General features: G+C 41.6%; 1 protein-coding gene across 2 annotated transcripts; it reads left to right on the forward strand.

The window, feature by feature from the left end:
- The first annotated feature begins 23044 nt into the window (after window positions 1-23044).
- On the forward strand, window positions 23045-113577 carry WWP1 (WW domain containing E3 ubiquitin protein ligase 1). Of its 2 annotated transcripts, none has more exons than XM_054984500.1 (24): window positions 23045-23254; window positions 46316-46406; window positions 55314-55455; window positions 60386-60510; window positions 62292-62426; window positions 62517-62583; window positions 63139-63302; window positions 64843-65185; window positions 67871-67966; window positions 70730-70904; window positions 71380-71434; window positions 71518-71602; window positions 71713-71841; window positions 74559-74631; window positions 74711-74782; window positions 78527-78615; window positions 92879-93038; window positions 100203-100336; window positions 100446-100586; window positions 101296-101416; window positions 101622-101726; window positions 109558-109654; window positions 109776-109848; window positions 111589-113577. In XM_054984500.1, the coding sequence occupies exons 2-24, from the start codon at window positions 46337-46339 to the stop codon at window positions 111686-111688; spliced, it is 2751 nt and encodes a 916-aa protein (XP_054840475.1). In that variant the 5' UTR covers window positions 23045-23254; window positions 46316-46336; the 3' UTR covers window positions 111689-113577. The 2 variants fall into 2 exon arrangements, with proteins under 2 accessions (XP_054840475.1, XP_054840476.1); XM_054984501.1 differs by having other exon boundaries at window positions 62520-62583.
- Window positions 113578-124062: the final 10485 nt, after the last annotated feature.

Below are 124062 nucleotides of genomic sequence, written 5' to 3' on the forward strand. Positions count from 1 at the left end.
ATTCAAATATAGGACTTTGGGTTCCTTTTTGGGAGAAAAGGTATGATTTATATACAGGGCTTTTTTTCAGCTGGAACACGGTGGAACAGAGTTCCGGAACCTCTTGAAAATGGTCACAGGGCTGGTGGCCCCGCCCCCTGATCTCCAGACAGAGGGGAGTTGAGATTGCCCTCTGCACCGCTGGATCGGCACAGAGGGCAATCTAAACTCCCCTCTGTCTGGAAATCAGGGGAAGGGGCCACCAGCCATGTGACCATTTTCTCCGAGGGCAACCCACTGAGTTCCACCATCTCTTTCCCCAGAAAAAAGCCCTGTTTATATATATAAAAGAGCTAAATCCTTACTTTTAAAATGATATCAGCAGAGCTAATAAATCATGGTAATAATAGATTGTTATAATGAAGTGCTAGAGCGATCCAGCCACTGCCACTGCCTTTTTCTAAAGGCCCCCCCTCGAGCCATTTGGTAGGGAAGGGGGAAATGGTGGCTGTGAGGGCTGAGACAAGGGAAATGATGCCAATGTGAGTGCAGCTTTCAAAAATGCACATTTCCCATTCATACAACATGCAAAGGCACTCGGAATGCGATCTTTCCAAAAATATCATGTCAAACCAGTTTTGGGAAGTAGGGGGAAAACCTAGAAAGTGGATGATCAGGGAACAATAGCGTGTGGATGCTCCATAAACTCCGCTCTAGCTTGGATGCCAGACCACAGCAAACCATCCATATGGAAGCCACCTCTAATCCTGATATGTACTGGATCCCAACTGAGACCTCCTCAGAGTTCTTACCAGGTTTCCTCCCCGCATCAGGATTTTCGGATCAGACATAGTCCAGGCGTGATCATTTTCAGCTGTGGTCCCAGTCCTGTGGAGCAGTTTCTCAGAGGAAGTTCGAAGAACACAAAGTCCTAAAAGCAATGCAATGCCGCTTTGTTCTGGTTTCTGCTCTTTTAGCTATTATCATGTTTCAAATGTTTTGTGTGGGTTTTTTTTCTTTTGGTGGCATTTACTCTTTGTAAGCATTTGAGCCAGTGTGGACATCAGGAAAGGCAAAGTACAAAGTAATTAATAAATAAATACCACATTCCATGCATGGCTGGGTTTTTTTTTAAAAAAAAACACTATTCCCTTGACTGAAGGTTTTCCACAGCATACTAATTTATTTTCTGTGTCTTTCTCCAAATATCAAGAGATGTAGCCTGATGTATTATTCAAACAGGGTTTCAGGAGACCAGAATATTCGAAAGATCAGACTACTGTACAAGTGTCATTCTTGCAAAGTTGAAGAACACTTTGAAAAGAAAAGGAATGACAAGAACACAATGCCCTAGAAACTGGTGTGTGTGTGTACCCAGGATCTGCCTGTCTTGAGCCCAAAATAGAATACAGTATGTTGTGGTAAATTTTTATTATTGAATTAAAATCCCCCCCTTTGCCAACCAGTTTTCAGACAACACAGTGGTTTTATTTTAAAACACTTAGGTAATGTCCAAAAGATCTTGTCAACATTTATTTCACCTTTACTTCCTTCTAAAGATGTTTTCTGAGGATTGCCACCCCACCATGATGATGTAGTATTAGCAATTGTCTTGTGAGGAGAGCATTCATTCAGTCCTAACTCTGATATTCCACCTTCTTCCAAGGAACTTGGGGTGGCATAAATGGATGGGATTATATCTGAGAGGGAGCAATTGATCCAAGGTCATCCAGTCAACATCCTGACCAGAGTGGGCATTCAAACCCAGGGCTATTTCAAGTTGGGAAAACACTAGGGGGGGAAGGCTAAAACCCCATATCCCCACGCACCATATCTCCAGTCTGAATTGGACCTGTACATTGTTCTAAGCATAAAATGCCAAGGACGCACATCTGATGAACAGGAGCAGCGGCGACCACATTGGAGACATGAGGACTTTATAATCTGTGACTATGGATTTATAAAAATCTTTTAAAAACTGGATTCAAAGTGAAGTTATATATTTAAAAAATCTTGACTTAGATTTTTTTTTATTAGAAGAGATAAAGCTAAGTATACTAGGCAACCAACCTGACTGTAATTTTCCTGTTTTTAATGGGAAACACATTTCTTTTGCAGGGGTCATCCGGGCACCTGTCTCAATGCCCCTCCCCCTCCCCCATTTCTGCCTGACTGGAGGTACATGCAAGTGAATCATTTCCCCTGAAGGGCAGAAAGACTAGTTGGCCCTGGTGAGGAGAATAGGAAGCCTTTGTGCACACACACCTACAAAAGCATCTGCCCTCTCACAACAAAGTAACTGTTTGATTAGCCTGATACAGAGCAGCCCCAAATATCACAGACAACCAGAATGTGTGGTTATAACTAGAGATGGGCACGATCCGCATTACGATCGAAAAAACCCCATGATAATGGTGATCGCGCGATCGGGACCCAGCGGATCGTGCTCGGGCATGGCCAACAATCCAGCGGTCGGGAGGGGGGCTGGATCAGGGCTTGATCGGGGCGATCATGCTCAGATCGGGAAGCCAGACACTCAGGCGCCGCAATCTATTCCCCTGGCAATGGAGCCAGGGGAATGCCTGAGCTGTGTTTGCCCTCCTTCTGTCGCCCTGGAAACCCGAATGGAAGCCCAGCTTGCCTTGATCAGCAGGGCTTCCTTCCAACCATGGAGCAGCAAAGCAGTCACCAGCTTGGAGAAGACACCCAAGGGAGGGAGGGGGAAGGGGGTATTCTGTAGCCATGGGCACTCCAATCTCATCCCTGAAAACCCTGATAGGCAGCTCTGACGGCCAAACACAGACAGCCAAACACAAACACAGATGCTGCCAGCATCAGCCACCGTTCCTGTATCACTGGGAACAGCGGGGCGCCCCTCCGCTTTTGCCTCCACGATCCACGATCCACGGATCAGAAACAGGAAATGATCGGTGTGGATCGTTAATTCGGGATTGTCGCCGGCGCCAATCCACGATCAGCTTGATCGGTATTTTTTTTTTTGGATCGTGTCCACCTCTAGTTATAACTACTTATATGATCCTTGCCCCTTTTGGCTGCTTAACGTTGAAGGGTATGTATGCTGGTGGGCTGGGATTGGGAGACAATAAATGCCTCCCTGAGAGAGGGTTGGTTGTTGCTGCCCTGAAGCATGTGATGGCTCGTCCACTGCTAAAGAAACCTGCTCTGGATCTGGGGAATATAAATAACTGCCATCAAAACTCAAACGTACAATTTGTGAGCAAAGTGACTGAAAGATTGTTGTTGTGGGTTTTCCGGGCTGTATTGCCATGGTCTTGGCATTGTAGTTCCTGACGTTTCGCCAGCAGCTGTGGCTGGCATCTTCAGAGGTGTAGCACCAAAAGACAGAGATCTCTCAGTGTCACAGTGTGGAAAAGATGTAGGTTATTTGTATCTACTCAGGAGGGGTGGGGTTGAGCTGAGTCATCCTGTAAGAGTTTCCCAGGGTGTGGAATGCTAATGGCGGGAGGCTTCACTGTATCCTGAGGAGGTTCTTTTGCATATGGATTGGCACTTGATGTGCTAATCTTCTCTGCAGGGCTATTGTCGGGTGTAGAGTGTTTTGTTAGCCTGGTGTTTTTCAGAACTGGCAACCATGCTCGGTTCATTCTTAAGGTTTCTTCTTTCCTGTTGAAGTTTTGCTTATGCTTGTGAATTTCAATGGCTTCCCTGTGCAGTCTGACAAAGTAGTTGGAAGTGTTGTCCAGTATTTTGGTGTCCTGGAATAAGATACTGTGCCCTGTTTGAGTTAGGCTATGTTCAGCCACTGCTGATTTTTCAGGTTGTCCAAGTCTGCAGTGTCTTTCATGTTCTTTTATTCTTGTCTGGATGCTACGCTTTGTGGTCCCGATGTAAACTTGTCCACAGCTGCAGGGTATACGGTATACTCCTGCAGAGGTTAGGGGGTCTCTACTGTCTTTTGCTGATCGTAGCATCTGTTGTATTTTTCGGGTGGGTCTGAATACTGCTTGAAGGTTATGCTTTTTCATAAGCTTTCCCATCTGATCAGTAATTCCTTTGATATATGGCAAAAACACTTTTCCTGTGGGAGACTGTTTTTCTTTGGTTGTTTGATTCATCCTGGGTTTGATTGCTCTTCGGATTTCATTTCTGGAGTAGCCATTTGCCTGAAGTGCGTGGTTTAGATGATTAATTTCCTCATTGAGAAAGTGCGGCTCACATATCCGTCTTGCACGATCCACTAAGGTTTTCATTATGCCTCTTTTCTGTTGGGGATGGTGATTGGAGTTTTTGTGTAGGTACCGATCAGTGTGAGTTGGTTTCCTATAGACCTTGTGACCTAACTGAAAGTTTGCTTTGCGGATGACCCAGGTATCCAGGAACGGATAATAAACTGAAGCTTAATCCCAACGAAAGGAGCGACTGGTGGAGGAAGTTCTGACCTAGAAAATGGGATATCTCCTGTTCTAGATAGGGTTGCACTCCCCCCAAAGTAGCAGCTTCGTAGCTTGGTGGTGCTCCTGGACCTGGGCCTCTTGTTGGATAAACAGATGATAGCAGTTGCTAGGGCTGCTTTTCACCAGCCTCGGCCCTTCCTGTACAAGAAAGATCTTGCCAAGTAGTACACGCTCTGGTAACATCTAGAGTAAGCTACTGACATGTGCTGTATGTGGGGCTGAAGTCTGCCCAGAAACTTTAGTTAGTACAGAATGCTGACTGCAGCAGATGGTAGGGACCATATCATCCTAGTCTTACTCCATCTGCACCGGCTTTCAATTTGTTTCTGGGCCCAATTTGAGGTGCCGGTATTGACATTTAAAGCCCTGCATTGCTTGGGACTAGCATATCTTAGGATTAACTTCTCCCATCTACCCATCCATTCCAGTCAGGTTTAGAGGCACTGCTTCAGGTGCCCCATCATATGAGGCTAGATGTGCGGCAACCCAAAAAAGGGCCTTCTTAGTTGTGGCACCAAAGCTTTGGAACTTGCTCCACAGGCATCTCTCCCCGGCTATTGCTGTCTTCCACCAGTGGGAGAAGACTTTTTTTATTCTGTCAGGCATATCCCATTATTGGCTCTCCTCCTTGTTCTTTGTGTTGTGTTTGTGTGACTGTATTTATTAAAATGTTTTAATACTATTTTAAATATTGTTTTAAATTTAAATTATTTTAAAATGTTTTAAATTGTTTGTTGGTGTTTTAATGTTTGTCGCCTTGTAGACCCTGTTTTGGGTAGAAAGACAGCATACACATGTTTTAAATAAATACATAATACAGAATTAGAAAGCTCTTCCCAAGAGACTGAGACAGAGATGTGGCAGGTGGAAGTGGAAATGCTGAACACAGAAATGCGAATCAGGATTTTTCCAGTTGGCAAGAATAGTTTTGACTGGATAGCATCTCTATTGTGCATATAACCACTGGTGCTGACTCAGTCACTCTCCCACCTAACTATCCCACCACCACCTTCCAACTGCCTGAAGAAAACTAAACCAACCAATGAGCTGCCAAAATAACTGTCCTATTGAAAGGTTTCTGATGGATGCCAAATGGCAGAAATAATCATGGCTGGGATTAGGAACCTTTCTTACATTTCCTATTGGAGTGTGGTTCAGTTCTTCCTTAGAAAAAAGTCAACTGCAATTCCCTAGCCACAAAAGCAGTTTGCTATGTGGCATAAAGGTCTGGCGTTTGAGAAACACAACCCAAGATCCCTTGGGGGAATGGAGAGCATGCTTCTTTGGGTGAAATGGATGTGGAAATTGCTTCACCATGCCCCCAAATTCAACCAACGTTCCTTCCAACTGCATTGCAGCCCTGTTCCAGCAAGATAAGAATTGGTGCTTTCCTACAAATCTCTCCTGCAGTTTTTAATACAGAGCTATTTGCTGAAGTGGCCTTTAAAAAAAAATAGAGCTAGTATAGAAATGTTATTTTTCCTGGAAAGAATCTCTGCTCTCAGGGCAAGGTGCAGCATGAGTCATGGAACAACTAGAAATGTTAGGAAACAGACAAATTCTCTTTAAACCGATTTCCCAAGAAAAGAACTTGATGCCCTCTGAGCTCTAAGCACCACCTTCTGTGATAAAGTAGAGGAAAGCTGATTGGCTCATTGTTTTGGAGCAGCAGCAAAGTGTGCACAATGCACAATGGCACCCACGGGTATCACACTGGAGTTTACTGACAGAGACAATGCGCCATCACAAACATTGACACAACGTAATTCCGACTGTTTTATGCTAGTGTATTATAACCTTGAGACCTGCAGTTTCTTGTATTCCACCTCCATGTTCTCATGTAACCTCTATAGATAACAGTATAACATTTACCATAGGAAAATACCAAGGTTTGCATAAAACAGGAAATGACTAGCCATTTTAATATTCCAGACTTCAGCGTTTTCTGTTTTTGTTGATATGCTAACTCTGTGCACTTCCTTTTTTTCATGTACTGTGCATTTTATTGCAATAAAACAAATGAAATTGCTAGTAAAGGAATACTTACAGGATAACAGAACATCAAAATTGACTTCTGACAGCTCAGTTCTGAAAGAAGGCAATGGTTGCCCATTTTAAATAGATATTAGAACTAGCAGATCATGCAAAAGGAAAAAGAAAAAGAAAGCTATTGATTTTTATGCAAAATCATTTACGATGACATACATCTTTTGAAAGCTGTGGAATGACCAGAACTTGTGATTCTGTATGATCACTAAAAGCCCATGTAACAAACAAACAAAAATGGTACCTCCCAATAAAATGTGAATAGGCTACATTTTTATTCATTTAAATTATTTTTAGTATTTAAAAGATTTAGATCTCTCACTGTCCAGAAACTTCCCGGAGCAAGATTTATTCCATAGTATTTCAATTAAAACAGATGCCAAGAAAGATTGATATCTGGGGTTCTATCAGGAATGAGAAATGTCAATCACTGCTATAATATTATAGATCTCTACAAACACATTGGCCTGTCTGCTTGATTGTTAGGAGCTCAGTGTAGGTAAGAGGGGCATTGCCAGAAAGATGAGAAGAGGAGAAGCATCATTTGGACAACCTGTACCTGGGAGATAACCCTTTTTTACCCTCAACCCAGTTTATTTATTTATTTTACTTTTGGGCTTTTCCTGCAAACTTGAGATTCCCCCAAGTCTGCAGAAACATTTCCTCTTTCTGTATCTGGCCCTATTGTGCCGATTTTAAAATCCCCATTCTGAAGCAAGTTCTTTTTTGTAAAGCTCTCGGTTCAGAGTAGTGCAAAAAGTGGGAGAATTGTGAGTGATGCTTCATTGGGACAGTTAGAGCATAACGGCTGGCCAAACAGGCAGGTGTCTAGAAGATAAGGCAAGAGCGACAATGGGGCTCTTTGCCATGCCCTCCTGAAAGATCCCTTGTGACACTGAGAGATCTCTGTCTTTTGGTGCTACACCTCTGAAGATGCCAGCCACAGCTGCTGGCGAAACATCAGGAACTACAATGCCAAGACCACGGCAATACAGCCCGGAAAACCCACAACAACCATTGTTCTCCGGCCGTGAAAGCCTTCGACAATACATCCCTTGTGTAGTTTGGATTTTTAAATTTTTGCTTCATTTATATCCTGCTTTTCTCCCTAATGGGAACCCAAAGAAAGGCTGTTTTCACACGTCCTTATTTTAGCACCACAGTATCACAACTGTTCCACTGTACTCTCAGCTGTACACACATCCTCGTAATCACCCATGAAAAACCCGTCATCCTCCGTCATCATTGCACTTTCTCCGAGAATGCAGATTTCTCATTTATTCCACTATATAACATACCCCTTTCTCAGTTTCTGCTCCCTCAGAAGAGATTTTCCCACCCATGACCAGAAATCCCGCAAGCCTCTGCAGCCTCCTGGCAACCGTTATGCCTATTTTTTTTTTAAAAAGGACACGTTTGTTGCGCTATTGTGATGTCTCATTTAAAAGGAACTGACCGCACTAACAGCTGACTTTTAAAAACCAAGGACATTAAATGTTCAATGTTAAAGTTATGCTTTGCAAATAATGGAACACTCCTAGACTGTTGGATTTTTTAAAATAATTTTTATAGTAACAGTGCAGTCATGCAAATTCATTGAAAAAAATGCAAACTGAGTTTTGAGCAGGAACATAACAGCTGGCAGTTGTTTGCTGAGCATGCACATGCCATTTTGAGATCACTAACTCCCAAGGTTCTCCCCATCAATGACCCTTGATCCACCAATGTCTTTTGAAGTAAATTGGTGGGCAAAAAATACAGCCTATCGCAGGGCCAGACTACAAGTGACGAATGACACAGGTTGGACACTTGTCAGCTTCCCTCAAGTTTTGATGGGAAATGTAGGCAGCTTGGCGGAATGTTGGACAAGTGACAGTTGAAAAGTCCATTGGACAGCAGTTGGAGAGCCAAGCTGCAAGACCAGGATGCCTACATTTCCCGTCAAAACTTGAGGGAAGCTGACAAGTGTCCAACCTGTGTTATTCATCACTTGTAGCTTAGCCCACAGGCTACCATTGGGGGCAGGAGGTTCAATCTTGTATATAGAAACAGCAATATAGTGCAAATCTGGGTTTCTGTTTTTAAAAAAGGCAAAATGGGTGGAAAGGTGCTTTCATCAGTTATGACGTGAGCTGATCCACCACCCAGAAAGTGCTTTTTCTATGGCATATAAACTTCTAGAAGCTCGACACAGCTACACAAGTCAAGGCAATGTGAACGGTGCATCATGATAGTGGGATCACATAGTGCAAAAAAGTGGGAAATTAAGGACGTGTGAAAACAGCCAAGCTTATATCATTCTTCTCTTCATTTTTATTCACAATAAACCCTGTGAGGTTGGTTAGGCTGAATGTTTGTGATGGGCCCAAGATCATGCAACAAGTTTCCATGGCAGAGTGGGGAATCAAACCTGGGTTGCCCAGATCCTAGTCTGACACTCTTACCACTATACCACACTGGCTTTCTCAGTAAGTCAGCCTTGCCTAATAGCAACACTTTAATCATGCCGAAACCCGTATTTACATTTGCCAAAAGCAATCCAAAATTCTTAATAAAGAACTACCATGGGAGGTTGAGATTGTAAGAAAAAAGATTAAGTGACAGAGAAGAAAGAGATTTCAGAATTAAATGGAAGTGAGAAAAAATGCATATGAAACTGTTTTAAACAGGTTTTTGACATCCGAATTAAAATCAATAGAACAGTAAAAAAAATGACAAAAGCAGAGCTATGTCAGTCAATCCATGAGTGACATTGCTGACCACAATGTTCCATTAAAGGACCTTAGTGCTCTCCTAACATTTGTCTATGATTTTAAATGGTTTATTACTTATTGTAGGAAAAGGTAATATGGCTGAATGCCCAGGGAGGCACTTGGCAATAAAACTAGCCTTTTCAGAATCTGATCCTAAGGCCAAAATGCTGGGCTGGAAACTGAACTTCGTCAGCAGTATGAGAGATCGTTGGTAAATAATTACTTTGGGTATGATCCAAACAAAGTTAAGCACTTTTCCATCACACTGATTTCAAAGGGAGAGAGTTAAGCATTTGTATTTGTTTAACTCTCTGCAGTTGGAATCAATGGGACCATAAGTATTGTTTTTTTGGTCGTATCATGTCCTTAAATGTATATAGCACTTTATTATACAAGGTACATTACAATCTTTATCTTGTTCATCTATCTCCTGAAAAACTAGCCTGGAGGAAGTAGCCTGAGAGATTCAGAGTTGCCAAAGGACATGCAGCAAGTGGGTGGGGGGGTTGAATTTAGGGCTTCTGGTCTTCATGTGTCCTAGACTGCACTGGTCATTTAAAGACCTGCCACTTTATCTCGGCTACAAGCCACGAGAGGCTGATACGTTGCTGCTCATGTATTTGGTATGGATTTCTTGTCCCAATTCATAATTGCAACAAAGTTGTAATAATGTTAAGACAAGATTGCATCTTTATTTAATGCCATAAGTAATTACAGGTGATGTTGTCAAGTTTTCCTGGACTAGAATTGGTGGTATAATAATAATAATAATAATAATAATAATAATAATAATAATAATAATAATAATAATAATAATAATAATATACTTTAGACATATGATAATTTAGACAAATGGGATTGCAGATGAAAGTTAATATTGGTTTTCACAAAAGGATACCCAAGAGAAAACGGCTTGCCTAGTCATAACAGCAGGTTGCTCCATTGTCTTCTCTGGCTTCCTGTTACCCTCAGAGCCAAACTAGACGAGACAAATTACATGAGGTCATGTGAGTGCCTAGAATCATGTCTGTTCCTTCCTGCTCATGTCCATTTTATTCCTGATGAACACAGGTCCTGTAGCCCTAGTCCGTGCACGTGTCGGGTAACTGGTGTAGTTGTGGTTGCGAGTGTCCGTAGTCATAATCAGCGAGTCTCCATTGCAGAGCATTGATTTTGAGCAGCTTCCACTTCCCTCGCCCCTTTTTTTTGCCATTAGAGCCAGCTTACACTCAAACTGTTTTGCTTTTAATCTGGCAAGTTTTAAATTCCCCCATTTTCTAGTTGATGCTGCTGCCTCCCTACTCCTCCTTCCTGCACCTTCCTTCCCTCTTAACTTCCTCCTCCTCCTCCTCCTCTTCATGCAGCATCTTTGGTCAGGATAAGGAGGTGATGGGACGAAAGATCATGGCGACACAATTAAGCATCTGAGCAAGCCACCTTTAATCTCCATTATTCCATGTGGGGAAAACTAGGGGAGCTATCTAGGTGGATAGGGGTGGCATTTTGCACACAAAGTCCACCACATTTGCAGGGGAGCTAGTCCTATCTGTCCCCTAAAGGCTCCCCAAGTTTCAAGGAGAATTGACCCCAGGAAAGGCATGATCCATGGGCTCCCCAGTTCCTGTCATTTTCTCTTCACAATAGTAAAAACTGGAGTGGCTGCTGGCAGCTACTTTGAGGAGCTACAAGGTCCAAAATCTACCAAATTTGAAGGGGAGCTAGTCTTCACTGTCCTCTAAAGACCCCCCAAGTTTCAGAGAGATTGAACCCTGGGAAAGGCATGATCCACGGGTCCCCTCTTCCTGTCATTTTCTCTTCACAATAGTAAAAAACTGGAGTGGCTGCTGGCAGCTACTTTGAGGGGCTGCAAACTGACTTCCCCAAGGTCCAATGTCCCTGAAATTTGGAGGGTCTTTAGAGGACAGTTAGCAGTTTGTCCCCTGAAAATTTTGTAGATTCATTTTGCAAAATACCACCCCTAGACCCCTGGAGAGCCCCTATAGTTTCCTCTGTAGATAATAATGGAGATTGGAGGTGGTTGAGGACAAACAGACAGGAAATAGTTGTTTCTGGCTGACAGCAAGAAAGGCTGCCATGGCTTCTGACATGGGGATTGCCCAGCCCCCTTTGCATAGATGCCCCCCTTCCTGGCAGGCCAAGCTGCAAGATCCCGCAGAGGTGTGGAAGCCTTGTTTACAGCCCCCTCTCCCCAGGAAACCCCGCGGGTTTCACCCTCATACGTCCAATTGAGTAAACAAGTCTCCCTATCAGAAAAGCTGCAGAGGAAGGTTTGATCATGAGCAAAGAGAAGGTGCATCATGGGATATCGTCTCTCGTCTGGGAGGAATGGGGAAGAAACACATGCCAATCCAAACACGGGATAGAGTGCAGTGTAGCCACATTTTGTGAGTGAACAGGAAAGCAAGGGGGAAACACGTGTAAGTGCATTCATGGGTCATACACGTGTGATTTGTCTTGTATAGTTTGGCTTTCAGACACATCTCTTCAAAGACCTGGTTTTAATCTATAAAGCCTGTCATGATTTAGGCATTAGAGTTTGCCACCATCTTGATGTTCAAAGTATCTTCTTGACTGTTTGAACTAACTGTCAGTTCTGAACAAGAAGAAGACAGAAAGAATGGTTTGCAGTTGTTGCTTTGCTAGGGATGCTGCAAACAGTTCAGTGAACTTGTTCAGCAGGGGAACTTACTTTGTTCAGCACACTCATGATCAGACTGTTAGGTGATCAGGGATATGTTTGGATTGCACTGTGCAACTTGAACAGCTGCCAAACAAGTTTCCAGCTATCTGTTGGTTAGAAGCAGATTCACAGCTGATCAAGGGATCAGCTGCAAGAGGGGTTCTGATAGCCAGCCTCTGGCAAATGGCTATACAGTCAAGCAGCAAAAACAAGAGAGAGAAAGAGTTCCACTCTCCTCCCTCCCAACAGATGGCATGGACAGAAGCATGCTTCTGAGCTTTCCATTGCAACAGGGAGAGAAAGAGCTCCTTTCACTCATTTTTTCTACAGTCCAATTTGACAGCTTGGGGTGGAGTAGTAAGATACAGGGTATTGTAGTCAGGGGTGGCACCAGGGTTTCTGGCACCTGAGGCTTGGGGCAGCACCAGGTTTGTTGCTACCACCCGGATTGCATGATGATGTCACTGTATGTGACGTCATCACCCAGCAAGCTGGCCCCATTGGTGCTGTGGGCAGCTGGGACGGCACGCAGAGGCTTCCTGCTCTCCCAGTCGGGCACAGCGGGTGGCTGGGGAGGTGCACATGCGTCCCCCCAGCTCTCTCGCTCTGTTGTTCCGCAGGCCACCCTGGACGCTTGCTGCGCCTGGCCCACAGCTGCTACACCTGGTTGGGGGCGTGTGTTGGCAGTGGCGGCAGCGTGGGGAAGGAGGGCTGGCAGGCTGCAGCAGCTGCAGGCCAGGCACAGCAGGTAGCTGGGGCAGCGCACAAGCGGCTTCCCATACCTCCCGCTCAGCCACCAGCACTGCCGCCACCAGCTCTGCAATGCACGCCCCCATCCCTGGCACCCCCTCCAGCACCCCCTTCGGTGCCTTAGCGCTTGAGGCGGGGGCTGGACCTGCCTCAATGGGTGTGCTGGCCCTGATCATAGTGCAATTCAGTGGTATGAGTGGTGGATTAGAACTGCAAAAATTCTGAGCTAAAATTCTCACCCACTTTGAAAGTTACAAACAGAATGACCTTGAGTCAATCAGCCAGCCTACCTTAGAGGGCTGTTGTGAAGATAACATAGAAAGGAAAACCATGTGTGCCATAATCAGCTCCTTGGAAAAATAGTGGGATAAAAATGCATCCCTGGATGTATAAATGTGCATTTCTTCCTGAAAAACTAGTTTTTCCTAAAGAACCAGGTCTTCAGAAAAGCAGCCAGAATTGGTGCTCCAAAGTAATCTAAGTTATTACTTTAAGTAGCGGTTTTCAGTCAAGCCAAGTAGGATCCCAGATGATTTGCAACGGTTTGTATTACTTTAGCTTCCCTATAAACACATCTTTGTAATGGTTCCTAAGGCCTATCTAATGAGTCATCACCTTGAAGACATATGACAGCATAATTTGGCATGCAGACTGAAGGTAATGCTGTTAAGCAGTCAGACTGTGAGCCAGAAGGGCAGCCCTGTCAGTACAAACAGGGCTTTCCCATTATTGACTACAAACAGCGAACAATCCCCTTGAGCTTTGGAGGCTCCATCAATCATAGACAACCATGAGAATCATCTGTGCATGGGACTCTGGGCTGCAGCCTGGAAAAAAATGAAATTACTTTATTTAAGGAAGTAATTTTCAGAAAATTAAGGCAGTAAGAGCTCAATGGACTGTAGTCGAGAAAAAGCTACTGTACAAGGTTTTAAATCTCCCTGACTAATGCGGTATTTACACAGCCAACTTAGACTTTAATAATCAGTCTCCTCAGGTACCCTGAGAACTGTGGTTTTATGAGGGCAGAGCACTATGGCTCTTGAACAGAGAAAGCTGAGCATCTTTCCAAAAAACAATTCCCAGTCTTCTTTGACAGTTCCAGTAATATAAAATCAAAACATATTTATAATGAAGATATACTGAAGGTGCACAACATATGAGACCCAGTTTGCTGTAGTGGTTAAGAGCGGTGGGACTCTAATCTGGAGAACCGGGTATGATTCCTCACTCCGCCACTTGAAGCCAGCTGGGTGACCTTGGGTCAGTCACAGCTTTTCCAGACCTCTCTCAGCCCCACCCACCGCACAGGGTGATTGTTGTGGGGATAATAATAACATACTTTGTAAACTGCTCTGAGTGGGTTTTAAGTTGTCCTGAAGGGCGGTATATAAATCGAATGTTTTTATTGTTATTGTTATTATGGTCCATGTGCTACATGAGGCCTGGCCCATCTTGCACAGCCCACAGTCCCCACCCATGAGGTTGGCAGAAGGAGGCACTGTCACAGCAGCATTCTGATTTCCTTGGAAAATGTTCATTGCATTCCTGCCCTGGGAAGTGATGAGAAGTTTTCCCTTTCCTGGGGGAGGGGTCAGAATGCCAACTTGCAGCCAAAAGAACAACCCAAGAAGTTTCCCCTCCATGAAAAATTTCTCCTTTGTAAGCCTCTGGGTGCAATCTCCACTTTTGGAAGTTCTTGTTGAAGCAATACAAAAACTGAAATCTACAATATTTGTATATAAATATTTCAGATTGGTTAATAAATATGATACACAGAACCTTAGAGATGATGGTAATAATGCTCTAGAGCATCCAGTTTCACTAAAACAATGGGATAAGGCCTTAAGCTAAATATCTTTGCTACTATGGATTTTACGAGCGACTTATGTAGCAAAAAATGATGTTTAGGATATATTGGACACCACAGCGTTTTTTTTTACTAAAGGTTTAAGCACAGTGTCTAACTGTTGGTGGTGTAATTCACAAAACGCATCTCTTAAGCATTTTATGAATGTTTAGTCATTCAGCCCTTTTGGAGGAAGTTATTAGTTATATTAATTTTGTGTTAGAAAACTAATTTATTTTTGAGGATGTTAATGCACTGTCTTGCAAATGGATGACAATGCTACAAAACCAGAATCCAAGATTACCCCAATTGTGTTTCTGATCGCAGTTTTTTCTTAGGACCACCCAATGTGGTTAGGGCTCACCACTCTTGTAGCAAAAGGATTCTAATTGCCTATCACTTGCATGTTTTGAATTGCATCACTAATTATCATTATTAATAACAAGCATATTTACATCCTGCCTTTTGGTTCCAGTAGGGCCCTCAAGGCAAATCATAAGGCAAACCCCCATATAATACAGAACCACTTTGCATGGTAGCTGTAAGGAAGTGGAGAAATTAATTTTTTAAGTTAATAGCTCCCATTCCATATTACTGTTTTCTATTGAAGTATAAGCAAGCAATGCCCAGTTTGGAATAGAATGAGGAGATCATTCTACTATGCCCACTCCAGTTTTTTAAATTTGTTTTTGTCAGTCTTCTAAAGGCAATTGTTTTCTAGCAGAAACAATTGAAATAAACAGGATCTTGTTTCTGGGTAAGTTTTACAATGGAAACAGAGAGACTGACAAGGTAAAAAGAATTGCCAACTGTATCTCTGTTGAAGAACCAGGTTATAGACACCAAGGTTGATTTACCACCACCCTATCATGCAGCAATCTTATCCTCTGATCTTATCCACTGTATCTTTTTGTTCACCTTACAAAGCCAGTAAATGTTTATTGCTGTTTTCTAAACACCAGTGCAGGCAGCAAGCCAACAAGGGTCACTTCCTCACTGGGTATTTGAGCCAACATTGCTGTTGATGGGAGGTGGGCTTTCCCCTGCTCTTTCCCACACCATTGTGGCACTCTTGGACACCTTCCAGCTTTCTCTTGGCTTTCCTGAGATTTTTCCTAAACCTGTTTCACTATGATCCTTTTGTAAAAATCACAGCAAAGCCAGGATGGCTGCCATATGGACAGGAAAGTCTGGATCTTTCCTGGTTCTGCCCTTATTGGCAATATTTTCCCTTCCCCAGTCTCCTGTGCTGCCTCCCATCAACCACCAAAGCGCATTCTGGATTTTTAAAATCAGTAATTGACATATCACTTTAGCACTATAATTAGGGATGCCATGTCCCCTTACCGTCCACATGGGAGGGTAGGAGACCCGACACTTATCTTTCTGATATCCATTGATGTTCCCTGCATGTGTGTGCTCCTGCGCCTATGCAATGACATCACTTCCAGGAACTGACATCATTGTGCGGGCGTTGGAGCACACACGTGTGTCTCAGCAGGCTGATTTGAGCTCAAAATGGGCCCAATTCGCCCTGTTTGGAGCCAAAATCAACCCACTGAGAAGCACAGGAATGCTCTCAGGAGTGGCACAATGATGTCATTCCCAGATGTGACATTGTCACACTGCCCCATGAGCGCACCCAGTGCAACATTCCCCTACCATCCCTCCCCTGCCAGCCAGGTAAATAGAGGTAGGGTGTGGAGGATGGGAGTGGGGTTATGGCATCCCTAACTATAATGTTATAACTATCTGTCAGACCCTCTGAATTTCCAGGCTTCATTTTTTTTAAAGTATGCCTTTAGTCCTTTTCATTGTGGAGATATTATGGAAAGTCAGAGGACCTGAGAGGCAGATTGTTTTTTATTTATTTATGTTATTTATTGTATACCTTTCTCACTAAGACTCAAGGTGGATTACATAGTCAATATGATCAATGGATGAGACATTCAATAAACAATAGTGAAGGGATCCCCAACCTTTCTGAGCCTGTGGGCACCTTTGGAATTCTGACAGGTTAAAAAAAAGTCTGTACAGCTAATCAGATTTCCAGTGGCCAATTAGAAGTCCTGCTAGGCAAAAGCCCTGCCTGCAGTACCTACTTGAATAAAAATTCTACTTGAATACATTCGTTTTGCATAGTTTGCAGAAATCCAAGAGAATGGGAATTTAGACACACCATTGCATAAGATGGGGGCCACTACATAAAACGCACATGTACAGGAGGCTGTTGATTTTGCCCATTTGAAAGGTGATTTCTACAGAAGGCCCTGTTTGGATGAGCAAAGCTGCCATGGTGGAGTATAGGGAGAGAGATGGTCCCACAGTTAGGAGGGGACAAGTTCTTGAAAGGCTTTGTATGTTGTAACCAAAGCCTTGAACTGAGCACATATACATGTTCTGCCAAGCTCCCAGTAATAGTCCTGCAATGTTCTGCACCAACTGGAGTCTTCAAGTTGACTTTGAGGGGAGACGAATGTAAAGTGCATTGCAGTTGTCTAGTCTTGATGTTGCCATAATGTTAATCCAGGTGGCTAGAACAGCCGTGTCATGGTAGGAGCTGCAGGCCATCTTCCAGGTTAGTCTGAGTTGGAAGAAGGCCTTTTTTGTGGCTGCATTTACTTGCTTCTCTAGCAGCAGTGCTGGATCCAGTATAATCCCTAGGCTCTTAACCTGGTCAGCTTGGGTCAACGGAACAACACTGAAGGTGGGAAGCACAACATTCTTCTAGATCTCCATCTTCTCAGCTAGCATAACTTCCATCTTGCCTGGATTCAATTTCAGTTTTTTTACTTTCAGCCACTTGACCCCAGCTGTAAGGCAGCGACTCAGGACCTCTAGCACCTCCCCAGATTTGGATAGCAAGCTATAGAGCTGGGTATGATCTGCATATTGATGACATTGACAACTAATATGTTAGTTACAAAAGATTTCTCCAGAAGGCTCTACATAGAGGTTGAATATGAGGGATAAGATCATGCCTTGCAAGATAATTCCCACATTGAAGATAGCTGGTCACTAACAGCAGCTTTTTGAGTCATTCCACAAGAAACAATTTAAACCAGTCCAAGGCACATCTTTTGATACCTGCTTCTGTCTCCAGAGGCCTCAACAGGATGGCATGGTCTACTGTATCAAAGGATGCAGGTAAGTCAAGGAGGAGCAACAACATCATGCCTCAGGCAGTGGGGACACTCGAAGCAGGGTCTTCAAAGATAACTGGAGTGGATGGGTAGGTTCATATGTCAGAAGGCTGTCCTTAAGGTATACTGGCCCCAAGCCATATAGGGTTTTAAACGTCAATACCAGCAACCTGGATTGGGCCCAGAAGCAAACTGGGAGCCAGTGGAGATGGAACAAGACTAGAATGATACCATGGCCAATTCCAGACGACTAACCTGAAGGTGCTGCATGCCACCATGTTCCGGATCGCGACGGGGAAAACGCGAAACATCGCGTTTTCTCGCGCGAGTTTGGCGCGACGTCGCGGCAAACTCGCGCAAGAAAACACGATATTTCGCGTTTTCCCCGTCGCGATCCGGAACATGGCGGCATGCAGCGCCTTCAGGTTAGTCGTCTAGAATCGGCCCATGTTTCATATTGCACATTTCTTTATTTTATTTTATGTGTATCTTACTCTGCCCACCTGTAGTTGAGAGGAGTCCTTGCTTACTCTGGATGGATTGAATTCTCATTGATTGGTTACTGTTTCTAACTGGATTCTCTTTGTAACGTCGCTCCATTCTCACCTTTTTGTTTCCTGTGAGTATAAATATACCTCTTATGGATATACATTCTATGTACCTGATGAAGTGAGCTCTACCTTGCAAAAGATTATGCTGGAATAAATTTTGCTAGCCTTTGAAATGCCACAGGGATCCTATTTTAAACAGTTGCTAGCACAGAAACCCGAGGATGGGTTTCCTTACATGGCACCCCCCCACTTATTTTCAGAATAGTCCTTCATTTGAAACAAATATACCATCTACTTCATGGACTCATATATGCTGGATGCCCCTTCAGTCCATCAAATTGCCTCTCACTGTCACTTTTTTGAAATGTTGATTGTGCAATAAAGAGTTTGAATTAGGAAAGTTGGACTCTTAAAGTATGCTATAATCCATACATGACAGAACAGGGTTTTTAAATGTGTACTCAAAACACAAACTTCCAACAATGATTCCAGAGCAGCAAAAAGCAGCAAACAGCACAATCATTTGTAGGTGGAGTTACACCCTTCTCAGGCCACTGACTTCTAAGGCCTTGGACAAGTGTGAGACTGTTGAGGATTGTATTGCAAGACTCAGTGGCACCTTAAAGACCAAGCAATTGATTGTGGCATGTAGTTTAATAGACCATGAAGTGTTATCCTCAGCTGGCAAGAGGATGCATGGATACATAGAAAAATGTGTAAACTATGGCTGATGGGGCTGGTTGCAGGTTTTGAGGTGCTCTGAGTTTATGCCCCTCTACCCACTACAAGAACCCCCACTCGGGCCTCCCACGACGTCTCCTCACCTGCCTATGCATCCTTCCAGCACCCACACTCAGAGATATCCTCACTGCCCTCACTCCTTTCACCCACAGTACTAGGACATGTGTGTGGCTAGCAGTGCCACATTGTGACTGGCAGGAATGCCACACCGTGAACTATCTGCATTCCCTTTCTCAACAAATCTGACCAGCATGGGCAGCTGGGAGCAGGGGTGGGCACAGAGCACTCATAGGTAAGCAAACAGGGAAAGGGAACACAGGGAGGCAGCAGGAGAGGCACAGAGGAGTCAGCAGCAGTGGGCCCCACCAGAAGCCCAGGACTCCAGCAGCTGCCCCACCTCCGGGTATGCTGGTGCTGGCTCAGAGCATTCCTCACTGACAAATCTTTTGTCAGTATGTGTCAACTGAGCCACGTAATAACTTTTATTAGGACTGACCAAAGTAGCACAATACACAAGCTTTCAAGATCTCCAGAACTATTCATCAGCCTCCCCGCCCTGTCCCCCCTGCCCACACACACTTTTTTAAATATCTGGGCCAATGAAAAGTCCTTGAGAACTTGCTCAGTATTGTATATTGAGATTAACAGCTCTTTATTATAATAAACATCTTTATTGGAGACTGGAAGCAGACAGACCGAATACTCAGGTTCAACAGTAACTAATTTATACTTGTAGAAACCACTCCCACTTTTACAACAACCAAAACAATTTAAGCAGCTAGAATCCTTCGTTTGCATGAACTATATACAAGTATCTACTCTTTAGCACAGCGATTGGACTACAAAGCAACAGTCCTGATTGGCTGCACTGGCACCCAAACACCAATAGCTTTGTAGGCCTCTGGAGCCTTTGTTCTACTCAAGCAATACATAACACTCAGTGTTTTCTCTTATTTTGGTTGGTCTTAACAAAAAATATTACATGGTGGGGTTTTTTGGGATTATGTCAACTGAGAATTCATTTCATGTGTTTGTGAAGTGTACTCTAGTCCCTGAATGTTTATGCCCTAATAAACACATGAAGCTTTAAAGAGCACAAAGTGCTTGGTTATTTATACATCAAATAGTGGTTTAATAATTACCTTTTCCAAAAGCTGAGATTAATCCTTGTAAATGCTTAATTTGTAAAGAGAGAGGTGCTGAGACAAACACTTGGTTTGATAGATTTGGAGGCCATTAAAAGGCCAGTATCTTTTATTTTATTTATTTATTTAAGTCATTTATGGTCCGCCTTTCTCACTGAGACTCAAGGTGGATTACACAGTGTGAGCGTAGTACAGTCAGTATCAAGGACAATTTCATAAACAATGCCGTAGGGTAAATAAAAACAAGTTTACGAAGATATAACATTAGCAAGAATCCAATACAGAGTTGAAAAAAATGCTGGAACAGAACATAAGCAATTCTAGGGCTGACATAGGAGCACATATTTAAAGCAACAGAGCCAAGCTACAAGTGACGCCTGACACAGGTTGGACACTTGTCAGCTTCCCTCAAGTTTTGATGGGAAATGTAGGCATCTTGGTTTTACAGCTTGGCTCTCCTTTACAGCTGCAAGATAGTACATTAGGCAACATAGTGAAGTCTATGGGTGAAGTCTATGGTCCCTAACTCATTAGCAGAGCAACTGAGATCCCTCCCTACAACACAAAAGCCTTTATGAATAATTTGGTTTTGCATCATTTTACTTTTACTGCTACTGGTCTATTATTTCAAACTTTTGAAAGTACTTTTATTCTAAACCCTTAGACAAACTAAAAGAGGTTTGCCTTTACTAATTTTTTTTTAAAAAAATGAACCGTGTGTCGTAACAGGTAGAGTTCATAAGTTCAAAAAAGTTATGTATCAAACAGGCACAATTAGATTTCGGTTCTTTGCACCTTGGCCTTTGAGATACATTAAATACGAGTAGATTTATGGTTTGGCATGTAAGCTTTCTTAAAGTCTGAGGTAAATTTAAAAAGTGAGATTGCTGCATGATGAAGCAAATTATGTTTCCTTGTAACAGAGAAAAGGTGCAGCCCTGATGAGCTGAGCTGCATGTGGCCCTGATGAGATGAGCCATGTTGGTCTGCAGTAGAACATCAGGATTTAAGTCCAGTGTCACCTTAGAGACCAACAAGATTTCCAGGGTGTAAGCTTTCAAGAGTCAGAACTCCCTTCTTCAGATATGAGTCAGAATGGAGATCCCTCAGGCTTTATATTCTAGCCAGGTGAGTGGGGTGTCACCAAGAAGAGCATCAGGATGCAAAGGCTGAGAGGAGGGTGGCAAAGGAAGATGTCAGGATGCAAAGGTACAATACATCTTGATTAGAGCTGAAATTACATGAATGAAAATGCATCCGCGGAACCTCATTGATCTGATTTCACTTCTGGGACAAGTGAATCTAGACTTAATGGTGGGCTGCTACTGCTTCCCAAGCTCCTAAAGGGCCTGCACACCTCAGTTTCTTCAGTGAGAGCCAGACACTGTTGCTGGTTTGATTATGGCCATTGGCTAGTTCCAGCCTCAAATTACTTTCACTGGCCCATTTCCATTCTTGCTCAGAGTTCTGTAAAATCTGATACACCATTCTAGATCTGAAAAAGGCAATCAGTTCAAGTGCTAGCTATAATATGTTAGAGAGTAATTCCAACAAAACAGAAGTGCGACAGTTTTGGCAGCGTTGGTTTTAACTAATGCTAATGAACTGATGCTGTTAAGGATGATGACTTCTTCTTCTTTTTTGCAATTTAATAGTTTTTAAGATAACCTGCCCTGGACAGAAATACAGGATAGAAATGATTTAAATTTTTAAAAATTGCAGCTGTGGAAGGTCACCTTTTTTGCAGAGAGGATGCATTCTTTAACAGTGGGCTGCCCAATCTGGAACATGTTTATGGGAAGTCAACACCATTGAAAACCACTTCAAGCAGCTCTTAGCTGAACATTCAAGATTTCCTGTCTACGTCTATTAAGCGTGAACGTGGCAAAAGAAATTTAGAAATATGTATAATAAGAAACGGGAAGCTTGTCAGGGAACTGTGACTGGCTGCAGTTCCCTGTTGCGTGTAAAATTGGAGACAGAACTCGGATTGGCTGTGACACAGGGATCAGTTTAGGACTTTAACAGCACAATCCTAAACAGAGTTACTCCATGGGCTTAGACTGGAGTAACTCTGTTTAGGATTGCAGTTTAAGTCCACTACCTGAGCCTCTGCAGATCCGCTGCCAATCAATATTGACCTTAATACGGTCTGACTCTCTATAGGACAGTTGCATGTGTGTGAAATCAACCCACGTGTGTTCGGGATTACATACATTTAGGGAGCAAATCCTAAACAGGTTTACTCAGGAGTAAATCTTATGTTATTCAGTGGACCTTACTTCTAAGAAAAAATGTTCTTAGCTTGCAGGCTTAAAATTGGTTCTGCTTTAGGGTTGTTCCCGCCCCCCTTTCTTGAAGAAAAAAAAAAAGGTCTAGCGAAATTGGAGGAAAGAAAAATCCAAGACGGAATAGTCAACTGGAGCTTTTAGCAGCTTTGCCGGATCGGGCAAACGCGAAGCTTTCTCAAGTTACTACAACTCACTGTTGTTTAACAGACCACTCCTTCCTGTCAGATGGGGCAGCGGGTTGAGTTTAATAGCTGTAAGCATTTTTGTAAAAGCCCCATTAAAATATATAAAAAGCAATAAAAAACTCATTATGCTCGCTTCTTCGTCTTTAAAGCCACTGTTAACTCCCTTTTCTTCCCAGTTGGTTCAGCTCTAGCTCCCTCACTCTCTTTTTTAAATCCATGCTACCAACAAGTATACTCGCGGTGGTACCCCCCCGTCCCGTCCCCCCCTATTGGTACAGTCCAGGACCTCCGCTCCAGCGGAGCAGTAAATCAAACGGCTGCTTCTTTCCTCCTCTCACGAGTTCCATCGCTTTCATTCCTTGTGTGTGCGTGTGTACATACACGCGCATGCGCATCCCGTTTCTTCCCCCCCCTCTCTCCCTCCCGTCGGGGCTGTCTCGCGCTGGGCCCTCCTCCTGCTCCGGCGGTTAGGGCGCGCGCCGCCAGTGGCGGGCGGGAGAGGAGGCGAGCGAGAGCCTCCGCCGCTACCGCCGCCGCCGTGAGATGGCATCATTCTGCGCTGTGGCGGCGGTGGGGAGCGGCGCCGAGGGTTGAGAGGGGACCCTCCGCCACAACCAAAGGTGGGGGGAAAGCGGCGGCAGGAGCACGGCCGCCGCCCCCCAACCAGCCGGGCTCAGAGCCACGGTAAGACGGAGCGAGCGCGGAAGAGGAAAACATCCCGACTGGCTGACAAGTAAACAGGCTGCGCCGCCGTCTCGCTCGGTCTCTCCCTGGCGGTGGCCTGCTTGGGAGGAGGGGGGGGGGCTGTGCGGGGGAAGCACATTGAAGCTGACTGGGGAGGGGCGAGAGGGTTGAAGAGGGGGAGGGGCGGTCACTTTTTCTTGTCCCCCTCCCGCGTCCCGTGTGAAGATCGGCGGGGGAGGGGGGGGGTGCGAGCTTTCTGTCTGTTCCTTTTCTCTTCCTCCTGCTGTGGAGGTGGAACCTGGAGGGCGAAGGGCTGGCTGTATCTGCCTGTGGTACTCTCGCCAGTTTTGCTTTTTGCCTCCCCCTGTTGCCCTAGTGTCATCTTTTTTATGCATTCTCTGGGCCTTTAACTAACGGGGGCGGGGGGGCGAGATGGACCAGCAGAAGGTTGAGCCTTGAACCTTGTTAACAGCTTGGAGTGGATTGGAAGAGACGTCCTGGGAAGGCGTCCTGCAAGGGCGGCCCCTTCTCTCGGTATCCAAAAGAGAGGAGGAGAGTGCGTTACTTACATCTTGATTTCTGTTTACCTCTCCCCCCCCCTTCCTTTTTCTCTGAAATGGAGAGAAGGAAGAGGCACACGCAGTTTGGAATGACCTACTGTGACTCTGCAGCCTCTCTTTGCTTCCCCCTTTTCCAAAATACTGCAGTTCTCAAGTGCAGAGGGTATTTCATCTAGAATACAGCAAAGGAATCTTCTACAAAAGGCATAAGTCGGTTATGATACTAGTATAGCCAGCTTTCATATTGAATTGGGAGTTGGTATGAATATGCTTTAAGGATGCACCATATGTACACTAATTTGGAAGTCTGAGGAGGCTTACTTCCTAATAAATGTGCATGATGAAGCCTTAAATCATATTCATAATAAAAATGTTAAATAAGCAGCAATGGGGTTGGAAGTATGAAGTACTTTATACTGATACACCATTGGTCCAGTTAATCTGTTCTTATTGCCAACAGATAGAGTTGCCAACCAATGGGAAGGAAGGGAGGTGGGGACAGGGGCATGACATCACAAGTTTTGGTAGAATCCTAGAGTGTGGTGCCAGCATAGTGACATCACCTCTGGGTATTCTTTGGCACAGTGCTGATTTTTCCTGTCATTTCCCCCTCCTCTCAGCTGATTGTGGAGGGCAGGAGGTCTATGGACCAACACATTAAACTCTCATAGATCTCTCAAAAGTCCTCTCAAACACTACTAGAGACCCTTAGCTGGAAATGCTGGAGCTTGAGTCTGGTTTTATTTACATAGAGCAAATGTTTTACCCTTGAGCCAGGGCCTCTCCCCAAAGGGGTCTGAAACTTGATTGAAATAAGGAATGATCCGCATAAGGGAGCACTAGAATTTGGAGATTAACTCTGATGTACAAGTCTCTCTTTTATTTTGTTGTGTATGTGGGGCTCCATCTTAAAATATTGGCACTTACAGGGGTTATGGTTCTTACAGTTAAATGTTTAAATTAGGATTTGTTTGCTTTAACATGTTGTATTGGCTAGTTGATGACTAGATTTTTCATCTCTATTGTGAGTGAAATGTTTTTTCCTGTCTTCCATCAGTTCTAAGGGGGCATTCCTACGTGGCCTGTTGTTCAACTGGTCCCGTACCTGTATAGTCTCCATCACAGTTGCTGCAACATGTTTGTTCATCCATGCTGTGGAACCCAAATACATATTAAAATGCTTCTCTAGATCTTTTCTGTGCGGCTGTGATGTGGTTAGATACCTTCTGGGACAATTAATTTATCATTCTTAGTCAAATCAAAGTTTAGTTACAATATATGCTCAAATGCAAAACTAGGTTTTTTCAGGTATGTCATCATAAAAGAGGAGGTTATCTTAAATATGCATACAAGTTACATATGTCCAGTACTGAAAAACTTTTTGTGTGTAACATCTTTTGGTCGGGTCATCTTATAGTTAGGGTAGTCTTCCTATTGAGTAAATACGGTAACAATTCACTCCTAAGAAGAGTTGATTTCAGCGAATTTAGAGTGCAGTGACTACACTGTTTCCCCCATTGACTTCAATGGGGGAACATAAGTATGTGCTCCAGATTTCTACTTAACTTGCGCTGGAGTGTGAACCTTGTTTTATATACAGATTTTCAACTATGTAAACAAGTGTCATGTTTGAATTATGCTGACTTTGTGCAGAATATATTGATCAGTAAGTATAAACAGTATATTTAATTGAGAACACCTGATCACTGCATCACTTTTTGGAAATGACCTTGAGGAATTATACATATTTTTGTAAATATTTGTAATTGTCTGAGACATAACAGTGGATGTAAATTTCTGCTTCTGTAAAGTTATGCTAATACTGGATAACTGTTCTTTGGTTATACAGGTTGTTAAGATATATCATGCTACTAATATTTTTTGTTTATTGAGAAACAAACTCTGAGAGTTCAATTAAATCTTTAAAATTTAGGGACTGTTGCTGTGTGTGTGTGGGGGGGGGCAGGAGAAATAAACAACTGATAAAATTCCTTTTCCATAAGGCAATATCATGAGACTGTTAGTTTTATACTAGATGAGTAGCTTCCTGTTTATCTACCTTTGAACCTCAGCACTATATTATTTATTACAATATTTGTATCTTTTTAAACAAATCTTAAAGATACCTCATCATCAAATAAAAGCCATGATATAAGAATTGAAATCAGCATAAAATAAAATATTGAGTAACAGAAAATAGTATTTTATTTAAATTTTCTGACAGAATTGAGACCCCAGGTAGATAACAATAGGACAGCAATACACTATAAAATGAACAATTTTAAAAATTCTGTAAAATAAAATTTCTTTCCTTAACCCCTCCCCCCTCGACTATGGCCGTTTTCACACGTCTCAACATAGCACTAAACTCATGGAATGAGGATATCTTCATGGTATGATTTCTGATCGTCATCGCATCACAAAAATGGAATCATGGTGTGATGATGTCAGAAATCGTGCCATGAAGATGCCCTTGTTCTGTGAGTGGTGGTGGTGCAAAGGTCTGACTGCTGTGGTTCCAATTTAAGGGAGCAGGACATTACTAAACTAGTGCTCAACCTGATTGTTATAGATAGTGTGTGTGCATGTGTGTATGTATGTACGTGCGCTTACATGTGTGTATGTGTTTGTGTGTTGGGGCAAATCATTTTCCTCATGTTGTATAGGAGAGTTTGGGGAAGGTGAAATTGGATATTTGTTTCCTATACCCTCTGTTCCAGTATACAATAAGTGTTCAGGACTCTGCCTTTAACCCATTGGGCTGTGTGTGTTGGATATGGTTAGATCTGAGGAATCACTTTTCCTTTAAAAAATCCTACCTACTAGACCTATTTTATCTTCAAAGTGTTGGGGTATCCATTCCTCTTTATCTCAATCTCCCCCTCTAAGGGGAGACTGTTAAGGGCTTCAGCATAGCACTTTTCCCTTATCCTTTTGCTCATCTTTTTTTGAGAAATTAATCCTCAGCTATCTCAACATTCCATTGCTCCTGGAGAAAAATAAGCAGGCATAATGTGAATTGGACGGCTTTGGAGTGTGTGGCCTCTTTTTCTTATATTTGTCTGTATCTGGGAGTCCCTCATGCAGAGGGCCCTAAACTGTGTGTGAGTTGCATTTTGCTGCCACACTTGTAGTGTAATCCTAAGAAGAGTTATGCCATGCTAAGTCAAATGATTTCAATAGACTGGTGTAACTTTTCTTAGGATTGCACTGATAGACACAGAATTGTGAAGTTTGCTATATGAGTACTGAGGGAGTGAGGAGTAGGGGTGTGCAGGGCCAGGCTGATTCGGGTTTACCTGAATCGGGAAACCGCTTCGGAATAAAGGGGATTCTGAAGCGGCAAGCCACTTTGGAATACCCGCTTCGGAAAGATTCGGGTTTGCTTCGTAAAAATTCGGCCGTTATTTTCAATGGGGAACTTGCTCCCGGCTTTCCGGGAGCCTGGGGGGGGGGCATTTTCTTTACGAATCCCGAATCGGGATCCCGAAGTGAGGAGGGAATGACTTGGAAATCCTGACCTGTATCCCCCTTCAGGATATCTAAGGGCCAAATTATGTTAGTATTTTTAATGTGTAGGATCTGAGTTCTCCCAGCCTGACTTTGTCTCAGATGGTCACACAGTACACGCGAGGGAACTCATTCTGCAAGTATGCAGGATTCCAATTTATACTGAGACCATGGTTTGGGTAAGAGAGCTGTGCAAAAATTAGTCTAGCACTTTGCAGCTCACTTTCAACTGTTAGGTATATTAGTAAATTTGTTTGTAGAAAACTAAAGATTTATAGTTTAAAAGCCCATAAATATTCCAGTGAGTACAATTGTATATGCCAGCTAAATTATAAATGATGCATTTTATGCAGCAAAATAGGTTTAGGTTTAATACCAAAGTAAGCATTGCCTATTCCACCCCAAAATCTATGCTTTTTTTTTTTAAGGGGGAAAAAGACAGAAAACATTGTCCCTTTGCATGGCTTAACATTTTTCAGAAATTTTACATCTCTAGGCCAGCTAGTTTATTGTTAGTACAGTGATACTGACTGAATGGCTTTGGAAACACATATGGCTGTGTGTCTCCCAGAGCTCTTCTGAGCATCATTCCCTAGTGTGGCACTTTGTGATGTTCCAAAAAAGTGGGCCATTGCTTGATAGGACTTGTGGCTGGTCATTGGCCTGAGATGCTGTGCCTCATGCTAAGGAGAGAGTGAGAAGGCAGAGTGGGAAGTCCTCTCCAAATACAAAAAGACTGGCTAAGGTTCAACAGTGGTGGGTAGAAGTAGCCCTACATGTTAGAGGTACTCTGGTAATTAAAACATTTATAGTTAATTAATATTAAATACAAAATTCTTATAACTTACATTAATGTATAGGAGTGTTTGGTGGGGTGGTGCATAGAGTGAGGGCACAAACAAAAAGTTACTAGGACACAAGCGTATAATAGTCCATTGATAACATTAAGATTTATTTTTGTACTTGATACCCTACCTTTCTGGCTGAGACTCAAGGATGATCACACAATATAATCAATATAATAGGACTAGGATTACAAAATTTTAAAAAAATGTAAAAAGAAAGATATCAGACATATCACAAACAATGCAGAAAATAGAATTACAAAAGTAGAAGATGGTTTCATATGAGTATTGGTTTGTAGTAGAAGAGCAAGACAATGTAGAAGACAATGTAGTAAGAGCAGAAAACATACATTAAACACTGGAATCAACTGCAATCCTGTTCCTTTAGCAAAGTCCTGAATCATTGCTATGTATTAGAGCCATTTTTCCTTTAAAAATGTCTTCTGAGCATTTTATGCAGTTTGTGGAAATAATACCATAGAAGTGTGGGAGCCTTCCTGGCTTCCACAGGCAGGTATTTCCACAAGTTTAAAGCCACAACAGAATGTACATGTACGGAGAGCTATTAATCTTACCTGTTTGCATAGTGTTTAGAAGGCCTTGCTCAGATGAGTTGCAGCTATCACAGTAGAGAGTGGCAGACATGGCAGTCCTGTGGATATGTTGGTCCAGAGCCATGCAGAGCTTTGTAGGTGATAACCAGTACCATGAATTAAACTTGGTAACTGATAGGTAGCTAATAGAGTGACTGGCGAATGCATGCAATATGTATACTCTGGCTAGCTCCTGATAGTAGTTGAGTTGTGGCATTCTGTACCAACTGGAGTTTACAAGTTGGCTTCAAAGGCTACCCATGAAGAGGGTATTACAATAGTCTACAGGTCACTCTGGTTTTGCTGCTTGGCAAATCAGCTTAGTTCTTTAAAGGTGCAACTAGTGACCAGATGCAACTGGTGACCAGCAGATACTCATTCTGCACAGTAGAGCTGTGAGATACTGCTGATTCAGTAGTGGCTGTTAGGATACTATTATATGACTAGACCATGGAAATGAGAACTAGGCAAGCTGTTATTCTATGTGTAAGTTGGTTGAAAACATCTTTAGCTGAAGAAATGAGACCAGTCCAAAATTAAAATTGCATAGGCAAAATCAAAACTTTTAAAACGAAAAATATGTTGCATTCCCAAGTAATTAACCTACTAATTACCTCTTGAAGAAGTTAGAGATAACTAACAGTGCTGCCAATAAAATAAAATAAATCAGTATTCTACTTTATTCTTTGCGAGGGAAAAGGGTGGAAACTATCTTTCCTATGTTCTTTTCTACATCTTTCTGGTTTAGTGTTTAACTTATAAATTGGAAGACGGTTAGATTAATGTATTCTGAAAAGTCTTGCCCGGTAGTCTTTATCCCCATTCCTGAATCTATAAGGGGTGTTGTGTTTGTTCGGTGATTAGCAATGATGTTGTTCGCATGTTCAGTGACAGTTTGGTGCTATTATTTCATTTGTGTGTGTGGGGGGGGGATCACCTGCAAGGACTTGCAAGGACGAGACTCATTTAACCTTTCACTCACTATTTCCTCTTTCCCTTCCCTATCAGTACTGTTAGCCTCCCCTCTTTTGCTGCTTCCTTCTATTCTTTCCAGCCAGCTTACCTTTATCTGCCCCCATGTCTTCAGTGTTCTGTCTTTCCTTCTCCCAAGAAGCCTCTATCTGGGAAAACAATAGCTGAGTTGTGCATTGGCAGCCACCAAGCCCAGTTGCAGATGCGCAGTGGGGAACCTTTAAGGCTCATAGGAGGCACCTCGTTGACCTAACCTTTCCCTTCTTCTCTTTCTCTTCCCACCTCCCTATTTTTTTATCTGCTCCCAATATTCAGTTATATTTATTATTTATTTACTTCATTTATATCCCACCTTATATCATTCTATTCTCTTCCATTTTAACCTCAAAATAGCCTTATAAGGAGGGATAGAGAATGTAAGAGTCAATTAATGAACTTTGCTTTGTCCAGCCTCCAGGCAAGCCAGGTCCGCACCCCTACTCTCCCACAAGAAGTTAACAAGAATAACCACCTGGAGCTTTGCTTATGAGTCTCCTAGATTTATAAGTGCTTCATTTATACTCCACTTTTCTCTCCAGTTGGAATCCAAAGCAGCTTACATCATTAATCATTATATTATTAATCTCTCTTTCATTTTCTTTTCATAACAGCCCTATGAAGTAGGTTAGGCTGAGAGTGGGTTACTGGCCCAAGGTCACTCAGCAAGCTTACATGGCAGAATGGGGATTCAAAGCTGGGTCTCCCAGATCCTAGTCCAACACCCTGACCACTGTGCCACACTGGTTATCTGGCTGGCCACTGCTGAATGCGTTATAACATTTAGTTTGATTAAGCATAGTAGTTCTTGGATATTTGATACTAGGAGAATTGAGGTTATTATGTAGTTCTGTGCTCTTCTGCTTCACAGTCATGCAGCTTCCATACACCTCTTCATCTCACTGGCTTGAAGAGCTCAGTGCTTCTTAGTTACTGTTTCTATCAGATATATGTACACCTCCTTCTCTGGTAGCTAGCTAACCAACAACAAAACAGTGTTGTTAGTCTAAGTATGACTAAATCTGTAAGAATTCTAATGTAAAGAACAGAAAAACCTCAGCCTCTGAGCTTTCTTTCATATACTCAGACATACACAGCTGAGTTAATGCCAAGCATTTTGTTGGGTGGCATAATTCCTCTTGTGTGGTGTTATAGCCAGCTCTAGTGGTTCTCTGTTTCAGAAGATTCTTACGTAAAAAGATAGGACTGTTGCGTGTGTCTCTGCAATTATTTTTGTTTCATGAATCTTGTAACAACTTAAATGATAAAATTCTTCAGCGTTTCCAGCTTCTTAAACATACCAGAAGATATGCTTGGTCAAGAAATAAGTCCAAAGGGAAGAGGAAAACAGGTTATGAAGTTTTTCCCATTAGAAATCGTGTTTTTCAAGACCAAAAACAAAGTCCTAGTTGAAAAATAACCATTACCAAAGGGCCAGCCTGATCAAGAAGACTGAAATAGTATTTTTCTGAATGCAATTAATGTTTTCAAGAGAACGATAAAGCAGATAACCATAATTGATTTAATTAAAAAGATGGACAAAGACTGTAGTGTTATTGGTTCTGATGAGTAACCATATTCAGCACAATTTCAGGTTTAGTTATTGTTCTTGAAGAATGCTGTAGTAAGATCCAAGAGAACAGTGATGGTCTGGACAGAAAAACCATATGGGCTTTCATGTTATGGGGCTCACATACTTGAAGGATTACCTCTCCTGCATGTTCTTGTTTGGCAGCTTTGTTCTTCCCAGCAGGGTCTACTGTCAGTACCCCCCTTGTTCAAAGCACGTTTGGCAGCAACAATCTGAGATTGAGCCTTTTCATTGGCCACCGTAAGCTTTGGAACAGCCTCCCAGAAGAGGAGATGAGGGCTCTTACTCTCCTGGCTTTTCAGCGATGCTGAAAAACAGCTTTTCTGAAGATCTTTTGGAGCTGTCTGAGCCTGGGTAGCAGGGAAATACCTACAGAAGAGTGATATGAGATGATTTTAATGTTTAATGTTTCTAATGTTTTATAAAATTATTTTTCCATTGTTGTTACCCACTTTGAGTCCTGAGATGCTCAGGAGAAAGATGGGCATATAAACATTTTAAATAAGGATTTTAGTACTTTGATATGTATATGTAACCAGCAATGCCAACCTTAACATTAACATGCTAGATGGATGTGGTCCCTTCCATGGCTTTGGTACAATTGCCATGGTTAATTTAGAGAACAATATTAAACCGGTCTACTCAGAAATAAGTATAATTATATTTAGTTGGGCTTACTCTCAGGAAAGCATTGTGTGGATTGTAGCTTTAGTCACTTCACTTGTTTCTCAGTATTATCATTGCATCGCAATACTGATGACTATCCAATATTTCCTTGTTAAACCATCTTTATATACAATAACAAAACGTTACTTCAAAGCAGTGTAATTTATGTTTCTGAACACAACTCCGCTTTTGTTGGATTGTTCTTCACCTGTTCAAAATAGTACAGTCCATCAATATTTGTTAAATTTGGTATGTTTTAAGTGAATTGAATCAGTAGAGACTCTGCTTTTTTTCTAAGTTAATATGACTTGGAATAAAAATAATCTGTGACATCCCAAAATGGCAGATTTTGCCCTCACTGGTTTTCATACTGTGTTTGATGAGACACCTTTCTGAAAAGAAAAACAATTGTTGGAATTTCTTTTTGATTTTCTATTCTCTCCTTAAAGTGTCTGTGGCTTTTTTTCGGAAAGCTGATATTACAAAATCTGTTGAGAACAGATTATTTAACATTTATGTCCCTCTATCATTTCCACAATGTAATATGTGATGGTGTATATGTAGATGATTTGTATGATCCTTGCCCCTAAAAAAAATGCGGGAAGATTGTATGTATACAGTGTATCATATGCTGTGTGAAATGTGTGGCTGCCACGCCCACCCAATCATGGACCATGCACCCACTTTAAAGCTGCTTCTGAAAGGAATAGTTAATGTGATACAGGGGTTGTTAGATCTGGAAGGTGAAACCAGCAGCCCCAACCCATATTGGCAAAATGTTTGCAAAATGGTAAACTCTTGTCTGCAGAATCAAAGAAATGGTAATATAGAATGTGACGCATTCAACTGTTAAAACAAGTGTGTTGCATAATAATTGCTTTATTTGTATATAATGTTTACTAGGTGGAATAGCTTACAATAAAGTTACATCCAGTTTTGTGTTCAGGGCATGAAAGTTAGGGGAAACTTTGTCCAATTAAAACAACTCCTTGATTGCTTGGTCACCTGATGGTGGAGAGTGCCATCAAGTCATGGCTGACTTATGGTGACCACTGGTGGGGTTTTCATGGCAAGTCATTACCTGTCTCTTGAACCCTGGTCTTTGTTGGAGGTCTCCCATACAATTACTAACCAAGGCTGACCCTGCTTAGCTTCCAAGATCTGACAAGCTTGCCTGGGTTATCCAGGTCAGGGTGTTTGGTCATCCATTTTTTGTGGAGATACCCCTTCTCTTTAGGTGGGCTGTAAGGCCAAAGAAATCTGTAAATAAATGGATGAGTGTGGCTATAATACATGGGTTCATATTGTGAAATACTCCTTTTGCCATAATAAGGAATCCCATGAAATCTGCCAGATAAAATGGCTGAAGGAAGAACATTAAATCTGGCAGGAGAAAAGGCTCTACATAAATTGGGAGCCAGGAGTTGGTGAAGGTATACTGCTGGAAAACTTTACATTAGGGACAATCCCCAAGTTTAGGGGAGAACAAGTTCTATTAGCAGAACTATAGAGAGTTTGTAACTCAAATCCCAAAAGACTGGATTTTATTTTTTATTTTTATTTTTATTTTTTGAAAAATTTTTATTGGGTTAGAATCCATTATTTCCACATTTACATTCAATTTTCCCCAATTTTTTCATCTCTAACCCCCTCCCTTTCCCCCCCCTTTTTGTTGACTTCCAACAGCTTTCCAACCCTTTATCCCCTTTCCCTTACTTTTATTAGCTTCCTCTATCTAAAACAAATATATATTCTCCATTATTCTAAGCAGTACATCCTTAACTATTTTTAACATTATATGCCCAAACTGTAAGCCTTTGTTTCCATCTTAGATAAACAATTTATCCCAATTTTTCAATTTCAAGTATTTCTATATATCATAAACCATATAGATCATACATTCGTTTATATCAAACAATTTGACTTATTCTCTATATATATTACTCATTCTATCTTTTTATAATAGTTCTATATATCTCTCCTCACGTAGTCAATCAATTTGACCCATCTATATCTTCAGACATTCAGTTTGGTACAAAACTTGTCAGAAAAAAAAAAGAAAATATTGTTAGTTAATCGCTCCTTATATTTAGTCCTTATAATTAATTATTTTCTCTATGTTCTGTTTGTTAACCTATATATATCTATATATATGTCAATCTATTAATCTGACTGCTTATTAATTCACATTTATCTCTTCTCCCCCCGGTAAAGTCTCCCCCCTCTACTTCAATACTTCAGTAGTTCTCAAACTGCCACAGTTTTCCTCCCACCTCCCATTTCTTCTCCAGGTATTGTTTCAGCTTCTCCCAGTCTGTGTTGAACTGCCCTGAGTCCAGATCTCTCAGTTTTCTTGTCATCTTGTCCATTTCAGCCATATACAGCAATTTGTAAGTCCAATCTTCAATAGTTGGCACTTCTTGTACTTTCCATTTTTGCGCATACAAAAGTCTAGCTGCTGCTGTCATATAAAATATCAACGTCCTGTGTTGGGCTGGAATTCCCTCCATTCCCAAGTTCAGTAGCAGGAGTTCTGGGTTCTTATTAATTTGAAATTGTAAAATTTCACTCATTTCTCTTATTATTTCCCCCCAGTACTGCCTGGCTACCTCACACGACCACCACATATGATAGAGGGAGCCCTCATGCTTCTTACCTTTCCAGCATTTATTAGAAGTATTCAAATTCCCTAGCGCAATCTTCTTTGGTGTCATGTACCAACGATAGATCATTTTATAAATGTTCTCTTTGATATTAATACATGTCGTTGTCTTCATTGTAGTTTTCCACAAGTATTCCCATGCCTCCATTGTTATTTCTTTATTAAAGTTTATAGCCCATTTCACCATTTGTGTTTTAACTATCTCATCCTCGGTATACCACTTCAACAGTACTTGGTATACCTTGGATATTCTTTTCTTATCTTCTTTAAGAAGGGTCTGCTCTAGTTCCGAATTCTCTATTCGTATACCTCCCTTTACAGAGTCCGAATTATATAAGTCTCTGATCTGTCTATACTGGAACCAATCGTAGTTAGGTGATAGTTCCTCTTGTGTCTTTATTCTAAGTTTGGATGCTTCAGTTTTAGTTATTTCTTTATACGTTAAACATTGTTGTTCATTATCAACAGCTCTCGGGTCTATCACCTCATATGGAACCACCCACAAAGGGGTTCCTTCTTGTAGATAAATTCTGTACTTCTTCCAGATTATGTATAGACTTCTCCGAACAAAGTGATGCAGGAACATCGAGTTGACCTTTACTTTGTCATGCCATAAATATGCGTGCCATCCAAATATTTTTTTATATCCCTCTAGGGCTAATAGTTTCTTGTTCTTTAATGTCATCCATTCTTTCAACCAAACTAGGCAGATTGCATCATGATAAAGTCTCAGATTGGGCAGTTGCATTCCGCCTCTTTCCTTTGCATCTTGTAAAACTTTCACTTTCACTCGAGGCTTCTTGCCTGCCCAAACAAAATCTGATATTTTCCTCTGCCATTTTTCAAATTGTTTGGAGTCTCTGATGATTGGTATTGTCTGTAGCAAAAACATTACTCTTGGTAACACATTCATCTTAACTGCTGCAATCCTGCCCAACCATGACAAATTCAATCTATTCCATTTAATCAAGTCTCTCTCTATCTGAGTCCATAGTTTTTCATAATTGTTTTTGAATAGATCTATGTTCTTTGCAGTTAATTCGACTCCCAAATATTTCACTTTACTTGTTACTTCACAATCCGTTGTTTCCATTAACAATTGTTGTTTCTGCTTAGTCATATTTTTGCATAATATCTTTGACTTCTTTTTGTTAATGAAGAAACCTGCCAAGTCTCCAAACTCCTTGATCTTATCTATCACTCTTGGCATGTTCTCCAATGGGTCCTCTACAATTAACATTATGTCATCCGCAAATGCTCTGACCTTATATGAATAGTCCTTTATTTTTATTCCACAAATTTCATCATCTTGACGTATTTGTATCATCAGAATCTCCAATACTAAAATGAACAACAATGGAGATAACGGGCAACCTTGTCTTGTTCCTTTACTTATCGTCAATTTCTTGGTCAATTCATCGTTCACCACAATTGCTGCAGTCTGGTCTCTATAAATTTCCTTAATTGCTCTGATGAATCTTTCTCCCAATTGTAGCTTTTCCATAGTGGCAAACATAAAGTCCCAGTTTAAATTGTCAAACGCTTTTTCAGCGTCAACAAAGAAGAAACCAACCTCTTTGTCACAACGCTTGTCATAATATTCAATAGCATTGATCACTGTCCTTAAGTTGTCTCTTATTTGTCTGTCTGGCAAAAAGCCTGCTTGTTCCTCCTCTATGACTTCCGAGAGCCACCCCTTCAATCTCTCCGCCAATATCTTCGCAAAAATTTTATAGTCATTGTTGAGTAGCGATATAGGTCTATAATTTTTCACGTTAGTCAGGTCTTGGCCCTCTTTTGGGATCAATGATATATTCGCTTCACTCCAAGTTTCTGGAATCCTTTGATCCCTTAAAACCCCATTCATCACCTCTTTTAGGAGTGGTGCCAGTTCATTAGCCATTGTCTTATAGAATTTAGCCGTAAGTCCATCTGGCCCTGGCGCCTTTCCTAGATTTGCAGATTGTATTGCCTTACTTATTTCCTCGTCAGTTACTTCACTATTCAACTTATTTCTCCAAGCTTCCGAGATTTCTGGAAGTTTGGTTTTCTCCAAATATGACGCTATTGATTCTTTGTTTACTTCTTTTTTATTATACAGCTTAGCGTAAAATTTATAAAAGGCTCTACTAATGGTAGCCTGCTCCAAATACGTTTTGTTATCTTCGCAAATTTTATTTATTATCTTCTTTTCCCTTTTCTTCTTCAATTGCCATGCCAGGTACTTCCCAGGTTTATTAGCACCCTCAAACGCTTTTTGATTCAGTCTTTTGAGATTCCACTCCAATTCTTTATTGCTCATTGCTGTTAGCTGTTCTTGAAGTATTTTAATTTCCTGGTATACCTTCTTTTTCCCTGGTCTCTTTTTTAGCTGTATTTCTTTGGCTTTTATTTTCTCCTCAATCTCTTGTCTTTTCTCCTCTTTCTTCTTTCTTGCTCTACCATTTAAGTCCATTAGTATGCCCCTTACAACCGCCTTGTAGGCATCCCAAACTTTATTGGTTGGTACTTCTTTATTCACGTTGTATTGTATAAAAAACTTTGTCTCTCTTCTCAGTATTTCCATATTCTCTCTTTCCTGTAACAAGTCCTCATTTATTCTCCATGCTTTCCTTTTTCTCTTTTTTCCAAATTTCCACATAATTGGGTTGTGATCTGAGCCTACCATAGGCATTATTTCTACCTCCTTAGTCCATAATACTAAGTCTTTTGAGGCCCAGATCATATCAATTCTTGATAATGTAGAATGCCTTGCAGAATAAAAAGTAAACTGTCTGCTTTTAGGATATTCTCTCCTCCATACATCTTCAAGAGTCTCTTGTTGAATCAACTAAAAAAAAAGCTTTGGTAATAGTCCTCTTTTCTTTTGTGCCGTTGTAGTCTTTTTGTCTAGTTCCAAGTCTGTCACTCCATTGAAGTCTCCAGCAAGAATTATCTGGTCGTATGCAAGATCGTCTAAATGCTTCCTTAAATCCTCAAAGAAGCTTTCTTTTGCACCGTTAGGTGCATAAAGTCCGACTACCAACACTCTCTTTAAATTCCAAATACATTCCACTGCTACAAATCTAGCTTCCACATCTCTCATAACAAATTTTGGCTGTAGCTCCTCTTTTATGTACAACACCACTCCTCTTTTTTTCTTGTTGGAGGCCGCTACATATTCTTTGCCCAATTTTCCAGATTTTAAATATTTTACATCCTGCTTTCTGATATGGGTCTCTTGCAAACAAACAATGTCACATTTTTGTTTTAGTAGCCAGTGAAAAGTATTTTTCCTCTTATTCGGTGAGTTTAGTCCATTTACATTCCAAGATAATACTTTACACTCCATACTCATGATCTTGTTGGTAAGTCTTTTTCATTGTCCTTAATAAATCGCTCCATCTCTCGCTCAGATCTGATGCGTTTTTTGGCCCCTCCAAACTCAAAGGACACTCCTTCCGGTAACTCCCATCTGTACCTGATTTTCATTTCCTTCAAAATCTGAATTAGCACTTTATATTTTTTCCGATCCAGTAACACTGATCTGGGCAGTTCCTTCATTATAATAATCGTCTTGCCATCAATCTCCAATGGATCTTGAAACTGTTTTGTCACAATCCTCTCTTTCATATTTCGTGTTGTAAACTGCACAATCACATCTCTTGGTAGTTTCCTCTGGGTTGCTATTCTCGAATTCACACGGTATGCCACATCTAGGATAGCCACAACTTCCTCCTCCTCCTTCCCCAGGTACTCAGCCAACACCTCAGTCATCTGTTCTTGCGCTGACTTTCCTTCCACTTCTGGCAAGCCACGAAAACGTAGCTGCTTCTCCATATGTTTAGTTTCTGCAACTGACATTCTCCCCTTCACCAATCTCATCTCTGTTTGTTGCGTGTCTGCTAAATTCTCCATCGCGTCTTCTACTGTTTTAACTCTCTGCTGCGTTCCTTGTAATTCACTTCGTATTGTTTCCATACCTTTTTTCACTTCTGACAGCTCCGATTTTACTGTCTGTGTAACCTCTTTAACCTCTTTTATCAGCTCCAATTTCGTGTCCTTAAGTTCTTTAATCATATCTAAAAGTTTTTTGTCCAGGTTTTTATCCAGGTTTTCTATTGCCGATTGCCACTCTTTTTTTGACATCGTGGGGCTTGCTTTAGCTCGCTCCCACGAATCCGCTCTCTTCCTTAACTCCGTGGCGTAAAATTTAACGTTTTTCTATTTTAAATGTCCCGGTCTTCTTATAGAAATTAAATTTTAAAGAGTCCAAAATGTCGGGCGTCTTTTCTCTATGGTTTCTCTATGATTTTGTAATCCAAGATGGCCTACTTCCTCTTCCGCTGAAGCCGCGACCCTTCCCCTTTCAAAAATGGCGATTCCCTACTTCCTGCCCTCCAGCAAGGGCCGCTTCTCTCCAGCCACTCTATTGTTATTACGCACTTCCTGTCTCCCGTCTTCCCACAGCAGATCTCGCGATGGTGTCTTTTTCTCACAGCTCCAAAGCCACAGGTATTCAAAACAATAGTCCCATTTCTTTAATAACTTCTTTAAACTTAGTCTCTTTTTAAATTCAATTCCTGCCGAGTCTTCCCCTCCTTTTCACTAGTCTGTTGCAGTTTAAAAATCTACTTTTTTTTCCTCTCTGTTTTTATCAATCTGTCCCGTCTCAGAAGATAATGATCTTTACCTTCTCTTCACTTTTCTCGGGTTGTAATCGCTGTTTCGATTTTAAGTTCAGGATTTTATTTTTTAGAAGGCCTCAGACTCAGATAGCAGGGATAAAGATTCTATAGATAAGTTCAAGGAACTTATTTTAGCTTCAATACAGGCTGACCAACTAGAGTTGGCAAATTCAGATAATAAATGGTACGTATAACTGGGGGTATCAGAATTAAAATGGAGTTTCAGCCAATATTTGATTGTGTGAAGCCATGCCTTGGTGGCCAACAGATTCTGACCGCACTCTAAGCATAAGACAGCATATGGAACACACATAGGAACCCCCATGATCTTACGCAGAAAGTTAGATTGAACACGTTCAACTGAATTGTCAATAGCATCAATCCAGAGCGGGGCTCCATACAATAACTGAGCTCCAATTTTAGCATTGAAGGCTTTAAGAGCAGCAGGCACATAATGGTTACCTCGATCAGAAAAATAAAAGCGAGATATTACTGCAGCATTAACTTTGGCTGTATTAATAGCCATCCTACGGTGGAAGGTCCAACTAGCATTAGATTGGAAATAGACACCCAGGTATTTAAAGTGCTTAACTTGTTCAAGTCTATTACCATTGACAATCCAGTTATACAGTTTCCTTGAATTGGGAAGAACCAATACCTTAGATTTTTCATAGTTCAACTCCAGTCTGTTGGTCACACAGTATTCAAGGCAACGGTTCAATAAACGATTCAATCCAACAACAACCATCCACAAATCCACAACAATCCACAAATCCACAACAACCATCCATAAATCCACAACGACCATCGATTCAATCCAACATGGGAAGAAGACAGAAGAACTGCATCATCCGCATATAATAACAAAGGGATAGAAACGGAGCCAAGTCTAGGCCTGTGACCATCAACCAGTGACAAAAAAGGGGCAAGATCATTTAAAAAAAGATTAAACCAATGGTGGGCTAAAATGCACCCCTGCTTAACCCCCTTCTTAATAAAAATCCTGGGTGAGAGTCTCCCAAAGGAAGAACATCTGACCTGGCAAGACGTTGATGAATAAAGTCTTTTGACAAGAGATGATAATCTCTTATCTAGTGACATCCCCTCGAGCTTTGCCCAGAGAAGTTCTCTTGAGACAGAGTCAAAGGCTCCCTTAAGGTCCAGAAAGGCAATGTACTCTGGGATATTCTACATCCTATATTAGTCCAACTTTCAGAGTTTTCTGATGATTTTAAGGTTCAGTTCCTGCTTGACAACCCAGATGGGGAAATAACTGAAATAGTAGCTAAGTTTCTCTACAGTGCCATGGCTATACGCCCTGACAAGTAATATTCTGTATTGGTTTTGCTGCACTGTTGCCCTGCTCCTATCTGTATTTTAATCTCATTTTGTATGGAGTCGCTGTATTTAAAATTTTATATTTTATATATGCCAATAAAGGCTTGCTTGACCTACTCCTTTTGCCTTTGTCCAGTACTTCAGCTTTTTCATGGTTATTGCAACTTAGAACTTGGAGTTTCTTCAAGAGGCTGCTCTGTCAACAAAATAATGAAAAAGTGAGAGCAGCAGCCGTTGGAAGGTTCTCTGCAGCAGTAGAGTGTTGGTATAAGGCACTGTAGATGTTCTTTCTCCTGTCCCTTCCTCTCCACTAAAATCTTGGAATATTCTGTTAGTAAGCATTAATTTTTAATGATTATTTTGGAAAAGTGATTGGACTGGTGATGCGTTGGTAGGTATATGCAATGTTACGAAGAAAAAGGTTTTGAAAAGGCCATGAAATGAAGGAAGTTCAGGACAAGATATAATGAACTAACATTTAGATGTAATTGGATTTCTCTGGTTTTGCTAAATTGATTACTTGATATAGCTAAGGAATCCTAAGTTCTTTGGAGATGCTGTCAGATTTCTTGATGGAATTCTAATTCAGCAGTTGCTTGCTTTTGGAGAATAGTGAAATGTTGTCCCAGTGGTTTCTGGATATTGCCATTTTAAAATGCCAGATTAGTGTCCATTTATTCTTTTACATATGTGTATTCTTTTATATTAGTGTCCATTTATTCTTTTACATTCTTTTACATCTCATATAGTCAGCACAGGATTTTTCAGTCTACCTTTAATGCCTGTAGCTTAATTATATTGCATAGTACATACTAGAAAGTAGTTTAAAGTAGGAGCCTTGTAATGCTTTTTTCAAAGAAGTATAATTTCAGAAACAGTGATTTAACTGTTTGTAAGTACAAGTCCATGTAAACAAAACAACAGCTGAATGTTTTAATACCATATGAAAAAAGTGGAACTGTAGCTATTGGACATAAAATCAGTTTTGGGTTTTACTTTTGGCTTGTCTGTAGAACTTGTCTTCTAAAAATAAACGGTCTTTGTGGTAAAATTGTGTTTAATATTTTTGTTTTATATTTGGCTTAAGTAGACAATAAAAACACTTTGTTTTTTACCAGAATTGGTCTCCTTGCATGTAAAAGAATTTGTGGGGGGAATTAGCAAGGAAGGAAGACAGCTATGCGAGAGGCTGGTAACCGCATGGATCTATCTCCGATGTTTACGGAGTCCCTTTTGTTGTAACAAACGAGGCTGGTGCTTAAAGTGAAACAACTTTTATTAAATAACAAGACTTCATGCACATACACACACAAAATTACAAGCTAAAATGGTTCTCTCTCTCTCTCTCTCTCTCTCTCTCTCACACACACACACACACACACACACACACACACACACACACACACAGAGCATCCTAGGAAGCTTAACCAGAAGTTAGGCATAGAGGGAGGGAATAAGTATATCTGCCTATTCAAAGAGTAGTCCAGTCCATGGGAGAAGAGAGTAGCTTCAAACGCCAGCATTCTCGGCCAGGAGAGCAAGAGGCTTAGGGCAAACCTCAAGGGAACAGCGCTTTGGATCCAGTAAGCGTGTATGGAGAGAGAGAGGCTTATTGAAGCGACCCTAGGGGAACAGCCAGGAGGCATGCACACTTTGAATGGGCCAGGGCCCTACCTTATAGGTAAAACGTGCCCTGAGGTGGGAGAACCCACCTAGCCGTTAGAACAAAGACTCCAGTGGTCAGATCCTGGGTTTGACAAAGAGTTTGATTACCTTGATTGGTAGCTGCTGGGGTGTGTGAAAGGAAATGCAAAATTTGTTCTAGCGCTGCACAAAAAAGACAGTTTGTTAATGAAGTCCACTGGAGCTAAGTTGATGAATTTAGGTGGGAAGTGCACTATCCCAGGAACAACTGTACAAACTTATGAATGTAATTTGATTAGCTCCTCAATCAAGGACAGGAGAGCTCATCACGGAAGGAGGGAAAGGAATGTGTGAAGTGGGGATGACTCTACAAGACCTTTGTTGCACTGGATTCCTTAGGGGCTGGAGAGACTGTAAATCCAATTACCTCTAATCACTCCACATTCCTATATGGCATTCCATTCATGCCGGGGTCTCCCGGGCGGGACTCAGCAACTGTTGGAAGTCCTCTGGTTGCAATACAAGCTGCCATTTTAAATCCAGAGGCCTGGTGACATTTAATATCACAAGTAGCAATATTAAAATGGCTATTAAAGATGGCGGAGGCTGGGCCAACTGCTTACAACTTGCTGGAGAAAAGTCATTTAGAGAGAATAATGAAAGAATCTCAGTTTCTGAAAAATCTCTTCACCTGCAACACTTGGGCAATGGTGACCTTCAGATTTACACTTTTTAATGTTGCGAATTTTTGCCTTGGTGGCATATGGTGGATCCAGCCACCTTTTTCATTCAATTTCAACTAAGTCCTCTCTTTACTAGAATCCCCATCCCGCAATACTTTTGTCCACACAGGGCTCATGATCTCCAGCATAGTCCAGTTGATGCTGAAAGGGGACCCCACAATTTCCTTTTTCTCCACCAGAATGGAGAAACCGTATGTGTTTGTACCCCCTCTACCCTACAATAGTCTGTCATAGTAAATGTATGAAGTTGTTTTATACAAAGTATGACGTTTGTTCTGTCTGGCCAAGTATTGTCTAATGATCCATCAGTCAGCAGCTGTCCAAGGTCCTAGTATGATATTTGTCTTAGACCTGCTGCCCAAGACTCTTTAACAAGAGTTTAAACCCAGAACTGTTTGTATGAGCTATAGTCCCTCCTCTGTGTGTATGGTTACTATTTATATATCGAATAGCTCTTGGTAGCTTCTACAATACACACTGCAGATCAAAAAAAATCCACAGAATAGGCCACTATTATGCTATAATATAGGCTCTGCAAACTCAGGAGAACCCCCCAATTCCCCACAAAGATTCTACAAAAAATGAAGTTCCCCCCAAGTAGGAGAATGTCTGCATATGTGTAGACAAACATCTCTCTGAACTGGGAGATGGGGGAGATATCTCTCTAGAGCATGTTTGTATGAACCTATATTTGTACTGAAAATGTCTAGAACGTATGTGAATGTGCTATCATGAACTAAATCATGTTCTCTTTGAGTCAATCAGTGACTCTTAAAGGTCTCATGCCCTACATTTCCTGAGATATCAGAGACTGAGCCTGGGACCATTTGCGTGTACTACCACTTAGCTAAAGTTGTGAAGCTCTGTAGGATCCTGTCCTGTCTAGAGAAACTTTTGATTTTGCATACTCACCTCCTTTGTGTACGCTAGTGGCCAAAATTGTGGAAACCTTTTGGGGAAAGTGCATTTTTGAGGTTTGATGGCTCATAACACCACCTTTTTTTGGAGTAATACCATAAAATTATATATCAATGGAAAGATAATTTAATCAAGAATGTAATACAATAACTTTTATGAAGGAATTTTTTTTAGAACAGTAGTTATAAAGAAGAAAATTGAAACACATAGAAAAAATGAGTTATACAACAATTCTCACCATGTCAGTTATACTTAGTTGGGTAACCTTTTGCTTTAATTATGGCCTTACAATGCCTTCCCATGGAGTGAACCAAGTTTCTTCTGCAGCTGTTATAATGTGAAACCACGATTGAGTTATTGCTTCTATTAATTGTGTTTTTTTGCTGGGTTGCTTCTCACTAACCACTTTTCTTTAGTCAGCTCCATAGATTTTTGATGGGGTTAAGGTCTGGGCTATTCCCAGGCCATTCCAACAGTGGAATATGATTATCTTGAAACCACTTTTTGCACACAGCAGCAACATGACATGGAGCTGAATCTTGTTGAAATATAAATGCTTCATTATCTTGGAAAAGATCATGTGTGGAAGGCTTCAGTTTGAGCTCAAGTATTTCATTTATGTATTTTTGGGCATTTATATTGCCATTTATCACACAAATTCTGCCCACACCTTTTGATGTCATACAATCCCATATCATAACACTAACTGGGTGTTTCACGGTAGGTGTAATGCAATCAGGATGCAAATCTTCTCCGATTCTTCTCACGTATTTTATGCTATCACTACCAAACACGGAGATTTTGGTCTCATCACTCCAAATAACACTGTCCCATTGTTCCGCTGTCCAGTTAACATGGGTTTTAGCCCAGTTTAATCTTTTCAACCTTTGTTTGAGAAATAACAATGGTTTTTTTCATGGAATTCTAGCATTAAGACCAAATTCCTCCAGTCTGCGCCAAACAGTCCTTGCACTCAACTTCACATTGAATTGCGCCATTTCATTCTGTATACACCCCGATGATTTTTTTCTGTCACCTAGGCTCAGTCTCTCAATTCTTCTATCATCCCTTGCTTGTGTGCACCTTTTCCTGTCTTTAGCAGTCTGGTTTTGTAGTGACTGAGTTGCCTTATACCTCTTTAAAAATTTAGAAATGCCACCTTTGGTTAAGTTTCCACTGATTTTTCTTCTAATTTCTTCATAACTGTAGCCTTGTTCACTTAACAGTACTATTTTACATCGCTTTCTGGGTGACCAGTCAACTCTTTGTGTCATTTCTTTAATTTTATTATGTTTTATTAGGTTTATTATGTTTTACAAGCTCACTAAATGGAAGAATACAAAACAAAACAACCAACTTGATAGCAATCACATAACACACTGACAAATGACCTCCTCTCAGCTCCAATACATGACATCAATAGCTGAATCCTACTGTGACCTGATTGGCTTATTGCCAAAACAAGATGACACCTGATTGGCTCTCTAAAGACTCATGCTCATTGGCTACATTCAAATGAAGGAAAGCTACTTCATATCAACCTAAGCAAGTTGTGCTTCCTTTTCCTGGTTCTTTGGCTATAACATTTGATAGAATACAGATAATTGAACAAACTTTGTTGCATTACATTCTTGATTAAATTCTCTTTCCATTGATATATAATTTTATGGTATTACTCCAAAAAAAGTGGTGTTATGAGCCATCAAACCTCAAAAATGCACTTTCCCCAAAAGGTTTCCACAATTTTGGCCACTAGTGTAGGTATTGCTGGCACTGTTTATTGCAGTAAAAGCTGATAAATGGCTGTGAACAGATTTTTATTTGGTGGTATTCTGCTATCCATTTTGGAGAGAGTGGGGTGGGGGAGCTTAGGGTAGGTGAAAGAGTGCTTGAGTGGGAAAGGGTAAATATAGATACTTATATTGGTGGCCATGAGAGATAGAGAACAGGTAGAATGGTTGGAATGATGAGGATCTTGACTAATACATGTCACTTCTATTAATAATTGATAGGTATGGCAGGTGATCAGTTATGTTTTTGATGACTAGTTGATATTTTGAACTAATTTGCAAGGCTGACTGTGAAAATGCAATAGGATATAATGTTAAATATATTTTAGAGTTTCTAGCACATTTTGAAGTCTTATTTGTAAATATCACTTAAATGTTTGTATGAAACAGTACAAAACTTGAAATGTTGGTGGATAGTGACTGCCTATATTTGATTAACTGGTTATTAATAGCATATTGTGCTAGATAATTCAGTTGAATTATTGGTATGTGTACATATTCAAATATTCTTTTTTTAAAAAAATAGGCTGAAGTTGCTGCCACTGACATGGCTACAGCCTCCCCAAGATCTGGAATCAGTAATAATTGTAATGGAAGACTACAGTTGCAAGTAATTAGTAAGTAAAAATCTGTACATTATGCATGAAATGTTTGTTCTGCCCCTGTTCAGTATAAATTTAGAATTAGCTACTTTCCTAGAAATTGCTCCCAATAAGTAGTGGCTGAAGTATATTTCCTCACTTGCAGTGTATCCTTTTCCTGTGCTAAATCTAGCCCTTCAAATGGAAAATAGGAATTACACCTACATAGTTTGGATGCCTAGTCTCTATATATTTTGGAAAAAAAAATTGGGCAAAGAGAAAGTTGTGGGATTGTTTTGGGGTTGGTTGCCTTTGAAGAGGCATGCAGGTAATGCAAAAACCCTAATAAAGTGTGGCTTTCCTTTGTTTCTTCTATTGATGATGAGGGACAAATTGTTCCTTTTGGAATTACTTCAAGGTATTTATTTTATTTCTTTCATTCCTCAGCCGATATAGGTCCTTAAGCTTGCTTGGAAATAACAAGAAGCTGTCTACAATTGCTTCACAAATAAGCAGCGTATTATGTTTCTGTATATTCTTGACTAGTTCAGTCAAGATCTAAGAAGGCAAAATGATTTAAGCGAACATTAGAATAAATAGTGTTTGTGTCAAGGCTTTCATGTTAATAACAATAGTTTCCATATTTTCCAGTGTGGAAAACTGCCAAACTCTGTTATCTACTTTAGTTTGTTGCCTTTTCTTCAAATATATCTTTTCTTTCACCTGCAGAACAATTGAAACAGTATATTGGACATCTTGCATTTCATTTTGTTTTAATAAGTTTGTAATCACTCATAAATTTAGTTTACAGTTTATCAGTAGGGGCTCAATATGTACATTTAGGAGTGTTTCTGTTGGAAATATTCAGAGCATCTTTTAAAATTTGAAAAAAGAGACATGAAGTTATCTAGGTTAACTTAAAGTAGAATTCTTTCCTGTTCCTTTCAAAATCTACTAATATTTTATATAAATATCTGAAGTATCAATTTAGATACCTATTTGTTTGATGGGAATACATTTTTTCTTATTCTGTGTGTACTCTGATACAGTAGACCCTCACTATTAGCAGATTTACCAGTCGTGATTTCACTTATTTGTGGTCCATGGCTTGACCATATAATGTGGCTAGCCCTGAGCCCCATGGCGCAGGGTGGTAAGCTGCAGTACTGCAGCCCAAGCTCTGCTCACAACCTGAGTTCGATCCTGGCGGAAGCTGGGTTCAGGTAGCTGGCTCAAGGTTGACTCAGCCTTCCTTCCTTCCGAGGTCGGTAAAATGAATGCCCAGTTTCCTGGGGGTGAAGTGTAGATGACTGGGGAAGGCAATGGCAAACCACCCCATTAAAAGTCTGCCAAGAAAACGTTGTGATGTGACATCCCCCCATGGGTCAGTAATGACTCGGAGCTTGCACGGGGGACTACCTTTACCTACCTTACTTTTAGCCCTGAGCATATGACCCCTCTAGCTTTGTGTGCTGTTGAAGTATGAAGAGGAAGAAAGATCTGGCTTAACCCCCGGCCTCTTCATGATTATTTAGGACCAAAACAGTGGTCACAGCACCAATGAGTCTTACCTGCGGGTGCCAACACCATTTTATATTGGAATGTGGCCATTTCAAAATGCTGCAAGTGCTTAATTCTGATCAGGCTTGCAGCATGGTGGAACCAGGCAATCTTGTTTCCCCACCCACATGGTGGGTGCTTGGCTGGTAATGATGCTGTGGCCAAGCCAGGTGCCACTCTCAATTTGCCTGGGCTAGGCCTCGCTTCATTGGATGAGAGGCAGGGGGAGATAGTGGGGGAGAGCATGGGTGCTTTTCTAGACCGTTTTGGTCTCGCAGTCCATCCTTCTTAGTTTTTGCAGAGTTTGCCATTTGCAGTGATTCTGGGAACAGCTGCCCTGTGAATGGTGAGATTCTGCTATACTACTTTCACAAAAGTCCTGAAAAATGGATATTTAGATAGCTTCATATCTCTTGAATATTTTCAAGCACAATTTTACTAGAAACATGGAGGGCAGGGGGAGAAAAGTTTGGAGTTTTCTATTCTGTTTCAAATGGTAAACAATGAAAAAAATGAGATAGATATTCTTTATAAAATATTTTCTCTTTCAGAATGACTGAACTATTTGTTAAACATGTTTAGATATATTTATTTAGATATTTTTCCCTATTTCTCTCTCCTGTGTGGCCAAAAGTGGCTTAAAACAGTGTTTCCTCCTCAGTTTTATCTTCACAACATCAACCCTGACTGTTAGACTAAGTGAGAGAGATTGGAGGAAAGCCATCCATTGAAATTCCATGAAACCTATGTCTCCCAGAGCCTAGTCCAACCCACAAAACACTATAAAATATTGTTACACCTAAAATTCCCACAGCAATGTATCTTCGATTCAGGTGTATTAATATAGTGGTTATAGGATAGCATTTGATTGGATTACTAAACAAGTAAAATACTAGGACTCTGTGTTGGAAAACACTTGCATAATATGGAACAAAACCCAGATATTTGGTGTATAAATGCAGTCCGGTAGTCTCATACCTATTCTTCCTGCAACATAATGCCACGTATTTTTTGCAAAGCAGTCTTACAGAGCAGTCCTGAGAAGAGTAACAACAATCTTAAGCCCGTGGAAATCAATGGGCGTAGTCTGAAATAACTCTGTTTAGGATTGCACTATTAGACACCTTGGTGATTAATTGTCTTAGATTATTCAGTCTTCTAAGTCAAGTTAAACATAGTGAAAAATGTTTGAAATTCAAGACAAAATAAGGAACAAATGGACATGAAAAAATTCAGAAATTTGATTAAGGTCAGGCAAACTTTTCATTTTCTAGGACCTGTTACTTAAGATAGATATCTTTCAGGTACTGATTTTGTTAGAGTTATGCTATTATTTTCAAAGATATATTATTTACTGGACTTTAATGGGATATTAAAATCTAATAAAGGATGCTAATTTGTACAGTTACTGTGATACTTGTAGCATATGATGATGAAGTAGCATTGAACAAAAGATAAAATGTATTGGAATATCCAAATGCGTTGCTACATGATAGTGATGTTTATTTTCTGAACATTTTCTCTCTCGAAAAAATTCTTCTATTTTCTGTGGCATTGCTGAGGTCCACATAGGGTTTCTAAGCCTAGATAATAAAATCTCATTTGTGTTTAGTAGAGTAAGTAGTGGTTTCTGTTTTGTATTTCTTAAACTGACCAGAACTGCATAACTATCTTTTTGTACTGCAGATTGAAGCTGTACTGTAGGGTATTTTAAATAATTTTTCATTCATGTGTAGACCAAATAGTACTTTATGAACTATTTAAGTTAAACATATACATAGTTATGTTAGATTTAATAAGAAACTATTGCATATATATTGATTTCCCCCATGTAACAATTGCCCCCTGCTTTCAAAATTTCTAGAAATTATATATCTAGCTATCCAGATGGATTCTGTCCTGATACTATGTTGGTGCGGAGTAGCTTTATTATAGAGAGAACCTAGTCTTATTCACCCATTTTTTTCCGAAGTAGAGGTTGGCTTTGAAGAGAGTGCTATAAAAGATATATAGCCAATCTGTGTTTGCCTCCCCAGTCTTAATTTGGGACTGGATAGCAATCTATTTTTTATTCCAATAACATATGTAAGTTTCTCAGTTACGATACTTTGGTGTGTGGCATATCATTGGATTCACTGGACCTTAATTTCAAAAATGCCATGCTCAAAATGTTTCTGAAGGGTATGTGCCAATATCCTGATTTACATAAATTGCTATCATTGGCATTATTGGTATTTTATTGGATTGTGTTGGGTAATAAAGCAAACTCATAAAAACCAGAAGTCCTTTAGCACTATATTCCTCATCTAAAAACTCACTAGTTCTTAAATGATAAGAACATCTAGGTGTTCACTTGTTATCTTGGGTCTGCACAGCAGGTCTGCTGGCTATGACATTTATATATCTACCTTTTCAGTAACAGTCCTGTTTCTGTACAGGGCTGCCAGAGGCTGTGCAAAAAGCTCTTTTATTATAATTTTTTGTAGCGGTTGCCAAACTTGCTTCTTTTGAGGATATTTTTCTGTTCTATTTGTTTTTACTGGAAAATGGATTTTACTTACTGATTGGATTAACTGTAATTCTGTTTTTTTCTTTTGATTGTAAAGCTTTTTGATTTTATTTGTTTGTTTATTTATTTATTTAAGGATATTTCTATGCTGCCTCAGAATCTTGCTTGAGACGGCTTACAATTAAAACAACATCACCATATTAAAAATTATTAACAAATAACAACAACATTAGATTTATATACCGCCCTTCAGGACAACTTAATGCCTACTCAGAGTGGTTTACAAAGTATGTTATTATCTCCACAACAAAACACCCTGTGAGGTGGGTGGGGCTGAGAGAGCTCCTAGAAGCTGTGACTGACCGAAGGTCACCCAGCTGGCTTCAAGTGGAGGAGTGGGGAATCAGACCTGGTTCTCCAGATTAGAGTCCTGTGCTCTTAACCACTACACCAAAAAGAAGCCACTGGTCAGCATAAAAACTATCCCTAAAGCAGAAGCAGACCATTAGAAAGCTTGTTCAACCCCCCCCCCCTCATTAAAAGCCTAGGTAAAAAGATATGTTTTGGCTGGTGCCAGGTATGCCTCGAGGGAGAGGGTATTCCTGAGGTGAAAAGAAAATGCCCTGTCTTTAGTTACTAGTACCTGCCCCAACTCTGAAGGCAGGGGCACAGAGAGCAGGGCTTGAGAGCAGATCTTAACTGGCATGTTATGAAAGTATGAAATTTTCAGTGAACGTTGCAAAAGTATGAAAGAAGACAGTCCGAGCTAAACGTAATAAATTAGTTTAGCTGTCTTGTTATGTTAACTCTGTGGATATGCTTCATTTCTGTCCAGTGTAAGAGATCTAACATGGAGGGAACATTCTAGGATTCAGTTGCGATAAATAAAAAGTACATTCTTCAGGAAGGAAGGTATGTGGGAATTCTGGGGGAGGCAATAGATTATATAGATAAACTGCTATCTGGCACTTGTAAATGTAAAGGTGCTTGGATTTCTTTCTTTTCTAGTGGTTTCTTGTTCAGAATAGCTGTAAAGATTTGTAGCTATGTTGCCATAACAACGTATTTATAAAACATTCCATGCTGGATAGCTGTTGTTGGAGGAAAAAACACCTTTGCTGAGAGGAGAATATAGCCTTTGAACTACAAGTGAAAATTATATGCTATTGACATCACTGTTAAAGGAGAAGGAGAAGGCTTCTGTTCATCCAGTCAGTACACATTCCCTTGCAGCTACTTAAAGTGGTTCATTCTGATTTAGGTAAAAAGGAAAATATAGAGTATTCTGCGTCCAGACGTACAACTTTTGAGGCATTTACTAGGAGATAGTGTTGGCTAGAGCAACAATTTTCCTGTTGCCACAAGCTGTAAACTAGTCATATATATTACTGTTCTGTAATTTCCAATCTTTGCTGAAGGCTGGATAAAACCAGCAAAAAACTATGTTAGCTATTGTTTCTATGGACTTATTGTATTCATGTTATTCTTTAAATGTAGAAGAACAACCAAAATTGCTGGACTTGCAACGTTGTGGTATTTTACTGTTTGGAGGCATGTCTGAAAATTAAGTGATTAATTATAAAAGGAAAGCAGTAAGGATGAAAGATAAAGATTTTTCTTTCTCCTTGCTCAGCATCTGATATTTTCAGTGACCTTGAAGATAGTTTTGGGTGGGTAGCTGTCCTGATCTATAGTAGGGGTTTGCAGTTCGGGATTCTGATTCAGAAAAAATGCCCAAATTGGACCCGATCCATAAAAATTCGGGATTTCCGAATCAAAGCCAGTATGCTGGCCACAATTTGGATATCCCAAATCAAAGCTTTCCGAAGCATTTGTAAGAGGAGAGCATTTGCAGAGGAGCCGGCTGGCTCCAGGCTGTCACAGCAGCTTTGTGCTGCCGCCGCTGCCACCATCACCACCGCGGCAGCGGCAACCCGCCACCCAGCTGATGACCCTCCTGCTCTCCCTCTGGCCAGTTAAGTGGGTGGGGAGTGGAGGGGTTGCCCTGGGGGTGGAGGAGTTGCCCCCTTTCACTTCAGTATGCCCCCTTTCACTTCATTCCGAAGCAAGTAAAATACCATTATGGTATTTTTGAATTTTTCCCCCGCTTCGGGTTTACTGGAAGCGGGAAACCCAAATCTTTTCGGGCTGCACACCCCTAATCTATAGTAGAAGAGCAAGATCAGGTTCCAGTAGCTCCTTAAAGACCAGTTAGATTCCCAGGGTATGAGCTTTTGAGAGTCAGAGTTCTGTTCTGCCAAAGGCAGCTCTGACTCTTGAAAGCTCATACCCTGGAAAACTAGTTGGTCTTTAAGATGATACTGGACCCAAATCTTGCTCTTTCACTGACTTTTATGATGAGATGTCAGATTTATTATTTATTTTTATTTTATTTGTGTGATTTATAGTCCTCCTTTCTCACTGACACTCAAGGCCAATGATGTAGTGTGAGAGTACTACAATCAGTATCAAGGACATTTCCATAAACAGTGCCATAGGGTAAATAAATACAAGTTTACAAAGACGTAGCATTAGCAAGAGTCCAATACAGAGTTAAAGAAATGCTGAAACAGAGCTCAAGCAATTCTAGAACTGACATGAGACAACATATAACTACCCAGTAGGATCATACTTGAAGCACAGGTAGCACATAGGAGCATATACTTAAAGCAACAGATAGGACATAAGGCAATATAGTGGTGAAGTCTATGGTCCCTAACTAGTTAGTGAAGCATCTGAGACCCCCTCCGTACAACCCCCTCTCTACAATACAGCCCACCTGTCTGAGTAACAACAACGATAACAACATTCAATTTATATACCGCCCAATTTAGCACCCACTTAGAGCCGTTTACAAAGTATATTATTATTATCCTAACAACAATCACTCTGTGAGATGTGTAGGAGTGGGAGAGCCCCAGAGAGCTGAGACTAGCCCAAGGTCACCCAGCTGGCTTCAAGCAGAGGAGTGGGAAATGAAACCCTGTTCTCCAGATTAGAGTCCCGCTGCTCTTAACCACTACACCAAACTAGTATAGAAAGCACTTTTGAATAATTCAGTTTTGCATCTTTTGTGGAAAGCCAGGAGAGTGGGGGCTGTCCTGACTTCCTCAGGCAGGCTGTTCCATAGGGTAGGGACTACCACAGAGAATCTACAAGTACTGGCAGCTGTTGATATTGCCCATGTGCAGGGTGGCACCTGAGGGAGACTCTGTTCGGATGAGTGATGCTGCCATGGAGGAACATAAAGAGAGAAGCAGCCACATATGTATGCTGGACTAAGGCCGTGAAGAGCTTTATATGTGATAATCAATACCTTGAACTGAGCACGGTAACTGATAGGTAGCCAAGGGAGTGACTGCAGGATGGTAATGATGCTCCTGCTTGTTCCTGATAACTGCTGAGCTGCAGCGTTTTGCACCAATTGGAGTTAACTTAGACGGGAGACCTTTGTATAGTGCATTACAATAGTCAAGTCTTGATGTTACCATAGGATGGATCCGGGTGGCCAGGGCAGCCATGTCAAGATAGGAAGCTAGAGTGAGGTTGTAGAAAGGCTAGAGTGAGGTTGTAGAAAGCATTTTTTGCAGCTGCCTTAACTTGCTTTTCTAGTAGTAGCACTGGATCCAGTATAACCCGTAGGCTCATAACTGAATCTACAAGGGTTAGATGAACTCCATTGAAAGAGGGGAGCACAGTGTCCTTCAAGATCTCTGCCTTCCCAACAAGCGTCATTTCCGTCTTGTCTGGGTTCAGTTTCAATTAGTTTGTTTTCAGCCATTTGACCACAGCTGACAAGCAGCGATCCAAGATATCTACTGAATCCTGTGGGGATAGTGAGATAAAGAGTTGGGTGTCATCTGCATATTGATGACATCTCACTCCATACTTGTGAATGAGTTCTCCTAAAGGCTTTACATAGAGGTTGAATAACATGGGAGATAAGTTTGTGCCCTGCGGAACCCCGCAAAATAGTTCCCATTCTGGAGACAGCTGATCTCTGATAACAACCCTTTGAGTCTGTTCCATGAGAAATGATTTAAACCAGTCGAAGGCATATCCTTTGATGCCCATTTCTGTTTCTAAATGCCTCAACAGAATGGTATGGACTACTGTGTCAAAGGCTACGGTTAGATCCAAGAGGAGCAATATGAAGGCATGGCCTTTGACTATATTCAAATGGAGATCATCCACTAAAGCTACTAGGGCCGTCTGTGGCCTATGACCTGATCTGAATCCAGACTGAAAAAGGTCCAGAACGCTAGAGTTATCCAAGAACACTGGAGTCGGTCAGCTACTGCTCTCTCAATCACTTTGCACAGAAAGGGTAGATTAGAGATTGGGCGATAATTGGCCACAACCTTTTTGTCTAGGGATGGTTTTTAAATTAGCGGCTGGATAACCGCCTGTTTGAATGGCTGGTGGAAAATGCCCTGCGTTAGCGATTGATTTACAATAGTGACCTGCTCAGTGGTTCACTTATGTGGTCCTTACTTGATTTTAACAGCCAAGATGGTCAAGGATCCAGTGCACAAGTAGTGGCTTTCATAGATGACAGGATCCTGTTAAAGATCTGTCATTGTAACTGGTTCAGTGCAGTCCATATGTGAGCCAGACAGTGTATTAAGGATTACTTTAATATTCACATAGGAATACATATCACAAAATAAATGTGATGCTGTGTCCTTCTAACCTCATTCTTTGTACTTGCTTGTAGGCCTGCTGTAGCTCTGTTTGAGTTGAACTAGTCAACAGAGGCTAAAAAGCAAGCCTCGTTAGCTTTCCATTTGTTAATGGTTAAATATCTTGTTTAATAACTTTGTTGTTTTCCAGTCTAAAGTGTTTCCCAATAGTTATAAAAATGTTTTGTTAAGTTTCTAGTGCCAAACTGAAAAGAAAAAAGAACTGGTTTGGTGGAACTGCCATCTATACAGAACTAGTAGCAGATAGTGAAGTTAAGAAAACATCTAAATCTAACAGTTCGTCAAATCCAAAATGGGAGGAACAGTTGACTGTGTAAGTAAAGGTTTTTTTTACTTTTCAAAACTTCCTTTTCGTTAAGAGTTTACAGTGGAATTTTTGCCCTGTGGGACCTATAATGCAACAGCTATAGCATTAAGACATTGGCCAGTCATCTGTCCTTAGCATCATATGTACACATAGGTTATTTGAAATTCTTCATACCAGTGAACATGTTAAATCATATCAGATAAAGCCTTAAGAAAAAGGAACTTTTGCATAAGCAATATTTCCATTTTGTCTGTGTCTTGTTTCCTATCTCTGGTAACTGTTTACATAATTCTATACAGAGTGAATTGGGCAGGTGCATCTCTTTCTCCCTTCCTCCCATGTATAACATGAGGTGGTTCACAATAGTTGCACAGTGACTTAAGAGTAAACAGTAGGTTATGACATATGGGGAGGGAGAAGATTCTGGTATTCCCTGCTAATATAAGCAAAAAATGAGATAGTTGATTCAGGATGGTAACTACCAAATAGCAATCTATGTCTGATTTGTTTTTTTCCTCCCTCCCCCTTTTGTGTTTTTGTAATCATTTGATATCTGTAATGATTCCTTGATCATATATCCATTTATGTATTCATTTTATTAAATTTTGAAGCTTTTATAACATGCTTTAAATTACTTGAATGTGAATATATTACCTGCATAATTTCATAAATAGTTCATGATTATTGTGGAACTGCAAGGGCCTGTCAACCCTTTTTACCTTTTATTTCCTTTTTTAAAAAGTAGTAAGCCAGTAGAACACTACCTACTTTCTCTAAGAAATAAAACTGCTTCCCGTAATGAGTCAAAAGACACATTGATGACTGACAAATGCTTATTTTTTTGGCTAAAATTATTAAATTAAATACATTGAAGCGTACTTCTAAAATACATCCCATTCTCTTTCAGTGTTTTAAAAATCTTCAAGACATCTTACAATTAAAATTAAGTTAAAATTGCATCAGTGCAATAGCAAGAAAAACCTTGAAAAAAATTAGCAGTGGAAATTCAGCGGCAGTATAAAATAAGAACCAGGCCATTAATTACCATTTTCAAAGTTGTTGTTGTTGCATGTTCAGTATGGACATAATCCATTAGAAGGTCCTTTCTCTGGTCGCCAGCTTCTTAACCTCTCAAGACACTTCACTGGGGAAAGGGTTTCAAATGAGAATCTTAACTCCTGAGCAGGATCACATCAGGGAAGGAGGCTTTTCTGATGCCCTGGTCCTAGACTGTTTCAAGCTTTTTGGGTCAAAGTGAGCATCTTGATTTTCAGCAACCGCCCCCTGCCCCCAAACTGGAAGCTACTGAAGATTTTTCAGTTGAGGGGATGAAGGCTTTACAGACTCTGAGTTAACAAAGTTATTTCCAAATACTTCTCAAGGTCAGCTGTACATATCACACTGCAGTAATCAAGCTCCTGGAAGGGGATTCAACAGGTGCACCAGTTGAAATGGTGGAAAGAACAATAGATGTCACTTGGATATTTATATGTAGAGTTGGATCTGCAAAGTATCCTCCAGCTATGATTCTGATCTTTAAGGTAGAATGCAATCTCACTTGATTTTCAAGGTGGAATAGACTAGTTAAATACTACCTTCATGATTCATCCACTGTACTTCCCTCTCATCTAGATTAAATCTAACTTTATTAGCTCTCACCCAGTCCATTACTGACTTCCGGTATCTGTTTAGGATTTCCACAGCCACACCTAGATTAAACGAAAAGGAGAAATAGAGATGGATGTTTACATGTTGGCAATACCTCCCACTGCATTCTCTGGATACTTTCTGCTAGTAGTTTTATGCAGGTATTGAATCTCTTACAGGAGATTCAGTAGGGCTCTGTGAAACTCTGAAGCATAAATGCCATGGTGCAAAATAACAGTTCCTCAGGATTACGTTTGGAAGGAAGGAGTGAAACAACAAGCTCAGTGCCTCTAACTTCTACCGTGCAAGGCAGTCCAGAAGGATACCATAGGCCGTCTTATCAAATGGCTAAAAGGTCCAGAAGAAACAAAAGGGTAGCAATCCCCATCAATCTCAAAATTAGTCTGGAAGCCAGATTTGAAATAGATCTGTATTGAGAGAATACAGCCTGTGATGGTGGGAGATGGGGGCATACTTTAGGATGTCTTACTAGGCTTCCATAATCTGTCCCTTCTAGCATCTCTTAGCTGAGGCCATTGCAACTGCAGCATCCCAGCTTGCTATAATGAGAGAGTCAGATATCTTGTGGAAGAAGCCTTCTTCCTGCAAGACATCCAGGGTTCCCCTTTTAATCAACTGAAGTGTTGTGATTGTTTTGGCAACCCCAGCACATCAGCTGGGAGGTGGTAATTTCTTCCTGGCCAGCTACATGTAAAGTCCTGGATATCTTGTAAGCCTTTCTTCCACAAGACATCTTGGCAGGATAGGGTACTGTGGTTGCTATCTGTATGCCATTCTATCATTGGGAAGAAGTTTAAAACTCGAAAAAGCAAGCTCACGAACAACTGTGTTGTGAGCTTTATATTCATTTAATGTAGCATTGTTTTTAATTCTTTTATTGCAGATGTTTGTTAGCTGCTTGTTAGTTTATTCATTTATTGTATTTCTATACTACTTTTCCTCATTGCTTAGAGGTTCACAAAAAACACAAGCAAATTAAAGCCAACTAGAAACTTGACATATTAAAAAAAATTAAGACTCTATCAAAACCAAGTCAGGCAATAGCCCATCTAAACAATACAGCCTCACATTGCTGAGTAATTTGGATGAGAGAATACATAGCCTTTTTCATAAGGTAAGTAACACCAAGTCCATTTGGGCTAGTTTGAGGGATTGAAATCATAAAGGGGTTTAAAAAATCCATACAAGTTTTACAAGTCAAAACCTGTAGGTTTAGTTGAGTCCAGAAGCAATTGTAGCCAGTGTCACTGATTTGATTTATTTATTGAAGGTGGAATGCAAGTTTTCTTCTTTCTGTCTGTCTTTTGTTTGTACTTGGAGGATTGAAAACATGTCATAGATGAGTAACGGGTGGATTACAAAGCTATACTCTTTTAAATCTTTTTTTCTAAAACCCATCCATAAGAAGGTGATTGTAATTACCCAGTAATAAGTAAGGCGTTCTCCACATACTTAGAAGTGTCCTCTTCTCAGGACAGTGTGAAGATGAAAACAGTCCTGTTTAAAGCAGGGTTGCACAACTCAAAACAACCTGTGGGATGGGGCCTGGTGAAGTCCCTTTAGCTCTAAGGACCAATATGGCCTAAAGAACTTTTTTGAGTTGTGCATCCTAATCTAAATAGTTAATATTGTTTAGAAATGTTTAGCCACCAATATTTGCATTAGCATCTTCCTAAAAAGAGAAGCTTGCCGCACGTCAGGTATTGAGATTGTTGGGCTACTACTAGTAGTATGGTTTTGTTGTCTTTATGAAGACACATCTCTTCCCGTGTGCCCTTGGCACTCACAACCATAGATTTCTGGCTTTGAGTCTTGATGACCTTATGGGCATCAGTATCTTGTCTAAACAATGAATTCTCATGCTGTGGATTGATAAACTTAGGGGCCAGAAGCTTATCAGTGGTGCAGTCACACACCATTCAACCCTGAAGACTGCATTAACCCAGCAGTTTGTTCTGTATAGATCTGGCAAGTCTGGATTCAGATACAGGAGTACATTAAAGAAGCCTTGGGTGCCCCTTTAGCTTTCCTATATCAGATCATTAATCTCCTGGCAAGATGTACACCTCAACAACATTTTATGGCCCAGGATAGCCTGATCTTGTCAGATCTCAGAAGCTAAGTAGGGTTGGCCCTGGTTAGTATTTAGATGAAAGTCCACCAAGGAAGAGCAGCATCGCTATGCAGAGGCAGGCAATGGCAAAACTACCTTTGAATATTTCATGGCTTGAAAACTGTATGGAGTTTTCATAAGTGGGCTATGACTGAATGGCACTTTTAAAAAAATATGGTATACGTTATAACTGATTTCTAGAGAATCTTGCTTCCATTTTATCTTTTTATTAAAAATAGCCATTTACACTTTTAACATTGAGTAACTTAAAAGAATATGGTAACACTATTTACTGGGTTACTTTTTTCGCTGGTGAAGCATGGGGGGGGGGTCTCTTAATTTCCACAAAGGCTATGCTGGGTATCATGGGACCTGCATGGACCAAAGGCATATCTGACAGGTACAAGGATAAGAAAGAATATTAGGTGAGTTTGAGTGAAAAAGCTTGCTGGACCCCATCTGTTGATTTAAATAGATAATTAAAGGATAGCAAGTACTTGAGCCCATTAATGTCTTATACATATGATTATCAGTTGGCCCCCAACCAGTATGTCACATGTTCAAACCATACCTTTATGTTTTTAGTTAGACTTTTTTGCCATTCACAGATGTTTCTTGCACTTTGACTCCAATACATGTATTTATATAAATTATACTATTTTCTAATCTACTAGAGAGCGTATTCGTCTGTAGCTCCTTTATCTTTCATCAAAGTTGTGCTGTTCTGTGTTTCTTGATTTTTCATTTGACATGTCTCAGTGTTTAGCTGAGAGATAAGGCCAGCCCTGATTTGGGCCTGCAAAAGCATCCTCCACGGTCTTTTTAGTCAAGACTTGCAACTGTCTCCCTATATATCTGGCTACATCTGAGACAAGTGACATACTTTCCACTGGTGCACAAATGCACTGTGTTTGCTCCGTCCTGTTGAAAGAAGTGCCAGATAAAGGTGCATGGTTGCTAGACAGAAGATCAGAAAATGCTAATGCATTGCCTGATATTGTAGATTGGGATACCTAAGTTTTCTTGTTAAATCAAAGATAGAGCATAAGCCTAGCTGTTTTATTTTGCATATTATCTATGATAAAAAGATAAACTGTAGTATGCTGCATATTTCTAACTATGAAAGGGGAACTAAACTTGTTTTTTTGTCTACAGGAATGTGACTCCACAAACCACTTTGGAATTTAGAGTGTGGAGCCATCATACTTTAAAAGCTGATGCTTTATTAGGAAAAGCCACTGTAGATCTTAAACAAACTTTGGAAATACATAATAGAAGATGTAAGTTACACGTTTATTTAGATTTTGTTAATTAACCCAAATTTTATAAGGAACATTACCTTAGTATATATTGTATTGATGTGTTCAACTTGCCCCAGTTGCAATTTACTCATTCCTCGTAAGTTAGCTTTCCTCTTTTTATCAGCACAGTATGTGAAAGTAATTGTATACTGGTGGCATTGTGCTCTTTTCATGTTGAAAATGCTATAGTGTATGTATAAATCTGGAAAAGTTCTGAAAAATCTGGAAAAATTCCGATTTCCTGATAAGCAAATAAACTGCTCTTAGTCTTTCTGAATATGTCAAAGACTGCTTGCTGTATTTTCTTCTTTAGATATTGTGATGTTATTATAAACATTTTAAGAGCATAGGAGCCAGCAGTATTGGTTCTCCCCATAGACTCATTCCCAACTAGCAAAGTTTTTGATCCCCCCCGCCCTCAACAAATAACAGCAAAAGTTTTTGCAGGTGTTCTGTGTAAAGCACCTCTGCCACTCATACCAGGTGATTTCATCTTGTCCCCTTTTCTCATCTGTGTGAACAGTGACAAAGGAATTGGTCAGCATTCTCCTCTTGTCTGCTTTGTGTGAGACAAGGGATAGGCAAATGAATAGTTGATCTGCATAATGGGAGAACCCTGCCAGAACTTTCTGATCCTGTTTGTATGGTTGGTTGTATGATGGGACAGCTAAAAATTCTGGTATTGACCTATAAGGCCCTGTGCGGACTGGGACCAGCGTATCTACGGGACCGTCTCTCCCCATATATTCCCTGGAGGATACTCCGATCGGGACAAGCAGCTGTTGGTGGTCCCTGGCCCCAAGGAGGCCCGCCTAGCCTAGACTAGAGCCAGGACCTTTTCGGTCCTGGCTCCCACCTGGTGGAACACTCTATCTGCTGAAATCAGGGCCCGGCTGGACCTACTATCCTTCCGCCGGACCTGCAAGACAGAGGTGTTCCACCAGGCCTATGGCTGAGGCTGAGCTTCTGCCGGCGTGACAAAAAAGGGTGTATAAAATCTTAACCCTCCCTGTGAAGGCTGTCCACCATCCTGTTTTAAATGTGTATGGATTTTATTGTATTTTAATATGTTGTTTTTACTGTATTTTGTATTTTAATATGTTGTTCTCTGCCCTGAGCCCACTCGCGGGGAGGGCAGAATAGAAATTTGAAATAATAAATAAATAAATAAAGAGCCTTCTGCAGTATCCTGACTTGAATGAACTCCTGAAATGAATTATGTGCATAGGGTTCTGCCCAAATCTTAGCAGAGCACTGGGGAAGGTTTTGTTTTCTTTGCCCCAGCTTGTGTGAGACAGAATGGCTGAGGGGCAAAATGGTGGTGGTGGGAAGTACTGGAGACCAGATCAGAAGCCCCAGTGGGCTGGGATTGGTTTCAGGATTCAATTGCCTATACTTGATTCTTTTCTCTTGCAAGAAATCTTTGCTACTGGTATTTTGTAAAGTTTGTTGATTTTTGTATGCTAATATCCAGATGCAGGGTACGTTAATATTCTTAAATTAAACATATATAGCTGTGATCTCTAACTGATAAGGTATATGAAGATACTTATGAAAGAAGTATATACTTTTGTGATATTTATAACTGGGTACATGGGCCATCACACTAGTTAAAATTGCTTATTTGCCATCATACATAGATCCAGTGTTTGCAGAAGTGAATGGTAAAACTGCTAAAACTCTGTTTAAAAATATTAGCTTAGATTTATTTTAAAACTGCTTTATCCAGTGGCTGATTTTTGTAATGTGTTTTTCTTTAGTAGAAAATATCAAAGAACAATTGAAACTCTCATTGGAAAATAAGAGTGGCTTGGTACAAACAGGGGAACTGATAATTGTGCTTGATGGTTTGGTACTTGACTCAGAATCACTTACAAACTGCAGTTCGCTAACCAGTAAGTTAAAGTGGGAAAAACAAACATTATCCTTTTATTATCCTTTGATATATGAAGGGAGGAAAATCTAATCTTTGTCTTACTGTTTAGTAGAAGTCCAGCAAAATGGTGATGCTTTACATGAAAACAGAGAAGCATCTGCAAGAATCACTTCCAGGTCAGATTTCTTTTATAGAAAACATTGGTAATTATGTGATTGCCCCATTAAAGTGTTAAGATTGAATTGGTTTACAGAATATATCATATTGTGTGTTTCAGGGCATATCATTATAACCCCCTGTTCCACATGGCACCCTGCTCTGAATGACCCTCCTAGAGATGTAAAATTTTTTAGAAATTTTGAACCCGTGGAGAAAAAACTACTTTTCTTCTTGTTTTTTCCCCTGGGCAAAACCAGAAATGTTTGGAGAAATTGAAATATACTCAATACTCAACAGTAACTGAAAAATTAAGTAAATTCATGGTAATTGCCCTAAGGGGGAAAAACAAATTCCTTACATGAACACTCAAATGTAATTTACAGTAAATTTGTTGACTTGCACTGTCTTTGTGCTGTTGTCTAGCGTTATTAAGCAGAGAACTGCAATTCAGATTGATCATGATTTGTTATGTTTTCATCAGAATCTTTATGATAATTGTGTAATTATAATGTGGTGGTTCTAATCTAAAATTTTATTTTGATAAGATTTTTGTCTTGTGATGTTTGTAATAGAGTAGACAATCAACCATCAAGTTCTATAGTACAGAACTCATTCCCTATACATGCAGTTAATGGAGACAGTGGAGACAGCACACCATCTCCTTCTCATATTGCAGCCAGACCCAAAAATTCATCATCACCAAAACCAATTACAACTCAGCCTGGCAACAACATTGGTAAGAGGAAAACAGTTGGGAAATGTAGTTCAGAAGACATTTTTGTTCATCTTTATTTTTGCAACTAAGCCCAATAATTTCAGAAATCGGTTATCGATTTGTTTTTGTAGTTGGGGATTCTAAGGGCCCTATGAATTAACAGGAAACATTTCATTGCATGTGTTCAGCTTGGGGCTTACTTTCTTCTGGCTTCATTCCCTCCTTATAAACTGTCTCCTGATATGGGTAAGGCAGGAAAGACTGCAGTTAGAAAATCCTCTTAGTGTACTCATTATGGAACTTTGAAACCTGTCTGTATATTTACAGTTCTGTGGTGAAGTTTTAAGTATTGCTTTATTCTGGGGTAGCAATCTGTTAAGGGAGAATTGGTCTGTGTATTTAAAAAGTTGTCATTCTGCATTTCTCTCCTCTGACAATGACCCAAGGTGACTTACAACAATATTTCTTGATCTTAAAACAAGGCTGTTTAAATATTTTATTTAAAATAATTTTCTTTCTTGTACTTAAGATAATTCACAAAGAGAACTGTGTACTATTCGCTCTTTTGTGATTAAAACATACTAATATACTCCTAAAGTGTTTATACTGCTTAGGGGTAAAGTACCTCCAAACAATTTCAATACACAATATGTTTTATAATTTTATTTATTTTTGTATACTTTTGTCACTGTGAATCAAGGTTACCATCTTTTTTTAAGTGCTACTGCTAGCACAATTTTAATATGCCTCAAGTGATTATTTAATAAATACTTTATTTATATATTCATAATATTTATTTATTTATTTATTTATATATTTATAATTATTTATATATTTATTAAATACTATTATTTATATATAGTCCACCTTTTTTCTGAGACTGAGGGCAGATTATACAGGGTAAGTCAATGTGATCAACAGCTGGGACATTCAATAAACAATGAAATAGGGTATGCAGATATAAATGTGCAGATATTTGAGAACAAGCAGAAATCTGATATACAGCTAAAACAATGCTGAAACAAAGCATAAGCAATTAAGCATGACATATTTTAACATCACAGAAACTATCAAATAGGAACATACTTACAGCAGTAGATAGTACGCAGTAGTATAGTCTACAGTCACTGTCCCTTTACAACTATATCTCTTTGAGCCATTTCCTTACAATATAGCCCTCCTGAATATTCAGCATTTTAATTATATTATGGACTAAACAATTGTATCATCAGTGGCTGAGTTTCTGTGACTAACATGGAATAAAACTGTGGTAGACATAAGAGTACTCACAACTGTAAATTCTGAACGGGGAAAAGGAGTCATGCAGTGTTGATGAATTGAGCTTCTTTGAGGGAAGTAAAAAGTCTGCTTGGGGCAATTTTATCGTAAAGCTGTTGACCTCATTTATTTTCTACGTGTGACTTCTAAAATGCTCCTTTTAGTATCTTTTAAGCAGAATATTAGAATACAGTCCTGGAGTCTTTATTGGTATACCTGGTCTTTAATCAGTTGTTACAGATTGTAGAGAATGTTAAACCAGTATCTAATACTTTTTCCCCAGTCAACTGCGAGGTAGCCATGATGGAAGCTGATAATTGTTCAGCCTCTGAAACTTTTATGGATTCTGCAGAAGTACCATCGTCTACATCTGCAGATTGCACTACCATTACTACAGAACCTCCTTCAGCAACAGAAACTACTAATACCTCTGAAAGCAGCACATCTACAACTGCCCCTAATGTTTCTGCTGGAACTGAAACTGTTGCTCCCACAGACCTTGCATCTTCAAGTCAGAGAAACAACACAGTTGCAGAAGCAGCCAAACCAAGGGAGTCTTCAAATGTATCTGGGGAAGCTGTAAGGCAACAGCCTGCTAACAACAGCATAGAACCTTTGCCTCCAGGGTACGTGGAATACATTTTAATTAATAATAGTGTAGTATGTGAAGAAGACTTTATAGGTAAACATAGAGATTTTATCAGCTTTTAGCTTATTAGCTTCAGTAGATATATAAGATCCAGTATGACTTCTGGCATGGCCAGATGAGAAGCACAGCTGTGTAGATGAGTAGAGGCAGTAGATTTTCCTCTGCATTGGGAACAACTCTGCATGAAAGTTGTTGCCACTTACTGGGTTGGCGGCGGGGGTGGGGGGGAGACTTGTCCCTAGTGGGGTTTCTTCCTTTCTTCTATAGCAGACTCTCCTGAGATTGATACATTGGATTATGTAAAGTGCATTATGTTCTTGAATTAGCATGTTTTTTAAAGAAGAAAACCATTTTCGCTATTTTAATTTCATGTTTTCCTTTGAGTAGAGATTTTCATCTTGAAAGGTGTCAGAAAAGCAGAACTTGTTTTAATAAAGCTGTTAATGGCCTAAATTTGATGTGCCCCCTTAGATGTACCCCCTTTCAAAGTATTTCAAGCTTTTAAAAAGCAGGTAGAGAATGCTAGGCAAAAATAACCCAATTTTCAAACTAATTAATATAGTCAGTAGCCCTCATTTATCTGCATACAAGCTGATTTTGTGAACTAGTACCATCTCTTCACATGGGGCCTTTATGTGTGGTGACTTGAAAATCAGCTACTACATATGCGGCTGCTGTGTGGAGGCACTGATTCATACTATTAGAATCCTAATGTGACCAGGCTGATTGCAAACCATCCTGAAGACATCATACTGTAATGCACAAGGCTGCTGACTTTATAAACTAGCTTTTATTGAGTTGTACAAGGCTGCTCAGTGAACAGGGATGTGAACCATCTGCCCATTGAATTTTGCCCTACTATACCAAAGTTCTGAATTTCTCTCTCTGCTACCATCTCTCGTCAGTTGTTGGCACTTTTTCCAAAATGAGGATTTGCTATACTCAGTTGTACAGAGCTAAGCTTGCTGGGATTTATGGTTGCTATAGACATGACTAGTTTCATATGCTGGTGTTATTTAAATGTTAGAAAGTGAATATTGGACTTAAAGTAATGTTCAATTACTCAATGGAAGGAGAATATCCAGGAACCTGCAACTCCTCCAGTCTGATCCTAGCATGTTTAACCAGGGACAGAACTAGTTTTAATATCCTTCAGTGGTTGGGATATGCCCCTCTTAGTCATGGTCACAAGTTTGTTATGTTTATGTTGTCTAATTATCTTCATTCTGCTGAATAGAATTAGTATTTATAATTAATTCAATATTCTGTCATCATTCAGTGGAGGAAGATACATCGAAATGTCAAAACAGCAACATCACTTCTGAAGCCTTATCCCTTGCAGGAAAACAAAGAGAACATTCTAATCTTCCTCTATCAGTACCTCCTTTTGTTGTTGTTGAGGAAATAGTATCTTTGTATTCGTGACGATATCTAGTGTTACCTCTGATTCCTCTTGAGCATTGTGATGGTACCTGTAGAAACTAGAGACTGGATTAGATAATACAACAGCTATGAGGATTTTCTCTAAATTCCGTCCCCCCATTTCAGATAGTATGGCTTCTGCTTTCACATCTTTCCATTTTCCTGCTGTGAAATAGCTGTCAGGAGCATCATTTGTCTGTGCAGCTCTGCATCAGTGCAAATAACTCCTCTCCCAGTGCCATTTTGGGGCAGAAAAAGAATCCTTCAACCCTCCCATGCTGTATTCCCAATCCAAATCAGACTGTGTAGTGCTTGAGGAAAGAAATTCCCATCAGCTGTTGTCTGGCTTCAAGAAAGCAAGTTGGGGAAAGAAGGACTTGATGCATAGTCAAATGTATCATCTAGTTTGATCCCAGATTATCTGGGCATCTTGAGTCCTCTTGGAGGTATCTGGGCACAGAGATAGTATTACTAGATTTGGAGTGAAGAGCTGGACCTGCCCACACCAGAAAGTCTTAGGGTTTGGTTAGAAGACACATGATGCAACAGCTTTGCTAATGGGTTGAGTCTGGTCAGTGCTTGGATTGGAAGCATCTTTATAATCTTATGTTGGAAGAAAGATGGAATATTAATGTAACAGGACTGGATTAGATTAAAATGATAGGTCGGGCTGGAAGACCTTCCATCCCATATATCAAATGTCCATGGGCTACTATACAGTCACTTCATTCTGTGCATATGTGCAGCAATTATCTAAGTATCATCCCCTTGTCTAGGTAGGAAAAATTGAGGTTAACAGTTTTCTGGGATACAAAAACAAATAAGGTATTAGAATGTGAAATATTCATAAATGAAAACTGGACATTAAGTGCATTTAAAAGATATCCTCTTGCTTCAGGTGATGCAGTTAAATACTGTACACTCATTGGGGCAGAGGATGATCTCCTAGTTGCTTGCTGAAGTGTTGAAATGCTAGAGTTATCATTAATATAAGACATTGGTTGTTACAGTATTCTTTTATTTTTCTTAATTAGCCTGGACTTTATATCTTGTAGAACCATTTCATGAAATTCTTCATCTTTGGCATCTAAAATATTTAGTCCATTTTGTCTGGAAAGTTTTAGCTCATGATTCACAGGAAAATAAAAACCACATTTTCTGTTAGTTGTTTTTTGCATGAAAATAAACTTTGAACATTTCAGCCATTGACTGTGCTTTCGGTTTTGTTTTGTTTTTTAAGATGGGAACAGAGGAAGGATCCTCATGGTAGAACCTATTACGTTGATCACAATACAAGAACTACGACTTGGGAACGGCCACAGCCTTTGCCGCCAGGGTAACAGTTCTATATTGATTTGAATATGTTATAGGGTTCTTAAAATTTTTATTTCAGAACCATACATTAATAAAACATAACAAAGAAAAAAGCACAAAGGCATCTACAAAAAATTGAGAGGGATAAAAGTTATTATAAATTTTGTTTTATAGCTTGAAGAAGCAGTTTTTCAAGATTTATCTATACGTACATCATTTATTAAATCATGTATTTCCATAAGTTCCTAGTATTAGGTGGAGGATGAAGAGTTGTTGAATGTTGGTTGGCAAAAGATGTAAATAAATTCCAAAAAATGTAAAAAGCATTCTCAGTCACTTCGTTTTTTTGCTAATCTAATTTGAGTTAATTTTTCCAACAGGGCTGTATTCCACTAACTAAACATAATTTTTGGTGTGGGTTTCCAGTTTTGAGATATGATGGATTTCCCACCTACTTAAAATTATTAATGATTGATATGCTAATTTCTTATTTTTCCCTCATAAATAAATGGAATAAAACCATATTTGTATCATATATTAAATTTAATTTCAAAATTTTGTTGACGTTAATATATCAATTCCATTAGACTCCACAACCAGACTTCATATCTCTCACTGTTCAGGAAGGAAATTATTCAGCTCAAAAGAAAAATTAAAAGGACTGAGGTTTCAGAGCATATGCAGTGTTCGATGGCTCCCTTAATATATCAGTTTCCACAGAGCATTTAATTTTTTTGCAGCTCGACATATGGAAGCATGCTTCTAAATTATGACATTTCCAGCATCGTGAAGATGATGTTTTATTAGATATACTCAAGTTTTATTGGTATAAAGTACCATCTATATAATAGCTTTGAAGGGGTTTTTGTATTAGTCTAGCTGAAATTGATTTAAGAGGGAGAATTCTTACAGGTTTTTAAACCTATTTCTTTAAACTAAATATGCCAACTGTTTGTAATTACTTTAAAGTTCCCATAAGTTATATTAATATGTTATGGAGCATACTATACAATTTTATAAAAATTGTTAGCTGAGATTAATAAAAAATGTCTTCCATACTTTTATGTTTTTATTTTAAAAATCCAAAGGAGTTAATAAGTGCTCTGTTGGTTCCATTTATATGCAGTATTCTTGAAAAAGATTCCTGTATGTGCAAGGGATTATGATGTATAAATGGTGGCAGTGATATCAGATCTGAATAGCAGAGATGAACTTTGATTTTGAAATTTTATATGCTGAAGTTCAGATTGAACACTAAGATCTGCACATGTAAATTAATTCAAGACAAAGCACTGTAGCTTATTTTGGGATCGACTTGCTTGCCCTCACTGGATTCTTTCTAGCAAGTTGCTCTAAAGTGTAGAGATAAGAAATCTGTATCCAGCACTTTTACTTGTGCCAGTTCAGAAATGAGCAGTTTTTTAAAAAGATAAAATGCCTTTCTTGATTTTCAAAGGTGTGGTGCACTTCCTGTGTTTAGATCCAGTCACTGCTGTTTTTTTCTCATTTTAAAACTTCTTGTTATGGGTAGGGGTGTGTGCTTTGGGTTTCCGATTCGGGTAAATTACGCGAATTGGACCCAATCTGTAAAGATTAGGGATATTTGAATTCGGAATGCTTCGGAAAGCTTCGGGGCTGAGTTTAAAGGGCCCTGCCGCCGCTTGCAAGGAGCGGCGGAGCCCTTTAAACACCATCCCACCCCCAGACCCCTACTGTCATCCCCAGCCCCCCAGCCCCACCCACCTTGGCAGTGGCAGCGGTGGCTCTGGCTCCTCTGCTGCCACACTGCTGCCTGAGCCTGCGAGGCGGTGGGGAAGGTTGGAGCCGCTGCCGCCTCCTCCAGCGCTTCCTGCCCCTCAATTGGCCGCGGTGTGCTGGCGGGCAGGAAGGGCTGGAGGGGGTGGAGAAAGCCCTTCCTGCCCCTCAAATGGCCGCTGTGGCGCCGCCGCACTGCGGCCAATTGAGGGGCAGGAAGGGCCGGAGGAGGCGGTGGTGGCGGCTCTGGCCTTCCCCACCACCCTGCAGGCTCAGGTGGCGGTGCAGCGGCAGAGGAGCCAAACCAGCTGGCTCCAGGCCATCGCAACCTCATGCTTCTGCCACCCCTGCTGCTGTGGTGGTGGCAGTGGCCTGCCGCCCAGCTGTCAAAGACCCTCCCGCCAGGTAAATGGGTGGGGGGTGGAGGGGTTGCCCCAGGGTGGGGGTGGGGGGTAGAGGGGTTGCCCCAGGTGGGTGGGGGGTGGAGGGGTTGCCCCAGGGGTGGGTGGGAGGTTGGGGTGTTCCCCCCCTCACTTCAGTATGCTCCAAATATTTACGGAACATACCAAAGCGAGTAAAATACCTTAATTCCGAAGCGGCTTTTCCTGAAGCAACCTGGCCCTGCACACCCCTAGTTATGGGCATTGTTCGCTGATTAAATCAGTTTAGACTGTGTACTTATAGCACCCTAGCTAATAGTATTTCAGTTGCTAACTATTTTGAGAGAAGAATAATGTCAGTGCAACAACTGCAATATGTGACATATTAGTTTCGTGAGGTAATGCTGGTAACATAATACTTGAAAAAACACTTGAATGGTTGCTTAGAACCAATTTTCTAATTTTTTGTGGGGGGCATGTCAAATTCCACTTTATACCTTGTTAATTTAGGGGGGTAGACTTAGTTTTGTAGCAAGGACAGACTTGGCAAAATGATATTGGCAAAGGAAATTCCATTGCCTATAGAAATTTATTTTTGTATAATAGCTGGGTAGAAGATAGCTACTAATGTTGGCTTTTTGCTTGGGTAGGTGGGAAAGGAGGGTTGATGATCGTGGAAGAGTTTACTATGTGGACCATAACACACGAACAACAACATGGCAGCGACCAACAATGGAATCAGTCAGGAACTTTGAACAATGGCAGTCTCAGCGCAATCAACTTCAGGGAGCTATGCAACAGTTTAACCAGCGATACCTCTATTCGGTAAATTTACAAAATGAGATATTGATCTTTTTTCTCTCATGGCTTTTTGTTGTATATTAACTAATTATGCAAATTACCAAGACATAGTTATTTTCCTAATATCTGGGCATATTCAGTAACAGGTTCTACTTTATAACATCTGCTCATTTTAATAATGTATTTATCATTTATTTTGTTTGAAATATATATCATACCCTTATCCTCTTTTAGGCACCCCAGTGCCTAAGTAACCACCACCTGCTCCACAAAAAAAGCCATATCAAACCATAAAGATAATTAAAAATTTGCACAAACGATAAAATAGCTAAGCTATATTATAAAAAGGCTTCTTGTATCAGAAGACTAAAGTAGAATAGAACCTATGGATCCAACCTAACTGTAGTAGTGCTTTTTGAAGTTTCCCCATGGCTTGTATATTGACAATAAAACAATTACGTTCTAAAACATGTATTAATTTTTCTTTTTTCTTCATTAGGCCTCAATGTTGAGTGCAGAAAATGATCCTCTTGGTCCTTTACCACCAGGCTGGGGTAAGAAATGTGTTTATTTGAAACGAATTTGTGAATTATTTGTTTTAACTGTTGTTTTACATTGTCTTGTTTCTGTATTTCAGAAAGGAGAGTAGATTCAAATGATAGAGTATATTTTGTGAATCACAACACAAAAACAACACAGTGGGAAGACCCCCGGACACAAGGGTGTGTTGATATATGCCTTTCATTTTTGTGTTTAAATGAAATAAGATTAAAATAGATGAAAAGATTACTAGGATTTTTTTCCAAAAGTGTATCTCACCTTTTTTGTGCAGCTTACAAAATGAGGACCCACTTCCTGAAGGCTGGGAAATTAGATACACCAGAGAAGGTGTTAGATATTTTGTTGATCATAACACGCGGACAACTACCTTCAATGATCCTCGTACTGGTAAATCCACTGTGTAAGTCAAATTTTACTAGGATTCTAAAACATTTCCTATCTTTATTCCTGTTAACCAGGGCTAGCCTCTTTACAGATTTTTTTAAAAACCTCAAAAAGGGGCCATGTATGGCTACAATTTAGGTTTCTTCAAAGAAAGGGAACCCCCAGTTTGGAGAAAAATTGATTTGTAGAAAAAAAATTAATCTGGAGGCAAGTCCCAGATTAAAAGTGATACCTGTGGAATTGCAGACATCACAAAATACTCTGATATTAAAGCTTGTAGGAGAAATCATTCTCAGTTGTGGAAGTAAATGCCATCAGTATGCAGATGACACTCAGCTCTATATCTCGCTATCCAAATCCCCTGGTGATGCTGTAGAGTTACTGATTCGCTGCTTGATAGCTTTTGTCAGTGGCTGAAAGCAAACAAAATGAAATTGAACCCAGACAAGATGGAAGCGATGCTGGTTGGAAAAGCAGACTTCTTGAAGGATGTTGAGCTTCCGACCTTTGAGGGGGTCCAGTTGACTTTGGCTAAAAGCCTAGGGGTTATATTGGATCCAGCACTGCTGCAAGAGAAGCAGCAGCAAAAAATGCCTTCTCCTAACTTAGGCTAGCCTGGAAGATGGCACCCTATTTCTACATAGCTGATCTGGCCTCCTGGATTCATACTACGGTAACATCGAGACTAGACTATGGTGATTCACTTTACATAGCTTTCCCCTCAAAGTCAGCTTGGAGACTCCAGCTGCTGTGAAACACTGCAGCTCTTTTACTTTCAGAAACTAGATTGAGCATGCATATATCTTTCACTCTGCAGTCACTCCATTGGCTTCCCATCAATTACCGGGCTCAATTCAAGGTCGTGACTATTATATTCGAAGCCCTTCATGACCTAGCTCCCTTATATCTGTGCAATCACCTCCCTATGTTTTGCCATGGCAGCTTTGTTTATCTGAACAGGGCCTTCTGCGCATACAACCCTGCAGTTGGGCTAAATAAAAAACTGCCTGTACAAACACTTTCTCTGTGGTAGCCCCCACCTTGTGGAATGGGCTGCCTATGGAGCTCAGGAAAGCTCCCAGTCTCTTGGCTTTCCACAAACTATGCAAAACTGAATAATTCAGGAGGGCTTTCTACTCAGATTATAGAGCTGCCTCATAATAAATAGCTGAAAGAGATACCTTGGAGAGGAACAGGGACTATAGTCTAGGCTATTCAGTACTGTCTGCTGATGTAAATATGCTCCTACTAGATAGTTCGATGTTGCTAAAGATGTCATGTTAATCGCTTATACTTTAATTCAGAAAGGTTTCATCTATGTGTTCAGCTTTATGCTAGTTTACAAATTTGTGGCTACCATATTGTATCTGTTTTCATTGAATGTCCTAACTGTTGATCATACTGCACTTTGCTTTGTGAATGTCCTAGCTATTGATTATAGTGTATTCACTTGCAGTATATAATCTGCCTTGGATCTCAGTGAGAAAGACAGACTATAAATAAACAGCAACAACAATAATAATATTCAGACAGCATTTTGAGTTGTCATAGCAACTGGTTCCTGATGTTGTAATAGGAATCACCATCCCAATCATGAAGTGGTATAAAGGAGACGGAAGCAGATTTGGAGCCAGTGCAGGGTAGGGGGACTGGAGCCAGAAGGAGGGAAAGAAAGCAGAGACTAAAGTGAGAGGGGATCATTGTAGTCTGTGGGGGACAAGAAATTAATTTCCAGCTTTTTTGAGTCCTTGCAGGTCCTGTTCTTGTAGAGTACAAATTCTATGTAGTATATTTTTTGACAGAAAAAAGTAAAGATGCTGTACGGTTGGAATAATGGCTTTATTTTTTTTTTCGTGGATAAAACTGGGTATATGATCTTTTATGTGGTGTCTTATTAATTTCAAGGTTTTTTATTTATTTACATTATTTATAGTCTGCTTTTCTCACTGAGGCTCAAGGAGGATTACAGTGTTAGTACAGTCAGTTTCAAAGCCATCTCAATAAACAGTGTAATTGGGTATATAAATGGAAATTTGCAAAGCTTTAAAACTAACTGGAATCTAATATAGAGTTGAAGAAACGCTAAACAGAGCATAAGTAATTCTAAGACTGATGTATTAAACAACATATAAACTATCCAGGAGGATTATATTTACAGCTACAGACAGTACATAGAAGTAAAGTCTATAGTCCCTTTACTTACGCATCTGTTTGGGACCACCTCCCTACAATACAGCCTTCCTATCTGACTGAAAAGTCCTCTTGAATAATTCAGTTGAGCATCATTTGTGGAAAGCCAGAGGAGTGGTAGCTTTCCTGACCTCTTCTGGTAGCCTGTCCCATAGGGTGGGGGCCACCATAGAAAATGCAAGTGTACAGGCAGCTGTTGATTTTGCCCATGTGCGAGGTGGCACCTGCAGAAGGCCCTGTTCAGATGAGCAAAGCTGCCATGGTAGAACATAGGGAAAGAGGCAGTCCTGTAGATATGCTGGGCCAAGCTCATAAGGAACTTTTGTATGTGATAGCCAATACCTTGATTTGCACTGTTAAAAATATGGTAGGTGGTATTTTAAATCTGATTAAGAACATGAGACTGAAGTATGCAGTGATTCCTGTATTTCTGAAGCTGAATGAGATATTTTAAAGTTTTGGGGTTGTTAGAGTGCCTTTGAAAGTGATATGAAATTTTAATGTATTTTTTTACTTAATGTATTTTGATATTTTGTTTTACAGAAATAAAGGGCCACAAATTGCATACGAACGCAGTTTTAGGTGGAAGCTAGCTCATTTCCGTTACCTGTGTCAGGTATTGTAATTATAATAAATTCTGTCCATTTGAATATATTCTTTGAGTATATATTTGATATTTTTCCGTTTGTTTATAGTCAAATGCTCTGCCAAGCCACGTGAAGATCAATGTATCCAGACAAACGCTGTTTGAAGATTCCTTCCAACAGGTAACAGCGTTTACTGTTTTCAAGAATGGTCACCAAAGTGAAATATTATGCATCTGAATACTTTTAAATAGGGATGTGCTCAAGAAGAAAATGCAGTTGATTCTGTTTGGTAATTCCAAAGTGAAAAAAAATTGGAATTCAGGGAATATCGAATTCATGTTGCAATTCAGTTCAGTAATACAGAGCAAATATGGTAAAATTTGGCCATTGTTTCCTTTGGGAAACTCAGTTTGGAAACTTCTGGTGGCCTGGAATGATGTGTCATTTTTTTGACTAAATTTCACCAAGTTGCAGGGGACCAACTCCTAATGGTCCTCCAGTGACCATTTGGGTGGCATTTTATGGCTCCCCCAAAGAAGATGTCCCCAGCCACCTCTAATCTCCATTGTTCTCTGTGGGGAAAACCTACAACTAGCCTATCTTAAAAACACTTTTTAAAAGTTCACACTTAACAACTCTCTCAGGATACTCAAACAGCACTAGGTTAAGTTAACAAACTGAACCAAGCACCCCAACAAACACATCTCCCAGAAGAACAGCCAACAACAATTGAACACCTGACCAAACCAAACTTCTTTGCCAATAAAAAACAGAACCCAGCAAAAAAACACCAACCAAACTTCTGTAAAGAAAGCCCAACCACAGGGGAAAACAGCCCCACCAGAAGAAACATGAATTTAATAAAATTAACGTGAACTATACAACTCCAAACAAATTATCCACAACAGGAAAAAAACAACTCCCTCCCAGAAGAACAAACAGCAAAATGAACAGTAAATTTAACCAACTTCAAAAGTCAGAAATTAAAGTCCCACCTACACAAAAGCCCAGCGAAAGCCCCCCCTTACCACAGAGCTAAAAAGCAGTTTTTAAAACGCAAAATTAAAAACGCTTTTACCTTCCCCCCCCCCATCCCTATCCCATACACCAGGACATTCCCCTCCCCCCAAAGAGAGAAAAAGCCCAATGAGTCTACAACACTCAAACCAGGCAGCAGCTGGGAATCCATCCACTCACTGGGCAGCAGGATCCATTCACAGTCCAAAGCAGGCCAGGAAGCCAATAGCCAACAGCAGGAAGCAGTGAGTGTCTCTCAGTTTCCAGGCCAGAGCGAAATGGAGGCTGACTGAGGCAAGCCTCTTAATTTCACAGAATCACAGAGTTTGAAGGGGCCATACAGACCTTCTAGTCCAACTCCCTGCCCAATGCAGGATGAGTCGAAAGCATCCCTGACAAATACTCATCCAGCCTCTTCTTGAAAACTACCAGTGAAGGGGAGCTCACCACCTCCCTAGGCAGCTGATTCCACCTTTGAACTACTCTGACCTTGAAAAAGTTCTTCCTAATATCCAGCCGGTACCTTTGTGCATGTAATTTAAGCCCATTGTTTTGGGTCCTACTCTCTGCTGCCAACTGGAACAGCTCCCTGCCCTCCTTCAAATGACAGCCTTTCAAATATTTAAAGAGAGCAATCATGTCCCCCCTCAATCTCCTCTTCTCCAAACTAAACATTCCCAAGGCCCTCAGCCTTTCCTCGTAGGGCTGTCTCCAGCCCCCTGATCATTCTCATCGCTCTCTTCTGCACCCTCTCAATTTTGTCCACATCCTTTTTGAAGTGAGGCCTCCAGAACTGCACATAGTACTCTAGGTGTGGCCTGACCAAGGCAGTATAGAGAGGGACTATGACCTCCTGCGATTTCCATGCAATGGCCTTTTTGATACAACCCAAGACTGATTTTGCCTTTTTTGCCATATTTAGTTTACAGTCCACTCTTACCCCAAGATCTCTTTTGGATACACTACTACCCAGAAGTGAATCCCCCATCCAGTATTTGTGCTTCACATTTTTGTGGCCCAGATGTAATACTGTGCACTTACCTATGTTGAATTGCATCCTGTTCACAACTGCCCACTTCTCCAGAGTATTCAGGTCTTGTTGAATTTGAACTCTATCTTCTTGGATGTTTGCCACTCCTCTCAATTTAGTATCATCAGCAAATTTAATGAGTAGCCCATTTACTCCTTCATCCAGACCATTGATAAAAATATTGAAAAGTACTGGGCCCAAAACCAAGCCCTGTGGCACTCCACTGGACACCTCCCTCCACTCTGATGAAACGCCATTGACCACCACTCTTTGGGTGCAGTCCTCTAACCAGTTCCCTATATACTGAACTGTCCTATAGTCCAGTCTGCTTCTTGCATCAGTTTAAAAAAGGCACTCTCCTTCTTGAGAATCATGTTGGCCAGAGAAGGAGAACTGCTATAAGGACTGGCCATTTTAAACCCCCCTCCCTTCCCCCTTCTGCCTCTGACTCACTCCACCCCTTCTCTCCCCTTTCATCTGGTAAAAAAACCCTGAGAAGCGGTGTTTATTTGCTGTTCCTTAGCAAAGGAACAAGGAAAAGCGCTGCTCCACTTCCCGAATTTTGCCAAAATAAAATTCAGTAATTTTTACTGAATAACAAACCCGAATTGTGCATCCCTAGTTTTAAAGCTTACATGGTTATGTAAAAGTTGCTACCTGTTTCTGAAGTGATGCTTCAGTAAAACTGTTTGGAATTTTTTAACTTCTGATACTGTATTAGCTAGAATTCAATGTAAAAGATCTTTATTTACTACATTTCACAGTCAGATTGGACTGTACTTTTTACACAGTTTCTCCATGGAGACTTGCAGCCATACTGTAGCTTCCTGACAGATTGAATAATGTGGTGCCCATATCATTTTGGCTGCCCAAAATAGGAAGGGGAGCAGAAGCTCCTCTTCCTCCTGCGCCATGGTCCAAGTCAGAATTGGGCCTGCCCGTGCTTTTTACCCTCGAGTTGCTACTGGGACCTGCAGGAGCAGTATAAATGCCAGTTCCCCATTGTGGACTCATGTAAAAAGTAATGTCTAGTTTGGCCCTTAGTCTATAGTGTGTAAAATTATTCTCAGATGGAAGGTAGAGCCTATTTTATGAAACAGTTTATGTAAAAAAAAGAAAAGGTGCCTCCCCATTTTACATCTTTTAAGGGCACACAAATAGAGGTGAAAGTGGTTTTCTCATTGTGTGAGAGTAGGAGAAGAGGAATGTATTTGCACATTTTTGAGACATGCAGGTGATGCTGTGTGCCTCTACACACAGTTACAAAAGTGGCTTCTTTCACCCTGCACAGGAGGAGGGGGGCACAGAAAACCTCCTTGTTGCTTTTATCTTGTTGCATACAATAAAACAATATTTATCTCAGAGTGTCCTGGAGATCTGGGACTATTTATTCCCTCCTTGGTAGGTTCTGTATTGTTTTGGTTGTCCTTGGTGACAGTGTTGCGTAGCCAGGTATGATCAACTTTTTAACATAGTGATGGCATTTCACTCGTTACATCCATAATTGATTGGAACCACATGTTGAGAGAAAAGACAGTGGCACTAGAGAAGGAACAAAGTGACTGACAAGAGCCATGTAAAATGGTTTTGGGGTATGCAAGGTGTGTACTTGTGTGTGTGTGTGTGTGTGTGTGTGTGTGTGTGTGTGAGTGAGTGAGTGAGTGAGTGAGTGAGTGAGTGAGTGAGTGAGTGAGTGAGTGAGTGAGTGAGTGAGTGAGTGAGAAGTCGCCTCTTTTACCCTAGGATTTTGTTTGTTTGTGAAAATTCAGCACAGCTGTATGTAAAATAAACAAAGGTGTTTTAAAATTGAACAATTTGTTACCTATTTATCCTCTATTCAGCATCACTTTCTGTTTTATGTTCAACTTTATATACAGATCATGGCCTTAAAACCCTATGACTTAAGGAGACGACTGTATGTGATATTCAGAGGAGAAGAAGGATTGGATTATGGTGGTTTAGCCAGGTAAAATCCTCATTTAAAACTGAAAAAGTTGCAGGAAACATATCTTGCGAATATACTGCTATATATGAAGAGTGTGTGATCAGGGGACATATGTTAGCATGGCTCACTTACTAGTTCATGCCCAAATTCACACAAGGATACAGAAAAAAGAACGTGGTCCCAGGTCCTGGGAACATTTCTAAGTCAGGGAGAAAGGGACAGGCAGGAGGCATCCTGGAGTCAATCTCAGTTATGTAAACTGAGAGAATGTTGAAGCAGGAGATTCCACTTGTCTAAATGAGTTCATTGTGGTCTGAGAAACTCTTACTGGATGTGTCATTTTTTTTATTAGGGTTGAATTCTATGGTGACCAGATGCTTTGTATTGAACGTACTTTCTGAAACCCCATGATTAATGATCTGAAGGCTATATACTGCTGGGCTTTGGTTACCCTCTCGAGCTGTTAATCTCATTGTGGTTGCTGAGTATAAGAGTGAAGTGGAAGGAGGAAATCTGACAAACTTGTATGCAAGAAAAGAGAAAAAAAACGGATATTGGGTCAAAAGGCTATAAAATGGAAGAGGTACAGGCAGCGACCCCTCAAGTAGTAATTAGTGATAGTGTGTTCTTCTTAGTTTTGTTAAGCTATTTTTGTTATGTGTATTTGGTGAGAAGTATGTGTTCATCTTCGTTCTTCTGTGCCTCCACACATGGCTGGCCTGCGCCTGCGCAGTCCCATGTGTGTCAGCACAGAAGAACTCGATGAACATAAGTTACAGGTATGTTAACCCTGTTTATTTATTTATTTATTTATTTTATTTATTTATTTATTCAATTTATATACCGCCCATCCCAGGGGCTCTGGGCGGTGAACAGTTAAAATTGATAAAAACAAAAACTAAAATCAATATACAAATAATAAAACAAATTAACAAGGTGCAGTGGTGGGGAGAACCTTCCCCACCCCAAAGGTGGGAGGCCGACATGGCCCGCCCCCTTCAATCACCAAACGCCTGGCGGAACAGCTCTGTCTTACAGGCCCGGCGGAACGATAATATGTCCCGCTGGGCCCGGGTTTCCATTGACAGAGCGTTCCACCAGGCTGGGGCCAGGACTGAAAAAGCCCTGGCCCTGGTTGAAGCAAGGCGGGCTTCCTTAGGGCCGGGGACCACAAGTAAATATTTATTCGCTGATCGGAGCGATCTCCGGGGAACGTACAGGGAGAGGCGGTCCCGAAGATATGCCGGTCCCAACCCACTCAGGGCTTTAAAGGTAAGAACCAACACTTTGAACCTGATTCGGAATTCAACTGGAAGCCAGTGCAGCTGGCGCAGGACAGGTGTGATGTGTGACTGGTAAGGTATACCAGTCAGGACCCGTGCCGCCGCATTCTGGACCAGTTGTAGTTTCCGGATCAGGCCCAGGGGTAGCCCAGCGTAGAGTGAGTTACAGTAATCTAGCCTGGAGGTGACCGTTGCATGGATCACTGTAGCCAGGTCCTGGGGCGTCAGGTAGGGGGCAAGTTGCCTGATCTGACGAAGATGGAAAAATGCAGACTTGGCAACCGCCGTGACCTGGGCCTCCATCGATAGGGAGGCATCCAGGAACACACCCAGACTCTTTACCACTGGCAAAGTTGCCAGTGGTGTCCCATCCAGGGCAGGGAGCTGGATCCCAACATCTGGCAGCCCCCGTCCCAGCTGCAGGACCTCCGTCTTCACTGGGTTCAATTTCAGCCTGCTCTGTTTCAACCATGCCGTCACAGCCTCCAAAGCTCTGGCCAGATTGTCTGGGGCCGTGTCTGGCCGGCCGTCCATCAACAGAAAAAGTTGGGTGTCATCCGCGTATTGATGACAACCCAGCCCAAACCTCCGCACCAACTGGGCGAGGGGGCGCATATAGATGTTAAATAACATTGGGGAGAGTATCGCCCCTTGGGGAACCCCGCACACCAAAGGGTGACGGGCCGATAGATCTCCCCCGAGCGCCACCCTCTGTCCCCGACCCTGGAGAAAGGAGACCAGCCACTGTAAGACTGTCCCCCTAATCCCCACGTCGGCAAGGCGGCTGGCCAACAAATCATAGTCAACCGTGTCAAACGCTGCTGTGAGATCAAGTAACACAAGCAGCGCTGACCCGCCTCGATCCAGATGCCTGCGAAGGTCGTCTGTGAGGGCAACCAAGGCTGTCTCCGTCCCATGGCCAGGACGGAAGCCAGACTGGAATGGGTCCAGGACTAGAGCATCATTCAGGAATTCCTGCAGTTGTACCGCCACCGCCCGCTCAATCACCTTGCCCAGGAACGGGAGGTTCGACACTGGGCGGTAACTGGACGGGTCGGTGGGGTCCAAAGATGGTTTTTTCAGGAGGGGCCGCACTACCGCCTCCTTTAACACTCCTGGAAAAACCCCAGAGCTCAGGGAGATGTTAACAATGGCCTCCAGATGGTCCCGTAGCCCCTCCGAGCTGGCCTTCACCAGCCAGGATGGGCAGGGGTCCAGAGGACAGGTGGTTGGCCTCATCCCCTGCAGGATCCTGTCAACATCGTCCTGAGAGAGCAGGCTGAAATGGTCTAATATGGACCCAGAAGACGGCCAAGGGGTCTCCAGTTCCCTTACTGTATCAACAGTGGGTGGCAGGCCACGGCGAAGGGACAAGATTTTACCCGCAAAATAGCTCGCAAAAGCCTCGCAGCCGATAGTCGAATTAAGAATTTGGTGGTCTCCCTGAGAGAGGGAGACCAAGGACCGAACTGTTCGAAACAATTGAGCTGGGCGTGAGCTAGCAGACGCAATGGAAGTAGCAAAGAAATCCCTCTTTGCTGCTTTCACTGCCACCTCATAGGCTTTCATAAACGTCCTATAAGATGTTCTTGCCTCTTCGTCGCGCCCCCGCCTCCACACTCGCTCTAGTCGTCTCAGAGACCGCTTCATCTGGCGAAGCTCCTCGGTAAACCAAGGAGCTACCCGTTTGCGGGCTCGGAGAGGACGGCAGGGGGCAATAGCGTCGATGGCTTCGGAAAGACGGCCATGCCAATCATCCACCAGCTCATCTAACGTACTGCCGGGGGGCATCGGATCCCGCAGAGCCGCCTGGAAACCAATTGGATCCATAAGCCTCCGCGGGCGAGCGTAAATCCGCTCACCGCCCACCCGGGAAAGGAGCGGCATGCTCAGACGAGCCTTCAGAACAAAGTGATCTGACCATGGCACTGCATCATAGGCATCCAGGACCACCATCATCCCTGCCCCAAAAATCAAATCCAGCGTGTGACCTGCTTGATGCGTGGGAGCCGAAACAAACTGGGAGAGTCCTAGGGCCGCCATGGAGGACACCAGGTCAATGGCCTGCATGGAGGCATCGTCGTCAGCATGGACGTTGAAATCCCCGAGAACCAAAAGTTTCGGGAATTCCAAGGCCCAGCTGGCCACCGCCTCCAAGAGACCAGACAGGGAAGATGCAGGTGCAGTAGGCGGTCGGTACACCACGCATATTGCCAACCTCTCCTCGGCGTCCAACACTAGGCCCACACAATCAATGCCAGTAATTTTTGGGGTGGGGAGTGGTCTGAAGGAGAAAGACTCCCGAATGAGCAAAGCCACGCCTCCCCCCCGACCACTTGTCCGAGACTGGTGGAGGACCGTATAACCTGGGGGGGCTAGTTCTTTCAAAGCGACCGTCTCGCCCTCCCTCACCCATGTCTCGGTCACGCAAGCCAGGTCCACATTCAATGCTGCAAGATAATCTTGCAGCGTTTTGGTCTTATTATTTATGGACCTGGCATTGCACAGCGCCAGTGTCGGAGAGTGGTTTAATATCCTAGCCCCACAACAGGTATATCTTGGGATGGGACGCAGATTGGAAGGGCACCGAGCCCTACCATGTCTCAATGCCCTTCCCTTCCATAATCTGCTCCCACCACCATACCTCCCGCGTCCCCGGATCACTGGGATCCCCGACCCCAAGCCGGCCTCCTCACCAATGAACATAGTGCTAACCCACCACCCTCACAAAATCAACAGCCCACCAACTATCACAGACTAAGCTATCAAACATACACAAAACCCCAATACCCTACCAAATTAACAACATAGACTACAGTAACTAACACACATAGTATAAAAACAATAAACAGTAACAAGGCGAGCAGTCCCCTAGCAGCAGTCTTATAGGCTGGAGCAACAAGGGGCGGGGCCGGGCAGATGGAAAGCCCAGCCCTTGATGGAAGCAGCTCCCTTGGCAGCAGCGGCAGCAGCAGCAGTGCAGGCTACAACAACCTTTGTAGGCTGGAGCAACAAGGGGCGGGGCCAGGCAGATGGAAAGCCCAGCCCTTGATGGAAGCAGCTCCCTTGGCAGCAGCGGCAGCAGCAGCAGTGCAGGCTACAACAACCTTTGTAGGCTGGAGCAACAAGGGGCGGGGCCAGGCAGATGGAAAGCCCAGCCCTTGATGGAAGCAGCTCCCTTGGCAGCGGCAGCAGCAGCAGCAGTGCAGGCTACAACAACCTTTGTAGGCTGGAGCAACAAGGGGCGGGGCCAGGCAGATGGAAAGCCCAGCCCTTGATGGAAGCAGCTCCCTTGGCAGCAGCAGCAGCAGCAGCAGTGCAGGCTACAACAACCTTTGTAGGCTGGAGCAACAAGGGGCGGGGCCGGGCAGATGGAAAGCCCAGCCCTTGATGGAAGCAGCTCCCTTGGCAGCAGCAGCAGCAGTGCAGGCTACAACAACCTTTGTAGGCTGGAGCAACAAGGGGCGGGGCCGGGCAGATGGAAAGCCCAGCCCTTGATGGAAGCAGCTCCCTTGGCAGCAGCAGCAGCAGCAGTGCAGGCTACAACAACCTTTGTAGGCTGGAGCAACAAGGGGCGGGGCCAGGCAGATGGAAAGCCCAGCCCTTGATGGAAGCAGCTCCCTTGGCAGCAATGGCAGCAGCAGCAACAGTGCAGGCTACAACAACCTTTGTAGGCTGGAGCAACAAGGGGCGGGGCCAGGCAGATGGAAAGCCCAGCCCTTGATGGAAGCAGCTCCCTTGGCAGCAGTGGCGGCAGCAGCAGTGCAGGCTACAACAACCTTTGTAGGCTGGAGCAACAAGGGGCGGGGCCAGGCAGATGGAAAGCCCAGCCCTTGATGGAAGCAGCTCCCTTGGCAGCAGCAGCAGCAGCAGCAGTGCAGGCTACAACAACCTTTGTAGGCTGGAGCAACAAGGGGCGGGGCCGGGCAGATGGAAAGCCCAGCCCTTGATGGAAGCAGCTCCCTTGGCAGCAGCAGCAGCAGCAGTGCAGGCTACAACAACCTTTGTAGGCTGGAGCAACAAGGGGCGGGGCCAGGCAGATGGAAAGCCCAGCCCTTGATGGAAGCAGCTCCCTTGGCAGCAGCAGCAGCAGCAGTGCAGGCTACAACAACCTTTGTAGGCTGGAGCAACAAGGGGCGGGGCCGGGCAGATGGAAAGCCCAGCCCTTGATGGAAGCAGCTCCCTTGGCAGCAGCAGCAGCAGCAGCAGCAGTGCAGGCTACAACAACCTTTGTAGGCTGGAGCAACAAGGGGCGGGGCCAGGCAGATGGAAAGCCCAGCCCTTGATGGAAGCAGCTCCCTTGGCAGCAGCGGCAGCAGCAGGAGTGCAGGCTACAACAACCTTTGTAGGCTGGAGCAACAAGGGGCGGGGCCGGGCAGATGGAAAGCCCAGCCCTTGATGGAAGCAGCTCCCTTGGCAGCAGCGGCAGCGGCAGTTTTCATCTTCGTTCTTCTGTGCCTCCACACATGGGACTGCGCAGGCGCAGGCCAGCCGCTGGAAGATTCTTTATCGCTTTTTTGAGCTCCGAAGGGGCTGTTGGTCGTGCGCCTAAGCGACTGTTTCCCGCCCAAACAGTCACATGCCCTAACAGCGACCAACGGCCCCCTTCCCTCAGTTCTCTTCTTGCCGCTGCTTGAAGTGAACGTCCGCTTCGCAGCTCCGTGCTTGTTAGTGTATGTTGGGTTATTTCAGTATTGAATCAGGCTTCGGATTTGACTTACTCTTCTTCTGACTGATTTGGACTGATTCTGGACTCGGTGTGTATTGACTTGGACTGTTTCGACGACGCGTATTGCCTGAACCCCTTGATGGCCTCTAAGGCCTTATTCAAGCACTGTGCTCAGTGCCAAATGAAGATGGCCCAGACCGATGGGCATGATCTGTGCCTGTTTTGCCTTGGGGAGGGTCATAATGTCCCAGCTTGTAAAATCTGCCAGAAGTTTACCCATAAGGCCAGACAAGAGAGTTCTGCACGCTTGAAGGCGTCGTTGTGGCAGAAAGTGCTGGATGGGGAAGAAGCTCCCAGACCCCCCTCGGTGGTGGAAAAAACTCCATTATCCTCTCCAAAGGCTAGCCACAGCTCTACTCCTGCCGGAAGGCAATCTAGAGCAGGTTTGGTGGCATCTGCTAAGTCAGTGTCGGCATCTCGGCCGATGAGTAAAGCAGCCTCAAAAGCGGGGTTGCAGGTGGCGATGTCTCCGAACTCGCCCAGACAGAAGGCGTCGTCACATTCGGATCTGAAGAAGTCAGCGTCGAGATCGGAGCCGAAGGGGTCGGTTCCTACAGCGTCGGCTCTGATGTCGGATCCGAAAGGTACCGTGACTCTGAGACCGGAGGCTGCGGGTAAGAAGTCATCCACCAAAAAGGCTTCGGATCCGAGGGCCAGCTCGGAACCTCCGTCAAAGAAGCCGAAGAAGTCCAAGCATCGGCATTCTCGGTCCCCACAGCGCCAATCGGCTGATGATGTAATGCTGGTGTCTCCACGTACGCCTTCGCCTCATCTGAATTCTCCGGTCCGTTCTGCTCCTGAGGAGGTGGTACTGGATCCGGGTGCATTCGTCGTGATCTTGAGTGGACATCGTTCCCCTTCACCGGAACCGAGCCCGACTACCCACAGTCGGACCCGACATGCAGCCAGAGAGCCATCTCCCGCGTCTCCGGCTTCCTCCACTCGGAATCGACGCTGTTTTTCCGATGTGGAGAGCGCAGGTTCAGAGCATTCCCTAGCATCACAACACCGATAGGCCTCCTAACTTCCGGCTGCATACCGTTGCCAGTGGAAGGGGGCCCCGGCAGGGTATGACTCATCGGATCCGAGAACATCAACATCAGGGCAGTGTGGATGGCTACCTCCGCCGTTTCCAGCAGACAATGTGTCGGCCCCTGCTTCCGAGGAGAAAGAAGCTGATGTCGACTTCGAGTATCGATCTGAATCGTTGTCGGAACCGTCTCCAGATGACAATGTGGGCCCGAGTACGAGTTCCCCCTTTGAGAACCTCCGTATCTACGCTGACCAGATGGCCCGTATGGCAAAGGCATTGGAGATTGATGTATCGTCAGCGGTGCCTAAGACGAAGGACAAGCTCCTGTGTCACATTTACGGTGACAACCCAGCTACGGTGGGTTTCCCCATGTTGGAAGGCTTGGAGGAGATAGTGGAAAAGGTGTGGAAGGTACCTTCGGATCTGCCAGCTACATCAAAACGCATTGAGCAGATGTACAAGATCAAGCAAGGCACATGGCAATCCCTTATCAAACATCCTCCTCCATCATCCCTGATAGCTGAGGAAATCCAGCACCGACGGTCTGGCTCCTCTTCCGCCCCGCCAGATAAAGAGGGAAGGAAGCTTGATGCCATGGGTAGACGCCAATACTCCACCTCGGCACTGGCCCTCTGGATAGCCAACTACCAAACCATCATGGCTGGCTATCAGTTGTACCTGTGGGAGAAGCTGGCGCCATATGTCGCTGACTTACCTGCGGATAAGAAGGCAGTGGTGTCCCTGCTGCAGAATGAAGCCATTCGCCTTTCAAAGCAGCAGATGAATGCGGGGAGTCATGCAGCTGATACTGCCGCCCGTGGTATGTCAGCAGTGGTGATGCTGAGAAGGCACTCTTGGCTGCGGTCAACGGCTCTCCCACAAGAGGTGAAAACGAAGATTGAGAATCTGCCATTTGAGGGAGATTCCCTGTTTTCCAGCACCACGGATGAGGCGCTGAAGAAGAAGAAGGAGGATAGGCAGACGGCTCGGTCGTTGGGAGTGACCTCGGCAGACAGGTCTGCATTTAAGCCATGGTACTCTACAAGATACAACCCGTATCAGTACCATGGAAGATACCAGCAACGTCCTTACTTCCAGCAATTCCCTGCTTCTCAACGCCATTTCACTCCTGCGCAGCAACCCAAGAGGCGTAGGCCTTTCAAGCCCCGTCCATCTCAACCTCCTGCTCAGCAAAAAGATCAGCAAGGAGCAGGGAGGCAATTCTGACAGAATGAACCAACCACAGCCCTGAATTTCTCGGACAGGCTGAAGCCTTTCCTGTTTGAATGGGAGTCAATAACATCTGACTCATGGGTCTTAACAATTGTGAATAAAAGGTATGGGCTGGAATTCACTGAACTGCCTGTGTGTATTCCACCATCAAGGGCTGTGAATAATACCTTGGTGGAACTAGAGGATGAGATCATGTCTCTGTTGGCCAAGGGTGCTGTGGAGGAAATGGCATATGAGGAGTCTGAGAAAGGCTTCTTTTCTCGCTTCTTCCTGGTTCCCAAAAAAGATGGGGGTTTACGTCCCATTCTAGATTTAAGGGGACTTAATGCCTTTCTTAAAGTTACAAAGTTTAAGATGGTCATATTGTCTGCAGTAATTTCCTTGTTAAAGAAAGGGACTTGGTTTGCTGTCCTTGACCCGAAGGACGCCTATTTCCATGTTGGAATACTAGAGGAACACAGAAGATTTCTGGGGTTCGTTTACAAGCGAAGGGTGTTCCGTTACAGGGTGCTTCCCTTTGGCCTATCTACGGCACCACGAGTATTTACTAAGTGTGTGGCGCCTGTGGTGTCTTTCCTTTGGGAGAATGGCTGTACCATCTTTCCATATCTTGATGATTGGCTTATCGTGGCAGACTCAGAGACTAAGCTGTCGCAAGATGTGGACTTAGTAGTCAGGACTTGCAAACATTTAGGTCTGCTTGTAAATTTTGAAAAATCAAAACTGGTACCAAGCCGTAAAGTGCCGTATAGGACTCAGTGAAGGGTAAAGCACTACTACCTCAAGACAGAGTTAAGTCTCTGAGGGGATTAATTTCCATGTTTAAAAGAAATCGTTTCCAATCTGTGCGCAAGATACAATGCTTACTGGGTCATATGGCAGCTGCTACCTCAGTGGTACCCTTTGCGAGACTGCATATGCATCCGCTTCCAAATTGGTTTGTGCGGAAGTACAATGCTCTGCAGCACCCTCCATCTCTCAAATTCTCCATACCTAGGGTCATATTATCCTCGTTTGATTGGTGGCTGTTGGATGAAAACTTGTTTAAGGGAACCCTGTTTGGCTATCTGCATCCGGAAGTTGCAGTGACCACAGATGCATCCTTGCAAGGATGGGGGGCCTATTGTGGTGCTGCATGTGTGCAAGATGTATGGTCGGAGAGGGAAAGGAACCTGCATATTTATGTTCTTGAATAAAGAGCTATTTGTTTTGCACTTGTGTCCCTTGCAGCGCTTCTGCAGAACCGTCAAGTGTTGGTGCAGACGGACAACACGACTGCCATGTATTACCTAAACCAGCAAGGGGGCACAGCATCTATGATTCTCTGCAGGGAGGCCATGCTCATTTGGCAATGGGTGATCCAGAATGGTGTGATGCTTCGGGCTATACATGTAGCGGGAACAGACAATGCTCAGGCAGATGCCCTTCGCAGAGTACACATGTTGGACCACGAGTGGGAACTAAACGTAAAGTACATTGGGCCGATCTTCCAGATGTGGGGCCAACCGAACATAGATGTGTTTGCAACGTCAGCAAACACCAAAGCCCAGATATTTTGTTCAAGGGCAGGGAGCGACCCCCTCTCTATTGGGGATGCCTTCCAATTTACGTGGACCCACAGGTTGCACTATATGTTTCCACCATTCCCGCTAATACCAAGAGTGTTATGCAAAATAGAGAACGACAATGCAGATTGCATTCTGGTAGCACCCTTCTGGCCAAGACAGGTGTGGTTCCCCAAACTGTTGCAGATGTCCAATCGGACGTATGTGAGTCTATCTCCCCGGCAGGATCTCCTGCTGAACGGGAGCTTGTTCCACCACGAGCCCAAGAAGTTGCACCTGTCTGCTTGGCGGATTCTACCCCACCTGTGACTTATTTTGAGTAAGTGGAGAAAGTCTTGCTAAATGCAAGGAAACTTCCCACTAGACGGTCTTACAAAGCTAAGTGGCTTAGATTTGAAGCTTGGGCAGTTTCAAAAGATGTAGTGTCTAATAGTAGCCCCTTAGGGTTAATCTTTGACTACCTATGTCATTTGAAGGACCAGGGGCTTGGGGTTACCTCCCTAAAAGTACATCTTGCGGCAATCTCCGCATTTCACCATCAGGTTGACGGTTGTACGGTATTTTCACACTACAGGTCTCGCCAGTTTTTGAAGGGGATGTTTAATCTCTACCCACCGGTAACACCACCGGTGCCTCAATGGTCTCTCTCCCTAGTGCTATCTAGGTTGATGCCACCTCCCTTCGAACCGTTGGCTACATGCCCTTTAGACTTATTGTCCTACAAGGTATCGTTTCTGGTGGCTGTAACGTCTGCCAGAAGGGTTAGCGAGTTAGCAGCATTTAGGGCTGACCCTCCATTTCTTCGTTTCCATACAAATAGGGTGGTTCTGCGACCATGCCTTAAGTTTCTACCTAAGGTGGTGTCTGCCTTCCACCTGTCGCAAGAGATCACTTTGCCTGTGTTCTTTCCGAATGCATCTACTAAAGGGGAAAAGGCCCTTCACAATTTAGATTTGAGGAGGGCTTTAGCCTTTTATTTAGACAGGACTAAGGAGTTCCGTAACAGTCCCCATCTCTTTGTCTGATTTGGGATCAAGGACAAGGGTCACAAGGCATCGTCACAGACGGTATCCTGATGGATAGTGTCGGCTATTACTAAGGCCTATGCTTTGGCCAGGGTAGATTGTCCATTGGGATCAATGCCCATTCCACACAGTCTCAGGCAGCGTCATCAGCACTTATCAGGGGTGTGCCGCTGGTTAGCATTTGTAAAGCGGCTACGTGGTCATCTGCTGACACGTTTGTAAAGCATTATGCTATGGATGCCAATGTACAACAAGATGTTGCTGTGGCCAAGGCTGTCCTACACTCCTTGTTCTCATAAGGGTACACTGGAATGCCTTACTCCAATGATGAGAATGAAACTTTGTGTGTGTGTGTGTGTGTGTGTGTATATATTATTGACCAACTGTAATAGTTTTGAACAAGTATTTTTTTTGTACTACTGCTTGTGGTATATAATAAAATAGAGTTGGATTTCACCCCGCCTTCCTTATTGTGTGAAGCTTGGTACTCTCCCATGTGTGGAGGCACAGAAGAACGAAGATGAAAACAAGGTTAACATACCTGTAACTTACGTTCATCGAGTTCTTCTGTGCTGACACACATCCCTCCCTCCTGCCCCGCTGTGAATTCCACAAAAAAAAATTAAAATTCTATGTATATATTTCAAAGAGGCAGAAAAGAAGAACTGAGGGAAGGGGGCCGTTGGTCGCTGTTAGGGCATGTGACCGTTTGGGCGGGAAATGGTCGCTTAGGCTCACAACCAATGGCCCCTTCGGAGCTCAAAAAAAGCGGTAAAGAACCTTCCGGGGGCTGGCCTGTGCCTGCGCAGTCCCATGTGTATAGGCACAGAAGAACGAAGATGAAAACAGGGTTAACATACCTGTCACTTATGTTCATCGAGTTCTTCTGTGCTGACACACATGGGACTGTGCAGGCGCAGGCCAGCCATGTGTGTCAGCACAGAAGAACTCAATGAACATAAGTTACAGGTATGTTAACCCTGTTTTATGTGCCATCAAGTTGCCTCCGACCTATGAAAAAAAGACCTCCAAAACGTCCTATCATTAACAGACTTGCTCAGATCCTGCAAACAGGAGGATGGGGTTTCTTTTATTGAGTCAAGCCATCTCCTTTTAGGTCTTCCTCTTTTCCTACTGCCTTCCACTTTTCCTAGCATTATTGACTTTTCCAGAGAATCTTGTCTTCTCATGATGTGATCAAAGTATTATAGCCTCAGTTTTGTTGTTTTAGCTTCTAGGGAGAATTCAGGCTTGATTTAACCTAGTACCCACTTACTTGTCTTTTGGGGCATCCATGGTAGCCGCAAAACTCTCCTCCACAACATTTCAAATAAATCAGTTTTCTTCCTGTCAGCTTTCTTCACTGTCCATCTTTCACATCCATACATAGTAATGGGGAATATCATAGTTTAGATTATCTTGGTCCCCAGAGAGACATCTTTATCTTTAAGGATCTTATCTAGCTCCCTCATAGCTGCTCTTCCAAGTCTCAGTCTTCTTCTGATTTCTTCATTGCACTCTCCGTTTTGATTGATGATTGAGCCAAGGAATAGAAAATCTTGAACAATTTCAATTTCCTCATTGTCAATTTAAAATTGTGTAATTCCTCAGTAGTCATTACTTTTGTCTTCTTGATGTTCAGTGGTAATCCTGCTCTGGCACTTTCTCCTTTAACCTTCATCAGTAGTAATTTTGAGTCTTCACTATTTTCTGCTAGTAATGTGGTGTCATCTGCATATCTCAAATTCTTAATGTTCCTTCTGCCAATTTTCACTCCACCTTCTAGATCTAATCCAGCTTTCCTTATGATATGCTCTGCATAGAGGTTGAACAGGGAGGAAAATAATATGCATCCTTGTCTGACATCTTTGCCATTGGAAACCATTCTGTTTACCCATATTCTGTCCTGAGTAGTCTGTTGTCCAGAGTACAGGTTGTGCTTAAAAACATTCAAATGTTGTGGCAAGAAGAGCATGCCTTTATTCAGAACTTGACTGATAAAGACAAAATAAAATCAAGTAATTTCATGCTGGAATTTCCCTTTGAACTTCTTTTGTTGAAGAATGGCTACTCAAGTTAGCAGCTTACCATCTTGGGAGACTGAAATGTTCTCCTGCTGGCTTCTGAATGTTAATCATTTTTCATGTCAGATTTCTTCTTCTGTGTAGAAACTGATTTGTTTGTCCTATGTTGGTGGCAGAAGAACATTGTTTATAGATGATTGCATATAGGATATTGGAAAGTGAGCAGATGAATGCTCTCCTAATGGTATGGTTAATAATATTTGGACTTTCAGTAGTGTTGCTGAAATAATACGGAAACTGAATTGTTATTTCTGTTCGTTGCAGATTGCGGTCCCTAGGCTTGTTTGAGTTTTACATAGAACATAGCAACATTGAGTTTTACATAGAAATGTCACAACCTGTTCCTCTTGCATTTCATGGCCTTTTGCTGTCAACAGGCATGCATGCAAACATTGTATTTATTTAAACACATAATGCAGCCTTTCCACATGGCTCAAGATGGCTAAATTTTTAAATACTCATCTCAGATATTTTATACTGGAATTCATTTTATCAGATGCATATGACTTTTTATTTTTTATATGAACTGTCATGGAAAGAATGCAGTTCACAAAAGTTGAGGCTACAAAAAGTCTGTTTTTTAAAGTGCCTCCAGTCTCCTTTTCTATGATTGTTGCTACAAAAAGCTATTCCCCTGGGATCTTCCTGCACTGGTGATTGTAAAATTTTGCCTGAAGAAGTATAAACTACCAGCATTTTCCAGTTTGACACCTGTAGCTTTGGGATCAAATGAAGGTTTCTTACTTCCTAACATTTGTTTACATGATTGTTTAGCTTTCTTTATTATGGAGTAGATTTAAGCTTGCTTTGGTTGCAGCACTACAGAGTGATATGCATGGGAGGAAAATACACATGACTGGGCAGAAGTGTTTTGAATGATTTTACTGCATTTAATCAATGTATAACAGATTTGCTGTTTTAAAACCATATTGTCTTTTTGGTGCTGTGATTACCTGTAGAAAACATTTTCAAAACATACTCTGCTGAGCCCTATGTAAGATTGTAGCTTGTGGTTTAGATCCAGTGATTTGTGTGTGTGTGAGAAGGGGGGTGGGATGGATAATAAACTAATGATGTTAGTTTATTATCCATTCCCACTGCAGATCTAGACTTCCCCTTCATCCTGTTCCTAGGGAACCCAAGTTCTCCAGGAGCAACATTGCAGGTAGCATTACTAAAGGAAGGAGGTAGGGAAGTCTCACGCTGTTGACAGAAATCCCTTTTGTCAGTAGAAATTATTGCTGGATCCAAGCCTATGTATTTCATGTCCACACAGATTTGTCAGTGCTTAAATAGCTGTGTTGTCTTTTATCCTGTTGTAAATTTTTGTAGAGAATGGTTCTTCTTGCTTTCCCATGAAGTATTGAACCCTATGTACTGCCTGTTTGAATATGCTGGAAAGAGCAACTACTGTCTACAGATAAATCCAGCATCAACAATCAATCCTGATCATCTTTCGTATTTCTGTTTCATTGGGCGGTTTATTGCCATGGTGAGTGTTTTTTTTTAATTGTTTGTATGTTTTGCAGTTTTTTCTACTGGAATGTTTAGTACTCTGTTTGGAAAGATCTGCAGTCCTACTGGGATTGTGTTAATCAAAAATTCAGGAATAGATCTGATTTCATTGACATGAATGGTTTTTCAGTTCTTTGTACTATGAATTTTTTAGGCTTGTTAAAAACCATGTGAGGTGATAAATATTGGGGTGCATATCAAACATTTACTGATGGGTAAAACTGTTGAAATTACTAGGAAAATAACTTTGGGTAATAGTTCTGGATTTCCTGGATGTGTTCTGTTAATGTGCTTTCCTGTGGTGGAAGGCACAAGACAGTAGATGTGTTCCTGTGCTGAATGAAAGCTCCATTTTAGTGAAACAGGACCATGGGAGTCAGCCCAATATTGAAAGTTAATTGAAGTTACCAGTTTAGCATATTTCCTCAGCAAAAGAAAATCTCAGTGATAGTATTAGGTTAAAAAAGATTGAAAAAAATAGCAAGAATGGTTGTGCCTATATGCAATTCTGTGATTTTATGAAACTTTGTTCAGTGTTGGGTGCCCCATCTCCAAAAGTATTTTGAAAAGCTGCATTAGTGGAAATGGCAGTTGAAATAACTACAGAGTATGGAGTCTGTTCTTTAGAAGCTTAAAAATGTCTTCTTCTTGATTGATGCCATTTTCTTGCCCAGATAATGAGATAGTCTCCTCCCTGCTTCTACAAGGAAGAAGGAAACAGTGTAGGAAGAAGAGAATATTTATTTGTTTTTTAAAATATTTATATGTCCCCTTTTCACCTGATTGTCTCAGATTGAAATTATTTTCTTTAAAAATCCCTCAAAAGCTAGACTTGGGATAATTAAAGGATCAGATATCTTTTTTGCTTACAGGTATCTTGTCAGTAGGTGAGAGATGCTTTAAAAGCAGTGTCCATCAGGCAACAAGGGGGTAAGACGTGCTGTATCCCCAGAAAATATTCAAACTTTAGTACATGAGAGAGAGGGGGCCTCTCCTGCCTTATTCCAGTATTCTGATCTCTGTTATATTCATAGATCAGTCTCCAATATGAGCAGCACAATTGGAATCCAAATCTTACAAAATGTAGAGGAACCCAAAGACAGATCTACAGGGGAGGTGGGAGGGACTGTGAATGTATATGATCCACTCTTGAAGAACAAGTTATATGTAAGCAACCTTGTTTTCTTCAGGTGGTCACATACATGCACATACCATGGGTGGCAAATTTTGTTTCAAGGATAGAAGGACCCAGTGCATTAAGTAAAGTGGCATCTCTTTATATGGAAGAGTTTGCACCAAGATGTCGTATCATTATTCCACATTGCGGGTTCTTTGGTTGGACATTGGTTTCCTTCTTTCACTTTGATACTGTTGGGCTTTGTTGGTTCAGCTTGCATGGAAGAAGGACTTGTGTTTGGGACTGGCTTTTGGCCAGTGGTTGTGTTGTGTGTATCCCCCATAGTGGTTGTGTGTATCCCCCATAGGAATGGTGAGTGGTTACGGTTAGCTTGTTCAGGAAGCCCACATGCTTGGACCCCGGGATCCAAGCTTCTTGAAACTTGGGGAGTCTTTGGTGGACACGAACATGTAGGTTCCTGGCAAATTTGGTGGACTTTGCTTGAAAAATGACCCAGCTCCCACCCAAGTCAGGATTCTCTATTTAGATTAGAGAACCTGACCCAAATTTCAGGGATACAGAATCCTTGAAACCGTAACCACTCACCATTCCTATGGGGGAAACATAGCTAATGCTTTCCAAGCAAAGGGAAATCTTAGGTAAACACAAGTCCTTCTTCCATGCAAGCTGAACCAACAAAGCCCAACAGTATCAAAGTGAAAGAAGGAAACCAATGTCCAACCAAAGAACCCACAATGTGGAATAATGATACGACATATTGGTGCAAACTCTTCCATATAAAGAGATGCTACTTTACTTAATGCACTGTGTATATATTGTGTTTCTCTTTTATACTGCCCATACTATTCTCTGAGTTTTGTATGCTTTTGGAATATACATTTAACATCTCAACACGGGACATTTCAGATGTGTGAGATTTCTTACATACAAAGAACTTCCATTTACAAAACAATGTGTATTTCATGTAAACATTGTCACTCACGACTTTCTCATACACTCCTTGACACTTGTGCAGCATTCATATGTGATAGTTTTCCTGTATGAATTGTACATGTGTATGTAGGAAGAAAATTGTGTACATGATCACATGTACAGGTCCTGTGTTTTGCCATATGTGTTTGTGTAAACTGTCAGTTGTGTGTGACACTGTGCCAGTTTTAATTCCTATATATTTATTTATTCATTTAATTCATAGTCTGCCTTTCTTACTGAGACCCAAGGTGGATTAGACAGTGCAAGTCAATATAATCAACAGCTAGAACAGTGTAAAAGTTTTTTAAAGGTTTTCTTTTGCTGAATTTTTTTTGTGGTGATGACTGAACTCATTTTTAAAGGGCTTGAATTTTTACTGAGTTTCCCATTTTATGTAATTATGGTTTGAAAATATTTACAGTAGCTCAAAATACAGTCTTGAGGTGATAGCCTAATCTGAGTACCAAGAGGATCGGCCAGGATTTAATTTTTCTTCTGCCTTATATGAAAATGCCTGTCAAGTCCTGGATATCCATGCCTAAAAGTGGTGCCCATATATTCCAACTGGGAAGCATTTTTTTCCAGAAGAAAAAACAGTGGGCAGTGATGCAGGAAAGTCACTGAGGAAAGCAACAAGTGAAGCAAGTGTCTCTTCACACATTAGGGATAAAGAGGGTGTCCTGTTTACAAAACTATTGTACCAAATCTCTTTGTTTTCTAAAAACATGTGAACATACCTGCTCATTTGCATTGATGACAGAGAAAGAGAATCTGGTTAAAAATTATGAACAGTTTTGAGATATGCCTCCTGGATTTAATTATCATGCTTGATCTCTTTGGGATACAAGTTCTAACTAAATCATTGCTTACACAAATCATTAGTTTTTTGGGGTTCTGAAGGATGAGAGAGCCACAGACAATAGCTTAAAGAGGAAGCATCAGCCTTGTTCCCTCTTCCAGATCAGATACCAAATGATACAATGTCTTTGGTGCTGATAAGAAAATAACGAATGGCAGCTGCTTGGAAATGGAGGAAATAGTTGTCCATCCTGATGAAGAAATGGTATTCTTCAGCAGGATCATAGACAGAAACTAGGAGACAATGGCATCCTTTTTCTTTTACTGATAATAAGGATGAGGATTCTTTCTTGAAAGATAAACAGTGAAGAAATAGAAATCACCAGGGTAGCATAGGGTTTACTGAAATGTAGGCTGCTACTGTTTGTCATAACTAAATTTGACATTACAAATGGAGTGTGATGATGCTTTATCTTTAATACACATGAAAAAGGTTATCTATGTTACCCAGGAGATTCAAATATGTGAAATCGATTAATATTCGATCAATTTCTTGTGGTATAAACTTATAGGTAGTTGGTTGTTGTGGGTTTTCCGGGCTGTATTGCCGTGGTCTTGGCATTGTAGTTCCTGACGTTTCGCCAGCAGCTGTGGCTGGCATCTTCAGAGGTGTAGCACCAAAAGACAGAGATCTCTCAGTGTCACAGTGTGGAAAAGATGTAGGTCATTTGTATCTACTCAGGAGGGGTGGGGTTGAGCTGAGTCATCCTGTGAGAGTTTCCCAGGGTGTGGAATGCTAATGGCGGAAGGCTTCACTGTATCCTGAGGAGGTTCTTTTGCATATGGATTGGTACTTGATGTGCTAATCTTCTCTGCAGGGCTATTGTCAAGGATAGAATGTTTTGTTAGCCTGGTGTTTTTCAGAACTGGCAACCATGCTCGGTTCATTCTTAAGGTTTCTTCTTTCCTGTTGAAGTTTTGCTTGTGCTTGTGAATTTCAATGGCTTCCCTGTGCAGTCTGACAAAGTAGTTGGAAGTGTTGTCCAGTATTTTGGTGTCCTGGAATAAGATACTGTGCCCTGTTTGAGTTAGGCTATGTTCAGCCACTGCTGATTTTTCAGGTTGTCCAAGTCTGCAGTGTCTTTCATGTTCTTTTATTCTTGTCTGGATGCTACGCTTTGTGGTCCCGATGTAAACTTGTCCACAGCTGCAGGGTATACGGTATACTCCTGCAGAGGTTAGGGGGTCTCTGCTGTCTTTTGCTGATCGTAGCATCTGTTGTATTTTTCGGGTGGGTCTGAATACTGCTTGAAGGTTATGCTTTTTCATAAGCTTTCCCATCTGATCAGTAATTCCTTTGATATATGGCAAAAACACTTTTCCTGTGGGAGACTGTTTTTCTTTGGTTGTTTGCTTCATCCTGGGTTTGATTGCTCTTCGGATTTCATTTCTGGAATAGCCATTTGCCTGAAGTGCGTGGTTTAGATGATTAATTTCCTCATTGAGAAAGTGCGGCTCACATATCCGTCTTGCACGATCCACTAATGTTTTCATTATGCCTCTTTTCTGTCGGGGATGGTGATTGGAGTTTTTGTGTAGGTACCGATCAGTGTGAGTTGGTTTCCTGTAGACCTTGTGACCTAACTGAAAGTTTGCTTTGCGGATGACCCAGGTATCCAGGAATGGGAGTTTTCCCTCGATTTCTTTCTCCATGGTGAATTGTATGTTCAGGTGGATGTTGTTGAGATGATTCAAAAACCCCATCAATTCTTCCTCCCCATGGCTCCAAATGATAAATGTATCATCCACAAACCGGAACCATACACTAGGTTTGTGGGGTGCTGATTCTAGAGCTGTTTTTTCAAAATGTTCCATGTAGAAGTTTGCTATAACTGGGCTGAGTGGGCTCCCCATGGCCACCCCATCCATCTGTTCATAGAATTCGTTGTCCCATTGGAAGTAACTGGTTGTCAGGCAATGGTGGAATAAGGCTGTTACATCCTCTGGGAAAATCTGATTAATAAGTGCAATGGTGTCTTTTACTGGAACCTTGGTAAACAGGGATACAACATCAAAACTGACAAGTATGTCTTGTGGATTGAGTTTCAGAGAACTGATTTTGTTGATGAAATCTGCTGAATCTTTGATGTAAGACGAGGTTTTCCCGATGTGGTCCTGCAGGAGATCTGCCAGATGTCTAGCTAATTCATATGTCGGTGAACCAATGGCACTCACAATGGGTCGGAGTGGGACTGAATCCTTATGTATTTTGGGGAGTCCATATAGTCTAGGTGGCTGTGCTTCAGTCTTGCATAGTTTTCTGTGCGTGTCGGGATGTAGTGAGGAATTCTTGATCAGCGCATTTGTTAACCTGGTGATTTTGCAAGTGGGATCTCAGAGCATGGTTGCCAGTTCTGAAAAACACCAGGCTAACAAAACATTCTATCCTTGACAATAGCCCTGCAGAGAAGATTAGCACATCAAGTACCAATCCATATGCAAAAGAACCTCCTCAGGATACAGTGAAGCCTTCCGCCATTAGCATTCCACACCCTGGGAAACTCTCACAGGATGACTCAGCTCAACCCCACCCCTCCTGAGTAGATACAAATGACCTACATCTTTTCCACACTGTGACACTGAGAGATCTCTGTCTTTTGGTGCTACACCTCTGAAGATGCCAGCCACAGCTGCTGGCGAAACGTCAGGAACTACAATGCCAAGACCACGGCAATACAGCCCGGAAAACCCACAACAACCATCGTTCTCCGGCCGTGAAAGCCTTCGACAATTATAGGTAGTTTTTCATAGAACACATAATCACTGTAATGGGCTCTACACTTGCCTTCCTTCGAAAACAATCTGGAAACTGCAACTGGTTCTAAATGTAGCATCCCAGTTATTGACAGTCTAGCCCATGGGAAAGTATGTTGCCTATCTTGACTGCCAGTTTGGTTTGAATTCAGTTCAAGATGCTGATTATAACCTTTAAAGCCCTGATGGCCTATTACCAACATATTTGAAGGACTTCCTGTCCCCGTACATCCCCATGCACCAGCCCTGGTTCACAAGCTGCCATCTTCTGGCTCCCCCCCCCCACCCCCCCACATTTAAGTTAACTTACCTGGCATTGACGAGAACCTGTGCTTTTTCTGTTATAGCTCCCACTCTAAGGAATGGGCTTGCTGAAGGATATGGGAGTGGACATTAATGTTTTAGGAGGCACCGTAAGGCCATTTTATTTGCCACAGCTTCTAGTGGATTGCAGTCTGCAGGCATTTTAGGGGGAGAAGTTTGTTAGGAGTTTTATTGTATTTTGTATGTTTGAATCTGGATTTGCAAGCTGCTCTAAGCCATAGGGAAGCGTGCAATATAAATATTTTTAAAAATAACCTAGTCATTATTTATTTATATTATTGTTAACAGCCACAGAAGATATCTAAATTTTTGCAACTCTCCCTAAAGCTATCCTGTAGTTGAATTTAGTTATCATCATGGATATAGTGTCTTGGATCACTTTTCCTTATTCATTCTAAATAAGTCAGAGAAAGAGGGACATGATCTGTAATAGCAGATTCATACTGGAGAATGTTTGGTTGCATACTTATTTCTAGAGGGAGTGTGTGTGTGTGTGTGTGTGTGTGTGTGTGTGTGTGTGTGTGTGTGTGTGTGTGTGTGTGTTAGGGTGTCTACAGATTTTTTTTTTTACTTTTTCATTAAACTGAGATGCTTGTTCAAATTGGTGCATGAAGCCCTCTGCTGGCTGACATGTTGAATTTGTATTTAATCTGTTTCTAAAGAGAGACTCTTCAGTAGATTTACAGTGTTTAAACAGACCTTTTTTCCATTACGTTTCCCCCCCCATATCCTGAGTTACTTTATTTCTCATTCATTAACTGTGTAATATCCAGCAATTGCTCTGGGAGATAGCTAAATTTGTTTCCTGCCTTTTATAGGCTCACCCTTGCATTGGACAGTAGACCTGCTTAAAGTAGTTTCCAGCCAGTGTAATTTGTATTTGAAGGTATCTTGCACTGGTAGTAACATGTTGAGGATCATGTTACCTGATCCTTTCCTTAGTGTTTCCATTTCATCATGTTGGTTTCTACAAGCTTACTGTTTTATATATATGCCTGTTCTGAGAGCTTTTAGAGCAATTCATTTTATGCCATGAACAAAATACTTTATGCTCTTTTTGTATCCAATACCAAATTGATGTTTTATCCTCAACAGGCATTGTTTCATGGCAAATTCATTGACACTGGTTTTTCCCTGCCATTCTACAAGCGCATGCTAAATAAGAAACTCACAATAAAGGATTTGGAATCTATTGATACTGAATTTTATAATTCCCTAATTTGGATAAGGTTTGTAAATCTTTTCAGATGACCACCATTTTTCCATCACCTCAGTGTAATGATTATATCTGGTTGATATTTCTTTCCCCCCCTCCTTTTTGTTAATTTTTCCTCCTAGGGACAACAACATTGAAGAATGTAATTTAGAAATGTACTTCTGTGTAGACATGGAACTTCTAGGGAAAGTTACTTCGCATGAGCTGAAATCAGGAGGTTCAAACTTGCTTGTAACCGAAGAGAATAAAGAAGAATATATTGGGTATGGAGACCAAGGAGCTGAAAAGATAAATGTCAATTTTTTTAAAAAAAATTCTTCATTATTACATTTCTACATGAGTATAAATGTTTATCTTTTCTCATTTGGAGGAAGAGAACATGTTATGGAGTCTGAACCACAAACTCTGATTTGTTGTGAAACCAGAAATTATTAAGTAGGGAAACTACATATCCTTCTGGCTCAGACCCAACACATGAGCCATGTGAATAGGTATATAGAATGAAGAAGAGAAAAAAGAAAAATTTTTAGAGGATATGCAAAAAACACCATAATGAACTATCTTCTAATACTCGCCTGGTTTTCTTTCCTACTTTAAAAAAAATGCTTCTCAGATAATATATTTTAAAAGCACATAACATTTATGCCATGGTTTTCATGATATTGTGCCAAAAACACAGCTTGGGATTTTTAGCCAGTTGTGCTTTTGAGGCGGATTTACATATCTTCAAAGTGTTTTCGTTGTGAAAGCTCAGAGAACAGATAAGCACTGATGCACATAATAAATTTAAATAGAGGGGCACTTGAAGCTCAAGATAGGGATATGAGGTACACAGGAGAGTTCCAGATACAGCGTTAAAAATAATGTCTACAGTTTATAAAGATACAGAATTCATAAAGCAGAGAAGTCCATCTGTATGTTTGTTTTATAAATGAGACCCAGTTTAAAATTTTAAACATTTGCCTGTTTCAGTTTAATGGCAGAGTGGCGGTTTTCACGAGGAGTACGAGAACAAACCAAAGCTTTCCTTGATGGATTTAATGAAGTTGTCCCTCTTCAGTGGCTGCAGTATTTTGATGAAAAGGAACTGGAGGTAAGATTTTAGTCTTGGAAGTGGGAAATAGAGCAAAACTAATATTACTACATATAATAGGAATCAAAAATCAATTATGTAGTAATTTTAAAAAGACAAATAGATATGATCAAACAAACCGTTGTGCAGCAGTTTATAAGCATTTAATCTTTTTTTAATATCAAAAACCACAGCTCTCCTGAATCCTGCTTTTTTTTTTTTAAAGGTTATGCTCTGTGGCATGCAGGAGGTTGATTTGGCAGACTGGCAGAGGAACACTGTTTATCGTCACTATACAAGAAATAGCAAGCAAATAATATGGTTCTGGCAGGTATGGTACTTGTGGAACTTCAGCAAGTGTCAGATCAAAAATTTTGTTGTTGTTTTTATCTTTGCTATTTTCCTAAGTTTCTGCTACTAGTTTCACAGTGGGAAACTGTATGTGGTTAGAGCAGCTGCAGAACTTGAGAGTGTTCCTCTAAGAGTGTGAAGTGTTCCCCCTCTTCTTGGGTAATGGTTTTATTTACCTTTCTTCCCTTATAACTAAGAGGTTGTTCAGAAAATAATAATGTCCTTTCTTCTAGGAAAGACAGGAAAGTAGGACTGAAGACATTTTTGGAACCTCCTCTTAATTTCCAGGTCTTCATGTATAGATCATATAGAGTTTCTTGAAGAGTTCTGAGAAAAAAAAATAAAAGTAAGCAAAGCAAACAGCTGCAAAGAATAAACATAGTGTCTCTCAGTTCCTTCAGCTTTTGTGCTAGGTTGAACTGAGAAGCCAGAGCCTAGGCAGCTGACTTCTCAGGCGCTGTGCTGTGGAAAGCAGAAAATCCTGATGGGCTATGCATATGGCTTGGTGCACAGGAGCTCTTAGGTGTTCCACATTTTTCTTCTCAAGATCTAGACCTGCTGACTAGGGATGTGCACTCCGAAAATATTCGGGTTTCCTGCTTCAGGTTTACCCGAAGCAGGAAAAACATTCGGAAATACCCCAAACCCGAAGCGGCAAGCTGCTTTGAATTCGGGTATTTGAATCGCTTCAGAATGCTCCCTAAAGATCCAGAGCATTCCAAAGTGATTCAGGGGGCTGGGTTTTCTCCCAGAACCCTCACCCCCACCCCTCACCCTCCCACTTAGCCCCCCGTCCTCTCCAACCCACTTACCTGGCCCTTTAAAGGTCCCTTTAAACTATCAGGCGGCAGGGGGAGATCCCTCCCACTTCCCAACAGCTGATACTTTAAAGGGCCCCTTTCCTACCACTTGCAAGCGGCAGGTCCCTTTAAACACCCCAAATCCCTAGCACCCCCCCCCCCCACTTACCTTGGCTCTGCTGCTGCGGTGGTGGAGGCCGTGGCCCAGCAGCAGCGGCTGTTGCCTTCTCCACCACCCTGTGGGCCTGCGCAGCAGCAGAGGCCAAAAAGGTCCTTCCTGCCCCTCAAATGGCCGCTGCGGCAGTCATTTGAGGGGCAGGAAAGGCCTCCTCCACCTCGTTCACTGAGGGCTGAAGGGAGAGGGGAGAGCTTAAAGGGTAGAAGGCTCCACACACCATTTGCAAACAGCACGAAGAGCCTTCTACCTTTTAAGCTCTCTGCCTTTCCAGCCGGCTGGAGGGAGGGGGGAAGAGCTTAAAGGGTAGAAGACTCCATGCACCGTTTGCAAATGGCACGGGGAGCATTTTCCCCTTTAAACTCCCCCCCCCCTCCAGCATGCCCTGAAGGCCCTTTAAACTTCAGCTGGCCTGGAATCACTTTGGAAAGCTTTGATTCGGCTGTTCCGAATCTTTACAGACTGGATCCAATTCGGGCATTTTTTCCGAATCGGAAACCTGAAGCACACACCTCTACTGCTGACTACTGTTGATTACAGCCCACTTCTCCTTAGTTCACACAAGAAACTGGTAAGTCAGGCATCTTCCACATCTCCTTCCATCCCTCCACCCTCTCTCCTTGACTTTGCAGGGAGAAGTGGTTATGTTTTACCACAGATTTAGACCTCATCTCCCATGGTGAAATTGGTCTGAGCTACCAGTTTAACCTTGCCATGCTATCTCTTGGGGAAGTGAGCTCTTCCTTTCCTGTCTTTGTTCCTCCTTGCATCAGGAGGAAAGGGTGTGATTCTTTTTTGTTAAGGGGAGTCATAAGCAGTAATGTGATTTTTGCCTCTCACTGTAAAGGGGAAATGTTTTCCTGACATCCTGATTTTTACCCAGATATAGATTTCCAGTTTGATGCTCCCTTTCTACATACTCCAGGATAGAAAAATGTTTAGATTCCACATGGGTTTCCAAGTATGTAGAGATGGTGTTGCAAGTTACTTCACTGTTGCCAACAAAATTCTAAGGGTCTTGCTAGGAAACAAAGGTGGCCTTCACCTCCCCATCCTTGGAATATGTTCTGCTTGCTTCATTTTTATTTTTTTGGCAACCATAGTGAGGGGCTTCCCACAACGTTTCTCCAGTATAGGACATTCATGGCTCTGACCTGATGTTTTTCTACCTGAAACGAGGAATTAGAAAAGAGGATTTCCATTCAAGGGGTTAAAATTATTTAATTTCCAGGCTTGCTGGGGAGGAAATGTAAGATGACATTTAATGCACATTGTTGGGGGGAAGGGGGCCTTGTTCTGAGCAATATTCTCAATGAGCCAAGGGATATTCAAGACTGTTCCCTGCTTTCAGTAGATGAAGGTAGATTTTTCAGCTATGTTCTTTTGTATGCTCAGTTTTCACAGAACTAGTAGTGGTTCCACAAGATTAACTGGAAGTCAAATTCTGAATTTCCGTAAACATACACTGCTTCTAAGCAGTAGAAAAAGCAACTTTTCTACTGCTACAGACAGACTAACATGGCTACCCATCTTGATCTGCTTCTAAGTAAAAACTGATGACCATTTATCTGAATCAATGTTCATGTGTGATTAATTGTTCCACTTTAGAAAACAGTGGGCAAATACTATGACAGATCTGTGAGTTTTTGCTACATAACTTTAGGCTACACAATGAAATTTAAAGAAATTCAGGGAACAATTCTATTCAAGACAGTTTAAACCAGCAAGAAGAGAGATGGAATAGAAAGTGATCCATATTGGATTTGGGGACACCCGACAAGACAATAAAATTCAGAATAAGAGCCAGTTTAGTGTAGTGGTTAGGAGTAGAGATGGGCACCATCAGCATTACAATAGAAAAATACCCACGATAATGGTGTTTGTGCGATCGGGACCCAGCGGTTCGGTGCCGTCCACGGCGACCGATCCAGCGTTCGGGGGGGGGGGGGTTCACCGGGGCTTGATTCGGGCCATCGGGATCTGATTGGGGATGCAGACAATCAGGCGCCAGTAATCTATTCCCAGGGCAACGGAGCCAGGGGAATGCCTGAGCTGTGTTTGCCCTCCTTCTGTCGCCCTGGAAACCCGAATAGAAGCCCAGCTTTCCTTGATCAGGAGGGCTTCCTTCCAACCACGGAGCAGCAACACACCACCAGTTGGGAGAAGAGACCCAGGGGAGGGAGGGGGAAGGTGGTGTTCTGTAGCTATGGGCACTCCAAACATTTTTTGCTTTTTTAAAAAACGGGGCTTTGTAGGAGGAATGGCTGTTTTTCTGTCTGTCACTCGCTGTTTTTAACCTGCTTTTAAAACACTGTATTTTGTGGGAAAACCTCATTCACGGCTCTGTGTGTGTGTTTAAAATATGCTTTTGGAAGACTGGCTGCTTGTTTTTAAAATTGGGTGGGGAGGAATGGAGGATTCTGTCCCTGCTTTTTTTTAAAAGCTGGCTGAAACATGTTGACGGGGTGTTTCTCTCTCTCTATTTGGAGAGGCAGGGACGGGTTAAAAACTCCCCCCCTGCTCTGTGTGTGTGTGTGTGTGTGAATGTCCCCTCCCTGAGGGGAGGCGGCTCGTCGCCGGGTTAAAAACTCTCCCCCTCTGCTCTAAGTGTGTGTGTGTGTGAATGTCCCCTCCCTGTGCCCGCCAGGCCCGGTGGTCGCTGCCACCACCCACTTTCCCACATAGCTGGGAACAGCGGGGCGCCCCTCCGCTTTGGCCTCCCCGATCCGATCCACAGATCGGAAACGGGAGTTGATCAGTGTGGATCGGTGATTTGGGTTCGTCGCCGGTGCGGATCCACGATCAGCTTGATCGGTAATTTTTTTTGGATCGTTCCCACCTCTAGTTAGGAGCACGGGACTCTAATCTGGAGAACTGGGTTTGAGTCCCCATTCCTCCACTTGAAGCCAGCTGGCTGGCCTTGGGTTAGTCACAGCTTCTAGGACCTCTCCCAGCCCCACTCACCTCACAGGGTATTTGTTGTGGGGATAATAATAACATACTTTGTAAACTGCTCTGAGTGGGCATTAAGTTGTCCTGTAGGGTGGTATATAAATCAAATGTTGTTATTCATGAAATATTTTTCCATTATTAGTCATTTTGTTTAATGAGATTATTATTAGTAAAGGGTTCTTCTATCTTGCATTTTTGTCCAAAATGAAAATGCAAAATGTATATAATATAGAACTAGTATAATATACACGAAAACATAATTAATATATGTACTTCTGTTAAACCAACACACTACAAAATTAGATCATACTGTTAAACTATGGATGGCTGCTGAAGCAAAGATTTTCACTTCTATAACTATGATTCCATAAGGGTCACTGTGTGTATGGTGGGGGAGGTATTTGGGAATTTCCTGCATTTTGTAGGGTGTTGGACTAGATGACCCTAGAGGTCCCTTCCAACCCTGTGATTCTATGAATTGAGAAAGCCTCTTTCTCTTACAGATCTTAAATGGATAAGGGAGGTAACATGAAATTTTTATATACATATTCAACTTTTCAGTAGTTGTTTCTTAAAGCTTTACTGAACATAGAAATCTTAGGGGTCAAGTTGTAATTTGTGTACTCAGTCCTAAAATGTGTCCAGAGTGCCAGGAAATGCATTACATAGTTATAATAAGAAAATGTTTTTGAGCAAGAAGTGCACCTGCCATCATTACATATGTTCAGTTTGTTCTCACACATATGGAATTAGAGATGAGATTTCTTCCCTGATCGTTGGCTGTAGCTTCCCAGGGGGCATTAGTTCTGATATTATTTCTATTGGTTGCCTAAATTAAATCAGAGTGTGTACTTTACTACCTTTCTTGAATTTGTTATACACTCTCCATTGTTTGCACTTACAGAAGCTATGCTATTAAATCTCATATCTGAACTGATATAGTATAGCAAATATATGCAATTATAATTTATTGCATATATATCCTGCATTTCTTTTGTCAGAGGACCGAAGGCAAATATGTATAGGTTCCCAGGAAGTTAATCCAGGCATTAACTAGAACTAAGCCCTTAATTTTAGCGAAGTTGCTATGTCATGTGCCCCTCTAATCATACCCTCGGAGCATCGATTCTGCTCGTCATGCTAGGAACATAGTCGCCATTCTTCAGCTACTAAATACAGGGAATTATAAGGGATCATAGGAAAGGGAGAAGTCTGAGTACACTCTGCATTATCATCTTGCTAGATAATTATGCTACAGCAAAAAATCACTTTAGGCTAGCTGGCCTAGCAGGATTTGAGTCCTTTACTTGTTTTAGTCTACTTACCTGATGTTTCTTTATATACACACTGGTATGATTTGTATGCATTAAAAACCATAACGATTCATGAATAAGCCTGGGGAATCCTTCTATTTGTATGTTCTCCCTCTGAGGTGGAGGACATCTTGGATGGTGGGAATCACCCAACATGTCCTCCTTTCCTCAGAGGAGAAGGACCCTTCACGGTAAGTGTCCAAAGGTCTGTTCTCCCTCTGAGGCGGAAGACATCTTGGGTGATTCCCACCATCCAAGATGTCCTCCTTTCCTCAGAGGAGAAGGACCCTTCACGGTAAGTGTCCAAAGGTCCATTTCCTGCTTTCCCTTATTGTTTCATTACAGCCAAGCCACAAATTACAGTTTTTTGTGTTCTCTACAAATCAGAATTATGAACTGATATAATCCTAGACTTCATTCAGGAGTAAACCAGGGCTTGCTTAAACTGTAGTTTGTGCAATAGATCCTGGTTAGTATACCACATGTAAATAATCCCAGTCTGCTTCTTCACCGTTTCCCAGCAAGGGAATATCCTCCATATACTGTGGTCTGTATGACTGGGAAGCTTCAAGGGCACACTCTTTAAGTTTGACATCAAGCTTTCATTCCAACTGGATTATTGATGTCTCAACTAAACTGGGTTTCAGCAAACCACAGTTAATCATGATGTCTGAGTGCAGCCCTCATTTGGATTTGTTGGATTGGATCCAAAGGGTTCCTTCCGTTGACAGAGGACTTTGTGCTATTCTGGTCCCTTATTTGTAGGAGAAAGCAAGGAAGTATAGATCAGGTGTATTGACGCATTAGAATTTGTCACAGGGCTACAGGCATTTCATCTGTGGGCCACGTATAAATGCAGGGAGGGGGGAGACAAGCTTAAGGAGCCCTGAGACTCATTCACCTAACAACAAACCAAGGATGCTTGCTTCATCAGAATGCTCCCACTATTCTAAATATACCTGTGATTTCTTCCCTCCGTAATTGTTACTTTCAATGTGACAGAGGTGGATCAAAGTTACAGAGGTAAATCCTAAATGAGACTTTGTGTTTTTGTTATTTTCTTAACACTTATTTTTCACTCCATTTATCTTAGAAATATGACAATAATCTCTGTATATAAAGACAAGTGTTCTAACTGACTCATCAATGCCCAGCCCAAATCCCTGGACCTAGAAACATGAAATTTGGGGAGAACATTCCTTTCATGATGTATACACCCACTAAAAAGAGATTTTAGGAAATTTGCCCACTAAGGGGGGTAAAAAGGGGTAAAATATGTTTTCCCAAAGGGAAACAGCTTCCTTGTGTGGCTTGCAGGCTGCTGCTGCTTGTGCCTCCGCCCACTGCCAGCTCAGCCACTCTTCCCTGATTGGGCCAGCCTTTCACGGTCATTTGCATATGCGGGCTGATTGGGGCTCACAACATTCTACACCTCATCCCCACCCCTAGAGACAGTTGGAACACAGAGGTCATTTGCAAATGTGGCCTGATTTGTCCTCACTCCCCACATTCTAAACAGTATGCAGTTGCTATTGGGAGCCATTGAATGTGTCCTGAGGTAAAATGCACCTCCCAGTCTTCCTCTAAAAGTTCACTAGGGTTGCCAAGTCAAAAAAAATACCCATACACAGAAACCAAAAAATGTTACATACTTGTAAGTATTATAACTGGATTTAAATACTTAAATAGCGTAGCGAACCATGGGTATCAAACGAGTATAGATACAAATATGAAGAACTGATGTCTTGATGTACTTACAAAGTGTAAGGAAAAATAGGCTTGAAATGTTCAGCTGATGTCAATGCAGGTATCCTGTACAATAGGTCATGCTTACAGATAGCAGTATGAAGTGTCCCAAAGAACTCTCATTAAAATAACTCATATAAAGCTTACAATCTACAAAATACTTTATCTGATGCATTTATACTTGAAGTCATTACATCTGAAATAGCTTTTGTTAGCTCTTAATGTTGATGCTAGCATTCTTGTATCAGTTGCCCCTTCTTTTTATTGATCAGCATAAATAGAAGTCTGGAAAAGGGAATGTGGTCTCAGAATGGGAAGGAAAGACCCCTGGGAGAGATTCTACTGTTCCTGCTAAGCCTCTAGTAGTATAAGATCTTTTATAGATTGTGGACCAGCATGGCATATAGTGAGTAGAGTATCAGACTACGATCCTTGTAGACTTGGGTTTGAACACCCAATTCTACCATGAAAACCTTGGGCCAGTCACAATCTCTCAGTCCAGCCAACCTCACAGGGTTATTATTATGAAAGAATGGAGGAAAGGAGGATGGTGTTCCAAGGGAAGATGTTGTCCCAAGCCACTTTGAGTCCCAACTGGGGATAAAAGTGGGATATAAATACAACTGCAGTTCTCAAAACATCAGTTTAGAACAATGTGCAGAAATACAGTGTATGCTGCCTAACAACCAAGATATTTTGCTTCGTTTAAATGTGTAGGGACAAAATATGTGAAGCATAACTTTTAATAGAAACAGCGTCTATTTGTAGCTGGATAGACTAGCTGGCACTTTAAAGTAATGAAATATACACTTGTATTTTTGTTAGTTTATAAAAGAAGCTGACAATGAAGTTCGTATGCGACTGATGCAGTTTGTCACTGGTACTTGCCGATTACCACTGGGAGGATTTGCAGAGCTCATGGGTAAGAATAGCAGTGTAAATTATACTATAGTTTTATCTTCTTCTAAACCTACTTTTTCCCATTAGAAAAAATATTGAGACTCAGCATGATTATGACTAACACTTGAATCTTTGTTGTTCAGGAAGTAATGGTCCTCAGAAATTCTGCATTGAAAAGGTTGGCAAGGAAACATGGTTACCAAGAAGTCATACCTGGTGAGTTGTTATACTGGACGTATAAGAAGTAGTACGTTGGTTTCCATGTTTTGATCTTTCCATTATGTGTTCTCTAGCAGTCCACTGCTGCTTCACTTTTTCCTGACTGATGTTACTGCCTGCTATTAATTTATGAGATTAACAAGAAAACTGCATTTGTTTGGGTTGGGGAGGCATCACTGAAGGCAAAATTGGCTGCATCCCCTTGTACCATATGTCTGGGCACAGCTTTTGCCCTCACAGTTACATTTGTGACTGTAGTCAGTAAGTTTCTTCTGTACAAATCATTTCTATGGAAGAAAATACAGCCTGTTCTATTTCACTGATACCTAATTAAGAAGTGTAAGTAATAATTATCTTTCTTATTCACAGTTGTGAAATATTTACAAATGAATTGGCTAAAAACAACTGACTTATCTACTTCCATTTGCTTGTGCCAGTTGTCTAATACAATAAGAAATTAATGTGAGAATGTAGTATTTCTCTGTACTAGTTACGTGTTACATTATTCATAATGAAAAATGTCCTAATTGGGTAAAAATAAATGCAATTTCTTTTATTTCCTGGAATGGCTGGGCAGGGGGGAATTCTATCATTTCAAATCATATTGAGAATAGTGCCAGTTGTTGTATGACATTAGAACCATATCAGGAAACCTTGGATGGCTCCAGTCTATATACCATTTGTGACTATGGGAAAATGTTAGCTGGTTTAGAGTTTGGAGCCCAGAGCAGGAAATCATGTCTCAGCTGTTGTGTCCGCAGCCACCACACTAAAAGGATTAGTTATTGTAGAAATGCAAATCAAATATTCATACAATAGTTGTGACTAGGGGTGTGCAGCAGGGAAATAGTCGGTTTTCCCGCTTCAGGTTTACCCAAAGCAGGAAAACGATCCGGAATAACCCAAAACCAAAGCGGCAAGCTGGTTTGGGTTGTCGGAAATCGCTTCGATATGCTTTGAAATGATTCGGAGCATACTGAAGTGAGATTCCCACCTCTCCCCTGAGCTCCCGTTCCACCTTTGTCCAACCTCACTTACCTTCCGAAGGCCAGAGCAGGCCTTCTGCTGCCACCGCCACAGCCAGCAAGGTGGCGGGGAAGGCTGCAGCCGGTGCCTCTGCCGCACGCGCTGCCACTTCAGCCTCTGCAGTGGCCTTGAATGCCTGCGCCACCCGCGCTGCTGCGGCCTCTGTGGTGACCAGCACAGTGGCAGCGAATGCCGTTGCCCGTGCCACCACTTCAGCCTCTGTGGCAGCCAGCAGGGTAGCAGTGAACGCTGGCACCTGCACCACCCACACCGCCGCCAGAAGGATACCCCAGGTAAGTGGGGTGGTGGTGGGAGGGCGGGCAGCTGGGTACCCTTTAAAAAGGCGCCGAAGCAATCCGAATTGCTTTGGGAAGCTTTGATTCAGTATTTCTGAATCAGGGCCATCATACTGGCCCTGATTCAGAAATACCGAATCTTTAGTCTAGTCGGGACCGGTTCGGGGTTTTTTTCCGAACTGGAAACCCAAAGCACACACCCCTAAATGTAATCCCAGGGCTGCTCCATGTAGAGAAGTTTTGTTTTTCAGAGGTTATGGTTGTCTCTCCCTCATGATTTTTGTCATTTTAGAAAGTAGTTATAAGTATTACTATTACTTTATTGCTTCAAATAAAGTGTGGTTATATATTAAATCTTCAGAAAACGTATGATTTATGTAAACAATCTGATTCTTTTTTTTCTTTTTCTCCTTAGTTTTAATCGTTTAGATCTTCCACCATACAAAAGCTATGAACAGTTAAAAGAGAAGCTGCTTTTTGCAATTGAGGAGACAGAAGGATTTGGACAAGAATAAAAAGCAAATTATATTCAAGTTGTTCTTTAACAGACAAACTGGAGCAACTAAATTGCACAGCTAGTTGTATATAAGCTGTTTCTTCTGTACAGTGATTTTTTGAACTCTTAAAAAGTTCTCTGTTCTTCCACAAAGATATGCAAAACAGTTCAACCTTCTCTACTTTATTTATTTCCCCCTCAGAGACTGACCAGAATAAAATTGAAGCAGAAAAAGACTTTATTTAAAATGTGTATAAAGAAATACACATTAATAAGCTCTAGTTTTATAGAGCTTTAAATTTGCATTGCAGCCATTCAGAAGAGTCAGGAGGTTCTTGGCTTTATACAGAATATGTTCAGACTGCTCTGTGTTCTCACTTATGCAACATCTCCAAGATTATTTCTATTGCATGGCTGTTATAAAGGTGTTAAAGGCTTAGGCCAAACGTATCCTCACTATGTAGAAAATGCTGCTGGCTTTTTGAAATGATGGAATATAATATTCTGTCAGCTTAATTTTAAAGAACTGTAATAGTTGATAACCCTTTCTGCTACATCAGTGTAGCCAAGGTCATGAGTAAAGCCTTTATTACTTGCACAAGAGTAATGTACAATAAGATGAATGTGATTAATGTTAAGACATTGGTGCCACTGTTCTGACTTACTGTAGAGGCTGAACAGACTCATTAAGCAGCATTGAAAATTGTTTACATATTACCTTGGGTTATTTCCAGGAGGACAGTAGGTAATCTTCAAGGAAAAAAATAATAAAAGATTCTTACATATTCTCTTCTGGTCTGATATCTTACAAGCTTTTTAAAAAGATATGGATGATATACTTCAGTTTCATAGGATAAATTAATGTTTGCGATTTAGGAGGATATGAAAGGTAATGTGAATGGCTCTGCTCATTTTTGGTAATGAATCCAAATGGAAATACAGTTACATAAGCTTTGCACAATTGAACTAATTTTGTGTTCATTTTTAAGTTGAAAAAAATCACGTTCCTAATTAAGCATCTCTAAATCCTTTTATTTCATTTAGGACAAGGCTTATTTGTCATAAGTGCACAATATAAGTGTGTGTATGTGTATGCTCTCTCTCACACACACATTTAAATTGTTTTATCAGTATTGAGGGCATTTGCTAAATTGCAAAGGATATGTAATAAATTCTAAAACATACTGATGTGAATTATTAAATGCTACTTTTAGCAAATTGTGCTTCCTTATTATAGAGTATCATTTTAAAAATTACCATTTGTATCATGCTTTCAATACTCACTGTAAATTCCATTAAATTTAACTTATACAGTTTTGTACACACATGAAAACAGATTTCCTACAAGTAACATTTCTGTAACATATCAAACTGTAAATGCAGTAAGACACTGCTATATTTGCTTTCATTTTCGCAGTATAGCAGTTGAATTCTGCCAAAATCTTATTTTTCTACATAATGCTACACTTTGTTATTCATGGATATTAACCTGTGAATGCTTGGTAAAAGCACTGAATTGGTTAACAGACCTCCAGTCTATTTTGTTAGTTACCCTATACATATTAAGGTGGTTTTAATATTAGGTTGCCCTCCCACAATACACATCAGAAATTTCAATAAATTGTTTTCCATAAATATGCATAAAAGTAATGAAGTTTGGAATTTATCTGAATTATTTATCTAAAGTTTGGAATTTACCTGAATTATTTGTGATATCTTATATGGAAGAGAGCTTTAAAGTGTCAATGAAGGAAAAAATGTGGTATGCCTGAATAATAATTAAGAATGGAGGACTAAATTCAGTACAACAAACACTTGATTAATTTGCACTAATGGATGATGGGGAGAACCATTATAACAACTAATCTTGTAAATTGGTAATTAACAAAATAAAAGACAAAGACAGTGCATCACACAATGTACTCTGGTATTTTATCAGTTCTTCTCCCCTCCTAAATGGGAGTAAAGGGTAACAAATGGATTATCAGAGGTTGGGAGGGTGAGGCGGAGTTAATTAAAGTGAACTTCAAGATAGTTGCTTCAAAACAAAAAAAATACATACACGTATTTATCCAAAAGTAAGCGATTTGTATTTTTTCTGGAAGGTTTATCTGAACTTTGTGTGTGTTATGTGTGGTCGAGTTGCTTCTGACTTATGGCAACACAATGAATTAACATCCTGTCATTAAGAGCCTTGCTTAGGTTTTGCAGAGTGAAGATACACATCTGTGTTATCATTCTATGGCTCTTCCTAGTGCCCAAATCTCTCGCTACCCACAGTCTTTTTATCACAAGGAAAGCTTGCTGCAACTGACTGCTTCCCTTCCCCAGCTCCTGGTTTAAACAGTGTGTTAAAATAGTGGAGGTCTGAGGGGTATGGATAATATCTACTGGCATTTAAAATAGTAAATAAATATTAAAAGTAAATTATCCATGCACATACTCTCTGCATGGCAACGGATTTGGCAAGGAATACAAAGGAAAGATGTAAACACAATCCTCTGTCTCTCAGCCTTATACATGCCTTTCCTGATCTTGTTCTAAGACATAGATCCAGAGGAGTTAGCCATGTTAATCTGTAGTTACAAAATAGTAAAGTGTCCAGTAGCACCTTTAAGACTAAACAATTTTATTGTAGCATAAGCTTTCGAGAACCACAGCTCTTTTAGTCAGATGCATACTGAGAGCTGTGGTTCTCGAAAGCTTATGCTACAATAAAGTTGGTTAGTCTTAAAAGGTGCTACTGGACTCTACTATTTTGTTCTAAGGCAGGCTCTTTAACTTAGAAATTACAGTGTTCTCAAAGCTTTCCATTACCTTGGAGTCTGAGTAGCCAGCATTTGTCTGCTTCACATGGCAATGGCCATTTCTGCAAATTATCCTTAGATGGAATCAGCCAAAATGGACCCCCTCTCCCTCTATGCCAAGGGATTTTATTATCTCTGTTTGTCCACCCCTTGTGAACTCAGATCTTCAGGAAGATAGTCTATCCACGTGTACTCCCAAGCCTCTGAGCCAAACTAAAAGTGACGTCTTACACAGGTTGGACACTTGTCAGCTTCTCTCAAGTTTTGATGGGAAATGTAGGCGCCCTGGTTTTACAGCTTGGCTCTCCATTACAGCTGCAAGACCAGGATGCCTACATTTCCCATCAAAACTTGAGGGAAGCTGACTAGTGTCCAACCTGTGTAAGACGTCACTTGTAGTTTGGCTCTAAATTAACTTCTAGGTGTCAAATTCTGGACGAGGTGTGAGCAGGCCATTTCATTGACTCTGACCAGGGTGGATGTGTTAGCATTGTAAAACATTGATGGTTAATATTTAGTGATGCTTGGGAGGAATTGATTTCCCCTGCCCATGCCTGCTTTTTGAGGGGTGGGGTGGGGGAGAGAAAAACATGCAAAAGTGGGTTTTTGTCATGCCCAAAGTAAAAAGGTATGTCTCCACATCTTTCCTTTTTCTTTAATGATACTGCTCATTTGGCCAACAGGCCTTGAGCAATGCCATACTAAATACTACAAAAAATAAAAAATAAACCATTTTGAAAAGTCCTGATATTACATTTAAAATACTTTGAATTTAAAAACATAAGCAAACAATTTGGCCACAGCCAGTGTTACGCCTAAGCACACCTTCCAGAAGTATTTTTACCTTGTCTGATATGGCCACAGAAAATAGGGACAATTACTTTCCAATAAACAATGCTCCAAAGTTTCTATCTGTCCAATAGCACAAAGTCTGTTGGAATATGGAAACCTTTGCATAACTTGAGAAGGAATAGAATTTAGTCTTGCAAACATAAATGCTCTCCTGTAGCATGGAACAGTTAAAAAAAATTAAGTATGACAAGCATGCCTTTGGATAGGATAGTCAAGATCTAAAGGACAGCATACTCTATGTACTGTCTGTACAGTACTCAAAAGATGCAAAGTGTACAAGTGTTCATTTACCAAAGAGCATGCTGCTAATCTTCCCATTCACTAATTCACTACTGTTTAGCCCCAACAATTGAAGTCTAGTCTCCATTAATTTCTTCCATGGAGTGACATATAAATCAGATTTTAATAAACAGAGACGCGCGCCCGCACTTCCAGAGTTGCAGGCCCAGTTCCAACCCGAGAGAGAGATCAGCCACACAATTTGGCATACCAGGGATCTTCCACAAAAATAATAGCAAAGGGGAATCTCACATCTCTCTGCAGGCCTCGATACATACTAGAGCTCCGTAAAGAAGCTGACCATTTACTTTTGCATTAAAAACTGAAACAGCAGCAGGGACTGATCACCTTTATTATAGAAAAAACATGGCCTTTGTCTCAACCAGGCCCAGTTATGAGCATTCTTAAGATGGGCCCTCCAAGCCAAATTAGCTTGAAAATACACTCCTAAATAACAAAACCAAGTTACTTGTTCTACAGGTTTCCCATTAACTTACCAATTGTATTTCTGTATATGATTAGATTTAGAGAATACCATAACCTTCCCATGGTTTATTGTCAACCCTTCTGCATTGCAATATTCTGAAAAGGCCTTAAACAAATGCTGAAGGCCCACAGGAGACCTAGCTAGCAAAAGTGTGTTGTCCACATATAATAACACCGATATTGAGGCATCAGTTAACATTGATGGGTGAAATGTGGGGTTTCTCAAAAAACGTGCCATATCGTTTATATACAGATTAAACAATAATGATGCTAATAAGCAGCCTAGCTGAATACCATTCTATAAAGGGAAAGAGTTGGACAAATAGCCTTCTTTATTAAACATAGCAGTCTTTGATCAGTTGTGGATTTCCCTAGTTTGTCCCACAGACAGTCTCTTGGAAATGAATCACAGGCTGCCTGTAGGTCTATAAAAGCCCCATATAGTTTACTTTTTGGTGCTGATGTATATTTCCTGGCTAAGTGATATAAAACTAAATTGTCTATTGTAACCTTCTAGTAACAAAGCCTGCTTGCTTAGGGCCTAGAACCTTTTCAGAAGTCACCCAATCTAACAACTTTTGTAATAACAAGGAAGCATGGAGGGATTTGCGCTATCATCATTTTTATGGCTATAATAGCTTTTCTCCAACCACCTGGAATTATTCCAGCTTCATTAATCACTGAGAAAACTGAAGCCAAAATAAAGCTCCACCAAGCAGTTATGCTGGTACAATTCAATAGGGCTCAAATCTGGACCAGGCACTTGCCCAGTTTTAATATGAATCATTGCTAAATTTTATATATGGGCCAATGAAGAAGATTCCTTCTGCTCTATTGAGATACACTCTGTTGTGTTCAAACAATATTGTGTAATAAAGTCTAGTTTCTTATAAATTTTTCCAAGGTTTGTGCCATAAGCATTGTCTGCTTTGCTGATAAATCTTGATTGACAAGGCCTTTCAAGAACTGGTGAAGGAGACTGAAATAAAGGGTCATCATTAACACTTCCTTAACACTATCTGCTGACTGCTCTGACAAAATAGAAACATTACTAGTTGACAAAAGGGCATAATTCAAAAGGCTCTGGAATCTATTTGAGCACACGGAAGTCTATCTTGTGAAAAGACCTCTATTCTACTTTGCTTGCTCAGCAAGCAATGTTATCCTTAAAAAATACAAAGCTGCTCTTGAGGCTTTACTACCTGCCACCAGCTGTCTTCATACACCCAAAGTACAGCTGGCAATTTTATGTCCTCTTAAATAGTTAAATAATATTTTAACAAGATTAAGTAAATAATGAAACAAAGCAAAAACTAAAGCGGACAAGCCACTTTCTCTAAACAATGACTACTTGTACTGGCAGACAAGTACTGACAGACTCTCCTGCAAATATGAGCTGGAAAAAAAAGAGAGAAGAAAACAACAGCTGGTCAAAAGAGACTCAGCAGCAACTTATTATGTTCCGTCAAGTTAGTTTCAATCTCCCTTCAAAGAAACAAAACCAAATAATAGGGAAAAGATTAAAAATATAAAATCAAATTAGAGCATGCCACCAATAAATGCCCTGCCCGAGCAAACAGAACCTCTCTTTTCACATCTACTAATAAGTAACAGTCTACTGAAATCTAACCATTTATTATGGCATCGGCTTTTGCAGACTAAAACCCATGTCCCCACAAACATGAAGTGTTATCCTTAGTTGGCAGGTTATATACATACATATACATACACAGAGGTTTTTTTAAGCTGGATCTCCCTGGATCTGAGATCCGGAACCTCTGAAAAAAGATCATGTGAGAGATGGCCCCGCCTTCAGCGCCCAAAGACCCGTGGGCCATCTCCCTTGGTGGAGCTTTTCCTGGGCCACCTGCTTCCCTGGCCTCTTCCCCAGTCTTTCCCTCCCTCCCTCCTTTTCTCTTTCCATGTCTTTTCTTCTTCTCTTTCTTTACCTTCCTTCCTGAGGCATCGCTACTGCCTGGCTGGCTGAGAGGCAGGCCGAAAGGGAGAAGAAAGGAAGAGAAAGCTACCCTCCTGTTGCTCTTCCCACTGCCGCCGCCGCACCAAGCAAGGGGTGAAAGGAGGTGCGCGGATGGCTGGAGGCGGTGGCAAAGGAGCAGCTCAGTGGGGCACTCCCCCTTCAGCCTGCCCTGGTGGGCAGGATGGGAAAGGCCCCCATCCTGCCCACCAACTTCATGGTGGTGCTGGTGGAGACACCTGCTGAGGGGGAGAAGGAGGAACGCCCGGGGGGGGGGGACAACCACCGTTGCCACCCCCGGAGGAGCCAGGTGAAGAGCCCAGCAGCAGGGGCCACAGCAGGTGAGGCGGCAACGCCCGGTGGCGGCAAGCCGAAAGCGGCCATGTGGAGCGAGGCAGGGGTGAAGGTGAGTCTTGGGGCTTCTTCACTACCTGTGCAGGGCAGGTGAGGCAGCCACCTGGGCTGGCCCTTGTCGGGATTAATGGGGCAGGCAGCCACTTCCCTCCCACTCCCCACACCAGTCTTTGGGAGCGAAGGAGCCTCTCGGAAGGCTTCCCCTCCGAGAGGCAAGCCATGGTGCTGCAGCTCGCGGCCAGCTCTTGTCCAGCCAGCCAGTCTCATAGCAGAAAGAGGGGGTTGTTCTATGAGCCCCCCTCTTGGGGTGGGGTTTTTTTAGGAGAGAGGATGTAAGAGAACAAATGGTCACAAATTAGACATTAAAAGTGAAAACACTCAGAAACCTGGAATTAAAAAGGATGAAATGTTTCAGCAGAGATCCTGTTCAAGAGCTGGTGTCAACCTCTCTAAGCGTGTCGCTTCATTGGTCAAGTGGAGTCTGTGGAAATGAGAAGTAGATGCTTATAAGGGATCTTTACTTCCCAGCGTTTTTTTTTTTTTTTTGCATTCTGCTGACTCTTCCATGCAGTCTTTTGCATAGCATGACTTAAATGGTCAAGAGACGAACAGTATGTCATGTTTTGGCTGTGTATCTGCTTTCTGCTTGTTTTCAAATTTATGCAGTCCATACCCTATTGTATTATTGAATGTTCCAGCCGTAGATCGTATTGACCTACACTGTAATCCGCCTTGAATCTCAGTGAGAAAAGCATACCATAAATAACATAAATAAGTAAATAAATTGGACATTACCTAGTCCCACAACCTAGGAAAATAGAATTTGGATTTAAGACTGTTTAATGCCACTGCTTTCTGTCAGATTTAAGTGGAAAGTCATAAACTACTGATGGGTGGCTATATCCTTTATGGTATCTGGACAAGCCAATCTAAGCCATGAGATATTGTTGCTCTAGAGTTTCCTGTTAAGCTGAAGTAACATAATTGCTATGGGCTGTGATCCAGGAGGTCCCTGGTTCAAATCTCACTTCTGCTAGGAGCTCACAAGGTGGCCTTAGGTACTCTCAACCATCCATCTGCAATATGAGAACTACACTGGCCTACCTTACAGGGCCATTGTAAGGGTTACTGATCATATCTGCAATGCGCTCTGAACAATGAAATTGCTATAGAAATGGACTTCCTGTTTGGGATCCATGGAGGTCTAACGCAGCTCCACTTGCGGAGCTGACCGGACTGCCGTTTTAACCGGCCGGCGGGGTGAAAATAGCCCGCGGCCGACTGCTCTCAGGCGGGGAGCAGGCAAAGAACGCTCAAGACCCTAGGGTGAGCTAGATCTCGGACGAGGGGGGGCTCTACACAGCGAGTCTCCCCCCGATCCTTGAGGTCCCACCTTGCGACGGGTCGGCTATAATCTCTGCGGCAGTTTTGGGGCCAATTCGGCTGGCATAAGACCTACATACCCAAGCATCGATTGGGGGAAGAAGCTGAGAGGAGAACTTAAAATCGAAACAGCGATTACAACCCGAGAAAAGTGAAGAGAAGGTAAAGATCATTATCTTCTGAGACGGGACAGATTGATAAAAACAGAGAGGAAAAAAAGTAGATTTTTAAACTGCAACAGACTAGTGAAAAGGAGGGGAAGACTCGGCAGGAATCGAATTTAAAAAGAGACTAAGTTTAAAGAAGTTATTAAAGAAATGGGACTATTGTTTTGAATACCTGTGGCTTTGGAGCTGTGAGAAAAAGACACCATCGCGAGATCTGCTGTGGGAAGACGGGAGACAGGAAGTGCGTAATAACAATAGAGTGGCTGGAGAGAAGCGGCCCTTGCTGGAGGGCAGGAAGTAGGGAATCGCCATTTTTGAAAGGGTCGCGGCTTCAGCGGAAGAGGAAGTAGGCCATCTTGGATTACAAAATCATAGAGAAACCATAGAGAAAAGACGCCCGACATTTTGGACTCTTTAAAACTTAATTTCTATAAGAAGACCGGGACATTTAAAATAGAAAAACGTTAAATTTTACGCCACGGAGTTAAGGAAGAGAGCGGATTCGTGGGAGCGAGCTAAAGCAAGCCCCACGATGTCAAAAAAAGAGTGGCAATCGGCAATAGAAAACCTGGATAAAAACCTGGACAAAAAACTTTTAGATATGATTAAAGAACTTAAGGACACGAAATTGGAGCTGATAAAAGAGGTTAAAGAGGTTACACAGACAGTAAAATCGGAGCTGTCAGAAGTGAAAAAAGGTATGGAAACAATACGAAGTGAATTACAAGGAACGCAGCAGAGAGTTAAAACAGTAGAAGACGCGATGGAGAATTTAGCAGACACGCAACAAACAGAGATGAGATTGGTGAAGGGGAGAATGTCAGTTGCAGAAACTAAACATATGGAGAAGCAGCTACGTTTTCGTGGTTTGCCAGAAGTGGAAGGAAAGTCAGCGCAAGAACAGATGACTGAGGTGTTGGCTGAGTACCTGGGGAAGGAGGAGGAGGAAGTTGTGGCTATCCTAGATGTGGCATACCGTGTGAATTCGAGAATAGCAACCCAGAGGAAACTACCAAGAGATGTGTGACAAGAAAATTGAGAGATCTGGACTCAGGGCAGTTCAACACAGACTGGGAGAAGCTGAAACAATACCTGGAGAAGAAATGGGAGGTGGGAGGAAAACTGTGGCAGTTTGAGAACTACTGAAGTATTGAAGTAGAGGGGGGAGACTTTACCGGGGGGAGAAGAGATAAATGTGAATTAATAAGCAGTCAGATTAATAGATTGACATATATATAGATATATGTAGGTTAACAAACAGAACATAGAGAAAATAATTAATTATAAGGACTAAATATAAGGAGCGATTAACTAACAATATTTTCTTTTTTTTCTGACAAGTTTTGTACCAAACTGAATGTCTGAAGATATAGATGGGTCAAATTGATTGACTACGTGAGGAGAGATATATAGAACTATTATAAAAAGATAGAATGAGTAATATATATAGAGAATAAGTCAAATTGTTTGATATAAACGAATGTATGATCTATATGGTTTATGATATATAGAAATACCTGAAATTGAAAAATTGGGATAAATTGTTTATCTAAGATAGAAACAAAGGCTTACAGTTTGGGCATATAATGTTAAAAATAGTTAAGGATGTACTGCTTAGAATAATGGAGAATATATATTTGTTTTAGATAGAGGAAGCTAATAAAAGTAAGGGAAAGGGGACAAAGGGTTGGAAAGCTGTTGGAAGTCAACAAAAAGGGGGGGGAAAGGGAGGGGGTTAGAGATGAAAAAATTGGGGAAAATTGAATGTAAATGTGGAAATAATGGATTCTAACCCAATAAAAATTTTTCAAAAAAAAAAAAAAATTGCTATAGAAATGCAAAGCATTATTATTTCACTTAGAAAAAGTGCAATAATACAAAGCACTGTAGCTTTGTTTTTATTTATTCCCTTATTGGACTTCTATCCCACCCCATCCCAAAGGCAGGGTAGCTTGCAATACTTTAATTATCACTCTCATTTATATACTAGCAAAACTGCCGCACTGGAAAAGCAATCATAAGCAAAACCTACTTAGCTTCCAAGATCTAAGATCAGGCTACCCTGTCTATACTGCCCCAGTTAACTCTTAAGCTAAAATAACTGGGATTAGATCTTTCATCCACACATTTCTCTAATCATTTTTAAAGTCCCTAATACCCTCTAGCAGTTGCCACTTCATGTGGCAGTGAACTCCATATATTACAGATGCACTCTTTAATATCCAGAGGCAGGGCTTTTTTTCAGCAGGAACGCGGTGGAACGGAGTTCCGGCACCTCTTGAAAATGGTCACATGGTTGGTGACCCTGCCCCCTGATCTCCAGACAGAGGGGAGTTTAGATTGCCCTCCGCGCTGTGCGGAGGGCAATCTAAACTCCCCTCTGTCTGGAGATCGGGGCGGCGCCACCAGCCATGTGACCATTTTCACCTAGTGTGATTTAAACTTTAAAAAACTCCCCCCTTGTTCCAGCTGACCCAAAGTGACATCATTGTGTGGTCCTGAGTTCCACCACTGAGTTCCACCACCTCTTTTCCCAGAAAAAAAGCCCTGTCCAGAGGAGTTAGCCGTGTTAGTCTGTAGTTGCAAAATAGTAGAGTCTAGTAGCACCTTTAAGACTAACAAACTGTATCGAGGCATAAGCTTTTAAGAACCAAATGCATAAGTAGGTGTCATCAAAATATTGATGGCACCCAATACCAATTCCTCAGACAATCTAAAGTCTTTTAATCAAATGGATTCTGGTTTTGGAAAAGACGTGACCAAACTTGCAATTTGCTGCTCACAAAGGAGATTTCTGGTTCACAACACTGCACTGCTTAAGAGGGAACACTACGCCAGGTAAGAGGCAAACGGGCCCAAATCGAAGGAGTGCTCTGGGGGTGGCTGCACCCCACGTGATGACCTTGTTTCCAGGAAGTGATGTCACTTACCAGAAGTGACGTTGTGTGTTTCTGGCAGCACAACCTGAGAGATCCTCCCCTTTTACTACTTGCTGGCCAGTCTGCTCACTGTACCCATCCTCAGCAGCACAGTGCTGCTTCCAGTTGTTTACATATGACCAGATTAAAGGAAATGCTGATGTGCAGTGGGGAACACTACTTTATGTTGTTTGGCAGGACTTAAACCTTGCCCTCTATTTTAACTTCACATTTTCCTGCAAAGCTGGGGGAGGGGGGCACTGGATCTTAAGAAAATGCTGTCTGTAGAGGGCCCCAGCATCTGGATTTAAGGATCCACAACTGGGGCCATATTCAGATTTAGTTATGAAAATGTGTGCTTCCTCAATGATGTGTGAGATAAAGTGAAAATTTAGAACAGTAATTGGTGAGGACTCGATCTTCCCAGCATAGCTAAACTTTTCCTGACTCAAATCTCAAGACAATCCAATTAATTAATAAATACATCAGTAATTTTATGTTGGAATGTCTCTTGTTGAAGCATAGTGTCTGATACTACTTATTGATGCTTGGGAACTGGGGGTGGGATTCACGTTCTTACATTCTTTTTTTCTTTGAGTAGTTGATATGTGAGATTTTAGCTATTTTAAAAGGCCCTGTGAGTACAGCTCCAGCAATTCTGTCTATACTCTGTTGGAGCAGAACCCTAGACTTCTGCTCAAATATAATAAGTCTTACATATACCCTATTGAAAAGTAAGGTAGTGGGAGTTAATTTGTCTGGCTACTGGCTACTCTGAACAGGACTTACAGTGCAATCCTATGGAGAGTTACTCCAGTCTAAGCCCATTGACTTCAATGGGCTTAGACTGGAGTAACTCTCCATGGGATTGCACTGTTAGACGATATTAGAAATGGGATTTAGCAGGACGCAGACAGGATTAACTTTCTCTAGATCAGAACCTTTGGGCTTATTTGCAGTTACACACTATTATTGTGTCAAAATATCTCACAATAGTGGCAGACAGGAGGCCATGTCCACCTCAATTATAGGTTTATAGAAATCAATAACCAGGTACAAAGAATATATGCATAAGGATGAAACATGCAGATCCTCAAGATCAACATCAAACAACATTCCTCTCTAGAAACTGTGTTTCTTTGAGTATAGCAACATTTTCCCCAGGCTAAGAG

The sequence above is a fragment of the Eublepharis macularius genome, chromosome 7 (genome assembly GCF_028583425.1).
Source record: "Eublepharis macularius isolate TG4126 chromosome 7, MPM_Emac_v1.0, whole genome shotgun sequence".
NCBI classification, from domain to species: Eukaryota; Metazoa; Chordata; class Lepidosauria; order Squamata; family Eublepharidae; genus Eublepharis; species Eublepharis macularius.

Coding starts and splice junctions, on each gene's coding strand:
- WWP1 (XM_054984500.1), top strand. CDS start 46,337: ATGGCTACAGCCTCCCCAAGATCTGGAATCAGTAATAATTGTAATGGA. Junction 62,584..63,138: donor TCTGCAAGAATCACTTCCAG/GTCAGATTTCTT, acceptor TGTTTGTAATAG/AGTAGACAATCAACCATCAA. Junction 71,842..74,558: donor CGTACTGGTAAATCCACTGT/GTAAGTCAAATT, acceptor TTTGTTTTACAG/AAATAAAGGGCCACAAATTG.